This window comes from Odontesthes bonariensis, chromosome 9 (genome assembly GCF_027942865.1).
Source record: "Odontesthes bonariensis isolate fOdoBon6 chromosome 9, fOdoBon6.hap1, whole genome shotgun sequence".
In the NCBI taxonomy this organism is placed as follows: domain Eukaryota; kingdom Metazoa; phylum Chordata; class Actinopteri; order Atheriniformes; family Atherinopsidae; genus Odontesthes; species Odontesthes bonariensis.
In genome coordinates this window covers 33,664,708-33,808,886 of record NC_134514.1, presented here as the reverse complement: position 1 = coordinate 33,808,886, position 144,179 = coordinate 33,664,708, and the positions used below count along the sequence as shown (strand labels likewise).

The 144,179-nt window shown below is 40.6% G+C and overlaps 1 protein-coding gene and 1 long non-coding RNA gene across 4 annotated transcripts; both read left to right on the top strand.

The window, feature by feature from the left end:
- Positions 1-55,431: 55,431 nt before the first annotated feature.
- On the top strand, positions 55,432-56,535 carry LOC142388939 (uncharacterized). Its single transcript, XR_012770350.1, has 3 exons — positions 55,432-55,676; positions 55,991-56,200; positions 56,330-56,535. It is a non-coding gene; the product is annotated as an uncharacterized LOC142388939 (long non-coding RNA).
- Positions 56,536-61,911: 5,376 nt separating this feature from the next.
- Positions 61,912-138,930, top strand: ecel1 (endothelin converting enzyme-like 1). 3 transcript variants are annotated; one of them, XM_075474084.1, is made up of 18 exons: positions 61,912-62,084; positions 70,493-71,653; positions 72,870-72,938; positions 73,340-73,450; positions 73,551-73,643; positions 78,475-78,599; positions 109,439-109,661; positions 113,015-113,113; positions 113,625-113,699; positions 116,316-116,419; positions 117,358-117,416; positions 119,360-119,411; positions 129,951-130,018; positions 130,570-130,694; positions 132,251-132,316; positions 132,792-132,887; positions 135,424-135,500; positions 137,536-138,930. In XM_075474084.1, exons 2-18 carry the CDS (start codon positions 70,796-70,798, stop codon positions 137,633-137,635), a joined length of 2,400 nt encoding a protein of 799 aa, XP_075330199.1. In that variant the 5' UTR covers positions 61,912-62,084; positions 70,493-70,795; the 3' UTR covers positions 137,636-138,930. The 3 variants fall into 3 exon arrangements, with proteins under 3 accessions (XP_075330199.1, XP_075330198.1, XP_075330200.1); XM_075474083.1 differs by having other exon boundaries at positions 130,546-130,694; XM_075474085.1 differs by lacking the exon at positions 132,251-132,316 and having other exon boundaries at positions 130,546-130,694.
- Positions 138,931-144,179: the final 5,249 nt, after the last annotated feature.

Here is a 144,179-nt window from a genome sequence, read left to right as displayed (position 1 = left end):
ATCACATTTGATCAACACGGGATCCACCGTGGGAAACTAGAAGAGATATATGCAACTTGTTACCGGAAATAAGGAGCTCTGTCTGACGGATTCCTGCGAGAGTTTTGTCATACTGAGACCAGCGCTGAAATACTGCACTTGTTGCCATATCAATAAACGCTTCATTTTCACTTGAATTACTTCGGTCCGTTCTTGAGCCTCCTACTAAAAGAACCGAATCTAACAAAAGGAAGTGGCTCTATTAGCAATAGTTGAAATGGGTACAGCGCCACCTATCGTATCGGAGTATGACATGCTTTGTGCCTCTGATTCGATTAATTCACCGCCATATATCCAAGGATAATTACCCTTGCTCAAATAAGGAGCAACTCATTCTTATTGTAGTTTAGCCAAAAATCTGATCCTTTCAGCACTAGATTCCACTGACAGTTACATCCAACAACTGCAGAGTCATCTGAGTATTTCTGATTAGTCATTTTATATTTGATTCCATCTTTTTTTTTTCCCATGCACTCTTTTGGTGCAAATAAAATTTCTGGTCATTTCTTTATTGATCTAATCAATGGATTTATTTTTGTTCATGCTTATTTTGAGTTATGTCAATTCAACTCATTTTTCCTCTAATTTCTCCAAATTCAATTTTTCTCTTAATATCCAGTCATCAATTTTGTTTATCTTCCTCTCCTACAGCTATTTATTTTTGTTCTTCGTTGTCCTCTCAGTCATGGTGAGGCTGCTGATACCACAGCCTTGTAAGAGACTGAGGGGAAAGCAAACTCAAAACTGCCATTTATTCAACAACTCAAAAATAAAGACATAAGCTCACTGCCAGGTTTGCTAAGGCTTTGATGATAATGTCATATTCTGGCTGTGACAACTGTAAAGTTACTAAAGCTCAATTCTAAAGAGATGTGGGAATGACGCATCCTTTGTGAGAGGAGACTTAAGCAAGATTGTCTTTACTCCTTCACTTCTTCATGTGTAACCGTGACACCAATATTACTTTCCACATCACAGGAAAGTATAAGTGGATTCTACAAGTAATAACAACACGTCACAATAAATGGAAAGTTACATGTGTAGAGCCATGCTATAGAAAACATTTCAATTAAAGGAATGCACTTGTGTTAAGTGAAAGTTGATTTTTTTTTTCCTTCAACTCCTTTCAACTACATGCATTTATTCAATCCACTGCATCATGTGGATCTTTTTCTTTTTAATTTTGTTTTCTCTGCTGCAGATGCTTTCCTCTGAGGCACGGTAAAGTCTTGAACCTTGAGAATCTGTTTTGTTGCTACATTATTACTGTGACTAGACAAGAACTCATAACCCATACATTATTTGCAAAGGCACAGTGCCGTCTCATCCCCTTAAAACCAGCACTAGATTTCTCTGCAGCAAATCTGCACTGGTGTTTTTTCTCAGGGTCTGTGCTTTTCTGTGTTTCTGTGTTTTTGTGTATATGTTTTTCGTATGTCTTTCTTGTGATCCGTGGGCATGGTGGTTGCCGGTTTCCTGATTTCTCGTCATTCCTTCCACCTGTGGCTAATCCTGTGGCTCTGGTACTTGACTTCAATGCCAGATCATTGTTCTCGCTCAGTAGGAACTATGCCAGCCAAGTATTGTTCATGAGAGCTCAAGTATCAAGTCAAGTCAACATTTTGGAACTTCAAGTAAAAGACTTTTTTTTATCTTTTCACAGTGAAAACATGAGTACGGCGTTCCACATTCCACTCAACTGCCACAGCAAGGTGAAGCCACTCTACACCGCCAACGCTTACCACCATCTTTCAACAACTGGACAACCACAAGAAAGTCAATCCATGTTTCAACTTTTCAAGTCACCAGTCGGTAAGCAAATCTTTCTTCTAGCACAAATCTCCAAGATCCAGGAGACACAGTTTAAGCTACCTCTCCTCTCACAAACCACAGATCCGCCTCGGAATTCTTACAGATCGGAGTAGAACCACACCACGACTCTTGTACATTTTTTTTTTTTTTTTTAATTAAAAAGAAAAAAAAAGAAAAAAAACACTTACCTTTTACCTACTCATTCTGTTTATGTTCCTCTCTGGATCCTGCCTGCCTTAAACCTTAACATTTTTAACCATTTTCCTTAAATAAAGGCAGAATCGTTACAATTAGAATCACACATAAATACTTCATTTAAAAAATGTAAATTTTAGCTTGAAGGTAAAATAAAAAAATGAAGATGGGATATTGCATAGGAGTTGGGTATCAAACTACCATCCATACAGTTTAAGCAACAATCCACTGATCACAGCTGCCTCAAAAAAAATGTTGTTATCTACTGAGAGAAACTACATCTGTGTTACCTGCTGACACTGTGACATCATGAGCTCGCTTGTTATCAAGATACAAACAGTACGCAAATGCATTCATGGTGATCTCTGGAGATTTAAACATTTCCCTCTCTTTTGCACTTAAGCTTCAGGTTATCATTTGATTTTTATTCTTAGTTTAATTGGTTATTATCCTCAATATATACAGGAATAATATGATTTTCCTTTATGGTAGGGGAAGTATCATTCAGTTCAATTAGACAATAGCTTCTAAAAACTTGTTCAAAGACCAAGAACTGTTGACTGTTAAATTAAGTTTTCATAGATTTTTCTGTTCAAGGTTTTTAGAGCTTGTCTAAAAATCAGGGATCAGTGACGTATAGATGCACTGGAGACACTGACACATTGCTCAACTGCTAGGTTGAGTCTCTCCCTTCCCCACCTGTGTGTTCTTGGTACTACGTTATCCCTGCTGAATCCTCTGCAGGACATACCAGCCGTTAGAACGGAACAATGCAGCAGTGTCATTAACACTGTCCAAAGCTGGAAGGCAACCAAAATCTGCTGTGTGTTTGGGAATTCACATTAAAGCAGTTTGGCTCTGTGTAACCAGCTCTGTTCGGTCGTTTAGTGTGGCTCACATTAGCAGATTTGACATCTGTTAATCAGCATCTTCAGTGGACACACACCCATGATCTCACAGTATTTTCTGATGATTCTGACACCAAATGTGATTTATTTTCCAACTGTTTTAATTGTTCGTGTTTGCCTGAGTGGTATAGAACACGTTTTCAGAGATGTGATGGAAATTAATTTATTTTAGCTTTACACACTTTCATTTAATCAAACCACAATTTTGACACCATCTAAAGCCAGGTGACTGAGCAATAGTTGATGTGTTTATACTTTTCATATTCAGTTAGTTTTTATTGTTTGTAGCAATATTTGTGTAGACTGCCTACACAAATATCTTTAAAATGGATACACGAATAACTGGAAATTTTATCAGCATATAATCATCTGAATTCCCAAATAAAACCTGACAAGTTTGATTTTAAGTAAGATTCTTTGGAAGGACATTTAGTTTTTTCTTTTCATTGTTGTAGCTGTATTACTTTAAATATTCATATAGTAAATGATGTTCCTCTATATACTTTGAGTTACAGATGTCACATCTGCCTGCATTTACTTAGCCACAATTCCAGCAGGGCTGATTTGTTCTAAAGACAAACAAATAACTATTTTTCCTGTACTGGTTGTGATTTCATGGAGGATCTGTCTGAAGAATGAGTCTGAGTGTTTTAATCATGACTCATCAGAAAAAGGTTAAATTGGGAAAGATGCAATATAATTCCTGAATTAGTTTTGCATTCTTTTTGTTTTCTTACAGAAACATAAACTAAAAAGTTTTTAAAAGAAATCATTTTTAAAGCACATTGTCCATGGCATTAGGAAATTAAACAAAGCCCACACCAACCAAAATTTAAAGACACAAAATAACCACACCCACCACCTCACCTCCTTCATCATTAACCCAATCTACTCCCCACATGAAAATGAATGATTCATTTTACCTTGAAGTGAAGACACACACTGAGGCTTGGCAGCAGCCAATTTGTCTGTAAACACACTTGAGTCATTACATTCTCAAAAGTAGGGACTCACGTCTCTGTTAAAAAACCAAAAGGTATGCAGACCAAAAAAAATTATATTTTCCTTTTAAATCCAGTCCTCCTACCCTTCCCAGCAACTAGAATTTATTTGTCTATTGTAATCAGGGAAGGAACATAAGGAAATTGAGGGCTGTTTGCTCCATTTGCCTGCTAGTTGGCAGAGCAGCATGTGCTGCTGACCCACATCTATGGAAAGAACGTGTGCTGATAAATCCATATTATGACCCATATAATGACAACAACAAAACTGAGTGCACAAAACAATCGTAGCGTATAGATCAAGGGCTCATATTAGAAAGCAGGATAAGTGGCTAAGCAAAGTAATGTCGGGTTCAGCGCCGGATTTTCACAAAGCTGGCTCACTTCTTAATAGGTTGTATCACCATAGCACACTATGCCAAGCAGGTTAGAGATAACAAATCAATACACGTAAAAGCACCACCTGACTCACTCTTGTGTTGGGTTTTTGTCTTGCTGTAGTCAGAGGCACATCCATCAGCAAAGCTAAAGCCCATAGTGCCAGTGGGCACCAGTTTTTGGGGGTTTTTTTTGTTTTCAGTGCCCCCCCCCATGATAATACTTGAAACGAAAAATTAACTACAGATACTCACATTACTTCACTATACAGCTTCCGAGAAGAAATTTACATTTAGAAGGTGTCTATCAGAGATCACTGTAACCAGATTTAAAGAATGAATTCCATCATCATTTTCTTTACTGACGTGTAAATATGGACAGCTACCTAAATACTCTTGATTCAGAAGTGTTAGCTAATTATCAACCTATATCCAATTGACTTTTTTTTTCTAAAGTTGTTGCAACTCAACTTTGTGATCATTTACACAGAAATAATCTGTTTGAACAGCTGGTTTAGACAACAATGAAACCATATAGGCAACTAATGTGGCTTCTGTGCGGAAAGATGAGGGTTGGAGCCCAAACTGAACAACATGGGGGTTTCCAGCATACCGTACCGGCAGGTACCCACTTATCAATTCCGAATTAACTTGAATGACAGGAGCTGTACTGGAAGGAGGTGGAGTGGCTGCTGCTTTTACCACTGTAACTTTTTGCGTTAGTTGAAAAGGGATTGCTCCACTGGAGCCTTCCAGCTTGTCCAACTGGCAGAGCTCATTTTGTGGCCAAAAGGACTCAAAAATGCCCATGAGGCGTTCTAAAAAAATTTGTTGTACAACACAATATGTGAGAGAACGGGTCAGAAAATCCAGTGATTCAAAAGATAGAGACAGAAAGCCAGGTCCGAAATCCACAATCCAAAAATCCAATCCAAAGAACAGAGCCAGATTAAGAAACCAGGGTACTCTCGATTTGTCAAACAGAGCCAGAGTCAGAATCAGGGTCAGGTCCAAAAAACAGGGTCATGCACAAAAATTCAATCCGAAGAATTAGTGCTCAAAAGTTGCTGTGCTGAGGCAATCTGGCAGACGAATGGGGCTGGCAGACCTGCATAAAAAAAGGAAGGAGAACAGGTGTGTGCAGGAAAGTTGATTTTAGAGTGATTGGAGAGAAAGGGCAGGAAATTAACCAAATAAGGCATAGACCAGAGAGCAGACCCAGAGACCATGACACCACCAGTAAACTCAATCCTCTGCCAAAATACTTGGTCAAACTCTGTTTCCTTTTTCTCTGCCCTCATCACTGAAATAATATATTCCTCCCTCTACTCTGGCTAAGTTCCAGCACCCCTGAAAACAGCAAAAATGACACCAAATCCTAAAAAAAAAAACTGCTTCAGAGCTCAATAACTTCTCACTTCAGACTAATTTCAAACCCATTTATGTCAAAAGTCTTGGGAAAAATAGTAGCTTTACAGATTCACAATCACCTGACAAATAACAATCTCTATAAACAGTTTCAGTTTGGTTTCTATCTATTACACAGTACAGAAACTTCTCTGGTGAAAATCACAAATGACCTTTTAATGGCATTTGTGATTTTCTGCTTATCTTCTGCTTATCTAAGGTTGGGTTGCAGAGGCAACAGGTCCAGGAAGGAAATGCAGACATCTCTGACCACATTCAAGACTGGTCTCAAAACCCACCTTTTTAGACTTGCTGAACCCACATGATCCCTAAATTCTCACTACCACCATAGCACCATCCACCCATTTTTGTATGTTCTTTTATTCAGTAGTTTTATGGTATTGTGTCTTGATTGTGTGTTTTACTGTTTTTAATCATTTAGACATGTTTCTTTTAATTGTTTTTCATAATGTAAGATGACTTTGAATGTTTTAAAGGCACGTATAAATAAAATGTATTATTATTAAAAACAGAAAGACCAGAGTATAGATGGTAAAAGAATATGGAATGTGTTAAACAGTTAAACTTGATAAAGGAAGGGGAAATCAGGAAGGAAAAGCAGATAGTTGTGTGTGTGTGTGTGTGTGTGTGTGTGTGTGCGTGTGTATATATATATATATATATATATATATGAATACATGCTTGTCGATGTGTAGGTGTGTAATAAATCATCCTGCAACCGTGTCCTTTAGGCAAAGTTGTATTGACAGGTGTTGTCAACAGGAGGCCTAATCTTGTTTGGATTTCTAGCCAGCGGCATTTGTACCTGTGTGAATGCATGTGTGAGTGAATGTGTGAGTGAGCGTGAATACATGTTTGTGTATTTTCTTGTTTTTCAGTGTGCCCACTTTACTCTAAACAAGTGGGGCCCACTGAATATTTAGAGGGTTTTTAGGACCATAAAACCAAGTTTGAGGGTCAAAACCTGTTTTCATGGTTAGGGTTTGAATTAGATTAGTTAAGTTTAGGCATTTAACTGTAACGGTTAAGGAAAGGATGAATCACCACAAAAGCAAGTTTGTGTGTGGGTGTGTGTGTGTGCTCACTAATAAGCAAAACCAGCTGCATTTCTCCGTGACTGTGCTCGTCCACAGTATACCAAGTCTACAGCAGCAGAGCACTAACACTGCCTTCAGTTTTTCCTTTTTATGCTGATTTGTACTGTAGAGGAAATCATCAGACAATTAAAAATCAGCAGGAGAGTAGGTTATTAATTAAAATGATTTTGGAATTAATCAAACTTTGCAAGCGTGATTTTGATCACTCACTTTGACAGTTTGGGTGCACCATAATCCCACCTACTGATACTCCATGCTGCTTTGATTGATTATTTTCATTTGATGGGACTTAACTGCAACAATACTGTTAAAAGATGCAAAGTAGTGCAGTGGCTAGCATTGTTTAAAGAACGTATATTCCCTGAGAATAACAAACTGAAGAAATAATGCATTAAAGAAAGGAGATTGATAATGTTTCAGCACCACAAACCTTCAACCTTATTATTTAGGAATTTAAGATATTGTATGCTTCTAACATGCTTGTGGTCATCCAATTGTTTTTAGGATTTCCTGAAATCAACATTCTGACAATTGTGCCTTTTTTTTTTTAAATATCTGGTGATCAGAGAGGATTCAGGTCACAAATTGTGACTATCTTTTAGTACAGTCTTTCTGTACTTCTAGTAGATACACTTGTCCACATCTTCAAAAACAAAGTTGTAAAAATTCTTGGTTAGAAATTGTGAGACTGAATCTGACTTTGTTTTTTTTCTGTAGGGCAGTGTCCATGTGACATGAAAGGAAAAAACAACCCATGAATGGTAAAATGTGTAAATCCTAAGCATATATATTTTTCAAACCCTAACCCCCCATTTTCAACTCTAATAATTTGCGAATGAGAACAAAGTATTAAAGTGAAAGGACAATGGAAAACATTTGGTGGGATGAATGTCAGACTGGGCTCTCTGGCATCCAAGTCATTAGATAAATGAATCCAAATCTACAGTGTTAAATCTGAACATTGTCAAATATGAATGTCGTGAATTAAGTAATTTAAATTAAGTGAATTTAAAAAAAAAAAATGAACGTGTATGTTATCATGTGGTGAAATGTAAGTTGCCTCTCTGTAGGCAAATTAGTGACTGAGGAAAATTTTGTCATTTTAAAATTTTAGAACCTTAATTGTGACATTGCAACACACTGTGCTGTCGTGTTAAATGTTATATTTTGGTCATGATAGAAGAGTACATTACAGTCATTGAGTCCACAATGAACTTTGAGAGTCAAATGGGAGCTAAAGCTTGGCTGAAACTGGGTCATCAACAGGGCAAACAGAAGCAAATCTACATCATAACGTCTGAAAAAGAAAATAATTAAGGTCTTGCAATGGTCCAAAGTCCAGACCTCAACCTGATTAAAATGCTGTGGTGGGACCTTAAGCAAGCTGTGCATAAACCAATGCTGCAAACCTCAATGAATTGAAGTAACATTGTAAAGAAGAGTGGGACAAAATTTTTTCAGTTCTTGTTCATAATAACATACTTTGTTGTTGTTCACCTGAGAGAACCAGATGATTTTTTTAGTATGTCCTGATATGTAGAGCATTTGAACAGGAAGAGGGTGAACTTTCTTTTTCACAGCTGTATATACAACAAGGTTTTCCATTGTGTTTTGTGGGAAATATACTGTTCCCCATACTCTTATTGGCCCCTGAACTTCGTCTGGGCAGCCACGGTATTTCAGTGTTCCTGACTCTTTGTATTTTTGTTCCTTCTTTTTAGAATTAATTGGCACTGTTACACCAGGTCAAATTCCTGTGTACGTTGTACATTTGGCAAAAAAGAAACTCTGTGTCAAGTGGGGGTTTTAAGGGAGGACACGGATGCGGATTTTCCAAAAGTAAAATAGATTTATTTAACAAAAACAAAGTACCAAAAGGAAAGCGCGGCTGAGCCGGATACAAAAACCTAAACTGTGGAAATATCTATGACGAAACAAAACAAAAGCATGGAAACTTATCTGTGGCGTGGCGTGGCGTGGCGTGGCGTGGCGTGGCGTGGCGTGGCGTGGCGTGGCGTGGCGTGGCGTGGCGTGGATGGTGACGGGGAAGGATCTCACAAGAACTGAAAAGAAACCTGGAAACTAAATACTGTGGAGAGTGATTAGGGATTGAGTGCAGCTGAAGGGGAAAACACAGGTGAGGGACGTGAGGCTGATGGCAGGGAAGGAGAGGGTGGCGTGACATGAAAACTAAACAAGACCTGAACCTAAAACTTGAGAAAAAAAACTAAACTAAGACATGAACTATAAACCAAAACATGACATAAAACTCGTGACATAAGTCCATGGCGTTACACTCTGATTCTGATTCTATGCTTGAGGATTTTTAATAGGGAATTAGAAAATCAATAAGATGCAAGTCAATGGCTCTTCCTGATCAAAAAGACAGTTCCAGTCAAAAATAAAATTCAAATCATTCTGTCAGTCTTATAAATGCCAACTTCAGGCACAAACTGTGATCATGTAGCCAATACCTTCTTCTTTAACAGAGAAATTACAAATGGAACTTAAGGTAGAGGCCTGTCTGATTTGACTTTCTGTCTTCCAGTCCTCACCATCACTCTGTGAGGGTTGTAAGTTAGTTCTTTTCTTCTCATAGCTAAAAACATTGAATGAATTAACCTTCAAATAAGGATGTTTTAATTAATTTTTATCTGGAAAAAAATACCAATCTTTATTCAGCAAGAGCTAAATGTTTGAAAGGCTGAATAACAAAAATGGTTAAGAGACACTGATCCAGTAAGTCTTCTTCTAATTATTATCCTGTCATGATCCATGGTTTTTAGTGTTTTGATTTTCTTGTCCTTTGAGTTTCTGGCCCTTTCTAAGGTTTCATTATTACTTCTTTGATTAACTGTTTTGTGTTCTTAGTTGGTAGTTTCTTTAAACTCTTTGTTTTTGATTTTTTTTATATTATTTGGGTTTTTATGGTTTATTTATTTCTTGGTTCATTGGTTTCTCTCTTCTGTCTTAGTTGATATTTTGTTTGAGCTTACTTTGTTTGAGTGTAATTCTTTTCAGTGCTTGTTTGATATTTTGCCATCTAGTTTGTCACTGATTTAGTTTTTGTTTTAGTTTAGTTTAGTTTATGGATCTTGTGTAGGGTTTTGGTGTCATGGTCTATTATGAGGTTTTGTGTCTTTAGGTTTCTTGGTTTACTTTTTGCTCTTTTATTCCCTTTTTTTGTATTTCTGTGTATTTGTTTATGTTTAACTCTGTTCTGATTGCCACATCACCTCCCTCGGTATATATCTTCCAGGTTTTTGTTTGTTCAGTGTCAGTTCATTGATATCTCATGCCTTTCTTTCTACCACTCGTTTTGTGACAAAGTTATTTTACTTTATGTCTTTGGTTTACATCCTGCCTTCGCTGCACCTGTTGTTTATTTGAATAAAACATTTTGTCATGTTTATGTTTATGTATTTAGCAGACGCTTTTATCCAAAGCGACTTACAAATGAGTCATTACTCCCTGTCTGCATCTCCTCCCTTGGAGTCACGGCTCGTGTGAGCCAATACAAGGTGGACTCTGAAGCGGAACACGTGAAACAGTTTGTAAGTAAAAAGGATTTATTTAGAAAGAGGAATGATGGTCGAGCCAGGGGTCACGGAAGCAACCTAGATGGGTGGTCAGAATCTCTGAAAGAGAGAGGTAGGTTAATCCTTGATTGATTATATTTTTGAAGTATGCCAGTTCTGACCACTGAGAAGTGTTATATAGATATTGTTACTTGTCAGATTGGAGGTTTCCTTTTTGGGGGGAAGGCACTAGCTGTGGTGAGGAAGAACTCAGCCGTTGGAGGGTGAGCAGGCAGATAAGTTGCATAGGGTCAGCATAGGGTTCCACAGGGAAGTTGAAGAACAAAGGATATGCAGGTAAGTCTATCAATAAACACGAAGCTCAGTGTAGCCACGAGAGAGACATGTGGAGGACATTGACAATCTGGCAAACACTGGCTGATCCTTAAGAGGGATTCCTGAAGAGATTGAATGAGGCACTGGTGTGCATGCAGGAGCTTCCCAGGAAAGCTTCTGCAGGCTGCTCAGCCCCGACCTAAGGCTCAGATACAAAATAACTCCACACCCAGGCATAATCATGACACTCACAATGTCCTGCATTTGTATCTTCAACCTTCTGCTCCTTTTTGTGATATGTGACATTTAGGGCTTCTTTGAAAAAATAGAAAACGGCCGGCTGTGGCAGAAAATTTACTGCCCACGGTTGGCAGCTAAAAAGATGCTAAAACTTATGATAAAGCCCCACAAAACCAACAGAAGACTTTGTTGTAACAGATAATTATGTTATCACTCTGACCTACACCAGAAGATACAGTGTCACATGATGCTTTTTTACAGTAAAAAAGAGAAAAAATTACGTAAGCTTCATGAAAGAATATGTGGCTATGGCTGGCCACATAATTTTAAAGCTTCACCCAGACCAGGCACCACCTACAGCATTCAGCTGAATCATTAAGATAGTCCGACATAGCAAGCATTACTTTAACAGAGTGGTCCGCAAAGGAAACAAGGATATGAATTAAAACATATAGTTGCTTTACGGTTACGTTTTTTTTTTTTACTGTATTCTTTTGGTCTATACTTACATAAAATTCCAGATAAATTAAGATTACTTTATTGTCATGTACACACGAATGTTAACACAAAATTACTCCTCCGCATTTGACCCATTCAGGTTGGCACCTGTTGAAAACACATGCACATGGTCATGCACTCATTGAGACAGATGCCATTCACTGGAGCTGTGGGCAACCAATAACAGCGCCTGGGGAGCATGGGGGTTAGGGTGCCTTGCTCAAGGGCTAACTGCTATTCTTTGGAGTAAAGCTTAGAATGAGTTTAGTGTCATATTAATCACATAGGCGCCATTCTACTGTCACTTTACAGCAGCTAGGTTCCCAGTTTGAATGTCAGGTGGGTTATTTCTCTATATCGTTTACATGTTCTCCCTATATTCTCCGTGTGTTCTATGCGCCCAGAGAGTTCCCATACACAGTCGTCATCGTTGTTTACATTCCACCGAAGGCGGCACCTAAAACAGCATGTGACGTCATCCATGACGCCGTTGCTAGAATATAGACCCAGCATCCTGAGGCATTCATTGCAATCACAGGGGATTTCAACCACGTCTCTCTATCCTCCTGCGTGACTGGCTTTGTACAGTATGTGGACTGTCCAACACGTGGAGAAAGGACATTAGATCTGTTCTATGCTGACATGAAGGAGGCTTACAGGCAGGGGCGCCGCCAGGCGGGGAAAAGTGGTAACGATTCTAAGGGCCCAACCAGGGCCCAGGGGCCCTCGAAGGGCAGATGATAATATAATATTAATATTGTTGCCCATTCTTAGAATTTTCTAATAAATTACAAAGAAAAATGATCCTTGAAAATGACCTAATTAAATATGGTTGTCGATTTCCATAACTTTTTCTTTATTTCTTTATCATATTGTCATTTGCCCCTCCTCCTCTTGCCAAATGGTACGGTCCAGTTCTGCAACGCGCGATGCTTTGAACGAATGTGAACTGCTGCCCTGAACGAGAGCGGTAGGCTAACAAGTGGAATTCTTGGATTAATTCTAGCCTCCAAAAGAATGAGTTTAGAGAACTACAGTTAGCACCGAATTCAACCACCATCGCTCCATTGTGCAAATATTCAACAGCAGATGGGTGGCAAGTAGTTTGAAAACTGCGAAAGCATTCTGAAATAACTAGCATCGGCAAGTTCCCTGTTGCAACGACACAGGGAGAAAGAAATGTCCGAGGCTACCCTAGAACTACACTGTAACCACCCTGGGATTTTAATGGAACTAGCTGGCATGAAAAACATACTCAGTCATTCTGCTTTAAGGTAAGATTAATTTAATTATTCGTATGCTGTGGGTAGCCAGATCATGTTTGACCATGTTCATGTTTGTGGTGCTTTTGTTGATGCTGGTTGATTTTGAAGATTGGTTATTTAGTTGCGCTGTGGACATGAATGGTTGGCCAATTCTTGTGTGTGTTATCAATGACGCAAGATTGTTTTTTGAGCCAGCCAAAGCACATGACTTCCCCCAATGGGTTATGACTTTAGACGCGATGCGTCGTGTGAGGTGTGTGGAGCCTGTGTGAGCAAGGTGGCGCGCTCTCTGTTCTGTGCAGTCCCCTCCGAGTCCAGCGACTTTTAAAAGACTCACTTTTCCTAACTTTTGACTTGGATTTCGAAACGCTGCGAACCCACATCACGTTTAAAAGCCCTGTGCTCCACCTCCCTCCCAGTCGCATAAAATAGGCTCTGTCTGCTTTATCTTTTCCACGCACTGCCCGCCCCCCTTTCATTCAAATTTAGGCCTAGTTTCTTTTCTAACTCTGTCATTTGCTGCTATCGACTGGTGACTTCTCAAAATGCGACTTCCCTCAGTTCAGACATCGCTTCACAATCTCTCTCTCTCTCTCTCTCTCTCTCACTCACTCACTCACTCGCACACGCACACACACAGAGAGTGAGTTGAGCAAAAGTTGGAAATCCTTGTCTTTAGTATTTTGCTGCTATCAGTACTTAATAGGCTTATTAACCAGTCTGGACATTTTTTTACTACTATTTCAAAACAAACATTTTAAAATGTGTGCAGGCAATACAACAACTGTCAAGTTTTCCATTAAAGAATTTGAACTGGATTTGTACTGATTTGGTACTGATGGTAGCCTTTGTTGGAAAATCAGGGTTCCTGCACTTATTTTTGGATTGTGTTGTCAGACAATGGTTCCTGCCCTTCTTGTTCTACACTTCAAGCACTGGGTACTTGGGTATTATAAAGTTTATAAATGAATTTAAAGTCACACAAAGTCACATGTTCAATGAATAGGCAAAGGAAAGTCAGGTAGGCTAAGTGGGGGGGTAGGGGGCCCAAAATTAAAATCTTTCATGGGGCCCAAAATTTCTGGCGGCGCCCCTGCTTACAGGGCAGTGTCTCTTCCACCACTGGGTAGATTTGATCACAGCATGGTCTATCTACAACCCTGTTACTACCAGATCTTTCAGGAAGTGGTCACCAGAGGCGAGTGATGCATTGAGAGACTGTTTTGATGTCACAGACTGGGCTGTACTGCTGGAGGAAGAAGAAATGGACATTGACATGGACAAGAGGGTCAGCACCATCACAGACTACATTAACTTCTGAAGGGACACTGTGATTCCAGTGAGGACTGTAAGGTGCAATCCAAATAATAAACCATGGATCAACAGTGACATCAAAGACCTCTTGAACCAGAAAAAGAGGGCGTTCCAGAATGGGGATAGAGAAAAGCGGGGGAGTGTACCTATGGAGCTTAAAAAGACATTACGTCGAGCTAAGGTGGAGTACAAGAAAAAGGTAGAGAGACAGCTGGAGAACAATAACACCAAGGAGGTGTGGAGGGGCATGAGGACCATCACTGGATACAGACTGAAGAACTCTCAGCCTGTGGAAGGTGATGTGGACAGAGCCAATACTTTCAACCAATATTACAACCGGTTTGATTGTGTGGCTTTTTCCACCTCTGCTGCTGCTCCCTCCAACCCCACCACTACAGCTGCTTCCTCTATACTGCTTCCACTGCCCAGCTGTACTTCCACCTCAATGACAACCCGCTTCGCCAAGCCTCCTCTTCCGCCTGACTGCACCTCCACCTCTGCAGCTTACTGTCACCAACAGGCTTCTTCTGTCCAGCTGTACCTCCACTTCTACGGCAGCTTCCACCACCAGGCATCCTGAGCCCAGCTGCACCTCCACCTCTGCTGCAGCTTCCACCACCAGGCCTACTGAACCCAACCGCACATCCACCTCTGCGGCAGCTTCCACCGCCAGGCCTTCTGAACCCAGGCACACCTCCACCTCTGCGGCAGCTTCCACCACCAGGCCTCCTAAGCCCAGCTGCACATCCACCTCTGCGACAGCTTCTACCTCCAGGCATCCTGAGCACAGCTGCATCTCCACATCTGTAGCAGCTACCACCTCCAGATTTCCTGAGTCCAGCTGCATCTCCACCTCTGCAGCAACTCCGACCACTGGCCCTCCTCTGTCCAGCTGCACCCCCACCCCCATCTCTATGATTGATAGCAACATCACTCCTGTCGCCATTCCTCCGCTACATCCTCTGTGTCTAACTATAGAGGAGGTTGGAGCTGAGCTCAGGAGACTTAAGTCAGGCAGGGCTTCAGGCCCAGATGGAGTTTGTCCAAGGCTTCTGAGGGACTGTGCTGGTCAACTAGCAGTCCCTCTTCAGAGGCTTTTCAATATGAGCATTCAGATGGAAAAAGTCCCAGTGCTGTGGAAAACTTCTTGTCTCATACCAGTGCCCAAATTAGGGCAACCGGTGGAGCTGAATGACTACAGACCAGTGGCTTTAACATCTCATATCATGAAGACCTTGGAGAGACTCCTTGTTCGTCGCATGAGATTGCAGGTCTCTGAGGCTCTTGATCCCCTCCAGTTTGCCTACCAGAAACACATAGGAGTGGAAGACGCGATTCTGTACATGTTGCATTGGGCATATGCTTATCTGGATGTGCCCGGTTCATATGTGAGAATCATGTTCTTTGACTTCTCCAGTGCCTTCAACACCATACGGTCTCCCATACTGAAATACAAGCTTCCAGGTATGGGTGTGGCCCCCTCCATGACATCATGGATTATAGACTATTTGTCTGCCAGACCACAGTATGTCAGGATGTGTTGTGGCATGTGTGCATGGTGGACAGGAGAAGGAGTACAGGGACCTTGTAGAGGCCTTTACTGACTGGACCAAAAATAACTGTTTGCTCCTGAACACCACCAAGACCAAAGAGCTGGTGGTGGACTTCAGGAGATCTAAAACTCTATACCAGTCAGTCTACATTGATGGAGGGGAGATAGAGACTGTTCAGACCTGCAAATACCTGGGGGTGGTGCTGGATAATAAACCGGAGTGGTCTGCCAACATAGAAACAGTGTACAGGATGGGCCAGAGACGTCTCTTCTTTCTGAGACGGTCCGGGTCCTTCAATGTCTTTAGTGATATGATGTGCATGTTTTTATTACACTATCATTGAGAGTGCACTGTTCTATGCTGTTGTTTGCTGGGGGAGTTGCAGGACAGACAAAAACTGTAGGCGTCTGGACAAACTAGTAAAAAAGGCCAGTTCTGTTGTAGGCAGATGACCAGACCCTCTTAGTGCTGTGGTGGAGCAACGGATGAGGAGGAAATTGTATTCTGTTTTGGAGAACAATAAACATCCTCTCCACAGCATCCTGGCAGGACAGAGGAGCAGCTGCAGTGTGAGGCTCATCTCTCTGCGCTGCAGGACTGCGAGGTTCAGGAGGTCCTTTGTTCCCACAGCCATAAGGCTTTTTAACAGTGACGGCTGAGTTCTTCTCAAATTGATTGATTAATTTCTTTTATTTATTTATTTATTTATTTATTTTATTTATTTATGGGTTCTCTGCTCAAGCTGCTGCCGCCTCAACCCAATCCCCAGAGAAACGGTAGATTATGGATGGATGGGTTCAAATAGGCCAGGGAGGCTTGGGGCTTGGCCCAGGCAAACCAGTGTGGAGTAGAGCAGGTCCCAAGGAGAAGAGAAAGCTAGTTGTTGAGCAGGTTCGTAGACAGGAGCAAATGTTAAGGGGTGCAAAGGCAGTAGCTCAGGCTAAGCAGGGATGGTGGTTGAATTGTAGTGTAGTGTAGAGAAGAAAAAGCTTAGTTGGAAAGAGCTGTGGAGTATGGAGGAAAGGAGTATTAGATTTTTGATAGGGGTAACATATGATGTATTGCCAACTCCCCAGAACCTAAAACTCTGGGTAAATGGAGACCCGCTATGTTCGTTATGTTCAGGTACTGCAACTCTAAGGCATATTTTGTCAGGTTGTAAGGTTAGTCTGTCACAAGGCCGGTATACATGGCGACATGACCAAGTATTAAGAAGCTTAGCTGCAGGTATTGAAGATAAACGAAGGCAGGTAAACTTAGGAGGGTCTAAGGTGAAGAGAGTAGCAATTCAGTTTGTTCAAGAGGGGGAGAAAGTTAATAAGATGATAAGAAGGCAAGGCAGCTTGGAGGATGCTTGTGATTGGGAGATGCAGGTAGATTTAGGAAATAAGCTTGTTGTTCCCAAGGAAATAGCCTCTACAAATCTAAGGCCTGATATAGTCTTGTGGTCTAGGATTAGATTGAGAGTCTCTTTCATAGAGCTGACTGTTCTTTGGAAGGAATTAGTAGCAGAAGCATATGAAAGAAAAAAGCTTAGGTATGTGGAGTTGGAGGCAGAAGCAGAGCGGCGAGGATGGAAAGTTAGAATATGTCCAGTGGAAGTAGGATGTAGAGGATTTGTTGCAAAGTCTGTTGTCTCATTGTTGAGGGAGCTTGGTGTAAGTGGACAGAGTGTGAGGAAAATAGTGAAGGAAGTGTCAGATGAGGCAGTAAAGTCCAGGCAGTGGATTTGGATTAGAAGAAGCAATAGTAGCTGGGGGCCCAGCAGGGAAAGCACTTAGAGTAAACAGACTCTTGGAAGAAGCAAAGAAGAAATTCAAGATATTTAAGTGGAGGGTGTGGCCCATGTGAGCCTTTTGATACCAGGCAGCCATTTTAGGTGAGTTGGCTTGTATGGCTTGTTTTTTGCTGGCATTTTTAGTGATTGTAGGACCGTTTCGGTGAGTTTGTCTGCTGAATCTGCTAGTGTGTCTTTTGTTCTGCCTCCACCTCTGGCACCCTATATACTTTCATTACCTCCTACCCAAACCAGGGTTTGAATCCCATTCCTACTTATCTTTACCTCTTCTATTTCTACTCTGGGACACCAGTGATCATTGTCTAGCCTACTGGAGGTGTCATGGGCCCAACTAGACGAAACACTGATGAAAGGACCACTTTCTCACCTGATGACCCCAATGACATGTTGGTAGCAATGACACTGCTCACTGATCTATATAGGGAGTATAAAGGCTGATTCATACTCGGCGCAACCTCGCTCATACTAGCTGGTCGCAAATGGCGCAAACGGTCACGTGTCCCAAAATTCCGCCACGCCCCCCTTCGCAAGCTAGAAAATCCTCGCGCGGCGCAAGGGCGCGCACACAACTTTTTTTCTGACTTCGCGCGCGCTCAACCGGAAACAGCTGACCAAGAAAAAGAAAAAATGAACACTGCAGAGACCGCGGTGACCGAGAGGATGCGCCTCTACAAACATCTGTACGACACATCTATGAAGTTACACTGGGACAACGTTTGACAAAGTTCGTCTTGTTGCAAAGGACGAACAATCCACCATCTCTTCTGTTTTTGCCGTAGCCGCTTAGCTCTGAGATACATATACAGTTCTACACCCAGAGTAAATTCATTCCGCATCAGATGTGCCAGCCTCTGCTGACGTGACACCACAGGTGGCATTGTGTATGCTTTCTTCGTATGCTTTTCAGCTTGTTTCCTCAACAGTGACGCTCGCTGGTCTGGAGAGAACTGCAAATGTGACGCATTCTCGGCGCAAACTGCGCTTATGAGCTGAAGGAACTGTGAAGGGGCTGGCGCTTTCGATGACGTCATTAATGGTTCTCGAGCCAGAACAGTTGCGCGTTTGCGCCGAGTATGAATCAGCCTTAAGGAATTATTCACTGAGTCTGTTCCATTTTTTTCTTTAGCACAAGTTTCTTGTGTTTACCTTTAAAATTTACCTTTTTTATTTTTTATTTTTAGTAATTTATTATTATTATTGTTAGTAGTAGTAGTAGTAGTTTTTTTTATTAGAATTGGTATTATTATTGATGTTGCTAATATACAATCATTGTAAATATTTATAATTTTTTTGAGCTACTTTCCCCCATTGGGGGATGAATAAAGTATTTTTCTATTCTATTCTATTCTATTCTATTCTATTCTATTCTATATCTGTATGGGTTTTCTCCGGGTCCTCCAGCTTTTTATCACAATCCAAAAGAATCTTGAATTACTTGGTGATTCTAAACTAGCCAAAGGTTCGAGTTTGCATGGTTGTTTATCTCTTTCTGTTCCCTTTTATGGATTGTGACCTGTCCAGCAATTAACCCATTTGAACAGGCTCCAGACCCCTGTGATCATGACCAAATAATGCAGAAAAAACCCCAAAACATTTTGTGTGGAATATTAAATCTACCACAGCTTCGATGGCACATTAGTTTGTATAATTATGTGCAAAACAAAAATAACAAAAAATCAGGGCAGTCATATAAACTGTCCAGCATACACCAGCAACATGACAGTCTGCTGCTTTCTGTGAAAACACAAAGTAGAGGGACAGAGTGAATGAGGGAAGTAGATGTGATCTCTGGGAGCACATACAATTTAATTATGGCTACCATCAATCTGATTTACAGGCACACACAAAAAAAAAACATGAAGGTGTACGCAAGTCTATAATTTCTTTTGCATAAGATTAGACTTTCTCACGTAGCATGTGTCTCTGGACTCTGCATACTTGCCACTGATTTCTTTTACTATCGTATCACAAAAGCATCAGTTAAACATGAACATCTACACTTACAGGCACAAATGTGTGACATCTCTTACAAGGGAGTACAAAGCAAACAATATCTGATGAATTGATTGACTGATACACAGTCATGTGTGGTGACATTTTTATTTCACAGATACACGTCTGTATCCAAATACACAAAAGTGTTGTTTTCAGCAGTAATTTAATCTTGCCCCAGCTGCTGGCTTCATCAGATTGATGTAACAAGAAACTAATATTTATGGGTTTTTTTTCAGAGATGGACCAAGTGAAGGGAAAGAGGAGGGTGAGAGGAGGTTAAAGCCCTGATCTGACTCCACTCAGCCTATTAAGCTGGAAGGGGAAAGAGAGGGGTTATACAGAGGGACAGGCGGAGGGGACATTAGATCAGAAGTGTAGGATGGGTAAAGGAACCGTTCCATCACTTTTCAAGACTGCAGCTGTCACTCCTATATTGAAAAAAGATAGTTTTGATCCAAACAACCACAATAACCTCTTCCTCATCTCTAACTTACTCTTCATTTCTGAAATATTTGAAAAGGTAGTTGCCACTCAACCTCACTCACACTAAACTCAAAATAGCTTCTATAAACCATTTTTGTCTAGATTCTGCTCAGACCACAGTACAAAAACTGTCCTCGTAAAAATAATTAACGATCTCCTCATTGCAGCTGACTCCAGCCTGCTCTCCATTCCCATCCTCCTAGACCTAAGTGTGGCCTTTGACACCATCTCTCACTCTATCCTTCCCAATAGACTCTCCCTTATTGGCGTAACCCCCTTTGAATGATTCCAGTCTTATCTCTCTGGCTCCACTCAGTTCATTCAGCTCAAATCTGATCCCTTCACTACAGGTGTGCTCCAGGGCTCAGTTCTGGGGCCCCTCCTCTTCATCACCTACCTTCTCCACTTTGGCAATATTTTTTTGTAAATTCATTAACCATTTCCATTGCTTTGCAGATGGAATAAAATCCTGGTTCACCTTTAACTTCTTGAAATTAGACAGTGACAAAACTGAGACCCTTCTTACTGCCGCCAAATACACAATATCCAAAGTTGACAGTTCTCCCTCACAATTGACAGCTCTTTAGTTTCCCCATCCCCCCAGAAGTCTTGGTGCCATCCTCAATAGCATACTATTATTGCAGTCCCATATTAATAACATCACCCAATCCACATACTTCTACCTACAAAATATCAACCGATTCCGCCCCTCACTCACCCTCCATACTTCCTCCAATCTTGTCCATAGCTTTGTCATCTCTCTTATCGACCACTGTAACTCTCTCCTTTCTGGTCTCCCTCAAAAGTCCCTCCACAAGCTTCAACTGGTTCAAAACTTAGCTGCCTGCATCATTGCCGAAACCCCCTCATATCATCACATCACCCCCGTCCTACAGCATGTCCACTGGCAAATAGAATTTAAACTTCTCCTGTATACCCGAAGGCCAACCTTGCCCCTTCATAGTTGTCACACATCGCCACTCCAGGCAGCTCTGTCAGATCCTCCTCCTCCATCCACCTGACTGGGACTTCTTTCCTCCTCAGCACCATGGGGAGTAAAGCTTTCAGCTGCTCCCCAGCTCTGGAATTTCCTGCCACTACCCATTCAAAACATTGACTCTTTCCCTGTCTTCAAATCCAAACTTAAAACCCATCTGTTCAAGATCGCCTACTCACTGTAATCATTTTACATGTTGCTACTCTGTCCGGCATTTCTTTTTTCACTCTTTTCTTCCTTTCTCTGATTGTTTGCTGATTTTATCATGTTTGTTTGATTGATTAACATTGATGTTGATGTACAGGGTCCTCAACCTCTAGAAAGGTGCATACAAAAACAAATGTATTATTCTCATCATTATTATAATTATCATGATTTGTTTGTTCAGATGTCTTTGCTGATTTGACAAAGATACTGCTGGGATGTCCACAGGTTTAAAGAGCCTTCTTGGAGTGTTGATGTTCCTTTTGTTTTCCCTCAGCCTTAGTAGGTACACTCTCCTGTTGTAATGATCTGATGACAAACAGTTTGTGTTCCAGTGGATGATGTAAATCAAAAAGGTACTGGTCTGTATGTGTGTGTTTCCTGTAAATCTCAGTGTTGAGAATTCTGTCCTCTTCAGTGTACACATCATAATCCTAAAAGGCAGCTTGTGGTCTTTTGTATCCTCCCTCAAGAATTTGATGTTCCAGTACACCAAGTTGATATGTCCCGTAAAAGCCTCCACTTCTTCAGTTTTGATCTTGACCCAGTTGTCATCCACAAATCTGAACCAGTGGCTCGGTGTTGTTCCTGAATTGAACAGTTTGGGAGTCTCTCAGTCTGACAAACTGTATATCTAAGACTCTGGTCAGCAGCACCGGTGCACCCCAGGGAACTCCGAGTCATGCCACATGCAGAAATACTTTGATGACTTCAATTGGAGGGTGTATCAGGCATGAAGAGGAGGGGCCTGGTGGTAACTTTGTGAGATTGTACAGGACTAACTACCTACAGCTGAACACCACCAAGACGAAGGAGATGGTGATTGACTTCAGTAGGTCCACCCCCTCCTGCTAACAGGCTCCATTGAGGGGATCAATGTGGAGATGCTCAGCACATACAAGTACCTGGCACTGCATTCATCTGGCTGGATTAGGCACCAAAACGTCGTGATTCGTCTTCGGCATAGATGGTGAGTTGGTATGAAATGGAACCTTTCAAAACTCTCACATGCCTCCCAGAGTGTCACCTTGTTTAGGGGTTGGTAGAAATACCATGGTCTCAAGGTTGAGTAACCATGATGTTAAATGTATCCCACGAGTAAGAAATGTAGAGATGACTCGTATCCTCGTATATTTCTAGAATCATGAAATGGCAACACTTTACCTGCACTGAGTCCCAGTCAGCAGTTAAGCCGTAAACTGTTGGAGAGGGAGAGGGAGTATTTCTGGTCCACCCAAATCAGCATCACTAAGCTACAGAGGTGTCTGTAAAAGAAAGAGAACATGATTATGAAATTTTAGAGAGCAAAATATTTTCAACTATTATGCACAACTGCATGAAATCATCTCTTCTTTGTCCGTTTATTTGACTTTGTAAGTGCTTATCTATTGAGACAGCTGCAACAACAGTTAAATATTAGCTATGTTTCCAAGGTGTCTTGGGAAACAAACAACCATGCACATACACACTCAGTCCCTTGGTCAATTTAGAGCCACTAATTAACCTAACACCAAGCTTATTTTCATTACTGGTTGTGCTGAGATTCAGACATCTGGAATGAGGACAATAAAAAACAAAACTGAAGTTTTAAATTCTTGGGTGCTTTAAGGTTCACTTTCCAGTTTGCTAAAGATGTGTGACTATAATGTTGAATGGAGATGGTGTTAAGGTGTCCCGGGAGGAACTGGTTTCTTTTACTTGTCGCAGCAGGCTCTGTGAGAAGATCAGGGTTTACACAGCCACCAGCCAAAGAGGAAAACACACTTATCGCACACAGATGGTGATAAGGAGCTACTTCAGGATACTTGAGATTTCCCATTTGAACCATTGTTTTTCTGGCTGTAAGCACACCTTTTTCCCACATTGTGTATTCTTCAGAGCAAAAAAAACAACACAGGAGGAAACCTATACATGTACATAAATACCATGCATGAGGGATTCTTGAACACACATATGGTTTTAGAAGTTTCTTGGAACCACTTTAACCTCTTCCTTGTCTATGTTCCTAAATTTGATTGTGAGCAGTGATCTGGATGGGCTTTTGTCAGTGGGTAGCTATGCTCCACAGTCAAATTAAAACTCAATTATGTTTTAATTTCACGCTCTTTTATTGGACCTGATAATGAAAAATTTTGAAATCGACTCAGGAGGAAATACTAAGAGAAAAGGAGGGAAGACACAGTAGGCTTGAGGGAGAACAATACTGAAAGAGCTGTAACTGTTACCTCCTCCCTTATGATTTTCTTCCGCATCAAACACAGTTTGTGTGTGTGTGTCTGGATGCGTGTGTTTGTGTGTAATTCTTCCCTGAAAAACTGGAGTAAGGATGTTAGGATGTTAAAATGAGATATTGATGCTATATAGTCCTACGTGGCTAAGCACCTCTATTCAATAAATGTCATTATTCATGCAGTGCAACTGTGCTTCGCAACTTTCTGTCTTTTATTTTTATTTTTTAAGAATCTGACAGACAATTAAATATAAATACAGGTACCCCTTTATATGAATGGTTTAAGATTGGATTTAATTTATTAATGGTAATTTGAAAAAGTAAATTGTATTGAAATTATACCAGGCTCATGGGCTACAACATGGAAATGAGGCTGAAAAACACAGTTCCGCTGTGATGAATCACTTGTTGGAAAATATCATGAGGTCTGCAGCACTGAAACCTCAAATGTTCAATACAATGCGATTTACTGTATATATCCCCCATAAACAGAGGCTTGATCATATTTCATATTCATAAAACATAATCATATAGTATAAAATCATCCTTTATTATCCAGTGTATTAATTAAAATAGAAATCTTGTCGTCATAGACTCCTCACACTCACTCTCCTGTCCTTATATTTATTTACATGAATCACAGTTAGTATGACTGGATAAATATGATTGAGCATTGCTTTGGAAGTTGCAGCCAAGACTTTCATCAAGGATGGTCAATCCATCCATCCATCAATCCCTTCTGGGCCATAGGGGCGCAATGGAGCCCATCCCAGCTGTCATTGGGCGAGAGGCCGGGTACACCCTGGACAGGTCACCAGTCCATCATAGGACCACAAAGAGACAAAGGAAGACAAACAACCATGCGCACTCACACTCAGTCCCTCGGTCAATTCAGAACCACTAATTAACCTAACATGCATAATTTTGGACGGTTAGAGGAAGTTAGAGCACCTGGGGAGAATCTATACATGCAAAGGGAGAACATGCAAACCCAGGATTCAAACTTCTTGCTGTCAGGCAGCAGTGCTTACCAGTTTTTCCTATACTAAAAAAGATAATGAAGGAAGCACTGAAGCTTATTTCCTTAGTATTCAAAATAATTCTAACAGCTCTTGCCATTTCTGCTGCTTACATACTTGCAGGTCATTTATTCATTTAGGGACCTTCCTAAGCAAAAGAAAAAACTATTTGACCACTCATCTCTCCTGTTTCACTTTTAATATGAGGAAACTGCTATAAAAGCAGGGAATAAGTAATAAGAAACATTATAGAAGAAGCACTGCTACGGGAGCTGGGATCTACATTCATAGAGCGTATAGAAAAATATATTAGCTTTCAAAGGATCGGGAATGCTTAAAGATAAGACAGTGTCAAGAAGTGTTGGGGGACAACATGCTGAAGAGCAACATTTTGTAGCTATTCACCAGCCCATGTGGATTTTGTTATAGAAATGAAAGGGGTTTTAAAGCAAGTCATTTGGTTTTCTGGGTGTAACACAAAGTTTAAATAAAAAGAGGGGGTGCAAGCATTTAAGACATTGAGGATGATGAAGACCATGAATTGACAAAGATTTGCGCGGGGAATCAGAGAGGTATAATACTTCACACATCTCTGCTTGAGGAAGGTTTCCCTCAGTGTTGCAGGGATTGAGTCAATGAGGAGAATACCTTCAATGGAGCAGAGACAGAAACAAATGGCATAGGAACTGGGGGAATTTCTATTAAGGGCTGTGGTAAAGTGTTAAGCAAAAAAGGTTTAGGGAAATAAAAAGAGATTTATTTATTTTTTTTATCAAAAGGAAACCAGAAATCCAAAAACAGCTCAAAAGAAACAGTCAGTCACACCAGGGTGGTAAAACAGGGCAGGAAGCCAAGCAAGTGGTTCGGTGATGAATTTAAAAAGACCAATGTAAAATGTGAAGTATATGTATAGCTAAGAGTAACAACTAACATAACACAAACATAACACACAGCAAAGTAAAACCAGGTTTGAAACAAGGAGCAAAACTCAAGAGAATGTACAACAAAAAAGCTGTTTAGAAAACAGAAAAAAGAAACAACTTGATAAAAAACTAAACCTGAAAATCCAAAAGAGTAGGTCCATACTAGAAAAAAAATAAAAAACAAAAACAAAACCCACAGACCAACACATCATACCTTGATGACAGCCTTCATCTAGATTACAAAAGCCACAAGTGATTAACCCAAAGTGGAAAAACTTGCACAACACCAAAGATCACATTAGTTTGTGTCTTACTTGCAGAAGACAGCAGTCAGAGTGCTCTTATATTAGAAAGTCAGAGGAATTCAGATGGGGAAACTAAAGCTAACAGCTACCAGAATAGGGCCCGAAAAGAGCAAACTTTCTCTATCTAAAAAACTCAGTGTTGTTCTATATGTTTATTAACTCGTATAGCACTCTTCATTTCTTCTTAATATTCTTCTTTACAATCAGAGAACCACGAGCTCTAGAGCAGTCCCCAGGACAGAGCCAGCCTTTTTATCACTTTGTTCAGTTTATTTGACTGTCAGGCTGCTACTCCAACAGATGGCTGCAAAGCAGATTGCACTCTCCACTACAGACTTATAGAAGATATACATCTTAGATAATAACATAGATAGATAAAACATCTTAGTGCAGACATTAAAAGACCTAATCTTCCTTAGGATGTGCAAGCTGTTCTGTACTTGTTGAAGACAACCTCAGTGTTGCACTTCCAGTTAAGTATGTTTTGCCAGGTAAACTCCCAGGTAGCTGTAGTCTTCCACCACCTCTACATCTTCTTCCAGGATGGAGAAAGTGTTTGGCTTAATCCTGGTCCTACTAAAATCCACAATCATCTCTTTTATGTTGTTCATGTTCAAGATGAGGTGAGAAGATGAGGTCGCAGTTTGTCCTGATGTGGGATGAGATGTTGGTGAGACAGTGTTAAGGTCCTAGTACAGGTTGACAGTGATTGGCCATAACTTTCAAAATTAAAGTAACGATTAAATATTCAAATGAAGAGTAATCATTTTCTTTATTTCAACCATTTATATTATTCTAATATGAATGTGTGATGTGACTGGTGTGATCCAAACCTAGGATGGTCTCTAGTTCAACCATTGCTTAAAGCAAACTATTTACTCTGTCTGTACTGTATTACCAGCTGTTCAATATGTTCTGATGATGTTGTTTTGATTGTACAACTTGTTGAGCTGTGTAATGGAAAATTTTATTTAGCCTCGTGCTTGTGTCTCATCATGTTTAAATCACTTGTGAGACTTGGTCTTCTTTTCTCAGGCATAAGATGTTTCCAATCAAACTTTGGAACCCATCAGGTGATAAGAAGTTAGTTTGCATAGTCTGATACATAGACATTTTTTCCTTCTCCTGTGTTCGGGTATAATACGGCATGCACTGAAATTGTAAGTCAGAGCTACACTCTGACACAGGTGCTCTGTGTTGAAGTCTTGGTCTCTCTTGTACAAGAACTATCCAATAAACTTGAATGAGTGCTTTTCCCCTTATCAGTCCTTGGATAATCATTATTATTTTTCCATCACAGCTGTTACAGCATCATCACATTCTTTCACCTGTGTAAACCCTTGTACTGGAGTAACACAGGCTGTGAATCATGGTTGTGCATAAGATTGCTGATGGACAATAAGCACAAACAGATGCACACACAATATGTTAAATGTACTGTATTATCATTGTCCATTGTTATTGATGTGTATCTTATTGTTAGGATTTGGTGGTGATGAAAAGAGGACTCAAATGTGGATAGTAAACTGGAGGCTCAAGGAAACTTAACTGGAAATTTATTGAAAATTGGAACCAAAAACACAGCAGAGCCAAAAAACCATAAACTAAACTGTAAATACTGAATTACATAACATACCAGGCAAAAACAGTCAAGCAATGAACCAAACTACAGCGAAAAACCATGAAGACAGCAATAGTGAGGCTCTGACAAGGACTGAGATTAACCAAGGGGAATACATTCTGAGGGAAATAAATGAGAATTGAGGGATTGTAGCTGTGGTTTAGTGAGTGGAGACAGGTGAGCAATGAAGCTGATGACCAAAGCAGGAGAAATAAGGATAACTAGGAGTAATAACCAGAACAAGACAAAATTCAAAGTATACGCTCAAACAAAATACCAACAAAGAACATAGAAAAGAGTAAATCAAAGAACTAAGAAATAATTAAAACACTGTAAAGACCAAAAACTCAAAGGACAAGAAAATCAAAACTCACACAAAAAAAAAAAATCATGGATCATGACACTTCAAGAAAAGCTATTACAGACACATACACAGACATGCATGCTCCTGTATCTCTCTGGTGCACTATCTGGGTTAACTTATCGATTGTACAGGATTGCACAACAGACACAATTAGCTCATCCTGGTCATCTTGTAAGTGATTCCCTGGGGATCCTGTTGACATGTAAGACACCCACCTTTTCACATGCATACACACACATTTAATTTATTTTAGCCAGCCCTTATGTCATGGCTAGTGGTGAAGTGAGGAGGGGACCCAAAAATGCAGATGTGGACGCAGATAATAGGTTGAAGGAACTTAACATGATTTATTCTAAAACTATAACACAAGATGCAGCTGAGCCAGAACACCAGAAAGCAAAACTGATATAAACAAAACCTGAAGAATAAACAAACCTGACTTGAGACAAAGGACATGAATTATAACTGACTGAGCAGACATGAGGAGAAACGGCAAGAATCTGGCAAGGACTGAGTTAAATCAAGGGGAATAGATAGGGAAATAGGAAACTAGCGAGGAAGTGACTGCAGCTGTGACGGATTGACTAGGAAATGGGTGCGGAAATGGAGCTAAGAACAAAACATGGAAAACTATGGAGACTAAGAATAATGACCAAAATCAAGAACATAGGACCAGATGTATAAATGATTAAACAATAAAAACTCAACAAAAATCAAAAAGACAGGAAAAAATAGAACACAAAAACTACAGATCATGGCGCCATTTTTATTCTTGCTTCAGTCCTTTCTCAAGCCTCTGACTTTTGCTTTTAACCTGCTTTTTTGTTGCATGGCCCCTTCATCCTATCTTGGCATCTCAGCAACTCATCACCCAACCACCTATCCCCACCTTCCCCCTGCTGTTGTCGCGCTAACATTTTTAATTACGACAAGTTAAAAATTACGAGCCTGGAACACCGAGTCGCTTGGCAGGTTGGCTTTAATTGCCTCATATTGTAATTCTGGACAGAAGTAGGGGGAGGGCTGTGAGGGTTGCAGGGCGGGTCATACATGGGTGGCAGAGAAAGAGAGATTGACTTTCAAATGACCTCCTTAATCAATCGACAGCTGATAGGGAAACTGCTGTTGCAGCTGTTTCCTCACTGTCACTTGTTTAACCCACCCTTCACAATCGGAAATCCCCCTCTTCACACTCTCCCTCTAAAACTCACACATACTCATCTGAATAGAAGCAATGCAACAGTAGGCCTGCATAGGATATGTAGGAGGCCTCCTCCCACCCCTCATCTCCACCTTCAGCTGTTTGAATGTCTTGTAGGTTGAAGCTACTATGATTATTATATACCAGTGTTTGCTGACCAGCACATCTTTTGGCAGTCAGTTCAGTAATTAAAGTGAAATCAAAATGTAGGTGCCAATGAGCACCATGTGTTTTTGATTAAAAAAAAGAAAAAACACATACATACACACACACACATTGCACCAGCTTTCTGCTCTCAACCATGAATTCATAATGATTTAAAATGATTTATAGCTCCACCCTCCCTCACATGGGCAGCCACCACTGGAAGCACTCTTTTATATTAAAGAGGAATGCATTCCACCGCCATGTCTGTAAGAGGTATGGCTATTCAGCCTAAACAATCCATAAAGCTCTTCTTGCTTCAGTAGATCCCAGACCATGGACTATATGCAGCTTGATGACTACTCTACTTCAACTCGTTCTTTGCTGACTACACCCATCTAATAATACAGATATATTTGTGTCCTTTGCAGCAAATGTGCATTAAGATGTAGGTCACAGAGAGGCTAATTGGATATGTGTGTGTGTGTGTGTGTGCAGATGGTTACAGTGACAGAGATGTAAGTGACAATGGCAACTGACCAACGAATCCATATAAGGATGACATCATCCACTGAGGGAAAAAAAGAAAGAGGTTTTTTTTTTAATCAAACAACAGGATCAGAATATCAATGAGCAGCACTAAGCATTCCTTACACTGAGGCTTCAGCCCTCTAGTTCCCTCCACCCTCACACCCCTTAGTGTCTATAACTCTTCCACAGCTAGCCTTTTATCATAGGGCCCTGACACTTGTCGTTTTCCCATCCCAGGCCTACTGTTCATGTGTTTTTAAGAATTCAGAGAACCGGTTGCTAATCTGTTTGTTGCCTTTCCAAATCACAGTGGCGTTACTTTCCCTTCAGCTCCAATCCTTGTTTCCTTCTTTCTTCTGGTTTGTTGCATTTCACGTGAGTGTTACAATAAAAGGACACTCCTGTTTCAGTCACTGACATCTCTTCACTTTTTATTCCTTTCTGGCAGTATTTTCTTGCTTAGGCCTACTTAATATTCAAAACTGAAAATCCTAACCATAATATGAAAAATTGTAAAAGCTAAATTGAATATATGCCAAGTGTTTTTGTCATCCTCTTGCCTAATAAAATCTAAATTGGAAAGCTCCTTTGCCAGTTTGGCATGAGGGGACATTGACTGAGACTAGATGACTACTTTTAGCCATGCAAATATCTTGGCTCAATAGATGGCTGTCAAAGTTAACCTGTCCATCACTTTTGCCCAGATTGAAAATCTCAAAAACTACTGTTGAGATATTTAATTCATTATTAATATTTTATCGAGGCATTCATGTCCGTTAGATGCTAAATCCTATTGATTCATATGATACCCTAATTCTGTTACAGCCTTAATATGAGGTTGGTGTTTGTTGTTGTAACTAAATGTTTCTATAGCCCTTCTCTGAAAAGCAACTGAGAGTGTTGTTATCATATGTGAATGAGCTCCCTTGTGCTTTTCCAGGACATTTTTTTACCAGTCTGACTCAGTTGGGTAGCATATAATCACTTTCAATGCAGCCTAATAATCAGCATTTATTATATAAATAAATGACAACACTGCCTAAATTTGCCCCCCCTGATTTTACTTTAAAAAAATCAGTTGCAGCCTGAGTTGCTTTTTACTTAGCATCAAAGACAAATGATGGGTTCTGCTCTTTGTTTAATTATACATTAATATTTTTAACTTCCCATCCATCATCATTTAATGTAACACAATGCTGCATGTCTATTACCTTGAGTTGAATTTTTCCAGTAAACCAATATGTTTTTATGAGAAAATTGTAACTCTAGAAGAGCTTACAAAATTTTGTGTGACGGAGCAGCATCTCATATGATAAAGAGCAGTGATGGTGGAGACAATGGGCCTCATGCAACAACCGTTCGTACGCACAGATTTGTTCTTAAGTCGTGCGTACGAGTGATTTAAGAGAATTTGCGCATTCACCAATCTTTTGGAATTTTTTACGTTGTCTTTCAGGCATGACCAGAATTTATGAGTGATCCAGACCTGTCGTAGGAGTTTCGTAAAATAGTCCGCTGTTATTCGAATCAAGTTTGCTTGACTAATGGATTGTATATTTAATTACTTTGAAGCAAACCTAAATAAATATATACATTATACCCCATAATGATGCTGACATTATTTTTTTATTTAAATTATGCACTAATTGAAGGTTAATTTGACTCTGTATATAACAAGGTCAATGGGAAGCGTAACCACCGGCTGACTTGCTACATTTGGATGCCTTAACGCATGTGTGCTCTGAGACCGTGTAGACAGAAAAATGGCTGACATCGCGATTTAGATTGCCAAGGACTGTGCTACTGCAAAAATGCAGCTTGCTAGAGCCACAACTCCAGAGAGAAACACGCCGATCAAACCCAATTCCACCACACGTCCAGGTCCTCACCACCCTTAGAATTTTGGCCACTGGAACCTTTCAGAGGGAGATTGGAGTCTCTTGGTCATCAAAACTCCCATCAGTGTATCACCCATGGTACATAAAATTCCCATACACCGCTGTCTAACAAGTACAAATTAAGAGGGACTTTCATGCCATGGCTGGACTGCCAAACATAATCGGAGCAATAGACTGCACGTAAAAAATAATAATTCAGAGAAAGACATCAAAGGCCTCTCTAGGGCCCTTCTCTCAATAGGTCCCTACTACTCTGATTAGTAAAAACTGGGGTTCATTGGGGCTGCCCGGTAGCACTGTCAGCTAGAGCGTTCCTGGTTCAAATTAAGTTTCTTGATGATACAGTAAGTAAAGGGAAAAAAAGCTGGACTATAAACACTGCATTCCAGGCAGTTCAGGAGCAGAATCTCTATAAACAATATATTTTTTGTTTAGCGCCATCATGCTTTTCTTTATTCTGACTGTTGCTCTTGTAGCTTCTCTTGCTCCATTTCAACTATAATGCCCCATCACCCCATCTGATTTACTGACATTTTCTTTCTCTTTTCTCATGAAGGAGTGATGCTTTTCAAAACATCAAAATGCTATCAAATTATTTAGATAACTGTATAGATTTCAGTAAACAGATTATAATATGATGTGTTGCTGCATCATTTCATCACAGAAATTAAGAGAAGGACCACAGCAAAATGAAGATGGTGTAGTCTTGTTTTCTGCTGTGATGTCACTGAGCAATCAGAGGTGTTTAATGTAAGTGTAGAGGCTGGTGGAGGCCGCCAATCATGTGGAAAATAGTCCCGTTTGTTTATACTAATTACAGCAACATCTCACAGCTAATGTGTTGCTGATTTACTAATGTAGAAAGGCCACATGTACACCTTAAAGTTGTTTTTGTTGTGACTTTCCTCATAGTTTACTTTCCTGTGTTGAAGAGGGATGTTTGTTCTGCTTCCTCTTCCTACAAACTCCCATCAACCCCTTCATCTCTCCTTCTCTCAGTCCCCCTTGTTTGGAACTTGTTTGGAATTGTGGAGCTCTTTCCTTTCAATCATATCTCTCCCACTCCATGCTTCCTTCACTCCCGGGCTGTTTCAAGGAGAGCTCTTTGAGGGTCCGCAGACTTAATTACTGTAATGGGGTTTCTGACACTTGAGACTAAATAAGTAAAAAAGATGGAGAGGAGGGACTGGGGAGGGGAAAATGAAAGGACATTGTTAATAGTTTTATATGGAGGCCTTGGTCCACGAACACAACAAAAAAACAATCTATGCCTGTTGTGAAGTGTAGTGAAGCATACTCCTGCTGCATTTTTTTAAAACTTTTCATTAGTCCTTCATTACATCTATATGTGCAGGGAAATGAAGACACAACTGTTTGCGTAGGTGGATTTTGTGCATATTTTCATGACAGTCCATGATACTCAGAAGTATAGACTTTTTATAAAAATAATTATGCAATTACTAACTGTTCCAGCTGTGACTCATGTGTAATGAGTTTTGTGTTTTCATATTGTTTATGGCAGCTGCTTTTAAATACAGTTTAGGGATTCCCGGAGATTATTAAAGAGATTAATTGGGATTTTTGCAAACAAGTTTTTTAAATTTTGTTATCATAGCAGAAGTTAGCTTAACATTTTGACCACAAAGTAAATCCTTGTTTTTTATTATTCATTTTTTGCAAATGTACTTTCCACAACTAATTGTGAAATATGTGGTTGATTAGATTACAGTGACATCCTTCCAGAAATCCAGTTTCACATGTTTGGCAGAAAAATATAATCTTCTTACGTTGGCACCAACTATACAATCTGTATACGGACCATCAAAGTAAAGAAAAGGGGAAAACAATGAGGAAATTAATGACCTGCACAAGAACAAAGGCAGCAGGAAGAAAAACGCTGTGGAGAAGGAAATGAGAGCCAAGTTCTTGTCCATCTTCACCATTCATTTAAATTTTATCTGTCACAGACACATCTCAAAAGTCTTGCTAATTATACTGGCAAACATACAAACACTGACATACACTAGGATATTAAAATTAGGCCCAATTCAGTTACTGTTTAATCTAATCATAATTTAATCACTTTTTGAAATGTGAAAATCCTTCATCATACAAGTAGAAATGCTCTGTAATAAAATTATATTCAAACTGCATTTTAAATCGGTCAACCAAGGGAATTCTGGTTGCTCACAATTAAAACATACACACCCATAAATACATTTGCTTCAGTTCCATATACAAACACATAAGTATTTAATAACTTATTTAATCCTTCTAAGAGCACTAGTGTTCTTAGCAGATCTCATAGTAGTCTGGCTCGCTTATGTGTGTAATGCAATGTGATAAGGTTTACATTTTTGGCCTGGTGGAGGCAGAGACTGTCTAATTAGTTGTCGACAACAAACATTTTATAATAAGAAATAACGGAAACAAAGTATTATTTGTATAGGACTTTCTAAACAATGCTATAAATTGCTTTACAAGAAAGGATCAGGTGAGTTTGAGTTGAATGGATGTTCACAAAAACATAATAATAAAATGTGTGACAAATGTAAAAGACATTGCCAAAGGCTTTCACAAAGAGGAAAAGTTTCTGGGGAGATTTAAAGATAACTACAAACTTGGTGTGCCTAAATTAAGTGGACAAAGAGTTTCATAGCATGGGGGCAAAAATAATGGATCTCCCTTTGTCGCGAACTGTGATTTGAGAACAATTAGAAGGGCAGTATCGCAGGTGTCTATGATTGGGAATGAATATACCAGATCATTAAGTCTGAGATGTATTTTAGGACAAGGCCATTTAAATCTTTAAAGCTGCGGTTGGCAACTTTTTTTTAGTCATATTAGCTTTGAACTGTCATGGGATTCTGGAAGTAGAATATTAAATAGGCTGTTTAGGAAAAATAACGAAATCTGTAGCTCCCTCTGAAGCCTGTAATCATGCTTGCAAAAATCAAGCGCTCCCGGCTGTTTTTAACCAATCAAGTTAGGGTGGAGGAATCCTACCTGTCAATCACAGCTTGTGCACACGCTGCTGAGCGTGAGTCTGCCCCAGCTTGTGTGCACTCACACTGGTGTGAACTCACGTGCACAACCTCGTCCACAGAGGGGGAGGGGTTTGGGGGGCGATTCGGAGCTTGTTAGAGGTTGGGGGAGGGACCTGAAAGTTGTATCAGTTCGAATTTTCCGACTTTAGACTCGGAATTTTGAAAACCTGCCGACGGCAGCTTTAAAGGTGAACAGTAAGATTTTAAAATCAATATGGAATCTAATTTTGTTTTAAGAAGACTTAACAAAGATGTTAAAAAAATTAGGTTGGAATCAACTCCTCAACTCTTACCAGCAAGGGTCGCATTCTTTTAAAAACTGCCAAGATCAGAACCAACCGTCTTGAAAGTATTTAGAGGACCAAACAGAATGACATCATTGAATTAAAGGAAATTTTGGGCCATCCACTATTTGATTTAACCTACAGTAGTAGTTATTTGGGTACCTTAAAGGGATAGTTCGCCTCTTTTGACATGAAGCTGTATGACATCCCATATTAGCAATATCATTTATGAAGATTGACTTACCCCCCGCTGCGTCCTGTGAGCCGAGTTCCAGCCGAGTTTTGGCGTGAACGAAGATAGTCCGGCTAGTTGGCTGGGGCTAAAAAAATAAAGCGTCTTGCTTCTCAAAACAATATGCGTTCAAAAGAGTAATACATTTGCATCACAAAATCGTTCTCCAGGAAAAGGTCAGACCTCACATCGCTTGGCGCTATTTTTGCTTCCCTTGATATCAATGCGTCCAACCACCTAGCGATAGCCGCACCTGTGACGGTGTTCACTGCTCGGAAGTAGGGGAGTGCTCGGTCTGCTCTTCGGTCTGCACAGTTTACATTGGACGCATTTTGTGATGCAAATGTATTACTCTTTTGAACGCATATTGTTTTGAGAAGCAAGACGCTTTATTTTTTTAGCCCCAGCCAACTAGCCGGACTATCTTCGTTCACGCCAAAACTCGGCTGGAACTCGGCTCACAGGACGCAGTGGGGGGTAAGTCAATCTTCATAAATGATATTGCTAATATGGGATGTCATACATCTTCATGTCAAAAGAGGCAAACTATCCCTTTAATAGCTGTCTTTGTACTCTGACATGCTTTAACACCAGACCTGAAGTTGTTAAAAACACAGTTGTCACTGATATCAACTGTGCAGAGATAGCTTACTCAGTGGTTAGAGTGGGCCATCCAATAACCAGAAGGTTGGCAGTTTGATTCCCACTCTTGCCACTCAAAAAGATTGGTGAGTCAGTCCACCTCCTTGTCATGGCTGAGGTGCCCTTGAGCAAGGCGCTGTACCCCCATGCTCCCCGGGTGCATGTGCATGTGTGTGTCAACAGGTGCCAACCTGGATGGGTTAAAAGCGGAGGACAAATTTCGTGTGTATGCATGTATGCATGACAATAAATCTGATCTTAATCTTACTCTAGATCCATAGGAAAAAGAAAAGATTTTAAAAGTTTTTTAAAAAAAAGGCAGTTTGGAGATTGGTCTGTAGATACTTAAAGGTAAGGGGTTCAACTTAGGTTTCATTAGCAGTCGATAAACAACAGCATGTTTAAAACTGTGTGGAAAAAAAAAAGAAACCAAAAACATATTAACATGGGAATAGAAATGCTGAATGAATCCTGATATTTTCCATTTTATTCATAAAATAGATTAAGAATTTATTTTGCAGTCCAGCATCTGATGGAAAAAGTAAGGAAGGTCAAACAGCAATAGCATTAATAACCTTAAACAGTCTTTGAGGGTTAGGGTTGTTACTGGATATCTGTTGTGAAAATTACACTGTTCTTGCAACTTTAACTGCATTCTGATAAATCAGCATTTGATTTTAAGGGCTAAGTTAATTAGCCCAAATAAATTAAAGGTTTGGGAATGAGAGAGAGAGGCCTCTATGTGGCCCTGTGATGGATTGGTGACATGTCCAGGGTGTATCCTAGGCCAACATAGGTGAATATCAAAGTCACAGAGAACAAGCACTGTGTCATTTCTAGGTATTATGGATAAAAGTTCTGAAAACTCTGAAGTAAATGATTGGAGAAAGATGCATAATAAGATGGATGCTTCTGTAATTAGGAAACTTTGAACATCAAAGAAAAAAAAATCCCAAATCATCAAGATTATCAGTAACAATAAAGTCTTCAATCATAAAAGTGAGCGATCTAGCATCGAGCCAATGGCTGTCTGAATGAGGACGTTTCTCAGTGAAGGGTTTGATGACAGATGAGAAAAGCATGGGTTGAGCAGTATTTGGAGTTATGTCAGGGGCACTGGACACCGTGTAGTGTGTTTGCTGCTAGCACTCAGTCACCCAGCCTGTTTGGGTTCAGTCCAGAAGAAAGAGGAACTAATCCTTTGCTAATTACATTTTTTTGTTGTTGAGAGTTCTGCAGTTCGAATGGCACCAGCTGTGGATTCTGCTGAAGTTTCTAAATCTACAGGCCATTGTGGAGATGGAATTGGAGATGAGCACAGATTTGCCACAGGCCTTTAGAAAGTTGAATAGATAAGTAAAGTCTTCCCCTTATATCTCAGGACTTCTAGAAGTCCTGGAAGATAAGTCAGAATAATTGGGACCATATCTCTCCAGCTCCAGTGGCTGGTGGCGTTGAAAAAAAAACATGTTCCTAACGATGGAGTCACCTGTTATAACAGTGGTTGGTGAAAAGAGCAGGCGAGCAGAAGACATGTTATTGCTGCAGAACAGTCTGTGGCTGTGCTGTTTGCTAATTTTGCTAACCAAGAATGCACCCTGTCCCAAAGTACAAAATTTTCTGTGAAATAGCTGTATCAGACCTTGGAGATTGATTATCTGTTATTTCCAGATGAAGCCAGCTGGATCATCTGAGCACAGCCTCTTTGATGATCTTCTGTTGGGAAGATGAGATTGCTAAACAGGAACCAGTCCCAGTCTTGTTTTGCAGTGAGACGGTGGGCCACCTGAGCAGTTGTAGCCACCATTGGAGAGGAAGCAGCAGCGTCAGCACCCACAATTTTTCAAGGTCCGAATCAGAATGGGAGAGAGCTGCAGAAGCAGCAGCACAGTGGACTGACAAGGCTGCGTAGTGTTTGCAGAGGCTGATGTTAGGGGGTGTGGCAGTCCTGCCTTATTGTCGTTTGCGTCTCCGGACAACTATCGTAGCCAAAGACTGATAGTTATGAGTGGAGTAGGAGCAAAGCAGTGAAATTGAAACAGGCCCCATAAAACTGTATCCTGGTGTTCTGCACTAAGAAAGGCAATTTGTTTGTCCATTAACCTTGTCCATGAAGCTGCTTAGAAGAGAATCTTTTCTTTTAACTTCATTAGAAAACCATTTGATATCCTCAACAATCTTTTTGTTTGCTTTCTCGAGTAGATGATGGTTCACAGGGTATGTGGGGGCATGTCGGTTAGAAATAGTTGAAACTTTTTCCAGATTGAAAACTATGATGAAAGTGAAAATAGAATGGCTGAAACTTGTTCCAGATGGATTCAATTGGTGCAAGTGTAAAACAAAATGGTTGAGAGTTGTTCAAGATAAAAATCGATCGAAACTTTTTCCATAATGAGAAAATCTGGGATTATGAAAATCGATTAGATGAAATTTCTTCCAGACTGAGAAATTCAAAAAAATTGAAGTGTAAGTCTAACCACAAGGCTTCCATAAAACAAAGTTAACATTAGCACCACAAGGGACATAGGTATGAACAAACCAGGTTAGCTAATATGGAGGTATTTTTGTTTCTTTACTATATAATCAAAAAGAAAAGCTTTTTGAGCAAAAATTGATTTATAAACAAAACCATACAAACTGTAATCAAATATTAATTATAATTGAAAAATATTTTTGCCAGTAAAATTATTTTGTTGAAATAGCAGGGTGTGTGGTGGTTAGCACCGTCGCCTCACAGCAACAGGGTTTGTGGTTTGAGTCCCGGCTGGGACCTTTCTGTGTGGATGCGTGGGTTCTCTCCGGGTACCCCGGCTTCCTCACACCGCCCAAAAACATGCATGTTAGATTAATTAGTGACTCTAAAATTGACCCTAGGAGAGAATGTGAACATGCATGGTTGTTTGTCTTGTTTGCCTCTATGTGACATGTGCAGGGTGTATCCTGCCTCTTGCCTAATGACAGCTGAAGTAGTCAGCCACTGACAAACAGCAGTCAGAGGATCTGTTCATTGATTCTATCACAAAATGTCACGAAAACACAGATAAAGAGCAGGCACACGCAGAGGTCAAGTTAGGAAAAGAGAGTCATAAACTGAGCTTCAAAGGGGACACTGTTGCTAATCCAAATGTAATACCAGACAGGACATTCCACCAGATATTTGGAAATGTACCTCTAAACACACCAGACAGTAAGCTCATAGCAATTAGTGTACATGCACTGAAAATAAAAGGGACTTGCAAGTTGACATGCAGGTACAAGCAGAAGACAATCCAAGTAGGAGACCATATTGAGAATGGTTACTGATCTGCTGAACTTAGTTTTAACCCACCTGGAGGGAGCCAGGTCCTTTGCTCGTATTTTATTCATCTGCTTTTAACTGTATTCAGCCGCATATTTTAGCAGAAAGATAAAGGGACCCATAGCATTGATCCTGGTCTTGTAGTCTGGCTGACTGACCTTTTAACAGAGCGGCCACAATGTGTGAGAGTAAATGGTGTTCTGTCAGACACTCTCATCTCTTCCACTGGATCACCCCAGGGCTGCGTCCTTTCACCCTTATTATTTGTTTTATATACAAATGAGTGCCGCAGCCAACAAGTCGGTCGTAACATTTTGAAATTCACTCAGTTATCGTGTCCTTGCTGAGCAGTGATGAACCTGATCACGGACCTGTAGTGAAGGAATTCGGTGACTGGTGCAGGTTTCCTTTTTAATTATCAACACAAACAAAACAAAGGAAATGTTTATTGACTTTCGGAAGAATCCTTCAGACATCTCTCCTGTCAGCATAGCGAACCAAGCCGTGGAGATAGTTGATAACTCGGCACTCACTTGAGCAACAAGCTGTCCTTGGAATTTCATGTTGATGCTCTGTAAGAAAGCTCATCAGTGCATGTATTTTTATCTGAAGCTTCGTAGTTTTAATGTTGAAAGTACTTTTATGAAAATGTTTTAGCCTACTCTTGTTTTATAGAATCCCTTTAAACATTCTCCTTTATTTTTTGGGTGGTTCCCTTTCTCTTAAAAATAAAAACAGATTGCAGGGGATTGTAAAACAGTGTGGGAAAATTGCAGGGATTAACCTAAACGATCGCTCTGCCCTGTATCGAACCAGAGTCCTTTGCAAGGCCCGTTCTATCCTGATGGATCAGAGCTACCCTTTGGCTCATGAGTTTCTGCTGCTTCCATCAGGGTGGAGGTACATCCTGCCAAAATGCAGGACTAATAGATACAAACATTCTCTCGTCCCTGCTGCCATTGCTCTGCTAAATAAGTAGCTTTATTTTGTTTTTATTCATCATTGTTCCTTTGCTGCTATTTCATTTTGTTTTGCTTTGTCTTTATTGTTTCTGCATGATTGTTGCAACAACTGAATGACTGCTTGCTGCAGACCAAATTAGCCCACGTGGATAATAAAGATACCTTGAAACTTGAACATTGAACCTTATCTTTTCAAATTTTCCCAAGACTCTCTGAAGCAATAGATCCACTATGCCAGTTACTGAAAGAGAGCAGTGAGTTTGTGTGGGATTCGAATCAGGATGTTGCTTTCCAACGTGTGAAGGACCTCTTGACACAGTAGCCAGGTCCTTTTCTCTCATATTTTGACCACACCAAGGATGTGAAACTGTAGGTCGACACCTCCAAATGGGGCTTAGGAGCAGTCCTGTTTCAATAAGAAAATGCATATGCATCCTCTGCGATCAGAAAATGTCAGAAATCAGAGCCGCCACAGCACAGGATGAGCAGCTATCAATGTTGAGAGGAGTTATCCAATCAGGATGGCCCAAATCAAACAAAAAATGTCCACCTCTCATCACTGAGTTTTAGAATCAGACATGAATTATCCAAGGCAAATGGCATCATGCTAAAGGGAGAGAAAATAATCATACCACACTCACTCACGGCTGACATGTTGACATGTATACACGCTGAACATTTTGGGATGGAAAATGGAATTGCCTGGGATGGAGAAACAAATAGAGACACTGGTTGGATCCTGGAGTACCTGCCTGGAAAGGCGTAACTCCATCCCAAAAGACCCAATGTTGTCCCACCCTATCCCTGACCGACCTTGGCAGGTAACAGACACAGATCTGTTTACATGGAACAACAGCAACTACATAGCAGTAGCTGACTATTACAGTAGATATTATGGGGTGGAGAAAATCAATATCCCCACATCATCAACAGTCATAAATAAGCTACAGGCCAAGTTCGCCAGGTTTGGCATACCCAGACTCTAGTTAGTGATAATGGACCCTGTTACAGCTCACAGGAGTTTAAAGCTTTTGCACATGCCTGGGACTTTGGGCATATCACAAGCAACCCGCTGTACCCACAGAGCAATGGGATCACTGAAAAGACTGTTCAGACTGCCAAAGCCCTCATGGATAAAGCACACACTCAGAGGATGGACCTACACCTCACCCTACTGGAATACAGAAATACACCAGTGAATGGTTTGAAATCACCAGCGCAACTGCTGATGAGTAGGCAACCACTGGGAAACAGCTGCAGCTAGAACTTGCCTGTCACAGCACAGTTGTTATTGGAATGCCAAAACACTGCCTACACTACCATCAGGATCCACTGTCTGGTCCCAGCATCCAACTGGGACATGGGAACCTGTAACAGTCACTGGACCAGCAGCTACACAGAGATCCTACAACATTGTCACGGATGAAGTTCAGACTTTAAGGTGGAACAGGTGTCACTTCCTACAAACCCAAGAAGGTGATACCAAACAACAAACACCAACAGACAGCAACCAGGAAAAGCCTGAAGACACCAAACCAAAAGCTTTTTCGACATACCAATACAAATCCAACAGGCTTCAAAAAGCCTTCACAATTTGTATCTACAAGATCAGGCCATATAGTGAAACCCAGAATTATCTTAGATTTGTGAACCACTATTCAAAAATAGACTGACTGTATTTTGTGCACCTGTTAAATGGCAAATAGTAACAACGGTGTTATTGCACAGTTAAACATTGCTATGCCTTAATGTTTGAATAATGTACATCAAACCCCATGTTGTTAAAGGTACACTACTGAGGAATCACTTTATTTGAGTCTACTAGCCTTTATGTTTTCTATGATGAAAATAATACCCTGTTCATCAAATCATACCTGCTCTGTGACTGAGTTTGTTTTGAATATTCTTAAGCCAAATAGCAACTGTATTCAATTTTGTTTTGTTTGTTCTAAAAAAAAAAGAGGGATCTAACAATCTGTGTATGTTTTGGTTTGGTTACAAATGCCAGCTAATGACGTATGCATGACGTGTTTATGGGATGATGGAAATAAAGAAAATAAAAGTATGTACATGGCTGGCTGCAGAATATTGTCTCCCCACTTTCTGTCTGCTTAGACAAGTTACTTTCAGTAGAGAAGGAATATTACACGTTTTTCATTTTTCAGCTTGGGTCCCGCCCATGATGTTCCTTTAAAAAGTACACAAAACTTTTACAAAACTTTTGTAAGACTTTACAAGCAGAACCTGAGATGTACAAACAAACCTTTTTGATTTGCAAACAAAAAATTTGGAGGGTTAGGGAAAATTAAGATTAATTTCCATAACTTTTGGATTCAAATTCGGATATATTGTCCAGGGTGCACCCGCTTTCTTCACGATTGCAGCTAGGATAGGCTCCAGCCCTGAATTGGATTATGCAAAAATGACTGGATGGATTTTACATTTTCATTTGTAAAAAATGTATTCAGTCAATTTATTGTCTATTTGCATCTGTCTTCTATCTGCATTGTCCACTTTGAAAGACAGTTCCCCTCATTTAGATAAAGAGGCTGAAATGCATACACTGTATGCCATGCAGGAATAGAAAAAAGAAGGCAGTGACATGTAAAAAGAAAACAAATGAGCTTGGGGATATAAATAGTCAGAGAAAATGCAAAGGGGAAATAATAGAGAAATAATTATATTTATCATTACTAAAAAAAATGTAAAAAATTTATTAACTTTGCATCCATTGCAGTAAATTCCCCTTTGTATTTGGGGCATTTAACAGTTTATTCAGTTTACTGGAAATTGTTTCCATAACAGTTGGAAATTAAAGCAGAAATATCAATCTATTTCACAGTCTATACATGAATGATTGCATACATTTATTTTTGGATTTATTTTAGTAGCTATTATTGGCATAATTATTCTTTTATTGAGTCATTTATATATTCTTTATTTATTTTGGGATTATGGCCGTTTCAGTCTTCCATTCATCTGGGGAGCATGAGTGAAATCAATAAATTTCATTGCAATTTGGTCAAAAGATCTCTTGTTTGTAGATGTGATTTTTGACCCCACAATGACTATAGAGGAAATGCCAGGTGTTTTCTTAAACATATGACTTGGAGCTCCTTGGAATACAAACATATAAAAAATTAACAGGGATTGGTTTAGGAAAGGAAAGGTTACTGGGTCTCCAAAGTAATTCCAAATCCCCCACATGTGGTCAAAACTGTTTATATACACTTCATGTACTTTTGTTACATACATACTGTGCTCTGGAGCAGATTCCAGATTACTGGAAGTGTTTGCAGTGAGAAAATGTGCAGAGAATGAGGAAACTAATCTGGCAGTATGGTGTGTTTCGAGCCCAAAAGACCATGAAATGGTATGTAGTTAAAACTAAAACTGTGTGTACTCACAAAGACATAACTGTGCATATGTATTATTTTCACCAGATTTACAAAGTTGTGCATACACATGTTTTTTAAGTATAGATTTCAGTCATGAAACTATACACACAAGTGCAAACCTGATTTCCACCCCCTGAATGGTATGCAGAGTCTACTCTTACAGTGCACAGTGAAAATGAGTACACCCCTGTTGAAAAGTAAAATTTTGAACAATATTTTAATACACACACAAGTTATTCCCACTACTATGCTTGACTTTAAGCATGGGGCACTTTTCTTTGTACAAATCACTTTTTACCACCACACATGCTTGACACCATCGAAAGCAAATTTGTTCATCTTGGTGTCATCAGATCACAGGACATGGTTCCAGCAATCCATATCCTTAGTTTGTTTGTCTCTGATGAGACAATGATAAACAAATTTGCTTTCGATGGTGTCAAGCATGTGTGGTGGTAAAAAGTGATTTGTACAAAGAAAAGTGCCCCATGCTTAAAGTCAAGCATAGTAGTGGGAGTGACATGGTTTGGGGCTGTATGGATGCCATCAACAGTAGGAAGCTGAATTTCACCAAAAGAAACATGCTTGTCAACATGTACTGTGACTACTGAAGCAGATCATGATACTCTCCATAGGATTTCAGTCAAATCTCACACACGTCTCTTTTAGCCTGGTGCAGACTCAAAATGTAAAATTTCAATGTAAGGCAAGGATGAAACGCACAACGATGACCTCCCTTTTAATGCCTTTTCATTTCATGACATTTCGGGCCAACACGGCCCATTCTCAGGGAGTTTAACATAGGGCTGTACTCACTTTTGCACCAGCATAATTTCACAAAAATGGACAAATATGTCATTTAAGTTATATTATTGACCTTTCTTTTCTGTTGTAAGCTGAACAGATGTTGTATTAAACTTACTCTATGCACGTTTTGGGAATAACTTGTGTGTGTATTAAAATATTGTTCAAAATGTTACTTTTCAACAGGGGTGTACTCATTTTCACTGTGCACTGTATGAGTCATTTGTATATAAAAACATATTTTGCAACTTAATAGATGTAACAATGAAAGCAACGGAACAGAATGAACCAAGTTTTACCAAAATGGAATAGTGAAGTAGAGTAGAAAGTTTTTTTGGAAGTGTAAGTTCTGGAATCATGGACAACACAAAAACTGCCAAATGGAAAAAAAATACCTTGCAACCCTGCCGACACACAATTGTTGGATTACAAACTAGAAACTAGAAGAAAACACATCACCTCACATAAAGTCATTACCAAAGCTACTGGCAAAGCACCAGCAACTTTTGCTTAACCTGCAAGCCATGCTGAGCCTGGACATTGTACAGTGTTGCATGGAGATGATCAGGAGACACAGATGTACAGATGGGTCATATTTTGTTTGCTGTTTTCTCAAATAAGCTTTTGTAAGCAGCAGGTTATAAGCTAATCTTGTCAGTAAATCAAAATATCTTTACATGGGTTTTTTTCCGTCTAAAAGTCTCATGAACAAGATCTTCAACAGCAAAACACACATTCATGTCACATGGCTGCAGTTATTTACTGCCCCCACAATTAAATTATAATTGTAAAAATTAACACGAAAAAACCCCCACTAAAATTCAAGAAAAACTGCAGCTGTTATTTCAGTTAGTTCTATGAAATTGTCATTTTGTTAGATAACTGATTTTTCTTTCTCCATCTCATACTATATCTACCTCCAAAAATGTGCATTTGCATGGTTTGAAGAACGCATGAGATGCACACTTTCTCACCACACATTATTTACATAATAAATACTGCACATGAAAAGGCTTATGTGTGATATTTATAAGTATCAGTAATCATCAACCATTAATGCATCTGACCCTGGATATGCTGTACACTGTCAGATTTAAAAAGTTGTCTGTACTTTTTTAAAAGTATGCAAACATGTTAAAATAAATAACAAATAATTTGATTTAAAACTTAAGGGAGTACAATTATCTTCCCTATTCCGGTGGGTAGAACTGAAAATAACTTGATAAATCTGAGCATTTTGTACAAATGACTTGAGGCTATCAAATCCATGCAAATTCAATGTAAAAAGCTTCATGATAACTAACTTAACTACTGTGTCACGGCTGCATGTGTATCCACACCCTCAACTTCTCTGTTAAGGTTCAGCAATTGCCTGGACAGCCATTTCTAAACACAGCATGCCTCTAATTATGAGAATAAACACATAATTTTGTGTTATCCGTGGCTGATATGACTTGAAAAGAAAAGGCATGAACGTTGCCCAGCTCTAACTTAAGAACAGTAACATGTAACTGCCTAAAGAAATAGAAAATCATTGATTATCATCATCAATCATCATCATAAAGGGAACACAAAGGGCTACATTTAATTAAATTAAATTGTATTTATATAGCACCAAATTACAACAAATGTCATCTCATGGTACTTTAAAAATACAATCCAATTCAAGCTAATCAGAATCCAATTCACTGTAAAACAAATCAATTTCTTAAATTCCAAATCAGTCCAATTCATACATACAGAGCACATTAAAAGAAAGTTGCCAAGCTAAAGAAACCAACAGATTGCACCAAAACTTTACTTCAATCCAATCCCCTGTCCTTAGCGTGTACGAAGCAACTGTGGAGAGAAAAAACTCCTTTTTAAAGGGATAGTTCGCCTCTTTTGACATGAAGCTGTATGACATCCCATATTAGCAATATCATTTATGAACATTGACTTACCCCCCTCCTGTGAGCCGAGTTCCAGCCTCGTTTTGGCTAGTTGGCTGGAGCTTAAAAAATAAAGCGTCTTGATTCTCAAAACAATATGCGTTCAAAAGAGTAATACATTTGCGTCACAAAATCGTTCATCCAGAAAAAGTCAGACCTCACAATCGCTTGGCGCTATTTTTGCCTCCCTTCATATCAATGCGTACAGCTACCTGCCGATAGCCGCACCTGTTACGGTGTTTGCTGCTCGGAAGCAGGGGACTGCTCGGTCTGCACTTCGGTCTGCACGGTTTACCCAACCGTAGTGATACGAAGGGAGAGAGAAATAGCGCCAAGCGATTGTGAGGTCTGACATTTTTTGGAGAACGATTTTGTGATGCAAATGTATTACCCTTTTGAACGCATATTGTTTTGAGAAGTAAGAGGCTTTATTTTTGCGACCCCAGCCAACTAGCCGGACTACCTTCGTCAATGCCAAAACGAGGCTGGAACTCGGCTCACAGGACGCAGCGGGGGGTAAGTCAATGTTCATAAATGATATTGCTAATATGGGATGTCATACAGCTTCATGTCAAAAGAGGCGAACTATCCCTTTAAACTCCTCTACTAGACTAGATACTGGGAGCTGGAGTGTGCCTTTCCCATACAGTGCCACAGTACTTAAGCATCTAGGAACACCTAGCCACTTCCTTATATAAAAGCTAACTAATCTTTCCATTTTTTCTGCAACAGATAATGGAATCTCATACATAGACAGTGGCCACATCAACCGAGGAAACAATCTAAACTGCAGACACCACCACTTCAACGTTCCTGGAAGCCCTGATTTATCTATTCTATCCAGTGCCTCAGCAACATCTTTCCGAAACTGCACTGCCCGCTCTCCATCATTCATGTCTGCCTGGTACCACCTATCTAAACTCTTTACTGACTTTTCCCTGATTATTGGAATGTTTTCTTCATCTATTACAAACTTTCTATCGCTTAATTTCCCCCTACTTATTGAGATACTTCTAGACATAGTAGATTTGATTTTCTTACCAGCCCACTTTAGATTTTTATTAAGTCTCTCAAGAATTCTCTTCATACATGGCACTGTTGTAGTCACCAACGTCATTTGGTGACGAAAGCTCTCCAGAGAATCATCAAGACAGCAGAAAAAATCATCGGTTGTCCCCTCCCCTCTCTGTCAGACATTGCAAATGGTCACATTCTTTCAAGAGCTAAAAACATCATAAAGAACAATATACACCCTTCATCTGTTTGAACTGCTACCCCTCCAGGGTTTTATAGGTCCATCAAATCCAGAACCTTCAGACTTACTAACAGCTTTTATCCACACGCTATAACTTCTTTAAACAAACACGGATAATAAACCCTCCCACCTGCCACGCTCTTGCTCATGAACACTTGCTCTGCATTTTAAATTGTTGTATTTGTACTTATTGTATATGTTAATTAATTTATATTGTACGTATGTACCCAGTTGCAATTTTGAATTTCTTTGTACTGTAATGTACAATGACAATAAAGGCTTTCAATTAAATTCAATTCAGTTCAATTCACTTGAGTTGAAAGCCAAGGAGGTGAGGTGAGACTTTAGTAGTGACTTAAACATCTTTGAAAGTCTGGTCAGTGAGTATATGGAAGAGTAAACTGTTCCACAGATTTGGAGCAGCCACTGAAAAACCTCAATCCCCACCAAGTTTCAACCTCTATTTTGAAACATCTAAGAGATGTTGGTTAACCGCAGTGCTCTCACAGGGGTGTGACCCTTTCAAAACTTTAACAGTCTGCATTAAAATCTGCAATTCAGGTCAACAATTTGTAAACAACAACATTGTTGTCATGATTTATTCAAACCAGTGTACAGCGTTTCACAGTAATCTAGTCAAAATGTAATGAAAGCATGAATACCTTTTCCCAAGTCTTTGAGGGGGAGGTATGGCTTCACCTTAGCAATCACTCTAAGGTGGAAAAAGCTGGCCTTTACAACTGCACTGATCTGCTTATCCATCTTCAAAAAAAAAGATCACAGTTTGATTTCTGACAGCAAAGCAACTGTATGGAGCCAGAATGCCACTGTCACGTGGATTTGATTTTCCAAACCAAATCACTTAATTCAGTCTTACTCTTATTGAAATTGAAAAAGTTTGACTTCAACCAGATTTTATGGTCACGTAGGCAATTAAGTAATGATTGTAGTGGATTTTTACTGTCTGATTTAATCAGTAAGAAGACTTGAATGTCATTTGAAAACTATGAAATTGTATATTTTGCTTCCTGAAAATAGATCCCACAGGCAGCATATATAAATTAAAACGCACTGGTCCTAAAATGGACCCTTGGGGTACAGTAAAAGTGAGAGGGGTTGAACAATCCTCTAAATTAACAGAGAAACTCCTCTCAGTCAAGTAGGATTTAAACCAGGTCATGGCCGAATCTTCTATACTGACACATTGTTCAAGTCTTGACAACAGGATGTTATGGTCCACTGTATCAAAGGCTGCAGACTATAGTCCTACATTGGGACTGGGATCCTGTGGGACCCGACGCAAATCTCACAGGAGCGGGCAGTTTTAAGATTGCTGTGGATGGGAGCAAGCAGCTAAAAATAGACAACGGGTCCCAAGATTGTTGATAGGATGGAGAGAGCACTGAGGTTGGTAATAAAATCCAGGCTAGAGAGTATGAAACTAAAGAAAAGAATGGAAAATCATATATATAGAAAAGCTTTAAAATGGTTGTTGATTCTTCATAACTATTTGTGATGATTTGTCAAAGCTGAGAGATTTTTGTTGAAAATGTTTTGATATATTCTGCTCTTGTTCTACTGAAATAAAACAATGAGTGCATAAAACTATTCAATTGTGTAGTATATCAGTCAATGGGTCTGTGGGTGCAGGCAGGGTTGGATGAAAATATTGTACGAGTGGGCCCAAGTGACAGAAACAGACAGCCGGAGCGGGCAGTAATGATCAAAAATTCAGCGGGAGCAGTATTAAAAAAGTCCCGCGCAGGTCTCTATTGCAGACAGGTCTATAAGCACTAAAATAGCAGAGTTCCCTGAATCAACAGTTAAAATGAGGTCACTAAAACTCTAAGAAGAGCTGTTTCAGTGCTGAGATGGGATTTAAAACCAGTCTATAACTTTTCACAACTGTCATGAGTGTCTTAGAATTTTTGACAGAAATTCTAGTTTTGAAAGTGGCCTGTAGTTGGGTCGAGATTTTTGTTTTTGATAAAGGGGCTGCACAACAGCATGTTTAAAAGCAGCTGGAACTCAGCCTGGTGTTAAAGATGTATTAATCAAAATAAGAATACTCTGCCCACTAGCATGAAAAACTTCCCTTAAGAGCTGAGAAGGAACTCCATCCCAGGGAAGATTTGAGGGTGGGAATGAATCTTCTCTTTATTGATAAAGAAGCTCATGAAATCATCACTACTGAGAGTTAAAGGAATACTTGGCTCAACAGAGCTCGGACTCTTCATCAGCCTGGCTACAGTGCTGAAAAGAAACCTGTAATTGTTCTTATTCTCTTTTTTAATGATGAATAGTAATCAGTCCTCTCTTTATGAAGGGCTTTCTTACATGTTATTAGACTTTCCAGACTAATTGATACTCTTTAAAGTTAGAGGAATGCAATTTTTGTTCCTACTTTCTTGCAGTCTGCTTTAAAACACGCAACTGGGAAGGAAGATTAAGATCCAATTTATTGGTCATGCATAAACATGAATTTTGTCCTCTGCTTTTAACCCATCCAGGTTGGCACCTGTTGACACATGCACTCAGTGGGTAGCCATTCACAGCACCTGAGGAGCATGGGGGTATGGTATCAAGGGCACCTCAGCTGTGACAAGGAGGTGGACCCTCCTTCCAGCTGTCACTTCCACCAATCTTTTTTTTTTTTTGAGTGGCGAGAGTGGGAATTGAACCTGCCAACCTTATTGTTATTGGACAACTGACTAACCACTGAGCCACGGCCACCACCGAAAGTTCACACAATTTGATGCTATAAACAGGTGTCAAATTCAAACAGATCTCCCTAGAATGAAATTGGTGAAGCTCAATTCATGCTGGAAGTGTAAAACATGAGGATGGAAATTTCTTTTATGTATTCTGGTTCAAAACTCTGGAGGTTCTGAGTCGCAGGGGTTGTTCAACAGTTTTGACTGTCAAAAGGTTCATTTTTAGGTATTGCGGTTGGGATTATAACAGCTGCCAGGATTATCCTGACATACTGGTAGATGGCTAAATCGCCTCACTTAAAGAACTGGATAAATGCAGTGGTTAAGAGTGTATCTTATAAATCAATGCTTGATCCCTTCAGCTTAGAGGAAGAAGGTAGTTTGGGGCACCATAGCTCAAGTGGTTGAGTAGGCCACCCATGAACTGGGCTGGGTTCAAATCCCAACCAGTGTGACACTTCACTGCATGTGATGCCCTTCTTCACTTTCCCATGTCTGTCCCATGGCTGAATATTAAAGGCCACTAGTGCCCAACAAATTCTTCAAAACAAGAAGAGATAAGCTCATCTTGGAATCTTTGGGAAGTAAAAGAATGTTTAACATGGAACAATATTACTTTCAATCCATGCCCCAGTAAATCAATTTTGCCAACTTGCTTGTAAAGCTATTGCTTACCTCTTAAGAGTAACTTACCTGTGAAGTTGTACAAATTGACTAGTTACCCTGGTGAGCGTGCTTAACTTTGTGTATAAAGTTCCCTGTGCTCATTTTGATCTGTCAGAACAAAGTAGCTTTTCCCTCTCTAATTTAATGATTATTTTCATGATGATGATTACTCAACAAAAATCATACATATATAGTCTACAATATGCCTGCCCAATGAGAACATCTCGTGAATTTCATTCCAATAGAATGGCAAATGTTATAAGAAACAAACCGTTTCAAACAGAAAATGAGCAGCAGTCTCCAATGTTACAGTGTAATGTTTTGTCAATCCATTCATTCACCCGAGGCTCCTTTCGTTGAGAATTTTGTGAACAGCTCCTGCCAGTTTACCTCTTTCTTTTGCTACCACTGCAATTATGAGATAACTGTCTCAACCAAACCAAACTATGACTATGGGTGTAAAATAGCTGCTATATTAAGAAAGATCTATGGGGTCCCCAACTTCTATAACTTCTTTTTATGTACTATATTACAAACTGTTTCCACAAAACTTGAGTCTTGTACACAGAAGTGTAAGAATACACACACACATCTATTTTAACTCCTCCAGGGGTTAGAACTGTCCTATCGCACAGCTGAGGAAAGGTCCCAGTAGGAGAGTAAGGAATATAAATGGTGCTCCCAGCTCCCCATTAGTCTGTCTGAGAGGAAGATGTAGGGGGTGGACACATGGGGAGGGGTCTGGCTCAGGTGCTGAGTATAAAGGAAAAAAAACATCCCCTTGTCCTCCTGCTCTCCTTCTTATCTACGTTGTTACCTTTTGGGCAAACTGCCTCCATTCATCTTAAGTCTGACTAAATCTGAGAGCTAGCTGGGGGCTAACTCTCCATTTCTAGTGGAGCTATCCCAGTAAAAAATGAATTAATAAAAAAAGATGTATGTATAAAAGATGTGTATATGTATATATATACATAAATGTATATGTATACGTGCTGCATAGTTATTCAATCATGTGATTATTTCTGTCTCAGATTTCCTGTGTGAGATTTTTCTGCTTCATGGTGACCTTGATGAATCCAGTTTTTCAGGGCAAAAGATATTTTTAGATGATCAAAAATAGAGTTGTGGTCTGCAGTTCATATAACTCTTCAAGAGTTGTCAGGCGGAATTGTTTGGGGTTTTACAGATGTGTCTGTTTGCGTAACATGTTTGTATTTGTTTATGTGTGTATTTTAGATCCAGAACACAATAGGTTTCTTTGACTGTCCTCATGGCAGCAGGTGTGTAAATAACACCCTAATATAAAATAAAGATGAATCAAAGTGCTGAGGGACCAAGACTCCCTCCTCCTGTCTTTGTCAAACTGCAATACTGATTGCAGCTCATCTGCTCATCATCAGCATCCCCCAGCTGCACAGGGCTCTCTCCCTTCTTCTCTTGTGTGCTGGGACACTTTTTATAATTCTGGGTCTGTGGGCCGCAAGTGCAGTGGCATAATTTTGGGAAGTGTCCTGCTTATGTGCAAGCTGACAGCTGAAGTCAAATCTTCTGCTTCACTGAGTCGATTATACAGGCCAGTGTTCCTTTTTTGCCTTGTTTCCACCACTATTGTTGGGAAATAAGCCTAGTACATGAAGAAGAAAGTGGGACAAAATGGCCTCAAGGTGAAGGTGAATTAGTTAAGGAAATTAGATCCTTAAGAGGGAAGGAAGCACTTGTGATATCGTCTTTTGAAATCTAGGGTAATGAAAAAAACAGGTAAAAAAAATTGGTGATTGGGAATTACTTCATTTTTTCTAAATTTTTAAGATATTCTTTGTTCTAAAACAACTCGTTTTATTCTGCTATGAGTATGTAAATTGATACCATGGCCTGATAAGTCTTATGAATCACATAAAAGTAACTTAGAACTTCACAAAGGTAGGGGCTAGATTCCCGGTATTGTAAAACGTAACCCTAGAATGTGCAATGGATATGTTTGCCAACATTTTGAGAACATTGATATATAACAATCCATGGTTAGAAATTGTGGGATGACAATGTATCCCTTGGCTGTTGTTTTGTGTAGATCACAAGTCCTTAAATTGAAACAGTCATGTAAGTCATTTGTTCATACCCTTCAACAAGACTCATGAGAGTATACTGCAAAGTATTTCCCCCTACAAGTGGCAGAAGGGTGATTGGACTAATATGAGAGTTTCTCCGTTAGAACAGATGTCATTTTCAAGTTTTATTTAACAAGTCACAAGGTCTTCATATGAAGGAAGAGATGGTACGATAGTGTACTGCACAACACTGCATTCTCAACCATAAACCTTTGTGTAATGGGAGATTGAGATCAATCACATCAATCACACTTTTGGTTGAGGCTAAACATCACCGTCAAGAACATGAGTTTACGTGTTGTCTTGGTTAGATGGAAATATGTTACAAAGCCATGTCACTTTCTGGTTGATTTTAGAAAATAATATCAGGGTTAGAGATTAAAATTATTTTGAGGCAAAACACACTATTTTACAATTTGAACTTCACCGTCATGAAAGCCATTACAACACCCTTCACATGCTGTTCTTCTCATGACCACATATTGAGGTCACATATCACATTTTGAATGTAGTTATTGACCGCATCTGCTTGCATGAAAAATCATCACATGAGCATGTTTTAAGGAGGAAAGTCTCATAGAGTAGCATATACGTAGGCTGACGGGAACCTTTGTCTATGACTATTAAAATGTGTAACCATGTATATTTTCTATTACCCTGTCAATTGGAAGTGACAACAAGATAAAAAGATTGAGGGTATGGTGGAAAACATTTGGTGGGTCAGGTGTGGAACTCAGGGTCTACAATGTGGGAGTTGTTGGTGGAGTAACAGCTCTGTCCAGCTTCTCCCGCTTCCTTGGAATTGTTTGTAGCCAAATCCACAATGTTTAGTCTCTACAGTACCCCCCCATGAGATGTCACCTTACCGTGGTGGGGGGGTTTGCGTGCCCCAATGAGTCTGGGAGCTATGTTGCCTGGGGCTTTAAGCCCCTGGTAGGGTCACCCATGGCAAACAGATCCTAGATGAGGGACCAGACAAAGAACAGCTCACAAGACCCTCTATGATAGAAAAAAACCATTGGACACCGTGTTCCTTCGCCCGGGCATGGGTTACCGGGGCCTCCCCCTGGAGCCAGGCCCAGGAGTGGGGCCCGCCAGCGAGCGCCTGGTGGCCGGGTCTGTGCCCGTGGGGCTCGGTCGGGCACAGCCCGAAGAAACGACACGGGTCCCCCTTCCGACAGGCTCACCACCCGTGGGAGGGGCCAAGGGGGTCGGGTGCATTGTGAGCTGGGTGGCAGCCGAAGGCGGAGACCTTGGCGGTCTGATCCTCGGCTACTGAAGCTGGCTCTTGGGACGTGGAACGTCACCTCTCTGCTGGGGAAGGAGCCTGAGCTGGTGCGCGAGGCTGAGCGGTTCCGGCTAGATATAGTCGGACTCACCTCGACGCATGGCTTGGGCTCCGGAACCAGCCTCCTCGAGAGGGGTTGGACTCTCTTCCACTCTGGAGTTGCCCGTGGTGAGAGGCGTAGAGCAGGTGTGGGCATACTTATTGCCTCCCGGCTGTGCGCCTGTACACTGGGGTTTACCCCGGTAGACGAGAGGGTAGCCTCCCTCCGCCTTAGGGTGGGGGGACGGGTCCTGACTGTTGTTTGTGCTTATGCACCGAACGGCAGTTCAGAGTACCCACCCTTTTTGGAGTCCCTGGAGGAGGCACTGGAGAGTGCTCCTCCGGGAGACTCCCTCGTCCTGCTGGGGGACTTGCTCACGTGGGCAATGACAGTGAGACCTGGAGGGGCGTGATTGGGAGGAACGGCCCCCCCGATCTGAATCAGAGTGGTGTTTTGTTGTTGGACTTCTGTGCTCATCATGGACTGTCCATAACGAACACCATGTTCAGGCATAAGAGTGTCCACATGTGCACTTGGCACCAGGACACCCTAGGCCGCAGCTCGATGATCGACCTTTTGGTTGTATCGTCGGACTTGCGGCTGTATGTCCTGGACACTCGGGTGAAGAGAGGGGCGGAGCTGTCAACTGATCACCACCTGGTGGTGAGCTGGCTCCGCTGGTGGGGGAGGAAGCCGGTCAGACCTGGCAGGCCCAAACGTATTGTGAGGGTCTGTTGGGAACGGCTGGCGGAATCCCCTGTAAGGAGGAGTTTCAACTCCCACCTCCGGCAGAGCTTCAACCATGTCCCGGGGGAGGTGGGGGACATTGAGCCCGAATGGGCCAGGTTCCGTGCCTCCATTGTTGAGGCGGCCAACCGGAGCTGTGGCCGTAAGGTGGTCGGTGCCTGTCGTGGCGGCAACCCCCGAACCCGCTGGTGGACACCAGTAGTGAGGGAAGCCGTCAAGCTGAAGAAGGAGTCCTATCGGGCCTTTTTGGCCAGTGGGACTCTGGAAGCAGCTGATGGGTACCGACAGGCCAAGCGGAATGCGGCCTCGGCGGTTGCTGAGGCAAAAACTCGGGCTTGGGAGGAGTTCGGGGAGGCCATGGAGAATGATTTCCAGATGGCCTCGAGGAGTTTCTGGTCCACCATCCGGCGGCTCAGGGGGGGAAAGCGGTGCACCGTCAACACCGTGTATGGTGAGGGCGGGGCTCTGCTGACTTCAACTAGGGACGTCGTGAGTCGGTGGGGGGAATACGTCAAGGGCCTCCTCAATCCTACCGACACGTCTTCCGATGAGGAATCAGAGTTGGGGAGCTCGGACGTGGGGCCTCCCGTTTCTGGGGCTGAGGTGGCCGAGGTGGTTAAAAAGCTCCTAGGTGGCAAGGCCCCGGGGGTGGATGAGGTCCATCCTTAGTTCCTCAGGGCTCTGGATGTTGTAGGGCTGTCTTGGGCCCAATCCCAATTCACCCCTTGGCCCTACCCCTTACCCCTTCCCCTCCGTTTTGCGCGTTCACGTGAAGAGGTAGTGTTGTCCCAATACTCTTCCAAAGCCCTTCCCCTTAGCCCTACCCCTCCGTTGTAGCCCTTGAAACGGAGGGGTTCGGCCAGGCAGACTCCGTTTGAAGGGGTATGATATATTTCCCAGAATACAACGCGACTACCGGGAGATCGCGAGTCTTTTTAAAAATGGCAGAAGCGAGAGCACCACACAAATGTAAGTTCTTCTATTTTTTTGCCATAATTTAACTGTTTTAATCATTTTAGGTTGTGATAACTGGTGTATTGTGTGAGTTTAACATGGTGGCAATGTGTAGTTGTTTTCTGCTATAAACGCACATGGGAAAAGTCGCTATTTTACATGGAGTAATCGGTCAATGCATGTGAAGGTGCTGTGAAAGAGTTGTCATTTTTTAAATTGTAACACGAGTATTTACAAGCAATGTAGTTGGTTAACCATAAAGAAGTTCCTTTTGAGCGTCATTTCGCTACCTATTATCACAAGTATTCATATACGTGACTGATTCACAGGGCCTCAAGCACAAACAAAGAGTCTGATCAGGTTTAGCGCCGAAAACGAAGATCTGTTTCTAAAGTCATCCCCATCCCCAAAAAGAAGTAGGAAGTCCAATCCTAAAATAGATTACCTGATACAGGAGAGCCTGAAGGAGCAGAAGCGCCACGAGCAGAAAACGGAGCGCTTTTTAGCTCGGTTTGAGCGCATGATAGACAAACTTTACGGTGAGTTGATGCGCCATGCATCTATTGTACACACAGCCACCACTACCGCATTCTGAAACACCTTTTTTTAATTTTTTACAATGGATGAAAGCGCATGCTATGATGTCATGTCGTGTCTTGTTCCCCCAGAACATCACTGAGCCCATGCAGCACCTCCGATGCGCCCTCCGCTGTTCCTGCTCCGGTCATCTCGTTCTCGATGATTGCACTGTTGCCCGTTTATATTCATACTGTTTATATTCATACTGTTTATTGTCCATATTTGCAGCAGACACTTTACAGCAGACACTTTAAGCTGTTATTTCTGAAAATAAGCTGCCTTACCAGTCTGTAATGTGAGCCTAATAAAATAAATTAAGGACAAAACGTTTGTGAGCATGATTATCACATCAACATCATATGAACGACTGGAACGGAAATTGGTATGAAGAGATTTATTATACAAGGGATAACAAAAAAATTGGGGTACATGTTGTGGTCCAATGGGCAATAATTTGTAGGACGACCCGTCTGCTGGAAAGAAAAACATGGAAAGATCAGGCTTTTATCCTCCCAAACCAACACATTGATAGCACACACAATGCAGTGCATTTATTTAAGTCATCAAATCTGAACCTGGTACAAAGAAAACCGCTTCAAAAACGCATGAGCTGCATGTTTATCCCAAACGGAACGAGGCGAGTAACAAAGGCTAAATGTTAGCTTATGCTTTCAGCTAGGTTAGCCAGGTTAGGATACTACTCCAGTCAATGAATCAGCAAATCCAACGAGACAAGCAAATTGTTTCTATATTACACGATATCACAAATGTACAGTTAGAAGCACTTTCAAACACAAACACACAATCATTTTCACACGCCGGCTCTGGAAGCTACCAGCTGCTCACTCACACGCGTTATTTGCATTAATTTCTCATTGTACATACCGTAACAAGATCCAGCAATGCTCCCAGATGTCGAAGACGCCTTCGCCTGATGGCACTCCGTCGATTCGACGCAGATATTTCCTGGAGGATCCTGGAGGGTGCATGGGAGTTCGCCCAACCGGTCTACATGTGTTTTGTGGACTTGGAGAAGGCGTTCCACCGTGTCCCTCGGGGACTCTTGTGGGGGGTGCTCTGGGAGTATGGAGTGCCGGACTCCTTGATATGGGCTGTTCGGTCACTGTATGACCGGTGTCAGAGTTCGTCCGCATTGCCGGCAGTAAGTCGGACATGTTTCCTGTGAGGGTTGGACTTCGTCAGGGCTGCCCTTTGTCACCAATTCTGTTCATAATTTTTATGGACAGAATTTCTAGGCGCAGCCAGGGCGTTGAGGGGGTCCGTTTTGGCGACCTCAGAATCGGGTTTCTGCTTTTTGCGGACGATGTGGTTCTGTTGGCGTCGTCGGACCGTGACCTTCAGCTCTCACTGGAGCGGTTTGCAGCCGAGTGTGAAGCGGCTGGGATGAGAATCAGCTCCTCCAAATCTGAGACCATGGTCTTCGGCCGGAAAAGGGTGGAATGCTCTCTCCGGGTCGGGAATGAGATCCTTCCCCAAGTGGAGGAGTTCAAGTATCTCGGGGTCTGGTTCACGAGTGGGGGACGAATGGAGCAGGAGATTGATAGGCGGATCGGTGCGGCGTCCGCAATGATGCGGGCTCTGCACCGGCCCGTCGTGGTGAAGAAGGAGCTGAGCCAGAAAGCGAAGCTCTCGATTTAGCGGTCAATCTATGTTCCTACCCTCACCTATGGTCACGAGCTGTGGGTAGTGACCGAAAGAATGAGATCGCGAATACAAGCGGCCGAAATGAGTTTCCTCCGCAGGGTGTCTGGGCTCTCCCTTAGAGATAGGGTGAGAAGCTCGGTCATCCGGGAGGGGCTCGGAGTAGAACCGCTGCTCCTCCGCATCGAGAGGAGTCAGATGAGGTGGCTCGGGCACCTGGTTAGGATGCCTCCTGGACGCCTCCCTAGTGAGGTGTTCCGGGCCCGTCCCACTGAGAGGAGGCCCCAGGGAAGACCCAGGACACGTTGGAGAGACTATGTCTCTCGGCTGGCCTGGGAACGCCTCGGGGTCCCCCCAGAAGAGCTGGAGGAAGTGGCCGGGGACAGGGACGTCTGGGTCTCTCTGCTCAAGCTGCTGCCCCCACGACCCGATCCCCGGAGCAGCGGAAGATAATGGATGGATGGATGGATGGATGGATGGAGTACATTGTCAAGTAATGAGACATTGTGCATGTGGTAATGAACATAGCAAGAGGTCAAACGTTTTTGTCATTATTAGGGAAACTTACAGGAGCAAACAAAAGTATCAATCCCACAGGTGTTTTTTGCATTAAAACCTTTTGAGTGGGATTTTATGTAAAAGATTTTATGTAAAAGAATCTACAAAAAATTGTGCAAATTGATCAAGTGAAATAAGAAGGAAAATCTATTGGGTTTTTTTTTTTACAATTTTTAAAAAAGGTGCGTGCAAATGTAAGTCATGTAACAGATTCTCAGTTTGACTAGCTCATTCCAACGCATTTTTGTGTTTCCCCGTAAACCATTTGGATGTTGCTGAGAGTCATTGTCCAGTTTGAAGGTTAACCTCTGTCCCAGTCTTAAATCTCTGGAAAACTGAAACAGGTTTTCCTAAAGATTTTCACTTTATTTCACACCATCCATTATTCCCTCAATTCTGACCAGTTTCCCAGTCCCTGTCCATAAAATACATCCCCACAACATGATGCTATCACCACCATTCTTAAGTGTGAGATTGTTGTTCTTGGGGTAATGAAAGGTGTTGGGTTTGCATAAGACATAGTGTTTTTCTTGCTATATAGCTGCTACAGGCCAAGACTGCTGGGGGGGGCTCCTATGTCGCACCTTTCCTCACTTTGCTCTCTTTTTTCCCCCTTTTATTTCCTCATTTGTCATTAGGTACATTTTTGTCATTAACTTGTGTTTCTCTTTCTCAACAGGTATCCCTTGAATGGTGTTATGGTGTTTATTGTCTCTTCTTTTCTGTCCTATCAAACCCTAACTGGTCGAGGGAGGATTGACCGAAGAGAAAATTTGGTGCAATCTGATATATTTTTCAGAACACATCTCTGATTTGGACTTTTCTACAACTGTGTCTCCGTCATGTTTGGTCTTCATGGTGCCTCTTGATTGGTGGGTGTTTCAGACTCTGTGACAGGTGTATATATTCTGAGATCATGTGACACTTCACACAGGTGGGCCTAATTTAACTAATTTTGTGACTTCTGATGGTACATGGTCACACCAGATCTTATCAAGTGGCTTCACAGCTAAGAGGGGGCAATACAAATACAAAAAACATCAAGGGGATGAATAATTTTGGAAGCCACTAAGCTATTTCTCTGTATGGGAAGTTAGTAAGTAAAACAAAGCCATTGAACAAATTTTGGTCCTTTTTTGTGAAACTGCAATGTTTCACACTGTGGACCAACATAGCTTTTACATGTTCTGTTGTGGATTCAGTTGGATAATTGAAATCAGATTGAGGCACATAGCTAATTAACACATATCAAGAGCTCACACAGAATCATCAGTATTGTTAACTAAAGGGTAAGAGGTATCACACATTCCACGCTGTTAGTACTTTTAAACTATTAAAGTATGTCATTAATCTTAATAGATTCAAACAAGCTGACCAACAAATCAAAACTGTCCAAAGAAAAGGTATCCTCGATTCAGTGAAAAAATTATTATAAAACTAATATGATAAAAAATAGTTCGACAACATCACAATTCAATCAAAAACAATGTCCATGTGACATAAGTTTAACACGGAAGAACATTCTGGCCCTCCTCATTCAAAGGGCTTCTCAGTTTTATAAATTTATAAATTGCCAATTGCCTTTTTTTTTTGTAGGTTAAAACTACACTGCCCCACACTGATAATAAGAACGTATAGCCTATAACTAATTACTGTGTAACAACAATGTAAGCCTCTTCACTTTGATTTTTTTTTTTTTAAAGATATATCTGCTTATTTTCGAAAAATTAAAGCTGCAGTCGGCAACTTTTTTTTAGTCATATTAGCTTGAACTGTCATGGGATTCTGGAAGTAGAATATTAAATAGGCTGTTTAGGAAAAATAACGAAATCTGTAGCTCCCTCTGAAGCCTGTAATCATGCTTGCAAAAACCGAGCGCTCCCGGCTGTTTTTAACCAATCAAGTTAGGGTGGAGGAATCCTACCTGTCAATCACAGCTTGTGCACACGCTGCTGAGCGTGAGTCTGCCCCAGCTTGTGTGCGCTCACACTGGTGTGAACTCACGTGCACACCCTCGTCCACAGAGGGGGAGGGGTTTGGGGGGCGATTCGGAGCTTGTTAGAGGTTGGGGGAGGGACCTGAAAGTTGTATCAGTTCGAATTTTCCGACTTTAGACTTGTAATTTTGAAAACCTGCCGACTGCAGCTTTAAGAGATGGACTTGTTTTTTCGGTGGGGTTTACAATAGGCAAACTTAAAGGGGAACTCCGGGGCATTTGAAGCGCATTTCCATTGCTAGAGGTTGTCAAATACTGATAGTAGGACACAGACAGGTGCAAATCTGCGCTCCCTGTGTGGAGATAGCGCTGTTCGCTCAGCCTGTCATGCGAGGCTAATACGTGGTGGCTAAGGGGCAAGCGCTAACCCTTCCACGTAAAACAACAACTTGCACACTGCAGAAACGTCACACCACTTTATAAACCATCCGACAATAAAGTCACAAGCCTTACCATCAAAACCATATGCATGGTTCTCACATTACTGACATGGGGACGTTACAAAACAACTTTATAAACAGCATGTAACTCACCGGTTAGTTGTACGCTGGCGCATGTGAAAGCCCAAAAGAGTCAATGGACGATAATCACATATACAAAACAATTATCTTCTCTAGAAAAACTGCGTTCAAGTATTTAAAACATTACAACAATAGTTTTTAAAAAGAGATCAAATTAATAGAACAGTAGTTACCAGTGCTGATGAGCCCTTTATTCCACTAAGTCTGAACAATATTGGTAATTAAATGGCCAGTAAGTTCCCCAACTGATTTGCATGATAATATTAGTGGACCTTTTGTTTTGATTAGTTTGGTTTGCGCGATCTTTAGGCTACGTGAGAGATTTATGTTTCTTTAGCTTTTTTGCTGTGTAGACCCCAAGATTGATTAAAATAGACTGTGACATATTGTACGGCATAATACACTGATGTCAATGAAACAGGCTGCCTGATTTACGAATATGTTAAAATTCTCTTACTGAGCTGCTGGGACTAAACACATTTAGAGGGAACTACTGTGCACCGAGATTACAGACGGGAATGTGTCCATGCATGAAAGATGAAAAAGAGGAGTTTAACTGCTTTTAGTTGGACATGTGAATAGGAATTGAGTTCCCTATGAGAATCCACGAGAGAGCAATGGGTCCCCCCGATACACCCTGAATCGGATTAAGCAGGTATAGAAAATGAATGGATGTTAGTCGAAAAGCATTAGCACCCAAATATACAGATGTGCACGTTTTAAGGAGAGGTTACACTTACAGACGTCCCATTTATTTAAAGTGCAACCATGACAGAAAAATACACAAGAAAGCGTGGATATCTGTTTATGATTTAAATGTGCGTGCGCGTGTGTGTGTGAGTGTGTGCGCGCGTCTCACCTTGTCAATAAAGGATCCCCCTCCTCTTTTTTTCCCTCCCTCTCTCTCTTTCCTCCCTACTTCGGAGGCTGTGCGCTGCAGCGAACGGCACAAAGCGGCGCGGATCCTCCAGTTGTGAGCCGATCTCCGGAGGGGTGGTCGGATAATTCAGCTTGACCCTCTGTGGAATGGGTATCGTGCTTTTAAATTTGCAGCAAAGGCGTTTTTATACTCCAAGCGGGGATCGTTTGATGATCTGCTCGCCACAGGTAAGGTCTTTTTGCACAAGTTTTCGTCACTCTGCGGATAACCACATCTGTAATGTGCGTGCTGATGGTGCTCTTCTGTGGTTATAGTGTGGCAGTCTAAGGGCTATCCCAAGCAAATTTGTAATGATTGAGAGTGATAATAAATGTGAAACCACCCTAATATCAACTAAGTAGCATACTCGGGCTCTGTATGCTCATCTCCACGCACATGGTCTCAGTCCACGGTGCCCATGTGAAAAGAGCAAGAAGTTTTGGTGTTCAAGACTGAAATGGGTATAGCCCCGTGCATATGCATGTGGATACTCAGTCAGTTTGATTTTTCATGTCGGTTAATTTACTGCATGCGTTTAAAAGCAGAGCAAATAGTTTACCACATAAGATCTATCTTGGGTGGTCTGTGGAATTCTCCCAAACAAAGATAGAGTGAATGACGTTTGGATGTGCGTAAAAGTAAGAGATGGTATTTTTACGAATTATCAGATTTTGAAAAGCACCGGCTCCAATTTCGTCTTTACGCACAGCCTGTTTTACATCAGTCAAAAGTTTGGATTGGACACTACCGCGACTCGAAAATCACCAGCCTGTTTACGGGTCTCCGTCAGCTCCGGGTAGAAAAGCGTTGGTCTCTTTTGTAGAGAATTCCAATGCAGAATGATGACAACGGAAGAGTTCTTTGCATAGAGTTCTTAAGCCTTCTGAAAAAACTGAACCGAGACGGTAAAACATGACTTTTCTAAAATGTTGATTATTTCGTTTAAAACTCAACCCAAAAAAGATGCCTATATTTAAAAGATAAAATATTTTGATTTTTAAAGGTTTTATTTCTAAAGTATTTCGAACAAAGTGAGCCAAAGTTTTGCATAAAGGTAATTTAAAAAAAACTGTTCTTTAAATTGTCGTTTGGTCTGCTGCTTTATCCGGGAAAGCAGTGTGATGAGTCAAGGCTAAGAGTTGTGTGCGTGTGTGAGTGTGTGTGTGTGTGTGTGTGTGTGTGTGTGTGTGTGTGTGTGTATGTGTGTGTGTGTGTGTGTGTGTGTGTGTGTGTGTGTGTGTGTGTGTGTGTGTGTGTGTGACAAGAAGAACTAAGTTCTGTGTTTTAAAAGATCTCAAATTTAGCTGATGTGGAACATTAACTGCATACATACTTAGATCGTTTAGAGTAGCACCACATGGACTCTCTGCCTGGGTAAGTCTAAGAAGAATTTCAGGAGCCTTGAGCTGTGTGTCCAAAGCTGTTGCCCATACAAATACACCATGGCACTCTGCTGCAGCCTCTGGCAACCAGTGATAAGGCTCGAGGGTCTGACTCCTACTCTGAACCCTCTGAGAGCTGTTACTGTTTTCAGGATAGGCTCTGTGACCGTTTTGATGAGGGGATGATAAACCCATCTATATAAGGCTTTCACGTGATGCTCACCAGAGAGGAGATAAAAGCACGGGTTTTTCCTAAGCTGTTATTTCTGGGTACCACTAAATATTATCAAACACTGCAGTGAGGGGGGAAGGTTTACTTTAAAGATGTTGAGTGCTCGCAGTCTATAAATGCACATGGCTGAAAAGATTTTGGATCTTAAATTAATTTGCAAACTGTTTTCTCAGAGGAAATTAATTTGAGGATGTTGTAGGTTATTGAAGGTGGAGTGGTTCTGAAATACCTCTAATCAGACAGTAAATTATACTGGCAGAGTTAGTATTGGTTAAATATCTTGTGGGTTTTATAATACATTGTCTCTCAGCTTTGAAACTGTGCTTCCATACAACATTTAGCCCAGGTGACTGGTCACCAGCAACAAATTTTTCTGATGTGTTAACTCCATAGCACTGACGGTCTGAAGGGATAATTCAGTTCAGCTCATGCTAATCACACATCTTTTATTTGCAGTGAATATTATGCTCATTTTAGAATTAGCTTGATTTTTTTGCAAAGGAAAGTTCTTCACTGAACCATTTGTGTAAGGCTGACTTTCCATGTGACCTCATACATTTCAAATCAAACAACTGCAGAGTCTGTTGTTGGCACTAACCCATCACAGACCTTTGTATAATGATAATTCTGAGATATGGAAAACAGCAACACTTTACCAAAACACTTCATTGTTGTTTTAGGCAATGATGTTAACTGGTTCGATTTAAAACTATTTGATTAACACTTTACATGCAGGTGCTCCCTAGACCAGTAAAGGTCAGATGTTTCTCATTCGTAATTATACATGGTTTCGGCCTGCATGAGCAAACAACCCATGGGGTCATACTTGGGAGGTGGGCAGTGACTCTCATTGTGACATCAGCAGATGTGGTTGTGATGTGTATGCATGTATGCATGACCAATAAATTGGATATTAATATTAATATTAATACACATAATCTCCACATTTTCTCTGGCTGGGATTGTCTCAGATTTACAGGGCAAAGTGGGCACATTTTCAGTGGAAAAAGGAAAAATAAATCAGGAGAGACAATCTAATGCACAATATAGATAGCATACTGGATTTCCAAAAAAAAGGGATTTAGTGTTAGGTTGAGCTTTTCTTTGAGAACTCTAATAAAATTTGTAATTTAATGTTTTGTTTGAAGATGTGTGAAAAATGCCTGACATCTAGGCACTCTAGATTATTACGAATTTTTTTTTGCTGTAAGGTGCATCTGAATTGTGTGAATAAGAGTGGAGGGGTATGCATGTGTGTGTGTTTGCAGCAGCATTAGTATAACTCTCAGATATCAGCCCCTGTCATGTTCAGTAAATAGACATTTATCATGCATGCCTCTCTGAGATGGTACCCACAAGAGCCAATCCATTAGCCATACACTAGATGTCCATTCAATTCAATTCAATTCAATTCAATTCAATTCAATTAAAAAAACTTTATTTGTCCCTGAGGGGCAATTAAAGGCATATAGAGCAGCAAACAAGGCAACAGTGTAAGCACTAAAACAACTGTAAACAAGGACAAAAAAATAGTCGCACAGAGTACAGTCATTGCACAGTCGGCCATTGCACATGGTCATTCAGTGTGGGATTTTATGTGTATGTGTGAGTGTGAATGCGCATGTGTCTGTCATTAATTTATTAACATTCTGAAGGAGTTGTGACACAGATGAAGTGTGGGTACTTTTGATAGAGAGAGCAGTTGCATTAAGTAACTACATGTTTATATATATTTTTATTAGCAATCGAATTTGACGGACATCATTGTGAAATGTGTGCATGAAGTTTAAGAGTCTTTGTGACTGGACACACTTCATAGATCCTGTATGACTAGTAGCGTGTAGCGGGTGTTACAAAGCAGAAGACTGATGGATAATAAGATGAAGTGATAGTGACACACATTATCCTTGAATTTTCAGAGCTCTCACTGGTCACTGCTCTCACCTTTTTCCCTTTTCTCAGCTTTCTCTGCTCTACACATTTTACCTTCATGTCAGGAGGAGTAGGATTAGAAGGATAAGAGAAAGGGGTTCACACTGTCTCCTCCAGTTTGCCAAACAATAATAGAGAGAGTGAACACACACATACAGATAAATATGCATATATATACTGTGTATATATATATATAGAAATATACTTGTCTATACATATACATACACACATAAACATGCATGACAGGGTAATTGATGATTCTGAGATTCAGATTTCTGAGTATGCATAGTTGTTTGTCTCTCTGTTAAAGCTGTAGTTGACTGGCGACCGCTCCAGGGTGCACCCTGCTTCTCGCCCAATAGCAGCTGGGATAGGCTCCAGCCCGAATGGAAAATCTGAGCCTCTGTCGCATTTGCACGCAAGTTGCCAGTCAGATCCCCACATTTCTTCATCTGTCCAATTTCTAAAAGCCAATAGGGCAAAAAGAGCAACTCAAAACTTAATAATAGTAGGGCAACATAATAGCAGGGGTGATGTGAGAGTGGTAACGTCCATCTTTTATACTTTTATATAAAGCCACTATAAAGGATAGTGATTCCACAATCCAATGACTGGTAAAAAAAAAAAAATCAAGGGTCAGTACAGTAACTACAAGAAAATTCACAACAGACAGATGGTTGATATTGCAAGTTTTATAAAACTGATCAGTTATTTCTATATTGTCCTTTAAATTGTGATATGTCCAGGCAATCATAATATTTACATGTTAACACTTTGAAGTTAGGCTGTTTTCTAGTAAGAAAGTCAGACCATTTACCAATCTTACACCCAAAATCTTAAGCTTAGGTTATACTGTACTGTCATAGAACTAGCTAGTATGAAATTATTTATAGCCACACCCAAACATAGAATAAACAGTGTTCCATCATTTCAGTGATAAAGTCATGACATCATTCAATATAGAGATAACATCGAATATCTTCACAGATTTTATTACTGTGCCATTACAGTAACTTTGTAATGGTGCTGTGACATATACAGTGCAAATTCAGAATTGATGTTCACTCTGATGGATTAAGCAGTTCAAGCAAATTTCTTTTGGTTGGGAAATTTTCAGAATATGTAGAAGATAAAGAAGGAAAGTAATTTTGACCTCTGGAGTATACATGTAGCGTAAAACAAGCAAAAACATGAAAACCTCTGGTATGGTCTTTAATGTTTCTGATGCACTGAGACATGCAATATTGTGTAAATGGTGAATTACGGGCATGACATGCAGATTGTCCATGATATAATTCATTATGAACAGTGTGGGTACTTGTTGCTCTGTGCTCCCTATATTGGCAATGAACTTGACTCATCGCACTTGGGATGTTACAAGTAGAATATAGCTGACCTCCCACCTACAAAGACAAGTTAACTGCATTTGTTGAAATGTACAAACAAGCAAGAGCTACTACCATGTGGACTGTTATTTCCCATCCCTGCAGAGGCGCTCAAGAATTTTATCTCTGCACCATCCATCCACTTTTCTGTCTTTTGGTCTAAAATTTTTAACCCACTGATCATCTATCTGGCATTTATAGAAAAATAAATCGGTAATATCACCTATCAACTGATGAGAAGCTTGCTTGTCATATGTTTACTTGTAGATTTAAAAACACATTTTTCTTAATTTTTAGCTTTTTTCCTTTTTTGTTTTGTTTTCTTATTTTCATCTTCATAGAGCACCTTGATAAGGCAAGAGGGAGCTTCTTAACCATATCAGTGTTGAAGTTTTCTATTTTCAGTGCAGACACTGCTTTCAGCAAGCTCAGGGTGTCTAACCACTGAGAACACACTCACACACACACACACAGACAAGGGTGTGCAAACTGACACTGGGACACCATCCAAAAAACAATTTATCTGTCAGTATCCTTGTCTAAAGGCCTGTGGTTCTGCTTACAGGCTACATATAGAATGCATCAGCAGATGGAAAAGGATGCAAACAGCTACAAAATACTCTAAATCCAGCATATCGTGACAAAGAGAAAATACTTTTGTTTCTGGGATATTTCCCTGTCCCTCAGTGCATTATATGGCTTATTTGTTCAAAGCCAGAATTCCACACCACAGAAAATACTGTCTCATGTAATGCTTATTAATTTAATTTTCTAATCTCAAACAAACATTTGGAAAACCAGAAAATAAAAATGGCTTCAGTTTTTGGCTTAAAGTTTCAACTAATCAAACTTTGGGGTTTTGAAATGAGAATTCAATAAATAAATTATTAGAAAACTGATATCTGGAATCCACTTATTCAATAGCTTATGTTGTAATACCTTCTTCATTGTTCTACCAAGGTTGATTTAAGTATTCCCTGACTGATGGGCTTTGCTGATCTGACACAACATAGTTACTCACTTAATCTAGCATGATCTCATGTGATTTTACAGATCTTGTTAGAATTCGGCCTAAATTACAAAATAAACTAAATCAGGCCTGGGAAAAGATTATTCCACATTCTAAATCAGCCTGATTTATATTTGTACATGATAATAATAAGTATCCATTCTCTCTGTAAATGTTAAATGGTGTTGTGAACTGGAGCTACATGTAAATTACCTATCTTCAATGCATTTTCTTGAAGTCAACCTGATTTAACTGAACTCGCTCTCTGAAGTGTCCACTTCCTGCTGAGATATTTGAGATTTGGACTAATTACATTTCACTATGGTTGTAAAGAAAACCCAATACAAATCTTAAACCAATTTTAATGTTCAAGATGTTATTACATTGGTACATAGACAGCCATATCTAAATAAAATGTACCATAAACCAGTCAATAGCTGTTGATGGTTTTCCTGCAGACCCTAAACGGAGTCAAAGTAAGATTTTGTATATCAGGGTCCATATCATTACCACACTAATGGAGTCTACACAGTGCACACCATTGAAAGCAGCCTATAAGCTCAATATGCCTGCTTGCAAGGTAAAAACAAACACAACATGTATGATGACCAACAGACATGTTTTACAATGCACCATCAAATCTAACATCTAGAAAACGAGGTAGGAACGAGTATTGACTTAGTCCTGCAGCAGCAGGACAGATGTGAACACTGACCTGGTGAGACTTCAGGGTGAATCCTGGATGCTAATACAGCGAGCATAACAACAACAACACACAAGATAAAGACACGGCTACTGTGGAGTTGTTACACCACAACTCAGAGAGGTCAAAGGTCATCACAGCACTGGTTGTCTGATTTATTGATAAAGATTTACAATCTTACAGTAAGTTATCAATTAAAAGTGGCACCTTGGTCACATGACATATTAGAGTTGTGTTTAAAGATACCAACTTATCTGTTTTTCACTGACAAATATGTGTCAGTTTCTATCCTAAGGCCATCAGGCTCCTAAATGGACTATAATGCACTCTCATCACTTACATACTCGACACTTACACTTATACTTTACTCACTTTATACTTTACACATGCCTACCTCCACTGCTGTTTGCACTGCAACTTGCAATATTGCACAATATTGTATTTTTTATTTTACCTTATGTTATAGGTTAGTATAGGTCTTAGATTAGCATAGGCTATTATGTGTATTATATGTTCAGTACAGCTCTTGTAATTAGCGTTAAAATGTATATTGTAGTATCCACATTGCCTATTTATTGTTACTGTCTTTGTTAGAGTACTTATGACATGACATGTTACGGCATGATATGTCTTGTTATGGTAGCTGCTGTACGGTGTCCTGTCCTAAGAATTTCAATGCCCAGTCAGACTCTGTTGTTCTGTGTATCTGACAATAAAAGACTTGACTTGACTTGACTTGTCAGACCGTTGGTCAAAGTAAAAACTCAAATTTAGATACATGAAGATGAAACAATACTGTCCCTCAGTCTTTTATCAGACATTCTTTAATTCATATTTGAAGTTCATCAATAAATGGGAAATGTATGGCAGATTAAGAGACAGAATTAAAGAAGTTGATAGAGACAAAAGAGGAAAAGTAAAGCGACTTGGGGGTGTTAGAAATGATAGATGGGGTAGCAGAAGGATGGAAACACATTAGACTGCACTGAGGCAAATTGAATAACATTTTTCTGTATGAAAATGTATTGCTACTGAATCATGTTGTACCACATGTATCCAGATATGTATAGAATTGTCTTATAAAGGAGATATATATACCACTAATTTTCAACATTTTTTCTCCTCTAATTTTCAACATGTACAATATACCAAAAATAGAAAACAGTTATAAAGTCCCAATGTTTACGTTTTTCAAGGCAGAAAAAATATTAACTGTAGATTCTATATTCTTTTCTGATGAGTGAGTGAGAGTGTGCATGGTTGTTTGTCTCTGTGTTGGCCCTGTGATGGAGTGCTTCTTGATTAAAATCTTGAACTGATAAGTGTTTCATGGAACAAGACTGCTTCTGAAATGCCTGAAAAGACTTGTTGGTAGTCCACACTATTTAATTATATCACCATCTAATATTTTTGTATAATGCCTGCCTAGTGGCTAGCACGCCTCAGATAAGCTACTGCCTCACAACTAGCTAATTGGCAGGCATGTGAGAATGAAATTAAAGAATAGACAGAAGAGAAAAGAATACATACCTGAAGTCAGATTATGAAAAATCCCCTTAGAAGACCAGAAACTGTGGTGTTGTGTGATGATCTGCACTTTAAGGTATGAATATATGTATGTCATCACTGTGGTGACATACACATACATACATCAGACTGACATGAGTCAAATTATGGTGATTGTCACACCTTTCAATGCTCAGCACTATGTTTGCTTGCTGTCTCCACTGATGCATCCACAGACATGAATCACCCAAGGGACACAGTCTCCCTGAGGGACAACTACCACTAATCAATGGAGCAGCTGTAGCTGACAGAGGGAGACAAAGCAGGCAGAACATGTGGCAGAACAGACATTATTTTGTCACTCTGCTGTTGTGATTGTGGATTTAATTTCCTATCTCTCTTTTGACTTACGGCCCTCCTCTGTCTCCTTTCTATTTTTATCGACAGGTGCCCTGCAACTGGTTGGAGAGAGGGAGGAGAGGAGAATAAATGGAAGAGGAACAAAGAATAAGTGGATGAGAGAGTTTGACAGTTTTTTGCTCTTCAGGCTTTTGACTTGAAAAGAATAAAGAGGACTTTGCCTGAAGAGGGCCAAAAAGATTTTAACATTAATTCAGTGTTTTTGCACTGTAATGAGTATTTTTACTTTTTTCTCAGTTGGAATACTCATGACTGTATTCTGAACAAAGAAATAACTAATTTGCATCCCCTTTTGCCTAAATCCTGCTGTTACCTAGAAACACAGGTGTCATGGAGAAGACATACTCTCTAACTGCCCACTATGATGAGTTCCAGGAAGTGAAATATGGTGGTCGCTACAGTAGTGACATCCTCAGCAATGGCATGACCCTTCACCTGGGGGGCAGCCTGGACCGTCATATGGTAAGAGGACGTGGCGGGACCTGGTCAAATGGTCGAAACAGAGATTTGAGCAGCACCAGCAGCAGTGGCGGCCTTCCTCGATGGAGCCGGAGGGAGATCTGCCTTCTGTCTGCACTGGTGTTTGCTGCAGGCATGTGTGTCATCCTAGGAAGCATGCTGGCACTCAAGTACATTTCACTGGATGCCCAACAGGACCCACACTGTCGACAGGACTGCCAACGCAAACGCTCCCTTCTGCGGGCAGCTCGCTTTGTTCAGGCCAATATTGACCCAACCATCCAGCCCTGCCAGGACTTCTATTCTTTTGCCTGTGGTGGCTGGCTGAGGCGTCATGGCATCCCTGAGGACAAGCTCAGTTATGGCATCATTACAGCTATTGGAGAACACAATGAAGAGAAACTGCAGCGCCTCCTACTGGAGCCAGTTCAAAGGCACGGTCCTAACTCAGCAGAGCGCAAAGTCAAGGAGTTTTATCGATCCTGTGTCAACATCCATGAGATTGACAAGCTGGGGTCGGACCCCATGACAGAGGTGATAGACAGCTGTGGAGGATGGGACCTGGTGGGGGCTCCTCCTGGTGCTGCTGGGTGGGAGAGAGAGGGGGCCCCACAGAGGCCAGACTTCAATGAGCTTCTCTACAGGACTCAGGGGATGTATAGCACTGCGGTCTTTTTCTCCCTCACCGTCAATGTGGATGATAAAAACTCGTCCAGGAATGCCATCAGGGTGAGAATTAATCAAGAAGCGAAGGATGCATTTGTGAAAGTTTTAAGTGTTGTGTGTCATAACAGGAAATCATTACAAACACATTGGTCTTATGACACACTTTTATATTTTTTTATTATCTCTGTAGATTAAAGACAAACTGATCCTCCTCTTTATATACTCTTATCATGCGATCAAAGATCCATTCATACAGTAAGTCACAATTAAGCAAGTGCCAAGTTTAGTTCGGAAATACTAAGATATCCATAACTGAGAACCAACAATCAGTGGCAAATTTGCATACTTTATAGTGTAGGCAGCATCTATAATATGTTCTAGAGCAGTAATTACTTGTAAATATTTGTGAGTTTGGAATAGGTTTGATAGATAAACACTTCTTGCCTTTATTTGTTAAGTCTGATCAGATGTTTTAAAGCAATACTATGTAACATTTCTACCTTAAAATAACAGCTTGAAAAAAATTGTGCGGCTAGAATGAGTTTTAATATTACAATTGGCCTGTCTCCTATGCCCTTCGGGGGTCTGAGTTGGAAAAACTGCGCTATGTAACTTTGCTGGACCGGCCCGGGAGCAGCCCGGGAGCTGAGCGGAAGTACTTCGACTTGCTTTCTGGCACACCTACCGCAAAAACAAATAGACCCCTCTCACGCTCCCAGGTACATTTGATTACTCTTACCTTTTCGGTCGACATAGCTTGCACCTTCTGACTCCTCGCCGGTTCGTCAACAAACGTGAAAGCGAAAGGGTGTTGTATTTATGACAGTGTAACCGTACATTACCTCCAAGCCTGTAGGGGAGCTCCATAATGGGCTTTTTGAGAAGTTACATTGTATTGCTTCAAAGCTTGACTTCCATATCATGATCATTTATTTCAGTTCATACTAAACAAAAACCACACTTAAATCAACACATTGTAAGATGGATATTTTTAACAAGACTGGGTGATGTGTTGTCCAAGATCACAGATTAATAGTTATGTGTCTGTGTGTGTTTATTTATTATTTATTAGATGATGTGAATAATTCAGATAATTCAGATTAGGAATACCTAATATCTGAACATGTAAATGTTAGCAGAATTGTAAATCATTGAAATATTAACAAGCTCTTTGAATATGCATCTGTTAAGTGCTTAGCAACACTTTTATAACCACAAACCAGAAATGATGCAATTACTATGTGAGCTTTTGACTTTGTGTATTTGCATGTAATTACAGATTGATCAGGAAGGGCTCACGCTGCCGGAGCGGAGTCTTTACCTGGGACAGGATGAGGATAGTGTGAAGGTGAATAAGCTTCAATCCTTCAGTCTTTCTCTTTGTCATCCCTCAGTACTACTCATTATCTTTTTTCACTCCTTTAAGTCCTTTCTCTCCTTTCTCTTCCACTCTCCTTCCTACTTTCTCATGTAATTTCTTATCTTTCTTCAAATCAGTAAATAACCTCTTTCTCTCACTCTCACCCACTTCCCCTCCTTTTCTTCCCTCAATGCTTTCCCCCTTTTCTCCTTCCATCTTGCCTGCTGACGCTTCTCTCCTCTTCATCAAGCCACCTGTTTTCCTCTGTCACCCGCTGTGTTTTTATTGTCCTGTCCACTTTGCCACATGTCACCCTAGTCACTGGTCATATTGATGATGTTGGTGCAGAATCTCTTGTCCGTTAGCACTGATGTCACGGTGCTTTGCAGATCCTGGCGGCATACAAGGCTCTGATGGAGCGCCTGCTGAGCATGCTGGGAGCTCACAATGCCACACAGAAGTCCAAGGAGATTATACAGTTGGAGACCCGACTGGCCAATGTGAGCTGTCTGCACATGTATGCATACACTCTGAGTGTGTTCATGCATGTAGGTGCATGCATTTGTATGTGCAGTGTTGATTCAAATCTCCTCTGTCCAGATCACTGTGTCAGAATATGATGACCAAAGAAAAGACATCAGCACCATGTACAACCGCATCACCCTTAGGCAGCTACAGCGCATTGCTCCCAGTGTGAGTACTGCACACAGACACGCACGCACGCAAACACACACGCACACACACACAAACACACACACACACACACACACACACACACACACACACACACACACACACACACACACACACAGTACTTAAGATGCTCAGTTGGAGTTCAAATCCTAATCCATCAAGTCTGCTTTTACCCAAAATGCATGAGCACATACACATGCTTGTAAATTATGCTTGCGAGTGTGTGTGTGTGTTTGGGAAGTGATGAAGCACACACTTACACACATAAGTGAGTCACGAAAGCTGTCTGCCCTGCAGGGGCAGATGAGCAAATTGAGAGACAAAATGAAAAAAGTTGATAGAGACAAAAGTATAGAATAAGGAGACTTTAGGGGGTGTTATAAATGATGGAGGGGGGAGAAGAAGGAGGAAAAATCACTGTAGACAGAGTTAGGGTCGGAGAAAAAGAGAGTCGAGGCTTTAGTCTGAAGAAGTGTGAGTAGTTATTGAAAATCCTTATGTTCAAGTGCCTCATGTTCAAGGGAAGGATGGATGAAGGTAGAGGCAAAAGAGATGGAAACAAGACACGTACTAAGAAGATAAAGAGCTGAGTTTTAGAATCCCAGCCAAAATAACAAAAAAGACAACAATGTGTTGCAGCAAATGATTTGCTTTTACTTGGCACTTGTATCCAAATGCATGAAACAAATTACATCCAGTTTGGATTCTGCTGTGCAATTAAATAATCCCCAACAAAAAAATTTAAACTGGGGACATATTCTGTCCTTTTTACACAAACTGCCAATTTCCTGAGGTTAATGAATATCTGTGACATGCTTTAGTTAATATACCACATAAATACAGTATAACAGCAACTTTTTCAGTCCTATCTTTACAGCTCTGTTCACAGCAGCTGGTTGTAGAGATCCACTATGCACCTTTCTTCTGTTGGGAGAAATGTCCTTATGTCCTTATTTGACATTAGTGGTACAGCTTTGCGTGGACATGCAAAAGTAAATTTTGACACACATTGTACCCAGTAACCCCTGAAGCATGTTATAACTGTGAGAGAACGTAGAGTACCTAACCTGAGAGATAATTCTAACACAGAGCAAATTAAGTTCAAACTATCACAAACTGAATTGAAGTTACTCAAAGAAAAAAATATTTGACTGGCAACTCTCCAATTTTACCCATCTGTGGTTCAGATTCAAGCAGCAGGTACTGATCTCTGTTTGTCACAGCCTCATTGCCAGTCATGTGTTGAACTGGTCCAGGTTGTTAAAACACTACATCAAAGATAGGAATGTTGTCTTAATGTAACAGCCAGCTGGTGGGTGACAGGTGAGTCAAACTTGCATTGTAATTCCTCTGTCACTTAGCGGCTCGATAAACCCTGGCTGCAGTGTTGCTTCTTTCCTCTCCACTTTAATTTCTTAGAGGCTTGTGTTAACTAATATAGCTTATATGGAGATTTTACAAAGGTTTATACATCGTTTTTTTTAATGGCAGATCTTTAGGTTGCTGACAAAGATAGAGAAAGACAGTTCACAATTGGAAAAGATCATTTGAGCAGAATTTAAACCATAGGAACCTTTTTGAGTAACTAGGGCCTTTTAGAGGACCTTTCCTCTACCCCCTGTATTTCAACCACAGGAACTAGGAGCATAGAGATAAAAATTTTAGCCCAAAAAGACAGGGAACTAGTACTTTTGAAACAACTCTGAATTTTGGGGTGGGGCATGCAGCACTGGACATTTCTGATTGGTCAAATGTTCTCTGTATTTTATATTCATCTATCTGTCTCAATCATCCCAGGTTTAATTTCCACAATAGCTCATAATGTCAGATCATTTTAGGTTGTACCACAGGAATAGATGATGATGAAGATTCTAAGTCATCCAATGTCATGGTAATCATAAGAGCTTGAATGAGGGCAACTGGACTTCTTCTTGGATCTGAGAACGTCTTGAAATGTTTCACCTCTCATTCAAAAGGCTTCTTCAGTTCTAAACTAGTTAATGAGGAATATCATGCATATTTGACACGTGTCACTGAACCCCCTGTCAAATATGCATGTCGTTGGGTCATGAATTGTCTACCTGCCTGAAAGAGCGAGTTTTGGTCACAGGAGCCAAGGTGTGAATGGTTGTGAAACTGCCTGGGGAGGAGAGACAATGGTGCAGGAATCGATATTACTCTTTCTACACACAGCATTCAAACTTCTATATTGTTTTTGCAAGCATCAGAATAATTTGACAGAGTTCACATTGTAATAAGAAAATAGTTAAATCAGAGCAATAAAATCATTGGTTATGCGCAGTGTTGGGAGTAACAGCGTTTAAGTATAACGGCGTGACTAACTGCGTTATTTTTCCAGGAGTAATATAATTAATTAGTTTTCCCATCGTTACAACGCCGTTATCGTTACTGAGAATATAAAGTGGCGCGTTACTACAATTTGGTTGTAGGCTCTCGGCTACACATCAGCTGCATGCTGCCTGGAGAGAGCAGGGGTGGGGGTGATGACACCGTTGCAAATGCGATGATGATTGGCTGTGTGGGCGGACGCCCTGCTCACGCTGTCTCACTGCACGCGCTGACTACTACTACTAAACACACACAAAACAGCGACAATGGCGACGAGCCAGGGAAGTTCAAAAGTAGCGTTCTCTAACTGGATGTACTGGCACTACTTCTCACTCGTGGAGATAAAAGGCTTCTGCAGCTGCCAACCCAACCCCAAGCCCAAATGCAGCTAGCGTGAGCCCCAGCGAAGGAGACAGAGCCACTCGAAAACAAACAACACTCGATTTTTCGGGTCAGAAACAGGTGACCACCATCACCATTTTATATTCAATATTTATGTTTTTATTTCTATGCATCATATGGCAGGCTGCAATCTATTGAGTTCAAATAAATACAGAATGTTCTAAATTACTGAATATAGTGTTTTTATTCTTCAATCAGTTAATATAAACATATTTGATGTTAAAGATGTTATAGAACGTAACGGCGTGGAACATAAAAAATAACGCCACAGTTACTTTGCTGAGTAACTAATTACTTTTACAATGTGGTAACTGAGTTACTAACTCAATTATGTTTTGGGAGCAGTAACTAGTAACTGTAACTAATTACTTTTTTTAAGTAACTTGACCAACACTGGTTATGCGGTAAACACATCTAAAACCCTGTAAAAATATTTAACGTTGAAATACTTAAAGCTATGGTAGGTAATCCTAGAGAGCTAGCAAGAGAGCTAGCAAGATTCGAAAGTGTCCCCTCCTCTAAGCTCCACCCCCCCCTCCCCATTCCGTCAGTGCGTCATCCAAAGCCGGTAGAACCGCATGCGCACACGGAGCAGGGAGCCGACAGAGGGGGGCGTAGGCAGAAAGCAGAGGCATCTGATTGGTTTTTGTAGGCGCTCCAATCCGAGATCAGCGGGACGCTGATCTCGGATTGGTCAGCTTTTTCTCAGTCCTGCAACTGCCACAGAGGTCTGATTATTTTCGTCCCTTTTTCTAAATACATCTTGTATAGATTTCTCTCAGGACAGACGGACCATTTCACCCAGTATTACAAAATGTGTTTCTGAACAGGATTACCAACCATGCCTTTAAAGTGATTGGAGCTGACAATCACTTCTCAGTGTTTCTACTTTGGAGTTCAAGTTGTTGCAACTAGTAATTTGTTGGATCAATGTACAAACAAACTACCATTAAAAATATTCATATTTATTGAGGGCCTTTAGATTTGTAAGAACAATGGTAGCATTAAAATATTTTTAATTTTCTTAAATAATAGCCAGAAAGCAGCCAAGAAGAAAAAGTAATATATAGAAAATTTTCTGAAGTGTTGTTGCCTTAGTGTTGCTGGAAGGATTTCTGTTATTATTAACCATGCCAATGGTGAGCTGTATCGGCCTCAAACTTCTTTTTCCTTTTCCTGTCTGACGTTTACTAAAGAAGAAGAAAAAACACAGAAATGTGTACTATGAACAGGTTTTGAGTTGATAGAGCTGAAGTGGATTGTCTTGTTTTACTAAAGGCTCAGAGTTGCAGTGCTGAGACAACAGCAAACACATTACATTTCAGCCAGTCAAATTTGCCTAATCTACTATGATTATTTCAGTGGAAATGTAACAGACCAGCTGAAATAATCTTTTCGTACCTTACAAAATAAGCTCCAGATGCTGTTGGTCAAAATGCAGCTTTACAAAGGCTTGAAGGAGGCTGAAAAGGCAAGTTAGTGTACAATCTGACATAGAGCTGATGTTGGAGACCAGTCTTTATATCAGAGCGAGATTGTAGATGATATACATCTGAAGGCTGTCCACTGCGCATCAATAACTAATACAGTAATCAAGCAGACCAATGGAAGGGGAGGCAGAGAGAGACAGAGAGAAAGAGCCAGTGTTGGAAGACCTGGGAATGGAGGCTGCGACAGTTGCAACTTTCCAGTTCTAAAGTACAAAAAATTCCGCATGGGGAGGCTGAATGATTTTCCTCTGACCTTTTTCTGTAACATATTACAGACCCAGGTCAAATTCAGACCCACTCAGTGGAGCGTACCACAGATACGGCAAATCTGAAGGGCTTCTCAGGGATTCTCAACCCCAAACATCAAAGTGTCAAGGTTGTTGTCTTTCAGAGGGTTTAAGTTGAGGTTTACTTCCCCCAAATATTTTGTGTGATAATATGAAAATATGTTTAGCAGTTAAATCAGCATATCAATAATTTCAAATATTTAATTCAACATATTAGTGAATAAGTACAGAGAGTTGTTTTTTCTTCTTTTATTGCTCATAGTGTGTACACTGAATGACTAAGCCACTGTCATTCCTCCACAGCTTCACTGGAAACGCTTGCTGGACAGAATTTTCCACGACAACTTCTCAGAAGATGAAGAGATTGTGGTGCTCGCAACTGATTACATACAGAAAGTCTCTGACATCATCAAGACCACTTCAAAGAGGTAAAGAAATAGAGAAAGGTTGCTGGTGTGGAGTGAGTGTTGGGGAGAGGAAGATGAGGGCAAGGAAGTGTATGGAAAATCGATTCAATTAGATGCATGCATTTTTGAAGCTGTACTTTTTGAGAGTGAGTAAGCGCTTTAGTTTGAGCTTGTTTTGTGTGTGTTTGTGCGTGTACCTGTGGTTTAGGGTTGCACAATAGTTTGGGCCACAGTGCAGTGTCACAAGGTGAATAGATTGGTTCTTGAGTTCTGCTGTGCATGAATTTGTGTATGCATTTGTGTGTGTGTTTGAGTTGAGTCACTGTTGGGTGAACTCCAGTTCTACTGCAGGTGATTATTATTGATCTACACACACACCGTTCTACCTCCTGCAGACTCAGAAACATGCACATGGACAGACAGACAGACAGACAGACAGACACACACACACACACACAAATACACTCTTTCTTTCTCCTTCTTCTTCTTGACAGACTTCAGGGGAGGCCTTAGAGGGTTGCTGTACATCAGGATGTGTGTTACACTCACTGACAGCTCGCCAATAGTCACTCTGCTCTACACAAATACACAACAGCTCTCAGCTCCCAAGCATGGCTGACTGGCTGGGTGACTGGCGGGTCGAGTTCTTGCTTTGATTTATGTCTGACACAGGATACATGTCTGGCTAGCAAAACCTATTCAGAAGTTTTGGTAATTTCATGAATCACCAGATCATGGTGTTACTGTTTCATTCAGTGTTGGTGATTTTATCAGCGTATCTTACTGTTTCAGATGTATCATCTCACAGCATTGTGTCCTGAAACCACCAACTGATTTTGTGCAAATTTGGGGCTTGGTATAATATCGATCATTCATACATAAGATAAGTAATCAATTAACCAGAAACATATCTATGTTAAATTATGGTATGAAATTGCAAATTGACTAAATCTGACACAGGGTGACGTCATATTTGGCTTCTCATACAGTAAATAATTCAGAATATGTTACAAATTACTGATGGCTTCTGTTTTCCAAAGACAGCTGTCACATGAAATAATCTATTAATGCAGTAATAAATTAGTTTAGAGGAGTGAACAGTGGGAGCAGCTCTTTGTTGTACTTTAAAGATTTGATGTGAGTCAGCACAAATTCTGAGGCCAGTTTTACAAGGCTAGACAGTGTATATGACTTGGCTTTAGACTTCAGATATGCTGTAATCACTCAATTTTGTTACGGCTAGTGCCTAGCCGACTGACAAAAGGACCCAAGAGCAGATGCTGCAATAACAGGGATTGAATTAAGACAAGATTTATTAAATAGGAAGTGGTGTGGGGGGCCAGAGGGATGATCTAAGTGCACAGGAGTCTTGAGTCCGCAGTGGGGCGAGCAGGCAGGCAGGTACGGCAGGTAGGTGACGATGGTGGATAATGGCAGCGCTCGCATGGAATGCGAAGTCTCGGAAGCCAGAGCAAGGGAAACGACTGAGAGGATGGCTGGAGACACAAGGAGGCAGGGTCAGCAAAGCAAAGAGATCTTTTCACAAGGAAAACACAGGTAAGAGCTAGATTACCACAGTGTGAAGTGAAACAATCTGGCGAAGTCTAATTGCTCCTGCAAGTCCTTAAGAGGAAGCCTTGATGAGGTAAGATGAAGAACAGGTCTGTGAGCAGGGGCTGACCAGACTCTGCCCCGGACTTCCTGGAACCTGCTCCGCCCCACCTAATGCTCAGAAACCAAAACAAACACCACAGCAAGCATATAACGGACACTTTTGAGGACAGTAAGGTCTACATTCTGGACAGAAAAGACAGATGATTTGACGGAGAAGTCAAAGAGCTATTTACATTATATGGGAACAAACTGAGGAGGTGGCCTCAGACATTATCTACACAACATACTATGCAGTCTGGACTCTCCTTCCCAGACAGTTTGACAATCATTCACTCATTTGATCTTGTGAGCAGAACGTGTTGGTCAGGAAGGTAAACAGCTCGCTGGTGATATTGATTTGAGCAATGACTCACACAATGGGTGAGTGGGTCAGTGACATATGTGTGACATCAACAGCTCTCAAAGTATGAGCCTCTGAGATGAAAGATGAAAAGTTCAGTGGCATTTTATTCAAGCCCTCAAGATCATTATCTTCTGAAATGTTAGTTGAGTAATATGTCTAATTTGTGCAAATAACAGTGTGCTGAACCTTCAGTCTGGACAGTTTCCATACAGGTGAAAATCAGCTTTAGTCCTAGTATGGATTGAGCCCTGACAAACTAGAGCCTCCACTCCTACAACTTCAATCAATCTGTTTCTGGTCTAATCCAAAACTAGCCTCATTAACTGTCTGGGGTTATTTTCAATGTCTACAGAAGCATTGACCACAGGTCTGGAGACCTTTGGTGGTATCCAATCTGACACAATAAAAATAGTATTTTTGCCAAATGGTTGAGAGACAGCATATGTCCAAAAAAAGTGTGTTTTTGTATAGTGGTTTGACACCACCTATAATTTTACCTGATTCTTAAAAACTAAGATACATGTCGGGCAGGCGCCCGAGGTACAAGAAGCTATAGGCTTTAGCTGGCCCCTGTTCGAGTCCCGCATCGTACAGCCCTTTGCTTCCCCCTGCTTCCTGTCTCTCTACACTGTCCTATCTAATAAAGGCATAAAAATCCCCCCCCAAAAAATGTGATTTAGTGTCAGAAGCAAAGCCAGGAGCCAATAGCGATGAGGGAACTGCATGTGTGAACAAGCAAGCATTAGTTCCAATATAACCACTTTCTATACCCAAACATTAGTAGTGACCCGTTATACAATTGAAAGGGAATAATAAGAAATAAAGCTGCATATTTTGCCATTGAACATATCATAATTGGTTAAGTCAAAATGCGTTTTCCATATCAAATGTAATTCAAATTCAATTCAATTCAAAAATACTTTATTTATCCCAGAGGGAAATTAAATGTTGATGTAACTCAATTAAATCAAGGAGTTATTATAGATGCTGATGGCTGTGGGCAGGAAAGATTTCCTGTAGCGGTCCGTTTTGCATCCAAACTGAAGAAGCCTTTGACTGAAGAGACTCTGTTTTCCGATAACAGTCTCATGGAGAGGATCTTCAGGATTGTCCATAATTCTCTTGATTTTATGCAAAATCCTTCTTTGCATTATTGTCTCCAGAGGTTCCACAGTCGTCCCCAGAACAGAACCAGCCTTCCTTATCAGGTTGTTGAGTCTTTTTAGGTCCCTGGTTCTGATGCTGCTGCCCCAACAGATGACGCAAGAGGAAATGACGCTCTCAACAACAGACTTGTAGAAGATCTGCAACATCTTGCTGCAAACCTTGAAGGACCTTAGCTTCCTCAAGAAGTACAGTCTGCTCTGTCCTTTCTTGTAGATGGCTTCACTGTTGTGTCTCCAGTCCAGTCTGTTGTCCAGATGAACACCAAGGTATTTATATTCCTCAACCACCTCCACTTCTTCTCCCATGATGGAAACAGGGTTTGATCTGACCCTGTTTCTCCTGAAATCTACAATCATCTCCTTTGTTTTGTTAACATTCAAGATGAGATGATTGTTCCCACACCATGCCACAAAGCGGTCCACCAGCTCTCTGTACTCAGCTTCTTGTCCATCTCTGATACACCCGACAACTGCAGAGTCATCTGAATATTTCTGTAGATGACAAGTCTGACTTGTACTGGAAGTCTGAAGTGTACAGAGTGAAAAGGACTGGTGAGAGTACAGTCCCCTGTGGTGTTCCTGTGCTGCTGATCACCTGGTTAGACACACAATTCTTCAGTCTGACAAACTGTGGTCTGTTTGTCAGGTAGTCATTAATCCAGGTGATTGTTGAGGCCTCCACCTGAGTCTTCTGGAGTTTCAGACGAAGCAGATCAGACTGAATTGTGTTAAATGCACTGGAGAAATCAAAGAACATGATCCTCACAGTGCTGCCTGCTTTGTCCAGATGACAGTGGGTTTGTTGAAGCAGGTGTATGATAGCGTCTTCAACTCCAACTCCATGGCGAAAAGCAAACTGCTGGGGGTCCTGATATGTGCTGGTTTGCTTACACAGGTGGGTCAACAGGAGTCTCTCCAGGACCTTCATGATGTGGGATGTCAGGGCAACAGGTCTGTAGTCATTGATGACTGAAGGATGAGTTTTCTTTGGTACTGGAACCAGACAGGATGTCTTCCACAACAGTGGTACCTTCTCTTGGGTCAAGCTAAGGTTGAAAAGGTGTTGCAGAATCCCACAGAGCTGCTCTGCACAGGCCTTCAGGACTCGGGGGCTGACACCATCTGGACCTGCAGCCTTGTTCCGGTTCAGTCTCTCCAACTGCCTCTTCACCTGACTTCTAGAAACATAAAAGTGGGAGGGGGAGGCAAAGGGGACAGCAGCATCTCCTGATTTGGTTGAAGACAAACTAGTGGAAGCAGAAGAATCCATGACTGAGGTGGAGGTGGAGATGTTACAGGAAAGCTGTGGGTCAGAGGAGGGTGGGATGTCTCTTTGGCTGGGAACAGGAGGGGAAGATGGTGAGCTTGTTCCTGAACTGAACCTGTTGAAGAATGTGTTCAGCTCATTTGCTCTGTCCAGACTTCCATCCATCCGATACCCCTCTGCTTGAGGCCTGTGATCTTCTTCATTCCTGACCACACATCTCTGATATTGTTCCTCTGCAGTTTACTCTCAAGCTTCTTTCTATACACCTCCTTGCTCTCTCTGATCTTGACTGAGCTGCTTCTGTATACTCCTCAGTAACTCCCTGTCTCGCTCCCTAAAGGCTTTTTTTCTTGTTCAATAGTTCCTTTAGCTCACTGGTGATCCAGGGTTTGTTATTAGGGAAGCATCTCACTGTTCTGGTGGGGATGGTGTTGTCCACACAGAAGTTTATATAGTCAGTCACACACTCAGTCTTTAATGTCCTCTCCATGTGGCTTACAAAGAGAAATCCAATCGGTTGCATCAAAACAACCCTGTAAGGCTTCTTCAGCTTCCTGTGACCACTTTCTAACAGTCCTTTTTGTGACAGGTAGTCTCTGGACAAGGGGTTTATATGCTGAACAGAGAAAAACAAGGTTGTGATCTGATTTACCCAGTGGAGGTCTTGATTTGGAAATGTATGAATCCTTGACATCTGTGTAAAACAAATCCAATGTCTTGTTTTCTCTGGTAGAGCAGCTGACAAACTGTTGAAAAGTTGGCAGTGTAGCAGAGAGTGAGGCATGATTAAAATCACCAGATATTGCCAGAATTGGGGTGTTGTGTCTGTTTCTTAGCAACAACGGAACTGATGACATCACATGCAGTGTCGGCAACAGCTGAGGGTGGAATGTAAACAGCCACCAAAACAACACTGGTGAACTCTCTTGGCAAATAATATGGACGAAAACTTACTGCCAATAGTTCAATGTCAGGACTGCAGAGACGACTCTTCACAGTAACATGTCCTGGGTGACACCATCTGTTGTTGACAAGCACTGCCAATCCACCCCCTTTCCTGTTCCTGCTACTCTTTAAATCTCGATCTGCTCGTACAGTCAGGAAGCCCGGCAGAGAGACGCTGCAGTCGGGGATATGATCCTGCAGCCATGTGTCAGTAAAACACATAATGCTACTGTTATATACTGGAAACTATTGGGGACGGAACTGTAGTTAAATGGGGGTTGCCCCGCCGGGGGCTTTTTAGTGTAGAACACCCCAGTTTGTTTGATGTTGTTTTGCCGTCTGAATTCTCAAGTAAAGAATGACTAAACTGTTTCCCTGCCTCCGTGTGGATTGAATGGATTTATACAGACACACTCGGTTATAACAGCTACATTCCCGATATTCTTGCTGAGTCCTTGTCAAGGCTAGAAGTTCATCCAACTTGTTAGCTAACGATCTTACATTGCCCATGATGATGGATGGCAGAGATGGTTTGAACTTCTTCTTTCTCTCTCTCCTCTTTGCTCCTGCTCTGCTCTCCTTTTCAATTCCAGTGGGATTTCTGGATTCAGTTGTTGAATTATTTCTGCTTTTCCAATGTTAATCAGCTGCTCCCTGTTGTAAACCACCTTGATGCTATGGTTATGCATCATAACAAAAGAGCAAAATATACAAAAGTATTGGGAAAAATCAATCCAGCTGCACAGCATCCAATGCAGAAAGGAACAGTTGTCCAAAAAATGCAATTTCTTCCAAGAAAAAACAGGAATGAAATTTAGAAAAAAGAAAAAATTTAGAAAAAAGAAAAAATCTCAATGTGAGGTACAGAGCTACTCCAACGTGCTGCCACCCTCAGCTTGTAAGGTTATAATTACATGATTTTAATCATAGGTTGTGATTACTGGGCAATACATGCCCAGTAATATTGTTGTAATATTTTAAATACTTGAACGCAGTTTTTCTAGAGAAGATAATTGCTTTGGATATGGGAGTATCGTCCATTGACTGTTTTGGGCTTTCACATGCGCGCGCATACCAACAACCAGTAAGTGACATGCTGTTTATAAAGTTGTTTTGTAACGTCCCCATGCCAGTAATGTAAGAACCATGCATATGGTTTTGATGGTAAGGCTTGTGACTTTATTGTCGGATGGTTTATAAAGTGGTGTGACGTTTCTGCAGTGTGCAAGTTGTTGTTTTACGTGGAAGGTTTAGAATTTGCCCCTTGGCCACCATGTATTTGGCTAGCATGACAGGCTGCGCAAACAGCGCAATCGCCGCACAGGGAGCGGCGATTTGCACCAGTCTGTGTCCTACTGTCAGTATTAGACAACCTCTAGCAATGGGATTGCGCTTCAAATGCCCCGGAGTTCCCCTTTAAGAGCTATACCAGCAGGAGCTTAGTCTTCAGGTGGGACACCCAAGTTGGACAGGTTTAAAGGTAGAGGCCTGACAAAGTGCAATCCGCTTCTCCAGGTTGGGGTTGGACACTTAGCTAACAACCTAATTACGTGAAGAAAACACTGTTACTATAAACACAGAAAAGCCTGTGCTGGAGCCTGATGTGTACACATGATGCCCCCTTCACATTTCGGACTGCCCCTTCATATATGCCTGCCTAGAACCGGCCCTGAGTCACCTACCAATCATAAGGTCGACTCCCAGCTTGTCGAGGCCAAATTTTGAAGTGTCCTCAGTGAAGTCCTCAAAATTTTGAAATTTTAAACTGGAGTGGTCTGCCAACATAGAAGCAGTGTACAGGAGGGGCCAGAGCCGTCTCTTCTTCCTGAGATGGTTCAGGTCCTTCAGTGCCTGCAGTGATATGATGTGCATGTTTTATCACACTATCATTGAGAGTGCACTGTTCTATGCTGTTATTTGCTGGGGGAGTTGCACTACAGACAAAAACTGTAGGCGCCTGGACAAACTGGTGAAAAAGGCTGGTTCTGTTGTAGGCAGAAGGCTGGACCCTCCCAGTGCTGTGGTGGAGCAACGGATGAGGAGGAAGTTAGATTCTGTTTTGGAGATCAATAAACATCCTCTCCACAGCATCCTGGCAGGACAGAGGAGCAGCTGCAGTGAGAGACTCATCTCTCTGCGCTGCAGGACTGAGAGGTTCAGGAGGTCCTTTGTTCCCACAGCCATAAGGCTTTTTAACAGTGATTCCTGAGTTCTTCTCAAATTGATTGATTGATTTTTTTATTTTATTTATTTAGTCATTTATTATTATTATTATTATTATTAGTTAGTAGTAGTATTTTTATTAGAATTGTTTATTATTGTATTATTATTGTTGTTGTATAAAAATCATTTTTTTGAGCTACTTGACTAATTTGAATTAAAGTATTTTTCTATTCTATTCTATTCTATGATACTGCATCTCTAGCCACCATCCATAATATTAAAGTGGAAGAGGATGGATCTTACTTTGGGTCGAGGTTGCCCTGAATGGGTCCCTTTTTGCTGGACAGACTGATTACCGCAGGTAATCCAAGCGTCCGAGAGGTCTCATCTCGGGCCCGCTGCATGGGACTTTGGGTCGGTGGTCAGTTGTTAGTTGGTAGATTGTTGGTTTGTTGCTATGGGCTTTCAGCGTGTCTGGCAAGTTGTTGATTCTCTCTCCCTGGGCTTCAGCTGATGTCACAAGACATCACGTGAAAAAGGAAAAACAGGTGTGTTCACCTGAGTGTTTTGAATTTGGAGTTGGTCTGGTCCGTAAAATAAGCCAACTCTTTTGAAGTGAATTTAAATTCAATTCACAAAAATAGTTCAAACAAAAAAGTTTAACAAAACTCGCGCTGGCTCGTTGAAAGGCTGTCTGATTTCAGTCAATGAGATGACAGGAAATTTTAAGACCTTTCTTCAAAGTTTAATACTAGTGTTAGAACTTGCAATGAAAAAATAATCTATTTCTCCATTCTCTTGTCTTAAAACATGTATTTGTTCAGAGGAGTCTGAGAGATACATTAGTAATGTGCAGAACAAGGCTAGGAACAATTATTACAGTGCAAAACAAAAAATAGACGATTATTAATTATGTAGACAGTTATGTTTGTAAATATCCAGTGTTAAATGTACAAAATAAACAAGACACTTTAAATCCTTTAGATAAACTGAAATAGTATTAATTACTGATTTCTTAATGTTGAAAATATTGAAATACTTTTCCAATCCAGATGAGTGTCTTTAAGTTTAAATAAATATGCATACAGAACAGAACTAAAACACACGTCATCTTATCTCATGTTAACACAACGGAACGCACATAATACAACATGGAAAATTGATTAATGAATGAGTGGAAGTTACCTTTCAAATGTCTTATTAACCCCTTATTTTAGTCTTGAATACAAACTTTTCTGATTTGCTAATTGCACATCGTACAATCTGGTAAGTTGTGTCAAAATGATACTCTGGATCTTTATAAAAGCCTTAAATGGCCCATACAAAGGCCGTAAGTACATTTAACAGTTCCAGTAATCCAGATGAAAATTAAACCTGAAGAGAATGGCCTCTTTGTTTTTCATTTTTGGTCCTCTTGGCTGGAGAGAAAGATGGTCTGCTTTTTGTCACCTTGATCTCCCAATTAGAGGAGGAAGTCGTGTCAAGGAATCTGTAATTTACAAGACATTTGTCCGGTCTTAAACCCCCACTCCTCTTCACATTACAGCTGGTTTCTTGCATATTCAAGCTGATAGCATACAAAGGTTTTGTTTATTCCACACTGAATTAGCTACACCAGGTTTCTCCGTCTTCCTCTCACAGTCCAAAAACATACATCAGATTAATTGGTGATTCTAAACTAAAGACTGAGTTTCAGTGTGCGTGGTTGTTTGACAATTTTTTTTCCTGTGTTGGCCCTGTGATGGACTGACAACCTATCTGGGGTGTACCCCGCATTTCAACTTGGTGGCAGCTGGGATAGGCGGGGTGCCTGCAACCCAGAACTTGGATTAAGCAGGTATAGAAAATGGATGAAAGTATGCAATTCCAGTTCCATTTGAACTTGTAATGCTGCGATTATGCTTGCCAAATTGGTTGTTGTGAATGAATTTACAATCAGTGCTTTAGATGCACTAGACTCATTGCAGTTTCCTTGCTAAACTGTAGGTGTTGCTATTAAGGAGATGGCGCCACAACACTGCAGAAGTGGTACAGGAAGTGTATACTCAGCAACATAGTTTCAACTTTTCTGTTTGACTTTTAAGCAATTTTTTCAAATTTATTTTTTATTTTTTTAAATGTCTTTTTAAATATTTAACGATTGTACTTTCTTGGGTTTTCATGGATACTTTTCCCTGCAGCTCTTCTTGTTTTTCAAAGCACCACTGACACAGCTACACTTTACAAAAATCAGGATATGCACGACCCGCCAAAACAATACTAACAGGCCTGGGGTCCATTTCACAAAGCAGGTTCAACCAACTCTGAGTCTATTCCTGATCTCTGAGTTGATCTACTCTGACATAGAAAACCCTGAGTTTTCGGTTCCACAAACGCTGATTTGAGTGAGTTTAATCAACTCTGAGTAGGTTCACCTTGAGTTTAGCGCGTGCACCACAACTTTAAAAAGCCAGCATCAATGGAGCCCCAATTCGACGAGTCACCTTGGCAACGGGGAAGAGGAGGGGCTACGTTTTTCACCAACCTCGAATTGGAAATCTTAATGCGCTCATACGGCGAGTTTCAATACGTTTTTAGAAATAAGTGCAACACCGTTGCAGCAGCAAAAGTGTAAGTTTAAATGTAGTCCTTTGCAATCACAATAATATTACAGGGAAACTGCTTGAATGGTAGACCATTCATTTATTTCATTTAGGTGCAATCTCACGGGGGAGAAGCGCACTTGGCAGTTTAAGATGAAATATAAAAACATTGTTCAAACAGGTGAGACCTCGGCATGGAGGTACCTCATTTTGATCATGTTTTACACTGTAAAGTAAATATTAAGTGGCTATTTGACTGTGCAGTTATTTTATTCCCAACATAATGCTGTTTTCACACACATAAACTATGTCTTCTCATCTATATCATCCATCCATCCATTATCTATACCGCTGAATCCGTCAGTCGGGTCGCGGGGGGGCTGGAGCCTATCCCAGCGGTCAATGGGCAAGAGGCGGGGTACACCCTGGACAGGCCGCCAGTCCATCGCAGGGCCACATAGAGACAAACGAGACAAACAACCACACACACTCACAGTCACTCCTAAGGACAATTTAGAGTCATCATCTATATCATGTTCTGTTAAATAATTAAGCCTATTTAGACTAACACAGACTTCTACTGAGCCAACAGAAAGAAGGCAGATGCCCGTAAAACGGGTGGTGCCCAGCACCGCCACCTCTAACGGGAGGGCAGTGGCTGAGGGAATCCCGGGAGGGAGTCCACCCCCAAGACACGAGTGCCTTTATAAAATATAATAGGCATATGTTTTTTTTAAGCCTATTCATACAAATATTTATTTGTCTTTTATGTCTTTTTTTCTTTTGTCCCAACACATTCTGATGGTGCCGCTCAAAAAGATAATTGTCTGTAAATGCAAAAATTTGTGTGCGGTCTGATAACCATCTCCGACGAATATTTAGTTCTCTGCGCAATAATGCTGCACCTTCATCCACGGGATCGTTGTCAAAAGGACATGTTCGTGAAAAAAGTCGCCTCCTACTGTGCCTAATGGACTTCTAGAAGTAGAAGAACTCGCTCTGCTGACTGAATGAATGAGGAAATCAAATGGCGTGTGTGGCTGAAAGAGGGCAGAGACAGAAAGAAACTCGAGGTTTCTTGAATAAAACCTGGTCCCGACCAGGTTAGGTTCAGAGAGTCTGTTACTACGGTAACTGACCGTGAGGTTAAAGGGGAACTCCGGGGCATTTGAAGCGCATTTCCATTGCTAGAGGTTGTCAAATACTGACGGTAGGACACAGACAGGTGCAAATCGGCGCTCCCTGTGAAGCGATTGCGCTGTTTGCTCAGCCTGTCATGCTAACCAAATACGTGGTGGCTAAGGGGCAAGAGCTAAACCTTCCACGTAAAACAACAACTTGCACACTGCAGAAACGTCACACCACTTTATAAACCATCCGACAATAAAGTCACAAGCCTTACCATCAAAACCATATGCATGGTTCTCACATTACTGGCATGGGGACGTTACAAAACAACTTTATAAACAGCATGTCACTTACCTCTTGTCGGTAGGCGCGCGCATGTGAAAGCCCAAAAGAGTCAGTGGACGATAATCCCATATACAAAACAATTATCTTCTCTAGAAAAACTGCGTTCAAGTATTTAAAACATTACAACAATACATGCCCAGTAATATTTCAGGGTTAACCAACTCAGAGTTTTCACTAAACCTGCTACATGAAACGGACCTCTGGTGTTCCAGCTGTTGTGATGTCAATTTTGTTGTGCATTAGCATTCTCAGGGGCAAGAAAAGAGACCACAAACCAAGCATTAGACTTGAACTCTCCATGACTCAATTTCAAACCTTCTGACCCAGGGTTTTTCTCTGTCTCATTACCCCTTTGCCAAACTCTTTCCCCTCCTGTCCTAGGCTCCCTCAGTATTCCCCATCTGTCTTTCTCTACTCTCATTGCATCTTTCCCAACTTGGTCCGATAACATCTTTCCTGCAGTGCTGTTTCAGTCCCTCAACGCCGCTCTGCTCTCTCATCAGCACCTCATCAATCGCTCCATCAATTTCTGCCTCTGTCACTTCTCTTCAACTGTCTTCAACAATTTCTCATTCTCTATCCTATACCACTAGCCGATCTCCAGCTCTGATAAGGAATGCATGTTATGTCATCAGACATGTGACATGCATGATTATGCTCTGTTTGACAAGCTCAAAAAAAATAAAAAGTCTAAAATGGAATAGATGAGCAATTGAATGTACTAATGGATTCAGAAAAAAAAGTTGTATTTCTGACACTTTTTACAAAATTCTGAAAAAACAACAGAGATGGATTGCTGTAATTAATCTAAACAACTGGAATCCAGGATCAAAAACATGGCTTTGAAACTTTGTCCATTTTGTTAGATTTTTAGTGAAACTCAATATTTGACAAACCTATATCAGCCGTTTTGCATTGTCCATTGAAAATCTATGCAACTGCAATGTTTTGCATTTGATGGAAAAACCATGCATCTGCTTCTACATTGTGGATAAGGATTAGATGTCTGGTAGACAAAACTATGGAGTAACATTAACGGATGCATTTTGAAGTTAAATTTGTACCAAAAGTAATTTTATTTTAAACGTTTGTTCCAAATAGTTTCAGTTTATTGTTATTTTGAGGGATAGTAAAATCCCACTCCAAATCTGCCTGTGTAATATGGGTCATCAGGTGTATAAGGCATACATGTTGTACATTGAAAGGGTTAACAGGAAAAATCTTATTAAAAACCCCAATAAAGAGGCAAAAAATGTGCAGTAAAAACATTTTGCCATTCCAGGACTCCACTCAGATATGTCTTGGACTCAGCGGCGGTTCCTTCATAGGGGCGATTTGTGCGACGCACTACCAAACACGGATGTTTTTTTTTTAATCTAGTTGCTAAGGCAGGACTGATCTACTGTAGGCAAACTGGTTGTATATGTCATTGTCCAATCAGATTAAGGTCGCGCCTGGTGTTGCCACGCCCATTTGGGGCGATTTCTGTCAGGGTCGAATTTCAATTCAATTCAATTCATTTTTATTTATATAGCGCCAAATACAACAAATGTCATCTCAAGGCACTTAGATAGTAAGTCCAATTCAAGCCAATTGGAATTCAATTAATTAATAATAATCATAATTCATAAAATAATCCAATTCGTTCATATAGAGCCAATTCAAAAACAATTTCCTAGCTAAGAAAACCAACAGATTACACTGAAAACTTTTTGTTTTTCGGTCCAATCTCCCGTCCTGAGTGTGCCTGAGGCAACTGTGGAGAGAAACGACTCCCTTTTAACAGGAAGAAACCTCTGGCAGAACCAGACTCAGGAAGGGTGGCCATCCGCCTCGACCAGCTGGGGTTTGAGAAGACAGAAAAGGGGGGGGGCTGTAACACCATTCAAAGGATATCTGTTGGAACAGGGAAACACGAGTTAATGACCACAATAATATCACATATACATAAAGAGTGTAAAGTGAGGAAGGGTGTGACAGATGAGGCCCCCCAGCAGTCTAGGCCTATAGCAGCTTAACTATGGGATGTTTCAGGATTACCTGAGCCATCCCTATTCAAGGTAAACACAAGAAACTTGTGCTAACGAAAAAATAAATAAATAAATAAATAAAGGACCAGACTCAGTAAGTAATTCCCTATACTCCCTATACAGATCTGCTCCTCACACCACAACAACCATCTTTTTACAGCCACAAGCTACCTCAGCCTCTCACCAACTGCACACCAGTCACAGCGGGGTGGGGATGCAAACCCTGGTTCGGGTAGGGGGAGAAATAAAAGAGGTAAGATAAGCGGGAATGGGATTCAAACCCTGGTTCGGGTAGGGGGTAATGAAAGTATAGAAGGTGCCAGAGGTGGAGGCAGGACAAGACACACTAGCAGGTACAGCAGACAAATTCACCTAAACAGTCCTATATTCACTAAAAATACCAGCAAAAACAAAGCCATACAACTCACTCTCACCAACTGCACACCAGTCACAGCGGGGTGGGGATGCAAACCCTGGTTCGGGTAGGGGGAGAAATAAAAGAGGTAAGATAAGCGGGAATGGGATTCAAACCCTGGTTCGGGTAGGGGGTAATGAAAGTATAGAGGGTGCCAGAGGTGGAGGCAGAACAAGACACACTAGCAGACACACTATCAGATTCAACAGACCTAACTATAAGCTTTATCAAAAAGGAAAGTTTTAAGCCTGGTCTTAAAAGTGGAAAGGGTGTCTGCTTCCCGGACATTTACTGGCAGCTTATTCCACAATAGAGGGGCCTGATAACTGAAGGCTCTGCCTCCCATTCTACTTTTAGAAACTCTGGGAACCTCAAGTAAACCTGCAGTTTGGGAACGAAGTGCTCTGTTAGGAAAATATCTTACAATGAGATCTTTAAGATATGATGGAGCTCGGTCATTAAGAGCTTTATATGTAAGGAGAAGAATCTTAAATTGTATTCTGAATTTAACAGGGAGCCAATGAAGAGAAGCTAAAACTGGAGAAATATGATCTCTCCTGTTAGTTCTCATCAAAACTCTGGCTGCAGCATTTTGGATCAACTGAAGGCTTTTCAGAGAATATGTGGGACAGCCCAATAATAAAGAATTACAGTAGTCCAATCTTGAAGTAACAAATGCATGGACTAGTTTTTCTGCATCACTCTGAGACAAGATGTTCCTGATTTTAACAATATTACGAAGATGAAAGAAGGCAGTCCTAGAAACCTGTTTTATATGCGAGTCAAATGATAAATTCTGGTCAAAAATAACTCCAAGGTTCCTCACTGTAGAACTAGAAGCCAAGGAAATACCATCTAGAGTAACTATATAGCTAGACAATTTCTCCCTGAAACGCTCAGGTCCAAAGATAACGACTTCAGTTTTGTCTGAATTTAGAAGCAGACAGTTCTGAGTCATCCAGGTCTTTATGTCTTTAAGACATGCTTGTAGTCTGACCAACCTATTGGGTTCATCTGGTTTTATAGATAAGTACAGCTGAGTATCATCAGCATAGCAATGGAAATTTATGCCATGCTGTCTAATAATGTTACCTGATGGAAGCATGTATAAAGTGAAAAGAATCGGTCCAAGCACAGAACCCTGAGGAACTCCATGACTTACTCTGGTGTATGAGGAAGATTCTTCATTTACAAGAACAAACTGAAATCTATTAGATAAATATGACTTAAACCAGCCTAATGCAGTTCCTTTAATCCCAATAACATATTCAAGTCTGTGTAATAAGATACTGTGATCGACCGTATCAAATGCAGCACTGAGATCCAACAGGACAAGCACAGACACAAGTCCGCTATCAGAGGCTAAGAGGACATCATTGGTAACTTTCAGCAGTGCAGTTTCTGTGCTATGATGCACTCTGAATCCTGACTGAAACTCTTCAAACAGATTATTTCTGTGTAAGTGATCACAAAGCTGAGCTGCAAATATTTTTTCAAGAACTTTAGACATAAAAGGGAGATTGGATATAGGTCTATAATGAGCCAACACTTCTGAATCAAGAGTAGTTTTTTTAAGTAAAGGTTAAAAGGCAGACCAAATAACCCCTCGACTCTGCGTTGTGTTTATTTAAGGAAGACAAGGAGTTTCTGGACGATTGGACATTTTATTTCCTGCGTCGGAACATAACAGGTTTGCATCAGTGCAATCGGTTCAGCTTTGCACAGCACACTCTGATGCAGCTTTCACAGACTGGAAATTGCACTACCTAAAAAAAATGTCAGGAGCTGCCACTGCTTGGACTACGTTTCCATTTCAGTTTAAACACTCAAAAAACTCCAGGACACAGATGATTCACTTCTATGAAGTTTACTGGGGATCTTGTAAAACTGCAACACAGTACAATAAGATATTTATATCATTAAAGAAGCTAAATACACAGCATCAAGGTAAATAGCACCGCTTAGCTAACGTAGCTTATGACGATACACAATCGAGCTAGTAAAAACAAGCAGCAGTAAACAAAGTTAACTTAGCCTAGCATGAAATTAATTAGAGTCTTAACCATCACAATATTGTTAGAAACTCAAAAATAAGTGACAACTTAATGTTAAACGATGACAAATACTTAGACATTGCTTTAGCAAAGAGGAAGAAAGAAAAGCTATCAACTCAGAAGCTGCCAGCTTCTGTCGTGTTTTATTTGACATTTTGTACTGGATGTTCGTTGATATTACTCCGCCACCGCTAAGAAAATAGTGCGAGCATGAACGAGCTGCCAAATAAAACACGACAGAAGCAACTTTTTGCAACGAAATTTGATATGGATTACCAGTGCACACCAGTAACCACTCCGGTGAGTTGATTATTTTGAAAACGGACGTTTATTGTGCTTTTACGGACCTTTTTGGACATGCGCATGACTTGCCATTCTGAAGCAGGTTGAGAAGAATCAAAATTAGGCAAATACCGGAGACAGCAGTAAACATCAAAAAAGCGGTGAGGGGGGTTCTAAAACATTGCAGACGACTCAAAAAAGAGGCTTAATGTTGAAAATACCGCAGTTCCCCTTTAATCCATGGGGCCGTTTTCTCCCGCATTCGGAAATACAGGACCTCGGGACCATCTCCCTCAGTTCCTATAACCATTTTAGCTCCTTCTCTGAGGCTGGGTCTTTTCAGGGTTCTATAGGAACACATCTGACGGTGTTTGGTGGTCGGTAGCTACGCCCCATGTCATGCTGTCACGGCTGAAATGTTTACTCATACGACACAGACACAACCTGCGCGTGTTTGACAAGTTAAACTTACACGTCGTCTCCTTTGTCTGCGGCGCTCTGCTCTCCTTTCTTCCTTCATGAAACCAAGAAGTATCACTAAAGCCTCATTCCCACTATGCAGTCCGGTACGGGTCGGGTCGCTTTGGGGTCAGCTTGCGTTCCCACTGTACAAAGGGAATCCTCAGTGGTGGGCGGAGTGTGTGCCGAAGCGTAAATAGCAAATAACAACAAATAACAAATAACATCCATAATTTCGAACCACCTCCAAGCTTCTTCAGCTTAATGCGACACTGGCTCATGGTCCGGTTTAAACCACTCTCTGCCATTTTTGCGGCAATCAGCTGGAAAACTTTTTCGTTTCGCACAGCGCCATCAAGCTCCCGCTGCACAGCCTCCTCAACAACAACAGAAAGCAGAGCCTGGAACCGATCCTGTGTGCTAGGTACCCCAAGCAGAAGGGTTACGAAAATGGTAACGGTACGGTACGGTACGCTTTTGTGGTAATGGAAACACTGAAATAAGCGAACCGTTCCGAACCGACCCGTACCGGACTGCATAGTGAGAACACGCCACTATTGTCTGCCCAACGAGCCTCTTGGAGCTGGTCAGGTTCATGGTAACGGCCGTTCTATTCTCTACTACATCTGGATTTATGACAAAGGGGAATATAGTAGTTTTGTAGTAGATAGATCTGTTGTGGACAAACAGCACATTCTTCGCCTGGAAAGGCATTAGAACATTTCAGTTAGTTACCTAATGAAATAATTCACTATTCAAATAAAAGGTAAAAAGAAAAACAAGAAAATTAATTTGACACAAACATGGCAGAGTTAATCTAATACACAAAAAAATGCAATGGAATAAAGTCAACTCTACGTTTAAGTGCTTTACAATAATTTATCATTATTGTGCACAGACATTCTCAGGCTTACCTCAGTTGTAAGTTCTTGTTGCTCTGAGTATTACCCATAATCCTCTGCCCTTATTTCATACAGGTAAATTTATATACACGAGCAAATAAGGTGGCATAGTTGTCTCATTTAGCAGGGTTTTTACTAGAATCATTTTAACTCAAGCAAAAACACAAGCCTGCTAACAAATTAAATCTGACCCCAAACCTCCAACTCTTACTGTTACATTTTTTGGCCAATTAAGTGTCACTAATGTTTAATATGAATGTTAAAAAATACTATTAGAATTGTCTATAAAGTGGGGGCCACAAAGACAAACAAACTGTATGGATCTGACTAACATGACAGTTTACAGCCATGTTTACTGTCACATAATAGTGTTTTTAGCTAAATCCTATGATCAGTTATTGTCAAAGTGGAAAGATAATGAAAAAAATAATTTCATATCAATAAAAGCCACTGTCCACACTGGAAAACCCTAAAGACTGAGTTATCATACCATACTGAATCCCAGCAAGTGCTTGGAGGTCTTCAGTGGTTCAGTGAGCTTCCATAGGTTAACAAATAGACTACAAAGACCTTCAGGTAAGTGTTTATCATTCAGGCTGCAACACTTTGAGCATCTTTGCAAGCAAATGAGTTAAATTTAGAAAAAAAAAAGAGTTTAAGTATTTAATTAAACAAAATTAAACCTTAAAGATATTTACACTAAATAATGGGTTGACAACAATCTTGAGAATTACACTTACAAAGGCTTGAAAGCAGTAATGGTGAATGTCTCAAAAGATATTTTCAGACACATACATGCTTGTGAAAAAGAAAGTATACTCTGTTTCTCTTGTACATTTCTATGTATCAGGAGGACACAGGTAAGAATTATCCATCTTAACACAGTTTCAATACAAATTGAAGATGATCAATAACACATAAAATATATTATGTCATCATTTTTGTTAAATGAATGCCGACACAACCTGAGATTAAGTAATTAATCTGGGGTTGTATTTCTGATTTTAAGACCTGGCGAGGGCCACATGTTTTCCTTTTATCTTTATTTATTAATCCATTTTCTTTTTTTTATAATTATGTCCTGATTCATAAAACCTTAGAAGTGAAAGTGAATGCATTTTCTTTTTCACCCAATGATGTGAACACTGATGACAGATCACAGACAATTACCATACACCTGGCTAAATTGGACAAAGCTTATTGATTGTTGATTAGTACAAAGCATATTGTTTAGCCGAGGCTAAATTAAGTACCGGTATTTATTTATTTTCCAAGTTTATAGAGAATAAAAACTTTGATTAAACAATGACTCTCCATTATCTGTACAAAATTACATGGCAACCAACTGCATATTTGTTGAGATAGTCAATCTAATAATGGCAGGTCTCCAGAGTGAAGATTAATTCAAAGATTTATCTTCTGGGAATTATGAATAAGTTTTTTAAGTAAATGAACTAAACAAAACAAATTGAACCAATCCATACATACTCACTTTAAATGTTACTTTGCTGGAGATTGAGTTTTTACCTGCAAAGGTTCTGTCACGTTGGATGTGGTGAAGGAGGACCCGGATGCAGATATTTAAAAAATAAAACTTGATTTATTTAATCAATCCAAAAAAGAGCACGGCTGAGCCAGACTACAAAAAAACCTAAACAATGAAAAGACTGAATAAGACTGTGAAAACATGGCCAAACCTGATTCCGCATGAGTGACAAGGATTTCTGTGACATGGCTTCAGTGACAGTGAGGATCTGGCAAAGGGCACGAGAAAACGTGGAAACTAAATACTGAGGAGCGTGACTGGTGAGTGAGTGCAAACTGCAGAGAAACACAGGTGACGTGGGTGAAGCTCATGGCAGGGCAGAAGAAACTGAATAAAACTAAAGACTAACCAGGAACTTAAAACATATCAACTAACAGACATGACAGGCAGCACATATAAAATTTCAATTATAATCATCTGTCAACCATTTTATTGGATATGTGCAAATTTTGAGTTTCTGGGTGACTCAAGCATGAAGCCAGTCTCCAAGATTCATCCCCTGGATACCACAAATGTTTTAGCAATCCATCCAAAAGCTGCAGAGATACAGAACTTTTCTCAACCAGAATAGAAGGAAAATACAATGAAATGATGGTTAATAACAGGCTACCTGCAGCCAAACCCAGTCCTTTTGTTTGACAGTGGTAATTTAGGTCAAACACAATAACACAATAAAATCAGAATTGACTGAATTTACATTTTAGACTTTTTTTATTAGACTTAGACTTTTACTATTTTATAAGATTTTTCAATATCAAGTAGATATTTTCCAAAATATCAAGTTGTAAAAAAAAAAAAGGAAAAGAATCATACAAAACAAACATTCAACTTTTAAGACAAACTAAATATGAGCTCGGATACACATGCACAGAGTGCAACTGTCTTGAAGTAGGAGTCAGGGCATCTAATGGATAGCAGAGGCATCTAATGGATAGATAGACAAAGTGTTTTGTCTCCTCTGAATATGCTGGCACTAGCAATCACATCCACAGTCCAGGAGCACGTTTGAGCATATCACACAGCTCATACAGGCACCACAGGTTCATATATGTATTAATACTAAGGACTTGAAGAGGAAAGTTTGTTGCAGTAGAGGAACAGTGTGAAGATGCAGTGTGTGAGGGGAGAATTTGGCAGACAAATAAAGGGCAGGCAGGCACCTCATTTGTTGTCGGATTAGGATGACATGATGGTTCAATGAATGTATCATTTGTCCGTCTATTGTAGCACCCAACTTTTCTTTCCTCCTTGCTTCTCTCCTTCCATTTTCTTTATGCTTTGTTTCTGTTTTGACTACTTTCTTTTCATTTGTCCTTTTTTTCATAAAAAAAAAATTTTCTCACATCTTTTCATTCACTTCTTTCTTTCTCAGATCCATCTTTTCTTTTCCTCTGCATTGTGTCAAGCCAACAATCCATCACTTTATTTTTACAGGACCCCACTGACCAAGTCCTCTTAAATTTTTCTCTCTTCATTGGCACCATGTTCTCATGTTCATAAAGTTCCACATACAAGTTTGCTGACAAAAGCAGTCACACCTTCATGCCTCCTCATTCACCTCCTCATTCTCCATCCTTCTTTTTCTCCTCTTTCTGTCTCTAGTGTGTGTGTGTGTGTGTGTGTGTGTGTGTGTGTGTGTGTGTGTATGTGTGTATGTGTGTGTCTGGTCCCCACGCACTGTGGTGACTGCAGCCAATTCCATTAGCCAGATGAGCAAGCCTCCAATGAAGGGGAAAGCATAATGGCAACACCAGCGTGCCTCCCACACACTCCTCCATCTCTGGTGGTGCTCCTTCTCTCTCCATTTGCTCCCCCATCACTTGTCAGAGTGTGTGTTTGTGACTGTGGGAATCCAGTGTGTGTTCTAGCCGTGTAATTTAAAGCCTTAGAGCACAGTCTGTCATTTGTGTTCTTGCTTAGGTGAGTTTCAGCACATCATTTTAGTGTTCATGACTAATCCAGAGATGTAAACCCGCAGCAGTCAAGCATTCACTTCCTGCTGAGCGCATCAACAAATATACACTCACTGTAAAGTATTTTCTGAGGAACCAGCAGTGGATTTTAAGATGCTCTGCCTTTCAGCAGACAAGGTTTGATTCCCAGCAGGACATCCTGAACTGAACATATGTGCACCCAAGCCTCTGTGAGGTACTTTGTCCACACTAAAAAGCATACATTTTCTGTCTCTGTTGTGTTTAGGGCTGCAGATTGAGAGCTTGTGTGTAGATCACATTATTCTTTTTTTCATTTTACAAATCCACATACAAAATAAGAAAACCCCAGATGTTTTGCCTAACGGTCACTTTGAAATAAAAGTGTAACTTGAGTGAAGTTTGGAATAGAGGCAGCCCACCCTCTTCCATTACCTAAGGGGTCATTACCTGAAGTAATGTGTTAATGTAGTGCAAGGAGACCGTGTCTTTTCATCTCTGTAACTAGCCCCATTAAAAGCCATTCAGCTAATGAGCCTTCACTCAGTCGTACGGTGATTAAGACTTACTGCTTTATCTGTGCAGAGCTCTCACAGGCAGTACTTACATTTAGCTCTGATCTGACTCCATTACTGCACAAAGTCTACACTGACAAAAACAATTTGTTCATGTGTTACGTTTGATATGTTTGAGTCCATTTTGAACACCAAATGATGTAATGCTCATTAAAGTTTGGTAATGTTCTAGTTGCAGTTTTTATATTTCATGAAACCACAATCAAACATTCTTTTAAAGTTTGCCTAAGTTTAAGATATAGTAGTGTTCTCAACTAATATAGTTTGACAATAGTAGTTGCCAATTACTTTTCCTATTAGGATTTTACATTAAAACATGTAATAGGTTTATTAGCTGTAGCACAAAACCCATTATATTACAAGATCACCTTGGGATTTCTTGTCTTAGGTTTTAAATGTCTACCAGCTGTAAGCAGCTCCTCTAAAGAGTTAGCTTTCGTCTCAATTTCTCGTGTGGTTCGGATGCTCAAAGAAATTAAGCGGTTTAATGTTTTCCAATAAAGTACAAGAATGCAAGATATTACAAAAAAATGTCAGTATAACTTCTTTCTTCTTATATAGTCCAGCCAATTAAAATAATTCAAAATTCATCACCTCCAAGATTTTCTTTCTTTTTTGTGAATTGCCCAACCACTTGGTATATAAATATGATCATTGATATAAATGGGTAACCCAAATCAAGTGCTTTAATTTTTTTAAGTAAACCTTTGAATGCGTATTATATATTAGTAATGAATCTATTTTCATGTTATTTGCTGCATCGGTATATCAGTTGAAGGAGCTAAATACTTCTTCCTGTTAGGATTTGTGGATTTTTGTGGACTCTGTTTTGGTTTTGTCTAGGATCTTCTGGGTTTTATTCTTTTCTGTTTTCTTGTTTGTGATTAAGACATGGGTTTTTAATATGTTTTGTTCTTGTCATTAGACTTGTCTTGATTAAGTTATGTTAGTTCCTGTTCCATTCTCTCCCTTTAACACTTAACTCAGTTTCCATGTCCTCTTCATTATTTCCACTCATTTCACCTGTGTTCAGTTGTCTCAGCTCCCTGTCTTCTCATAGTCATTGTCAGATCCTCGCTGTTACGTCCTTTCTGTGCTTCCAGATTGTTCCATGTTCCATGTTCGAGTCAGGTTTTGTTCTGTTCTTGGGTTTCTGTTTTTCTCTAGTTTAGCTGTTGGTGTTCCGGCCTGGCCACCTTATTTGTTCTAGCATGTGGTCCCTCAAAGGCCTTCTACGACTGTGTAGACGCAGGTGTGAGACTTTGGGTTTGTGAGATGGGTAACTGAACTCATGGATGTGTTGCGTTCTAGGCCTTGGCTCCTCTCCCTTCCAGATGAGGCACATCTGGAAGGGAGAGGCTGAGGCAGAGCAGAATGCACCAGTGGCGGAAATCTTTAATGTAAAGTCCAGCACGTTTTTCCCCTGTGCTCAGTCCTCAAGTCTTGTCTCCTTCTGCCTCCACAGTCACACCGTTGCCAGCCTCGTTAGTCAAGTCGCTGCCTGGCTCAACAGTCATTTCTCTCCCTGCCTCCACAGTCATGTGGTCACAAAGAGGTCCCTGGGAGGCATAGAGTACGTCCAACTTTATACTTTCTCTGGTGAAGAAGTCCCTGTGAGGGTATGGCGACCTGTCCAGGGTGTAACCTGCCTCTCGTCCAAAGGTGGAGCAGCTGAGAAACTGTTTGAAGGGTGGAGGTGTCGAACAGAGGGGTGGGCAGTTGAAATCCTTGTAGCCTGGCCATGTTAACAATAGTTTTGGCAGCCCCACAGAGTAAGATATAAACCATTATTGTAATAACAGAGGTGAACTCTCTCTGTAGATAATGTGCATGTAAATTCACAAATAGCAGTTCAATGTCCCAAATACAGATCCTCTCCTTCACAGTGACATGCCCAGGATAGCACCGTCTGTTAGCAGTTAAACCCAACAATCACTACAATACCCCCAGTTTTGCTTTTATCACTATTCCCAATATCTTTGTCTGCCTGTCTAGTCAGAAAACCAGACATAGAGGTGTTGGAGTCTGGTATATGCTCCTGCAGGCATGTCTCAGTGAAACACATCATACTGCACTTTCGATATTCCTACTGTGTTCTCATGAGCACTCAAAACTGGTCCATTTTATTCACTAGTGGTCTCCCCTTCTGCATGATGATTGAGGGAAGATATTTTTTTATACATCCTCCTCCTCTTTTTGAATCATTCAGAATTCATGTTGTTTTCTCTTCAACTCCCATGTGATTTGCTGTCTTTTTCTGGACATTAGTAGGGTTTTAGAAAGCTCAATCAGCTGCATTTTTTTTCTAAAAAGAATAGAAAGAAAAAATGAAACTGCTCCACTGGCATGATAACTCATCATAACCGATGTTAAAAAAGTGCTGTAAATATGAGGAGAGTCAACTTAAGCAGCACAGCTTATAAATAAGCTTACAGATATTTCTCAATTGCCATTATGGTGTGGCACATTATAGAACTGTTACTTCCCAGATAGCAGTGGACTCCGGGGCGGATCCGACCTCAAGCCGGGCAGGTCCGCCGTCCTGATCAACCGCTCGCCCCGGCTCCCCACAGTGTTATAGGACCCGTTCCGGACTCTAGGCGGATCCGCACATTGTACGCGTTCCCCAGATAGCAGTGGACTCCGGGGCGGATCCGCCGTCCTGATCACCCGCTCACCCCGCCTCCACACAGTGTTCACCAGACCCGTTGCTGACTCTAGGCGGATCCGCACATTGTACACTCTCTTTTCAAACCTCGGCTTCAGCTGCATTCGGAGTTGGGCAGCGACACGCCCCGCCCTCAAACAATGTACTGTGAAACAGCGGAAGCGCTGCACATTCTAGGCGGATCCGCACCATTCTTTGTTACACTGTCATTCGAAGTTGGAAAGCAACAGCGAAACGTCTCCTTTGGCAGATCGTACACTGTAAGTAAACTTCCTACACTGTAAGTAAACTGTTAATATGTGCTTGTTTATGCAGATGGAAAGCGGGTGAATCTGTCTCTATGATTTAACTTTTAACTTTGTAATATACCATAGCGATATAGCATAGCATATAGCATAGCATATAGCATAGCGAGCGTGGTTAGCTAGCTCACATAGCATATTGCCGGTAGGTAATGTAGATTTGAGTTAAAGCGGCAGTCGGCAACTTTTTTTTAGTCATATTAGCTTGAACTGTCATGGGATTCTGGAAGTAGAATATTAAATAGGCTGTTTAGGAAAAATAACAAAATCTGTAGCTCCCTCTGAAGCCTGTAATCATGCTTGCAAAAACCGAGCGCTCCCGGCTGTTTTTAACCAATCAAGTTAGGGTGGAGGAATCCTACCTGTCAATCACAGCTTGTGCACACGCTGCTGAGCGTGAGTCTGCCCCAGCTTGTGTGCGCTCACACTGGTGTGAACTCACGTGCACAACCTCGTCCACAGAGGGGGAGGGGTTTGGGGGGCGATTCGGAGCTTGGTAGAGGTTGGGGGAGGGACCTGAAAGTTGTATCAGTTCGAATTTTCCGACTTTAGACTCGGAATTTTGAAAACTTGCCGACTGCCACTTTAACCCTGGTAGTTTTGGTCACCATATCATTCACTCATCACTCATTCATCTAAGTTGACTATACACAGGTTATTTTTGTTACTCTTAAACTGCATTCCTATATTTAGAAATTCTATGTCTGAAGTATGTGACAGATTGGCTATTTTGGAGTGCATCACTATGTGTATCCTGTCACATTACAAATTGTGATTATGATGGCGGATGATGATAACTTAATTGAAAATCTCCTTTTGTGATTACAGATTCTGTCAGAAAAACTCCTGTCGCTCGTGCTTCCACTGAACATGATGTCTGCAAGCATGCCATCCGGTGGTTCAACTTGGCAGCAGATAGGGGAACCTCATGCTGCGTCTACACCAAGGGCGACCTACGCTGCCTGGTAGCGGAGGTAGCTGGAGAAGCTTCGCTTGAGAATTAGCTTTGGTAGCTTTGTTCGCTCGTGACGTCACATTTAGAATGTTTAATTTTTAAAGGCCCCGCGGCTGTGCAGCACCCCCGCTCTTTTGAGAGGAACACGATCTTGCTTCAAACAAAAGACTTTAACAACTGGCTCTTCACTTTGGAAGACGAGCATAGTGTCACGACCGGATAGTTTGTCTCGGAAAAGCAAGAGTCTTATATGAAGTATTACTACCACCTGGTGGAGGCACTTAACACGTAAAAAACACCATCAGCATTAACCAAACGCTGTTCTTTACTCATCGTACATACACATACTATATAATTTTCAGCAAGCATGCCAGGCTGTACTCGGATTTTTGAGATCTATAGCGAATTCACATCAGTAACATTAAACAACATACACGTGCATGTTCTACATTAAAATTAATTAAATAAATACGTAGGAACTAGGAACCAAAGTTTACACGTCTGTTTCCGCGAACCCCGCGGATTGTCGGACCCCTACAATCTGTGGATTGTCATTGGTTTTCGCCGAAACGCGTCATAGCTCATTACCATAATATTAGCTTGAGTTTAATCGCTGGAATTCGCTCTGGTCGCTCAGTTCTCTTCGCCCTTGGCGAATCCGCTCTGGTCGCCCAGTTCGCTCACCCTCCATAGAGAAATAATGATTTCCGGCGCTCAGGTAGCGTAAGTCGCTCTTGGTGTACACAAGGCATCAAGGAGACGCAGTACACACGAGGTTCACCCTGCTGACAATGTCTAAGCACAGCACATCACATGTTATGCCAGTTCTTTTTTTAGTTTTTTATTTTTTTCATTTAAATGAGTATGTGAGTATTCATAAATAAATTTAAGAATTTCCATCACATTTTTTCATGTTGTAGTGATGTGTTGGTCAATCTGGTGTTTGTGCCAGCTCTTTTAAGTGAACTCAATTCCACTTAATTGGTTGTATCCAACCAATCATATGATCACAAGGATCATACTCTAGTGTCCCATATATCTCCAGGGTTGGTGGAGGTTACTGTCCTGGTATGGAGGATGAGGGAGGCAGGGAGAGCAGTACAGCACAATGGATAGCAGACGAGATGAAGTACCCAGAGAGAACCCATGCATGTACAGGGAGAACATGTGAACCACATACAGAAAGACCCCTGGCTGGATTCTAACACCTGCAACAGTGCTACCAACTGCACCACTGTGCAGCCTCAAAACTGTAAATTTACTCGTAATAATAACCCAATTTTAGGTCTTTTGCAGCTTCACAATAAATCATTTTCTGGTGTATAAGGCTAAACTGGTGGGATTTTTATGGTGTCATTTCTAGTTGGTAAGCAAGTTTTTATCTGTATCTACTTTTGTTAATAAATTCATAATAAATAAAGATTCCGGACCAAATGAGTCCACCTCTGTTATAAGTATCATAAACGGATAAGGGCCGGATGATGTGTTTTATGAATGGATCCAAAACGGATCCGGGCCGGATGACGTGTTCTATGAACGGATCCGGGCCGGATGTAGCACTTAATGTGTGGATCCGGGCCGGATGTAGTACTTAATGTGTGGATCCGGGCCGGATGTAGTACTTAATGTGTGGATCCGGAGAGGGTCCGAGGCGGATCTGACCCAGATCCGTGATCTGGATCTGTTCCGGATCCGTTCCGGTGTGCAAGTGGACTCCGATCCGGGTCCGTTTTGCGGATCCGTTCCTGAGTCTACCCTAAATCCGGAACAGATCCGTTCCCGAGTCCGTTTGCTATCTGGGTTGGCTCTGTAATTTCGCTTATACATGCTTTCACATATCAACAGGTATTTCTATGTATAAAAACAATATTAATGCTCAATGTTTAAAAAAAATTATAATATTTCTTCACTGAAGACACTATTTGAATAAACACTAAACAGTGCCATAACACATGCAAAATGAGGATCCTTGCTTATCTGCTGTGGTTGGCAAGCTAGCTTTAGCATCCCCTTCTTCTTGTTACTGGCTAAAAATTGGTTTGCGCTCCCTCCTTTTACTCTGCATTGCCAAGATTGGCAATGACTGAGGAACAGCTTTTCCCGTGAATGACATATGCAGTTTGACAGCCATCTTCTAAACTGAGAAATGTTAGTCTAATCAAATCTCACAACTCTGTTACATGATCATTCCCAAAACACCTAATCTTATGCAACAAATAGCTTGTATGATTTTGGAGTTTGGTTTTAAATTACCACAATGTTTTTTTTTTCTCTATTCTGATGAGTACAGCCTTGACCAATAACAACTTTGAGCCATGTAGTTATCAAACAAAACCTCACAACCTAAATTAAATGCCATTGTGACTTTAGTTTTCAGTAACCACACAGCTCATTATGGATTATACCCTCTCACACAGCAAAATTACTTTCATTACAAGAGTCTCTCCCCTCACATACAACAGAGAAATACTGTAGTTTTATTACCATATAGATGACTCCCACACATGTAGCTTCACTTCAGGACACAAACTTGAAAAACACACATTCACAGACACAAACATGTTTTTTTATCTTTGTGGTGATTCACCATTGGCATAATGCATTCCCTATCCCCATTCCCTAAACCTAACCATCACAACTGAATACATAATCCTAACCCTAACCCTAGATCTAACCATAACTTTATTCAAACCCTACCCATAAAATCAAGTTCTGACCCTCAAAAATCCCTTTAAATATGTGGGGTCCACCATTTTGGTCCCCTCAAAACATATTAGAGCCCACAAGTATATCAGGCTCCCTGTTTTTGGACCCTATAAATATAGAAAAACAAGTACACAGAAAGAGAGACAAAAAAGGTAGAGAGATATGAAATATAAATTAAAACCTGTGACTTTTCAAACAAACAATGCAGCAACAAACCCAGCTGATGAAGCAAAGTCACCTCACCTATAACACATGATTGCTGATACCACCATAGCCCATTAATTTACCTAAACACACATTTTCCCCTACCTGCCTTCCTTTCTGTGTTCCTGTCAAGTTAATTCACTTCACTTGTGCATTACTGTTGGGACCTAAGGGTGCTGCTGCCAAGGCACTTTCGACTTAATATCTGTCATGCATAGGGAAATTTTCTTTTTTTTTTTCAGAAAGGAAAAAAATATGGGAAAACAACAACAACATGCCTTGAGGTTAGCATGGAGCCTCACAGGAGGAGAAGGGGGCATTTGTCCCTGCAGGGCAGATTAGATGTGCATGCCCAGTGGGGGTATGAGGACACACCAGCACTCCGTCGCATGGGGGGAGAAGACACAGCTTGAATACATAAATGAATAATCCATTTTCTTTCCTTCTGCTTGACATTTTCTTCAGTTCTCTTCTGCCTCTCCCCAGTGAGTCCATCTGGATTGGAGGGAGCTGTTCTTTTACTGTTGGACTCTGTTGACTCCACATTAGTCACTGGTTTCTCTCTGACTACTCGAACTTATATCTTGAGTGTTATATCTTGAGAGCCCGTGTGACATACATAGACACATATAATTAAATCTTATATGCAAGGCTGTTAGTATGTGACAATGAGATATGATTTACACAGATATTACCAACTCCAAAGAAGGTATTCTGCAAATGAAAAACCGATAGACCCTTCTTATTCTTCTATTCTCTATTCTTCTCCCCTCTTTTAAAACCTAAGGGTGGCATAAGGGAGAGGTAGAGTGTACAGCCCGGTCCGGCCCTCTCCCCGACTCTGCTTTCCTCACCCTCTCTCTCTGCCCCCTCTACTACTCTCCCATTTAAACACCCCTTAACACTCAAGCACATCTCCATACAAAGTAAGTGCTGTGTAGAATCGTAAGAGATTGAAACACCTAGTCCTGCTAGTAGAATTCGTCACAATATGACTGTTTATCAGCAAGGTTTCTCAAGAAGTATAAAGCTGAATTTCATGATCCTTGGTGAAGAGGGGGTGCAATAAAAAGGAAAGGAAAAACTGATCAAACTTTTTTGCAGACATGGATCACTTGAATTAAAATTGGGCCAGATTAGTCAGCAGAATGAAATGTGAGTATTTTACATTTTTGCAAACCAGGCAGACATAATCTCAATGCTTCTGGACCAAAATTACTCCAAACTCATCACATACAATGCAGAGAGCAAAGTTGAACTTACAGAAATATCCTCACAGACACTAATCTTGATCTGTGGATAAGGATCCTCCAATCTATCTCAATTCCAAACCACCAACTTCCAAACTGACTTTTTTTCTGGAAGTGTTGAAGTAACAGTAGAGTTTGGCAATTTTTTTGGTCTATGGCTTTCCCTACAGTTGTAGGACATAACACCACTGTTATAAAAACAAATCTTCATGTGAGCCCTGCACATTTAAAGCCATAGACGTGGATTTGTTGTCTGTTTCTATGCTGAAGAGGCAACAAAGACGCCATCAAAAGTCCCAAAAAATGTCTATCGAACGTAAAGCAAAACAGTGTGGTGCAGGACTAGAAACTAAAGTTGTGAACTGTGGTATTTCAAACGCCTGTGTGCTGCTGGGCAGTTTCAGGTGCAGGAATGTAGATAAGAAAGGTCATGGTACTTTAAAATAAGTACAAAAGAAATAGTTTTAAGGTTCACAAACTTCTCTTGTGTTGCTTTAAGGCTCGCACCCCACTATTTGCTGGATCCCCATTCACAAAGGGTATATAATTCCTGTCTCAGAGATGCAGGAACATTAAGATTATAGGATTCAGTGGCTTGTAGAAATGTGGATTGGTTTGTCATGCTGAATATCGATGTATATACAAACTATATCCTGTCATTTCAAAAGTTGTACGTGAAATCACCAGGTACCATAGAAATCAAATTATCATCTACACTTAATGTTACAGCCATCCAAGTTTCTCAATTTTTTTGTATCCACAACGAACAGGATTTTTTTGGTTAACCACTGGAGAAAAGTGCTTCAGGGGAAAATTTACAGATGTTTTAAAGTTTTGAACATGTATCAGCTCTGCCACTTTCACTTCTGTAGTTTTTTTTTTTTTTTAATCTCAGAACAAGTAATTTTGCAGAGCAAATATTTTTCAGAAATTAATTAGGTAATGTCATTTTATTTCTTCTGTTCTAGGGTTCTCCATAACTACATGCTGTGGCGTATTGTGGCAGCACTAAGTGAACACCTGTCCACCGCCTTCCGTAGCACCATCCATGAATTTTCACGAGAGATTGACGGCACTGAGCAGCAGCTGGAGCTGGGCAGGCTCTGCCTCACCCAGGCCAACAAACACTTTGGCATGGCCCTGGGGGCCCTGTTTGTCCAGCAACACTTCTCTTCCCAGAGCAAAGCCAAGGTTTGAATATATATGGACTTTTGAATGGATTGAGGGCTACTTCAGCAATTAAGTACTAGGGCAGTTCAACAAAGAATTAATTATTGTTTTTTTTTCTTCTTGTGTTATTAGAACATTTAAAAAAGAAATTACCTCCCTTCTCAATTTTTATATAATGCACTAGACATAAAGAAATCTGAAGGGTAGATATGAAATAAACTGAACATTTGTTTTATAACAGAACAGCCAAATGATTGAGTTTTGCATTGGTCCAAATAGAAGTGGTGCATGACTGCCTATTCCCAAGTAAGATCATTTTTTTAAAAACAGAGAGCCAGGAGAGTTAGAAAGTAGAATTTAATTACAAACAATAAATCTTTTTCCATCCATCATCCATTTTCGACACCCGCTTAATCCAATTCAGGGTTGCGAGGGTCAGGGTACACCGTGGACAGATCGCCAGTCCATCACGGGGCCATACAGAAACAAACTAAACAAACCATCCACACTCACTCCTGTGGTCGATTTTAGAGTCACCAATTAACCTAACATACATGTTTTTGAGCAGTGTGAGGAAGCTGGAGTACCTGGAGAGAATCCACACATACACAGGGAGAACATGCAAACTCCACAAAGATAAGGTCCCAAATTGAAACCTAGAACCTTCTTGATATGAAGCAACAGTGCTAACTACCACACAACCATGAGCCCATTTGGCCATAGCTCTCTCAAAATGTTTTTGTACAATGTAGTTTTTTCCTGCCTTTTAAGTAAATTAGCTTAATTTTAGCTCAGAGCAAGAGTCTCGCTACCGTAAATCTTACACACATACTGGTCCAGCTAGATACTAGGTTTTCACATTCTCTTTTTTATAAGGTACTGTAATTTCTCCCAGGAAGTTTTCTGTTGCATTGAATTAATGGCTAAAATATAGAGCATTTACAGATGGAGCTAAAGCTGAATATAAACACTCATCCTTGAGCTTGTAGGTTCTTGGAAAGAAAAAGGCATGTTCATGCACTTCAGCTAATGTATGTCACCAAATCTGCTTTATTTAATTTAGGGAGCTTATATATCCCCTGGCCCTTCCCTTTGTAAGTAATTATTTTGTGTATGTATGGATCTGACTGCCTCTGTGCAGCCAGTCTCACTAATGTAACACAAATACATCTCCCACATTCTCCAGAAATGTTGGAAACAGTTGTTTCCTTTTCCTGAACTGGGGTCTGAAAATCCTATCTACACCAATCAGAGCTGCCTAGTTCCCTCCTCTCACCCAAAGCTTTTTGTTTCAATGTTGTTCTCTGCCAGGTTGGTTACAACTGATTCCCCACTCTCCGTCCTTTGGTGCTCTTCACTTTCACCTGAATCCTCCCCCACATGAAATCTTTTCTTAGGATCATGTCCTTTCCAGGTCATGGGGATATGGTTTCCAATGGGATTTCCAACCTCTGTAACCCCATGCACTTTCTGTAAGCCCCTCTTCATCTCCATTTCACTCTTACACTTTTTACTCTCAACCCCACAAACTTCATTCTACATCAAGTCATCTTTCCTCTTCTCTTGCAAACTTTTAAAATCTTACAAAGCTTAGGCCTGTAAAGCATATATCGAGTTCCACACAACTATATGTGGTAATTACTTTCTATGTATGATACCATAATTGACAGCTAAGTTACCAAGTTCCTTACATCCCATTTAAGATTCTAATAAGATGCCACGTCTCACTTTAAAAAATGCCTGAAGCTAGTTGGGCTTTTCAGATTAACACCACAGAACTGGGATTTTTATGACCAGGTTTACAGCAGTAGATGTCATATCATAAACACTTCACAATCTTTAAAAATCATATTAGTGATATCCCTGTGAACCGGAATGGAAGACATTTGCAAGGGTACTGTATTTTTGTCACTGTCCATGTCCATTTTGACTGGTTCCCATTGTTTAGTCTGGAATATTCTAGTTTGTCTGCACAGGTTGCACAGGACCTCATTAAACAAGAGGCAGGTACCAGACCTGAGGCTAGTGATAAAGGGTGTAGCCTTTACTGATTCAGTAATGCTGCTTACTTCAGCAAGAGCAAGAATTAATAATGAGTCTTAGGAGCAAGGCAGGAGACAGAAAGGAGGAAAGACATGCTTTCTTGTTAAATTCTCAAATGTAGAGTCACATGTCCAGGGGACAGTTACATTAACAAGACATAAATACAAAAAAACAAATGTACGTCTTTTTCTGATCACAAATATATATTAATAGAGAACGAATGTGTGATGAGAACGTGCACACCTTTAGATCATGCGATCACACGTTTTTATTGCAAAGTAACAAGCGATATGGAAAATCTGGGCATTTAATTTACCATAAAAGTGAACAGTATCACAGAGTTTTTTCTGCATGATCTTGAGTTTTTCTGATTTATCAGTTTGTCATTTTTCACATTATACTCTTACTTTTTACAATAATTGTGAGTGTAATAAATAACTTTAGCTGTGCGTCATGGCCATGGAAGACCTTTAATGAGACTTAAAGAGTCTCCAGCAGCAGATTGTCTAAGAGGCTTCTACAGGTGTCTCCTTCTTTGGCTGCTGGTTTATAATCCAACCATTTCTTCTTCTTTTTTTTATCTCTGGAGCTGAGCTGATTACTTGTTTCTTTTTTGATTCAGCAGTTTTTGTTCTGTTCCTGATTACAGAACTGAGACCAACATATAAAACTGACTTTCTTTTCCTCTGTTGTCTGACAAGAGTCTCAGTTTTATTTTCAGTAAAACTTTTTGTTTTTAGCTGTTGCTTTCATTTTGATGCCAATTTAGTTGTGGTGCAAAAAAATGTTTGATTTGCAAATGAATATTTAGTGGAGTGTCTGCTTGCATTCATGGCTCAATTTGGGAGTACAAACAGCTTTACGAATCTGGTGAAAAGAATACACATGCACATTTCTGCCTTTGTGCATGCACACAATTGTATACATCTGGCCCCAGCTGCCTTAGGAGGAGCAATGCAGCCTGCTACTTTAAAAAAAGAACATATATAATTCCACAACAGCTAAAGGAAAGTTGGACAGTAGATATGAACCTCAAAACATAGTTAGACCAGACCTAAAGTTGCAGCTGAGTCAGTCTGTTGCATTTGTTGGTATACTGGGACTATATTAGGTTGTTTTATGCATAAATTTGTAATTCCAAACAATCTCAACCAGTAGTAACCTAGATTGTCGCCAAACACTGGAACAGAAGCTCCACAGCTAACTAACCCACTCCATGGTGCTCACAGTGTGCTCATCATTCCTGCTATAATCTATGTAACGGAGTAAGAACTGTGTTTTCAAATCCTAATATTTGTTTGAATGGCCTATGTGACGGGATCTCCCTTCAGGTACAGGAACTTGTAGAGGATATAAAGCATTCCCTGGACCTCCGGCTGCAGGAACTGGAATGGATGGACGAAGCCACCAAGGACGCTGCCAAAGCAAAGGTTTAGAGCCTAACTGAGTTTCTGCCTTACAAATGTAACTTCCTGCCACATACCATTAGAAATTTGAAGAGCATTTGGTTATTTCATTGTGATTCTTTTTTTTTTATTATTATTATTATTATTGAGTTGGATTGATTTTTTGGTTAGATAGAAGACTAATAGGATACATCAGGGGCTTGACATTGAGAAGTGCAAATCACCTAATCCAGATTGCTCTGTGGTGCTGATTTAGGGATCTGCACTGAAAGATATCCCTTCTAATACTTTTACAATCTAAAGTTATAATCCTTTTTGAGGCCCATGTGGAATATAAACAGCTTCCCTGTAATCCTATTACATTGCGTTTGCCTTATTAGCTGATGCATGTGTGTGTATGCTCAGATGAGCCTGAGTCCAAAACCAAAGTATTTATGTGTGGGTATTAGCTACTACAAGTGGATGTGGGACAATTTTAAACATGTCTGGTTGTTTTTCTTTCCCTTTTATATATTTTTTTCCTCTCGTCTCACAGCTAAAGCATATGATGGTGATGACAGGATACCCAGACTACTTGCTTAAACCTGAGCTCATTGATCAAGAATATTGGGTGAGTAATACATTCCAATCATTATTCCAAGTATCTTGCTCTCTCTCTCTCTGGCTCAAAAGTGACCATTTAACTAAATATTTGTAGGAACCAGGTGCATAAACAAGGGTGTTTTATACTGTATGTTGTGGTGAGATTCAGCTTAAATATTGGTGAAGATAAAAAAAAAGTGGGGCCTGCACGGTGGTTTGGTGGTTAGCATCTGGATACTCCGGCTTCCTCTCACCTTCCTCTCACCGTCCAAAAGCATGCATGTTAATCGGTGTCTCTAAATTGTCCCTAGGAGTGAGTGAGTGTGAGTGTGGTTGTTTGTCTCGTTTGTCTCTGTGTGGCCCTGTGATGGACTGGCGACCTGTCCAGGGTGTACCCTGCCTCTTGCCCAATGATGGCTGGGATAGGCTCCAGCCCCCCAACAACCCTACAGTTGGATTAAGTAGAAAATGGATGGATGGATAATAAAAGTGTAGACAAAATCTTAAAACAAGACCTAAGTCCAACATGTCATGAAGGTAATACTTAAAGAGGCAGCAGTCCTCATGACAAATCTCAGACCCACTTCGAGTAACTGAGAACATGAACCGAAAGGGATATTTTGTTTATTTTATAGGTAGAGTGTTGTGAAGTACTTCTGAGTGGTCATGAGTAGTAGCATACATGACTTACTAACAGTAGACAACAGTCAGTCCGAGTGCTCAGTTTGGATAATCAGAAGTTCTCCTGATGGGCAAGGTAAAACTAAAAGATTTAGGAAGCTACTAAGAACAGGACCACAAGAAGAGCAAAACTCTCCAGCTGCTCCTGAGGGATCCCGAGGCATTCCCAGGCCAAAAGGGATATATAATCCCTCCAGCATGTTCAGGGTCTGCACAGGGGTCTCCTCACAGTTGGTGCCCAAAAATATTTGCAAAGGGAGGCCACAAGGAGGCATCCTAACCAGGTACCTGAACAACCTCAGCTGACTACTTTTGATGCAGAAGAGCAGCGGTTCTACTCAGAGCTCCTTTCGGATGGTTAATATCCTCACCCTATCTCTAAGGTTAATCCCAGGTACCCTTTGAAGGTAACTAATTTCAGCTGCTTTTATCTGCGACTTCATTCTTTTGGTTACTACCCGAGATCTGTGACCATAGGTGAGGGTCGGAACATTTGCTTTTCTGGTGGCCCCTACTCTGAGTAGCTTTTAGCATTTTTTCAACCATCAGGAAAGCTTCCTTTAGAGAGCACTTTGACTGCTGTCTACTGCAGGTAAGACACTCTTATGCTGCTATATAAACACTTAATTTATATTTTATAACCAATACTATCTCTATAGTGGAATAGTCAAAAACATTATACCCTACATCTTTTGCTAAACATAAAAGCATTTTTCTCACATGTATAATTAGCATAAGTGCTTGAAATGCATACGATTCAGTTAATTATAGTGTTTTGCTTAAAATATCATGTTGACAGTGACAACTCTCTGAGCTATGAGTAGGCTCACCGATGCATTTAATTCAGTGGAAAAGCATGGGAGCATCAACGGTACATCACGCTAGTAATGTGTATCATGTCATATGCTTGCTTGTGTGGTCATATGTGTCCTTGGGTTTGCACAAAAACAAGCTTCTATTTTTCAAAACATTGCTCCAAAACTGTACCAATGCTTTAATACTGCACATGACGAACAAAGCATCAAAATACTGAAAAATCACAACAACAAACATTAATTAGAATGTGTTGCATTTATGTACAATAGTTTAGAAAACTAGATTTTAACTCACATACATATAAATAAGTTGATGATGACAGATTATAATAGCTGACTGCATTGAGGCTGTGGGGCCATCTGCTCCACTGCAGCTGCATTAAATTCAGTCGAGAGGAAAAACTGTCAACAATATTTTAATTAATATTATTAACAAACCGTAGCTTTTTTGTATTGTGTTGACATAAGGTGTGATAATTTGTGTAGCCTACACGATGTAAGATACAGTCTCAAGTGTAGTTTGTAAAGGTTTTTTACAACTGTCCCTTCTCTTGAACTGAACCAGATAAATGTGTCACAATCACCTCAGATTACCACTATTATAAAACAGCTAATTAGGAGCCAACAAACAGGGCCAATTGCATCCCCCTCACACATCCACAAACATAAGTTTGGAGTACTTAGCCTTTTTGGAAAATTAATGGATTTGCTATTTTACAAAGAGTTGAAAGAAAATTAATAGTGCTTGTGCATCTCCCTGCTAAATAGGCTACATTGTTATTGCAGTGTTTTTTCACCTGATCCTTTTAATTTGTTCAATTTGATTTTAATAATTGTCTTTCATGAAAGGTTGTGTGGCTCATGCTGTTTTTACATTTGATGTTTTCACACAAATCTTGCAAACATCATATGTTGTGATCATTTATGATTTTTTTCAGGTGTAAGTGCACAAATCTTGTAATCATTGCATGGCCGCATAGCCTTAACCCTTGTTTACTTTACATTGCTATATTTACATTGAAGAAATTAAATGTGTATCAATTCAGCTTTCTTCCAGAAAGCTTGCAAGCAGATTTCCCTAAAAGTCACACTACTCCTTAAGTACCTCGGATCCTGTAAAGTGTTCACTTTCTATCTATGGTTTGCAGTTTGATGTGAATGAGAAGACCTACTTCAAGAACATCCTCAACAGTATCAAGTTCAACATCAAACTGTCTGTCAAGAAAATCCATGAAGAAGTGGACAAGACAGCGTGAGTGTCATGTCCTATCAGAGCTCACATAATAAGCATAAGATCTACAGGCCACACTTGTCAGCCATCTCAGCTCACTGACATGCAGGGTATACAATTAAACACTGTTGATGCACGTGAGATCCAAACTGAGCTCACAGCTGAGGCTCACACTGCATGCTGCACTCACACCACTCTAACTTTGTCTCTCTAATATGTTTGATATGCCTAACATGTGTTCCCATGAATATCTTTGTAGTTTGACATATTTGTTGATGTGCCTCTAAATTAAACCAACAGATACCAAATGACATAAACAGCTACCGAAAATCCATTTGATTTACTTATCTATAGCAGCCAGGCAGCAGAAAAGTGCTTTGGGACATTTTTCTAAAATACTGCTCAGTACGACTGGATTGAGTGCCCCTGTTATGACAACATATTACAGTCACATTAGTATTCCAAGGTGCTCAAAACAACTGTATAATTTCCCCACACTTAATGCCTTAAAGAATTAAATTACATATTTCCCGTTTATCACCAAAAAGTAAACCTTTTATCACTGACTCTTGTTACTGTTGAAAAAAATAAAGATAGAATGTTGCCTCCTCCATGAAGAACCATTGCTCTTTCAGTCTGAGAACAAGGGCATCCACACTCTTAGAGTTAGTCATTTGGGGGATTTTGAGCCAAACAAATGGACTGGCTTTAACTGAATTACAGTAGAGGAAGTGTTTGTGTTTTCATATGCAGAGAGGAATGTTGGCCATCGGACCACACAAAGTGAGTATGTCGCAACAGGGGAGTTATTGGGAGACAGGCATTTGTGTTTGGGATTCTGTTAACCATTCGGCGGTGTTTTAAGTGGCTAGATTCGTGATTTGAGAGTGTGTGTTAGGGATCCCATCTCTAAAGCCCTTTTTGTTTTTTGTTTGTCTGACAATGTTTTTCCTCCTCAGGTGGCTTCTCCCCCCACAGGCTCTTAATGCTTACTACCTCCCAAACAAGAACCAAATGGGTGAGTGTGTGATACTGACACACACGCGCACACACACACACACACACACACACAACTCTTCCTCCTTTTCATTCTGTAACAAAACAGGGACCATGCATGAGTTGCGCACATTTACACCATGTTGCCATCTGTTTTCATGATGTCAAACACTGCGGCTGCAGGAAAAAAAAATCATATTCCCTCGACCTGCTCACTTTCTCACCTCGATCTCCACTTCATATACTTAATATCCCCCTGGAGGAAAAACAAGCAGTAACACCTTTCTGTGTTTAACAACTCCAGCCTTGCAAAGCCCCCCCTCCATTACCTCCCCCTCTCTTTCCTCTCTCCCTCCTCATCATCTCCCAGATCGGCCTGTCATCTGTGTCTACCTGTCCGCCGGATTAAATCTCTTCCAGAACACAAATCAATGGTGTGTTCACAAGCTGATACTGGAGGACTCAAGGAGTCAGACAAATACAGTCATCAGGACTCAGTTGATCATTTTTCTAAACCCACCAACTTATTACTCTCAATGAGTTCACTTATTCAGTTCTCAGCCTGGCTCTTTTCCTGTTGTATAAACTTGCTCCCTAACTTACAGTATGTATATAGTGTATTACTCTCTCTTGGTGATTTAAAATAAATATAATTGACTAATTAGCACAAAGGAGTCTTTATAGAAGGCTTGTCATAAATCAAAGCACTGAATAGTGATTTTTTTTTTTTTTCTGGTGACAGCAGAAGCTGTGCTGACACAATGATTTTTCCTCGTACTTCTCACACTTTTTAACATGTGCTATGATGATTTACCATATGATGAGCAGTTGATTAAGCTTTCAAAATGCCAATTAAGGCCTGCCAAAAGACCCCATGCCCCCATCAATTTGAGGAGTAAACACCATGGACGACATGCAGGAGCAAGGTAGAGGGAGTTAATACTAAGGGGTCCCTCGATCCTGATGGGGAATGTGAGATTAATAGCATGCAAAATGGAAGAGCTTGGAGTGCTCAGGAAGACACAGCAGGAATACAGAGGAAGCAGTATTCTGTGTTTCATTGAGACGTGGATGCAGAATATACCAGACTTCAGCTCCTTTCTACCCGCCCTTAAAACAATACAAGCCGAAGAGAAATTAGGAGCCGTGGCAAAAAAAAGGTAGAGGTATCGCAATGCAACATATGGTGCCATCTTGGACATGTCACTGTGAAGGAGAGGATCTGTAGCCATGACACCAAACTGGTAGTTGCCAGGCTACAAACCAATATCCCAATGCATTTATGGCAATTTCAAGAGATTTCAACCACATCTTCATCTCAGCTAGACTTTCAACGGAGAAATTAAAAAGTTGAACTAATTCTGTGCAAATGTACAAGATGCATACAGTTACCCTGCCCTGCCTCCATTAGGAAAATCAGACCACAATCTGGTTCTTCTCACTTCCAGCTACCCACCCACTGATCAGCAGCAATCTGCTGACCTCACCAAAAAAAGACTGTTAAAGAGGTGTCAAAACAGGGATGAGACAGAGAGCCACTGTGCTTAAACCAACGGGAAATTTGACCAAAGCCTATCTCATACATCTCAACGAGACCTCAGAAAATTGTGTCAAATTGTTAAAAAGGGACCTTAAAGGTGAAAGAGGATCAGACTGATGGATGATGGACAAAACCAATGCCAAACATGTTTTTCAATAGGTTCAACAATGATTTGCATATTACCTTGCACTATTTTTAGTTACATTTTATGCAGTTGCCTTGCTAATTTGGTCACATAGATTGACCTAATACATATTTTTTTTCTTTTTTTTTATTCAGTGAGGTTTCATGAGCGTTCTGCCCTTTGCAGCATAAGCCACCTGTACTTTCTAATTCAAGTAAAGAGTTTGAGAAATTGTGTTTTAGGCTCTTTAAAATCCCTGTAATACTACTTCTCTCATGCTGCTCTTTTTTCCATCTTCCAGTCTTTCCTGCCGGCATCCTTCAGCCCACTCTCTACAACCCTGATTTTCCACAGTGAGTATCCCCCCTACTCCCACCTCCTTTCCTTGTTCAGAAAATTCAGCATCCATTGTTAGAACAACAACAAAAGACATTAAAGACTATGGTAGTCTAGAAAACCACTGCTTCCCTTGAAGTTCCAACACATTAAAGAAAACAAATTTAACTATGCTGAACAAGGCCTTGCTAATGGAACAGATGTCACTCAGTGGGGTTACATGGCACTGAAAGGATCGGATTATTGGCTAAATTACAATAAGTTCTCTATATACTATATTATACTATAGAGGTTCTCTATATAGTTAAATTGTTAAATTGTTATGAATTACAGTTAGAAAACTTAAACTATTTATGACTTTGAATAATTCATACAATTAAATCTGAACACAAATTAGCTTAGTTATGCAATTAAGATTAATTCTATTTTTTCTCATGGCTAACTAAAAATGGAATATAAACACAGCAACTGAGGAGCAATTCAGTGTTTGTGCCAAGGACCAAATATAAATTTCCACCATTTCTATTCTTTTCAGCGTGCAATATCCCACAAATTAATATTCATATTGTTGTATACAGGAGTTCAGCAATAAAGCCCTCCACTAAAATCAAAATGTGAATTTCTACACCACTTGCGCTGAAATTATTCAATATTCATGCCAAGTTTCAATACTGAAAACAAAGTCATAACATATTCTGAGATATATACACAAGTTGCATTTCACAACTTAATGAAACAGTAGAATTTTAATCAGAAACAAAATTATGAATTTATTAATGTTACTACATATTTCTTACAAACTTTCAGCTATCATTTACCCAATCGTTTTACATGTTGTAGTTTACTTAACAGTAGGGTGTAAAGATTTCATATCTTTATTTTTTTTAACATATTTTTATTGTGATTTTCTCATTGATTTTCTCATTGACATTTAAACATGGACATTTTAAGTGACATTAATACATTATACCCCAATCTGGAAAAAAAATAGATAAACATAGAATAAAACAAACAAAATGATACTAATATTATTATTATAATAATAATGTAGATAAGTAATAATAATTAAATATAACAAAAATGTATTCCAATGGGATCACAGCAGTGCATAAATCACAGAACTTGTACAATTAATCACATTTCAAGGTTGTGAGTTTCCAGAAAGTCTATATAAGGTCTCCATTGGTGAGCAAAATTCTGTTTCTTTTTTTAAATATATCTTAGTCTCTCCGAATCGAGACAGGACATCAGTTCTTTTGTCCACATTCCAATAGTAGGTGTGTCCATACTTTACCACAATAGTGTGATTATCCCCCTGGCTTGTAAGAGTCCAAAGTCAATGAGCAGTGACTGCTGCTGAGACACAGCAAAGTTGTATGGATAGGGGCTGTTCGGTCTCTCTATGACAGAGTTTGGTCCGTATTGCCAGCAGTAAGTAGGACATGTATCCGGAGAGGGTTGGACTCCGTCAGGGCTGCCCTTTGTCACCGATTCTGATCATCATTTTTATGGACAGAATTTCTAGGCGCAGCCAGGGCGTCGAGGGGGTCCGTTTTGGTGACCTCAGAATCGGGTCTCTGCTCTTTGCGGATGATGTGGTTCTGTTAGCGTCGTCGGGCCGTGACCTTCAGCTCTCACTAGAGCGGTTCGCAGCCGAGTGTGAAGCGGCTGGGATGAGAATCAGCACCTCCAAATCCAAGACCGTGGTCCTCGGCTGGAAAAGGGTGGAATGCCCTCTCCGGGTCGGGAATGAGATCCTTCCCCAAGTGGAGGAGTTCAAGTATCTCGGGGTCTTGTTCACGAGTGAGGGACGAATGGAGCGGGAAATTGACAGGCCGATTGGTGCGGCGTCTGCAGTGATGCGGGCTCTGCACCGGCCCGTCGTGGTGAAAAAGGAGTTGAGCCAGAAGGCGAAGCTCTCGATTTACCGGTCAATCTATGTTCCTACCCTCACCTATGGTCACGAGCTGTGGGTAGTGACCGAAAGAATGAGATTGCGAATACAAGGGGCCGAAATGAGTTTCCACCGCGGGGTGTCTGGGCTCTCCCTTAGAGATAGGGTGAGAAGCTCGCTCATCCGAGAAGGGCTCAGAGTAGAACCGCTGCTCCTCCGCATTGAGAGGAGTCAGATGAGGTGGCTCGGGCATCTGGTTAGGATGCCTCCTGGACGCCTCCCTGGTGAGGTGTTCGGGGCCCGTCCCACTGGGAGGAGACCCCGGGGAAGACCCAGGACACATTGGAGAGACTATGTCTCTCGGCTGGCCTGGGAACGCCTCGGGGTCCCCCCAGAAGAGCTGGAGGAAGTGGCCGGGGACAGGGACGTCTGGGTTTCTCTACTTAAGCTGCTGCCCCCGCAACCCGATCCCCGGAGGATGGATGGATGTTATTAATGTTAAGAAAAAGATTTCGGGCAAAGGAAGTGATTGTAATAGATAAAGAAACTTTGGTAAGACCAACATTTTAATTATGTTTATGCGACCAATCATAGATATAGGCATCCAGGTCGGTCCATTGATTTAGCATCTCCCCCACCCTGTCCACCTGGGGGTCTTATCTATCTATCGATCTATCTATCTATCTATCTATCTATCTATCTATCTATCTATCATAGGCTGCAGTCTTTCATTTTCATTCAAGAACATTAGTGCAGATTTGGAATTATTTATTTCATATCCTGGTATGTTTACAAATGTTTCTATTCAATTCATTAATTGGGGAATACTATCTTTTAAGTTTGTTTAAAAAAAGAATTATGTCATCCACATTTAAAGCTATGTGATGCTCATATCCTCCAATAGTTATACCCGTGATGTCTTTATGAGCTCTTATGGCCATGGCCAAGGGCTCAATAGCCGACACAAATAGCACAGGCGATAACGGACACCCTTGTCTCGTTGATCAGTAGAGAGTAAATGGTTTAGAGGGACATTATTATTGGTCAATATTTCAGCAGTTGGGTTTGTATACAAGAGCTTTATCCATCTCAAAAAATTTGCTCTAATTCCAAACCGCGGGAGCATGTGAAAAAGGAAACCCCACTCTATCCTGTCAAAGGCTTGACGCATGTTTAAGGATAACACAGCTCAAGAGTGTGTTTTTCATCAAATATGTTCAGAACACGCCGAATATTATGAAATCCATGTCTATTTTTGACAAAGCCATTTTGATCATTGTCAACAAGATGGGGAAGATACGACTCCAGTCTTCTGGCCAGGGCTTTGTAGAGTATTTTAATGTCGCACCCCATCAAACTAATAGGCCTGAAAGAGGAGCATTCGTTTGGTGGTTTGTTTGGTTTCAGGATTAAAGTTATCATCGCAACTCTCAAAGACGGAGAGAGTATTCCCTTTATATAGGATTCCTTATACATGTCCAATAATGAGATAGTTTCTCCCCAAATCTCTTGTAAAATTCAATTGGAAAGCCGCCTGGCCCTGGTGCTTTTCCGCTCTGCATACTTTGAATGGCTTCTGCTAATTCCTTCGTTGTTAGACTGCAATCCAATTTTCTGACAAAGTCTGAAACCTCAATTGATCTAGAAAAGAATTTTGAATGTGTAAATCATCTAAACACTCTGACAAGGCCTCATAGAAATATATAAAAATGTTATTGATCTCCATAAGTCATATCGCCTGCAGATGTCTTGATGCTGTTGATTGCTCTGTCTAACTGCTTTTTCTTAAAGACATGGTTGGTAATCCTGTTCAGAAACACATTTTGTAATACTGGGTGAAATGGTCCATCTATCCTGAGAGAAATCTATACAAGATGTATTTAGAAAAAGGGACGAAAATAATCAGACCTCTGTGGCAGCTGCAGGACTGAGAAAAAGCTGACCAATCTTGGTCGCCTACAAAAAACCAATCAGATGCTTCTGCTTTCTGCCTACGCCCCCCTCTGCCGGCTCCCTGCTCCATGTGCGCACGCGGTTCTACCGGCTTTGGATGAAGCACTGACGGAATGGGGAGGGGGGGGTGGAGCTTAGAGGAGGGGACACTTTCGAATCTTGCTAGCTCTCTTGCTAGCTCTCTAGGATTACCTACCATAGCTTTAAGTCGCTAAGCCAGCAGTTTACCACATTTTTCTCCTTGATCATAGTAAGACTGTTTAAGCCACATTCAATTTTTTGCGGCTTTTTCAATGGATAATTTATTATATTTGGCTCTCATAATTTGTAAGTTATTTGCTTTTTGCAGACTGTAATTATTATACAATTCCTGTTCCAATCTAATTTGGTTTTCAATTGTCTCCATTTCCATACGTTGTCGTTTCACTTTAGATTTCGTAAAGCTAATGATTTCCCCTCTGATATATGCTTTGAATGCCTCCCATCTAAGCGTCAGTCTGGTCACGATTGATTTTAAAGTAATTGTTAATGCGTTCTTCAGTAAATTTGATAAAATTTGCATCCTGCAGTAACTCAACGGGAAATCTCCATCTCTTATGGTTATGAATAAATGTATCTATATGTAAATTTAATGATACAGCTGCATGATCACTAATGAGAATGCCAGCATTCTTTAATTTTTGAAAGAAGTCCAAATGACACCAAGAAATAATCAATTCGCGAGTGGGTGCCATGTGTACTCGAATAACAGGAGTATTCAACTTTGTCTGGGTGTAGTTCCCTCCATACTTTAACCAAGTTCAAATCTTTACAGAATTGCAATAATATTTTCCTTGTTCGTATATGAGCCATGAGTCATGGTTAGTAGAGCGGTCTTTTGTGGGTACTAAAGTGCAATTAAAATCACCACCGATAATGTACATACCTTGCAAGGTGGACAGAGTGAGGAAGAGATTCTGAAAAAATGTTGGATTATCATCATTCAGGACCATAGAAAGATTTGATTTTAATATGAAAAATATGATGGCGCTGATATGTGAACCCCTAAAATCAAATGTAACATGATCTGGTCAATGGCTTGACTATAAAGCTAAAAGATAGCTGACTCGTGCTTTGCTGCATGCCTACCATTGAGTCAAAGCAAAGTTTTTACATCAACATCAGGGTAAAACGTAGGATTGGGTTTTCACCATTGCTCCACTACACGTGATGTGTACACATGCTGGATATCCCACTCAGATATTACAGTAAAAGCAGCAATCACACTGATCTGCCATGACATTGTGACCACTTAACTGATATTGAGTAGGTCCTCGCGTCAAAAAGACATCTCTGACCAGTACATGGACAAAAAAAACATCTGGAGCCTGGTTTATGCAAAATATCTGTATCAATTTCAGCTCCCACAGAGAAATTTGCTTTCATCCAAAAAGGGAAAAGTATCACCATCAAAAGGAAGAATAGAATCGAATGGAATACAAAAATACTTTATTCATCCCCCATGGGGGAAATTGAAATTGTCATGTAGCTCAATTAAAATAATTACAGTGATTGTATATTAGAACAAAAATAATAATAAGAAGAAGAAATGAATAAATAAATGTGTGAAGAACATGTCAGCAGTCACTGTTAAAAAGCCTTATGGCTGTGGGTCCAAAGGACCTCCTGAACTACTCAGTCCTGCAGTGCAGTGAGATGAGCATCTCACTCAGCTCCCACCTCCGTTATAGTTAGAGACAGGCAGAGCTACTGAGGCTGTAGCGGAGGGATGGCAGCAGAAGTGATTTTGGTGTCAGTCGCAGAGATGGGGGTGTAGTTACTGTGAGATGATATTTTCGAAGGAGCAGTCGCAGATGTGGAGGTGCAGCTGGGCAGAGGAGGCCTGGTGGTGGGAGCAGCCGCAGAGGTGTAGGTGCAGCTGGGCAGAGGAGGACAGACGGTAGAAGCTGATGAGAGGTAGAGGTACAGCTGGTCCAAGGAGATCTGGTGACGGGAGCTGCCGCAGAGATGAAAAAAGCCAACCTATCAAACCTGTTGTAATATTGGTTGAAGTATTGTCCCCATACTGTACCTTCATATCACTACGGGCTGTGTAAACTGTGAAGACCGAAGTGCAGACCGAGCAGTCCCCTGCTTCCAAGGAGTAAACACCATAACAGGTGCGGCTATCGCTTGGTAGCTGTACGCATTGATATGAAGGGAGGCAAAAATAGCGCCAAGCGATTGTGAGGTCTGACTTTTTCTGGAGGGACGATTTTGTGATGCAAATGTATTACTCTTTTGAACGCATATTGTTTTGAATAGCAAGACGCTTTATTTTCGGGACCCTAGCAAACTAGCCGGACTACCTTCGTCAACGCCAAAACGAGGCTGGAACTCGGCTCACAGGACGCAGCAGGGGGAAAGTCAATGTTCATAAATGATATTGCTAATATGGGATGTCATACAGCTTCATGTCAAAAGAGGCGAACTATCCCTTTAATGACTCAAGTAGTTTTACACGTGTTAGCTAGTGATTCAAAGATTTGTTTAGATGTATATAACTGCAGGCTATTTATTAATTGCTATATGATAAACATGATACCACTATAGATAATGAACCTTGGAGTTCAGTTTCAGTTCAGTTTTATTTATATAGCACCAAATCACAACAAATGTCATCTCAAGTCATATCCAAGATACTGTCCAACTCAAGACAATTATAATCCAGTTCATCGTAATACAATTATAATCCATCCATCCATTTTCTATACCCGCTTAATCCGTCGGTCGGGTCGCAGGGGGGCTGGAGCCTATCCCAGCGGTAATCATACGAGAGGTGGGGTACAAACTGGACAGGTCGCCAGTCCACCACAGGGCCACACAGAGACGAACGAGACGAACCAATTATAATTGTTTCCAATAAGGAATGTAGAAAAGAAAAAACTCCCATTTAACAGGAATAAACCTGTATCAGAACCAAGAAGGGAGGCCATCTGTCTCGACCAGCTGAGGGTGGAGGACAGGAAAGAGGGGACAACAAACACCATGACACCAGGCCAGGGATACCTGCCGAGAAAGAGAAACACAAGTTAATGACAACAAGATGTCATATGTACATGGAGAGGAAAGAGAGCAGAGTGAGGAGAGGTGCATCATGGGAGGTTCTCCCTAGCCATCTCGGCCTATAGCAAAATTATGGGATGATTCAGGGTCACCTGAGCTATCCCTAACTATAAGCTTTATCAAAAAGGAAAGTTTTGAGCCTAATCTTAAAGGTAGAGAGGGTGTCTGCTTGAACCCAAACTGGCAGCTGGTTCCACAGAGAGGAGCCTGATAACCAAAGGCTCTGCCTCCCATTCTACTTTTAGAAACTCTGGGAACCATAAGTAAACCTGCAAACTGTGTTCTTAGTATAGGATAATTAATGAAAACAATTTGCCATGATTGTTAATTATGAATGTTTGCTTCGTAAGGCAACATGTAAGATGAAAAAGAACATTTTAATCCATTAGTCTTCATCAGCAGCTATTTCCTAAACTAAATATTTATTCCGATGGAGGAGCTGTCAAAAGTAAGTTTTAGCTTTGTGTGAGTTCATTTTCATCCAATACTCACCTAAACCTAAACAAAATGGTTGCAAAAAGGTAGAAATCAATCAGCAGAGTTCTAATGTGGTCAAGGGGAAAACGATGCAATGCGGCACTGAGGAAAAAGCGAGTAAACAACATTTTTTTCCACTCAACATACCGTTTGTTAACCAAAGCTATTTGCAGAACAGCAACCTGCTGCTACTACTAATGAGCATTATTTAAGCAAATACATACAACACAGCCCAAGTAGTTACACCAGCTGCATTCATACTGCTCCCCTAAACGACCACATACAAACTCACAAATATGAGATAATTAGACCCAGCTGTTCGTATGTTGTCTTCATTAGGTGGTTATCATCACTACTTTTACTACTTAATGCTATGCATGCTAATCAATTTTAATTAATGACTGCAGGAATGTGTGTGTGCGTGTGTGTGTGTGTGTGTGTGAATACACTTCACCACACTGCAAGTTATTACTGCAGTAGCCCAAACCTCCTATAAACTCTCACTCTGTCTCTCACACACACACAAACACACACTTCCACTCATGTTGAGTATAATGAAGCTTCCAACAGCCTGTTAGTTTAGTGAGGTAGTGGGCCTAGTGTGAAGCAGCTTATCGACTAGCTGTCAGAAAGTCATCTTTAGATGTGGCCATGTGAAAAGCCTCATGTCTGCCCACTCATCGCTCTCTAAATCTGCATGTGTGGGAAAGTCCAACTTTCCTCAGGGGTCAGAGGGACGAGAGTCCACCTGCTGCTTTTTAAAGGGAACTGGGACAGACGTATGAAACTTGTGGGCACTCATTCATGGATGGGATGTTTTACTTGGTGCTGGGTGTTATAAACACCAACATGGGAAATCAAGATTTATGTTCACACTGCATGTGTAAGGTCTCAGTGCAGATATTCAACTTGGATGCTTGATGTTTTCCAATAAATCTGAACAAACAAAAATGTGACATTACACTGATTTTTATTCAATACCAATCTTAACCACATGGACCCAAAACAAGGTCTGGAGTGCAGCTCGGTTTTTTATCCAGCTTGGTTATGCAGAAAGCAGAATGAGGACAAAGGGGCAAGGAAAGAAAAGCCAAGTAGCTGAATGTAATGAGCCACCTTGAATAAGTCTAAAGACATATTCTTATTCTGAGGTGTTTAGAAGTGGCTATGCATACAACTTTGTGCATCTGTAATACTATGTTGGAATAGAAGATTTTTTTAATAGAAGATATTTTCCAGGAAAAAAAAAGAAACATACTGTTCTCAAACCCAAGTTGCTTATTCGTGAAGCTCTGAGTAAGTTAAAATAGTTTGACAGAAAGTAACAGGATATAAAGACAGATGTTGTTTATACTGCTAATATGTAATTTTACCATCTAGCCACTAATAGTAGTGCAACAAGTACCTTTACACATATACTACTAAATTCCAGCCAAATTTAGGCACCTTTAAACTGTTTTTTTGTTCACTTCCTATACTCAGAAATTATTTTTGATTGGATAACTGAGTTGAGCTGAATATGTGAGCAGTGCCAGCGGGGGGACACAAACATGGTGTTGTGTAAAAGTCTGCTTCCCTGCCAATATGTTTCTTCTAACATTAAGCAAAATGTTATTCTCACCACCAATAACAGTTGCTACATAGATCATTATTGCAAAAGGAAGGAAACTAACTTGTAACAGGCATAGTTAAATTCAATTAAATTAGCATAAGCATAGGTTTACACATGCAAAGAAAAAAATATGGTTTGTCCAACCAAAACTAGACTTTTAAAATGCATGTAAATATGTTTATCAGACTGAAAATGTACAAAATTGAGATTCTCAAACCGGACCAACACAACCAAATAACGTGGTTTAGAATTTAATCACTCCTGAGTGAATAGAGCCGTAATGTGAAAGTATTAATCCGGTTGAATTCCTAATGAAGCTGCTCTCACTCACATATTTTCTAAAGTTTCTTTTGTCAGAATCTGGGACTGAAAATCAACCTATTAAGGCTATGTGTTAACTCACATTCACTTAAAGCATTTCCAGACTGTCACCCTGCTCTAATAAAATTCTGAGCACCAGAATGTCTTGAATGTTTTCTCAAACAGCCCACAGCATCACTGCATCAGACATAATTTAGGATGGTGCTCCAATAAATGTGAAGCCATGTTGAGCTGTAACCATAACTATGAATGTAACTGCACTGAGTGATGGAGTTAAGTGAGCCCTATTTAGCTTAAGCTTCATATTCAGACAGATAAATTTCACTATTATTTATTTTCTTCACCCTTTTTAGCTTTACAGATGCTTGCCCTTTTTTGAGGGCTTTTGATGGCGTCTTGGTTGCCTCTTCAACATGACAACAAATTCATATGTATGGCTGTACATGTGCTGGGTTCACACTAAGATTTGTTTTTATGACAGTGGTGTTACATTTGTAAAACTATAGAGGGAGCCAAAATAAGAACAGAATTAGCCAAATTCTCTCTCGTGTTGATTTAATAGTAGCACAAGCATAATAGTTTCGTAATGTGACCATGCAACATTGTGAATCACACAACAAAATCTCTCAAAAGTAAGTAGTAAGAACAATTTATTTTAATTTAATAAATAAATTAACAAATTAATGAATGAATAGATAAATGTGCCATGACCTTATTTAATTATCACAGTTAAACTTTAGATTTAGACACTTAAGTCATAATGTTTACATGATACTGGAATAAATAAATCAAATTATTTTGTTAGTCCAACTAAAACCAGACTTTTGAAATACATTTATACAGTATTACAACATTTTTTAAAAGTTGGACAGATGTACCAGAGTAATTCACTTGGAAATTAAATGACTTCAACTATTCAATCAACGAGGCTCAAATTTGCCTAGGTGTTTTGTGGAGACTCCAGAGGTCCAAGAGGTCTGTCCAATTCACTGCATAACATGATATCATGCTTCAGCCAACTAAACAGTTTGTTGATTGTTTTCTCTGTGACATAATTCAGGTCAACCACAATAAGCCAGAACATAAGCAGTGTTGGACATACTCACCCTGCACATGTAAATGGATCAACAACTGTCAATGCCAATAATGTTTAAAATTTAGGTTAATTTCCTTCATTTTCCATTCTGCTGCCAGGTCTCTAAATTATGGAGGAATAGGCGCTATTATCGGACATGAGCTAACACATGGATATGATGACTGGGGTAAGAATGACAACCTCACCCATAATCCATCCACATTTTTCTTACCATTTTGTACTTCTCTATGGGTTCCCTGATGCTTCTTCCCTTATTTTATTAAATATTTGGGCCAAATGGGAGTCAAAGGCTCCTTTGAACCACAAACTATGACTTTGAGTCGCAGTCAAAAGTGCCATTCATTTAGATTCACCATGATTTGATGAGGATACGACATTACTGCCAGCCCCCTACCAAACTACTGGAGCAACTTGTGACTGGTAGAGTGATGCATAACTACCTTCTTTGCACGATAGTAACAGAATTTTATTCAACAAATGTATTGAGCCAAGCAAGTTCGGTTAAACAAGATGCATCCACTTAAGTCAACCCTGGATTTAACAATAGTTTGAGCTCCTATGATTTGACTCCTGCAGCTACCAAAAACAGGGAAAATGGAACTGGCTGTTCCTTGGAACCATGAAGCAAAGTTATAGGATGTGCTGTCTTCATGCTAACACTCATTCCCCCTGCCCTTTCGCCCCTCATCTTAGTGATGCAATGGTTCATGTCCGTAGGGGGCCAGTACGATCGCCACGGAAACCTCAAACAGTGGTGGACCGAGGACTCCTACAGAAAGTTCCAGAAGAAGGCTGAATGTATTATCAAGCTCTACGATAACTTCACTGTGTATAACCAAAGGGTGAGCTTATGTACACACACACATTTTCATACTTAGTGTGAAAACTAACATTGTTCTGAATCACAGAGGCAGAAATGTTTTAACATGCTCTAAAATATGTTTTGAGCCTGCTACCTCTACAAAGAACTGATATTCAGAAAATCTTGGTTTGTTCTGCTTTAGTTTTGATAATTTCAAATGAATGTCATGGAAAACTATTTTGATAGGTTCAGCAGAGGGGATTATGTGCTTTTACGTCTTGGTGTAAAATACACTTGATGTACATCATTTTTTGTACTTGTCAAATATAAAGGAAGATAATGACATGAAATCTGCTTTATCAATTTTTTATTTTATTTTATTCGATTTTTTTTGCCAAGGGTTAGACAAGAGGACTGATGCCACTCTCATTCTGATGTGAAGCTAACCAGCAGAATACAAGCTAAACAAACTTAACTTTTAGCATATAGACTGGAAATAAAGTTACAGGTAACCTGCTGCAATATAAGGAAGTCATTACATCTGTCCAAACACTAATCACTTAGACTACTGTAAAACCACTTCATCCATCCATCCATTTTCCATACCGGCTTGGGCAAGAGACAGAGTACACCTTGGACAGGTCACCTGTGATGGATCACAGGGCCACAAACAACCATGCATGCTGATAACAACCACTAGGTACAATTTAATATTAAGATTAATACTTTTATTGTGTATTTTGTGATACACGAAATAAATTAAATTACTCCTCCGCATTTAACCCATCCAGGTTAGAACCTGTTGAACACACAGATGCACAGGGTCACACACTCATGGAGACAGATGCCATATACACTGGAGCGGTGGGCAGCCATTCACAGCGTCTGGGGAGCAGGGGGGGGTACGGTGCCTTGCTCAAGGGCACCTCAGTCGTGGCAAGGAGTTGAACTGCCACCCTTCCAGCTGTCAATTCACCAATCTTTAAGCAGTGAGAGTGGGAATTCAACCACCAACCTTCAGGTTATTGGACAACCCACTCTCACCACGGAGCCATGGCCGCCCAATTTAGAGTTGCCAATCAATCTGACGGTATCTTCACACCGTCCAAAAACACGTGTGTTAGGTCGACGTACTAGATAGAACCCATGCATACACAGGGAGAACCTGCCAACTCCACACAGAAAGACCCCAGACGAGATTCAAACCAGGGATCCTGGAATGAGGCAACCACCATGCAGCCCAAAACCGCTTATGTCACTCTTATTTACTCATTTCCTCATTTGTAAGGATTAAAAAGTCAAAATATAAATGTATGTTGACCTTTAGTATTCTTACTGAGTGCACTTCCTTCTTTGAACAATGCCAGATGACCTCCCTTTTCCAGTCGTGGCTAAGCTGACCTGGCTGCAATTTACAGTTATTATGCTCAAAAAGCAATAAGCAGCCTGGTCTGAGAAAAAATTGAGTGGTCTGTTTGTCCATATATCTAAAATTAGTTTCATAATTCAGGATTGAAAATTATGAGGTGGCAACCTATGTGTCGGCTGTTGTTTTGTATAGGGGAACCCTAAACCTAACCCTCTCTGTGTGTGTAGGTGAATGGCCGTCTAACACTGGGGGAGAACATAGCAGATATGGGAGGACTAAAGTTATCATACTTTGTAAGTAATAACTGATCAGTGTTCAAATCCATTCTACCAGATCATTCTATCAAAGCCTCTGTTACAAAATCCTTCCCCTATTCTTCGTATTCTTCATAATCGGCTTAATTTTTCTTAATCTACAGTTGCCTCGGAAACTAACATACTTTTACTTTAATTTAATTTTACATGAAAATTTGTGTTTACTTGGACAGCACACCATCTTGGATGCTGTATGATTTATTTCCACTCTAAACTTATAAACTAGTCTTCTGTGAAGTTAGGAGTGTTTTGTGCATGTAGATCCACAGCAAATAAACCATGAGAGTCATAATTAATTTTAGTGATGTCAGTCTTTTGAAGTAAACATAACAAATCAGCTTCATTAAACATCCTTGATTTAAAAGAAAATTGGCTACTGAAAGTATGAGGTGAGGGTCTTCATGTGTTTTGTATCTCTATTCACTCCATTACACGCCTTTCTTTCTCCTTTCAGGCATATCAGAAGTGGGTGAGGGAACATGGTCCTGAGAGGCCTCTGCCTGGCCTCAAATACACTCATGAACAGCTGCTCTTCATTGCTTTTGCACAGGTATGGAAGTCTCTCAACAGAAATCACACCACTGTCTGTCATTACATTTACATATTAAATCCTTTTCGCTGCCACTCTCAGCTGGAGTGGCTGATCATAAAGGGCAGGTAGGAGTTACATGATGCCAACATTAGCTGATAGATACATTAACAACTGAAGAGATCAGAAAAGCAGAGTTTTAAAGACAGAATAGTGTCTCCAAACACTAGACCTCCCCTGATCCTTGTAACTATTAAGAATCATCATTGAAATTCAATGGTTTTATTTAAATTCATGGACGTAAAAGTGGCAAAATCTAGAAACATAGAGTGCAACATGGAGTGTTTCAGTCCATTTTTTTTAAACTTTTGCCAGAGGGAAGTGTTCTGAAATTCAGGATATGTGTGTACATTCATCTCTAATGTCAAATATCTGTGAGAGCAAAACGCTTGAGGCAACTGATCCACATCCATTAAATTAATGCACTCACGTCAACAAACCTGCACAGCAGGCTAACAGACATGCTTTTGAAATTTATTGGCTTTTTTATAGCCTAACATCTAAACAAAAAAATCAACAACCAAGTATTTGCCTACTGCCTAGGCAGTATTCATCAATTACATCAGTATACATCAATTTGCCAAAAAATTTCTTTCATTAATTGTTCAACAAAATGCCAATCTCTCCTGCCAAGGTACACCCAAAACTAAAACTTAAATTCATTCAATTTTCTGTCATATCGCGCCTGTAGTTGCTGTTGCCTGCCAATCGGAAGGTCGGTGGTTCAACTCCCGGCTTCTCCAGGCCACATGTTGAAGTGTCCTTGGGCAAGACATTGAACAACCACGTTGCCTACCGATGTGTGAATGTAGTAGGAAGCACTGTGTTGCTCTCAAGTAAGACGTGCTGTATGAGTGTGTGAGTGAATGTGGCATGTAATGTTAAAGTGCTTTGAGTGGTCAGCTAGACTAGAAAAGTGCTATACAAGTACAGTCCATTTACTGTTTATATTCACATTAGAGATGACTGGTTCAGTAGCCTAGAAATCTAGACGCCCCTAGCGGCCGCAAATGGAATTTGCTCCGGAGCTACTAGCTTTTTGCTGTACGGGTCTGGCTTGCTAGGCTACTGGTTCAGAGAAAATGTTGTAGATTCCCTTTCTATCAAGATTTCAGTCAGATATTTACATGATAATTTTACTAAAAAGCAGTATTTATTCCAAATGAACTTTGATCGTGATGTTTTGTGAAATCTGAGACATCAGTTCTCCTGAGAATCTAATAATACATCTAGTATCAGTTTTATCTGTAGCAGACAGTGGTGGAAGAATTTTCAAATTCTTTACTTATAAGTAAAGGATGAACGAAACACTTTAACAAGTCAAGCATCAGAATTAATAGATTTTCTGCAGAGTAAAGGCCCTTAAGTTACACATTATTAACCATGACATTACTACACTGTTGATATTAATAATTTGATTACACTTCATTGATGTGCAGAGCAACTTAAACTGTTTTGTGAAACAATGGTTTATTCTTATGTTGCAAATTCTATGAAAGTACCTCCTACAACTCCAAAGAAAAATATGGAGCATAAAAAGCACAAGACATCTACATTGCAGGAGCCAGTTTAACAACAGTATAATAAAATAATAAGTACAGTGCAAGTCACTCAAAATAGTACCTGAGAGAATTTACTTTCCCACAGAGGGTGTCCCACTTCTCAGATGGTGTTTTACCACCACATGGAATAGTACGAACCGTACTATTAAAAACTTTGCATGGCTTTCCTGGTTTTCCGTTACAGACAGTATTCCCTCACTGGTGATGTGATCAGCTTTTATCAACACAGTGTGTGTGTGTGAAGTTGCGGTCTGTTGCTGTTTGTGCTGTGATTTGGCAGATGCTTTTATACAAAGTGACTTACAAATGAGGAGTATAGAATAGTTATTACGCTGACTGAGTGGTTTGAATACATTTTGGGAGAGATTATTAATGACTCAGCTCTCCGGAGCTCAACTCCTGTCAGCAGAGAAACAAAGATCGATCTGTTAACCCACACTCTGGGTTAATAAACATGTTCATGTTAATAATAATCTATAAGCACAAATGAGATATCCGTGATTTATGTTGTAAATTGTGTGCCGGACTTTCAAAGAACTTCATAGAACAAAGAAGTGTGTTTGTGTGTGTGTGTGTGTGTGTGTGTGTGTGTGTGTGTGTGTGTGTGTGTGTGTGTGTGTGTGTGTGTTTGTGCGAGTGCTGCTGCTGTAGAGACGTTGTTCACACCTACAGGTAATGATGGTCCTCTCTGATCAGCCAGTGCTTTGCAGAGCCTCCATGTCATCTTATAGTATCGCTTCAGGTTGCTCAGAACCTTGGCTGAGGTTGTACATAAATAAGTATCAGATAGTATAATTTGCATGGTATGACCGATAATAGAAAACCAAAAAAAAAGTGAGCTAAGCTGCATTGTACTTGATACCTTGTAATGGAAAAGCACCATAACCTGTTTTATGTTACTGTCGATCACTGTTGTGGTAATATTATCTTTTCAGAACTGGTGTATGAAGAGAAGATCTCAGTCCATCTACTTACAGCTGCTAACTGACAAACATGCACCAGAGCACTACAGGTACACGGTGTACACACACGATGAATTGAAAAGGTCTTCACTGTTATACTATCAATTTTAAAAGAGTTGGGATATTGTATGAAATATGAATAAGAACAGAATGAAGAAAAGCAGAAAGATGGCAGTCTTACTGTATCATGTTCACATATGGCTTCTTCATTGCATAATAGAGCTTTAACCTGCATTTGTGGATGAAACGGTGAACTGTGTCCATAGACGATGAGTTCCTGAGGCCATGCAGTGATTTCCGGGACAGGATTATGTATGTTTTTAATGCAGTGCTGCTTGAGGACCTGAAGATCACAGACATCCAGTATTATTTTTCAGATGTACACCTTGCTCACAGATATTTCTCCAGATTCTCTGAAACTTTTAATTATATTATGGACTGTAGATGATGGAATATTTCTTCACTCTTCTTTGTCTTCGCTATTCTATATTGAAGAATATTATTCTGAAAATTTGTAGGTTTTTTTTTCAGATTACTGAACCTCTGCCCACAGCCCAGCCTCACATAGCTTTTGCATGATGTAGTAAGCTTTTAGGCTTAAAAATGTGAAAGGCACCTGACGGACTGTGTATAGTACATGACAATGTTTAGTTTTCTCACTCTAGCTATGTATTCTTGAATATCTAAACCTAACCTTGTATATTAATTATAAGCTTAACCTTAACCATATATGTTTAACTCCTACCCAAAACACTTAACAGGAAGGAGCAAGTAGAAAAGCTGAATACTGCAAAAGTAGAAAAGTGGCAGGACTCTAGAAAAGATTGTGCAGGACAGGGTTTGATACGGCAGTCACTTGCTTAAAAGGCAAGAGGTTTCATTCCCCCTTTCATGGAATTTTTGTCCTCTTCAAGAGTGGCAACTGCCAACATTATTACATCTTGAGTGTCGACATCTGTATTGCAACAGAAGTGGAAACACCCTCAGTAGCACTCTTAGAGACTCTCTAAAGTGCTCTTTTTATACCCAGTCATGTCACAGTCATTTCAATTAATCTATTTAGTTGCCACATGTTTCTCAGCGAGCTGCAGGTGTAGTGGTTAGCACCGTTGCCTCACAGCAAGAAGGTTCCAGGTTCAACTCCCAGCTGGGGCCTTTCTGTGTGGAGTTTGTATGTTCTCCCTGTGTATGCGTGGGTTCTCTCTGGGTACTCTGGCCTCTCCCACTGTCCAAAAACATGCATGTTAGGTTAATTGGTGTCTCTAAAATTGTCCTTAGGAGTGAGTGTGAGCATGTGTGTGGTTGTTTGTCTCTGTGTGGCCCCGTGATGGACTGGTGGCCTGCCTCTTGCCCAATGACTGCTGGGATAGGCTCCAGCCCCCCCGTGACCCGACTGACAGATTCAGTGGGTATAGAAAATGGATGGATGTTTCTCTGCTCTTTTTAGTGCCACTTACTTCTCCAGCCTTTTGTTCACCATCAAAACTTTTTTTAGATGTGTTGCTGCCATCAAATTCAAGAGGAGTTTTCATAAAATAGTAAAATGTCCCATTTCAATATATTTTCTATGTTCGGTTGTGAATGAAATATCGGTATGTAAAATTTGCTTATATTTGTATCCTGTTATTATTTCATATTTTATACTGTGTCCCAACTTTTCTGGAGAGGGGTCGTACATTTGTATGTTTGTGCGTGCGTACACTTTCCATTTTAAAAAAATATTCAGTTATGAAATCACATAAAAAAATCCAGATAGTGGGGCGGTCGGTGGCGTGTTGGGTTGGGCGGCCGCCCCATGTGCAGGGGCTGCGGTCCTCGCTGCAGCTGGTCCCGGTTCGACTCCCGCGCCGGGTGGCCCTGTGTCTTTCCCCTCTCTCTGCCCCCTACTTCCTGTCTCTCTCCAACTGTCCTCTCATTGAAGGCATGAAAAGCCCAAAAAATTTTTAAAAAATCCAGATACTGGTTTAGAACGTTAAACCTCACAGTGAAGGCTGATGTCAAAATGTATTTATGCAGATATAGTGTTCAATGTTAACTATCTCTGCATCACTTTTAAATATTTTTTTCTGTTTCCTTCTTCTATAGGGTGATTGGCAGTGTTTCCCAGTTTGATGAGTTTGCTCGTGTTTTCCACTGTCCAAAGGGTTCCCCAATGAACCCTGTGGACAAATGTTCCGTTTGGTGACCTGACCTCTCTGCTGGCCTAATGACTCTGTTTTTTCAAGCTCCCACAAAACCTCCCTCCCTCTATAACATCACACATTCTCCATAGCCAACAGAATAATTACTTTTACGCTCAACTAAATGACTAACATCAATATTATACGGTATATTTCTACATTTACTGTCCATCAGTGACTCAGTCTGTACTGATCAAAGCATTGGTCACATGATCATTGATTGTGTATATTATTATATAATTTGATTATTAGTATTTTTCTATGTTTGCATTTATTTTGAAATCATCTATTTTTCTATTTAGAAGATATCTAACTAACATGTGGAATCCATGTGCAGTTTGTTTTTTAATTAAGCATCATGTTTCATCATGTATTTGTTTCTTCACTTTGTAGCATCTTCTGAAAAAAGAACATAAACAAAAAAAAAACTACCTTGTAAACTGAAAAAAAATGTCCAAATTTAAAATGACCTGTGATCAGTATCCTTTTGCCTGCCAAAAGATTTGTGTTCTCTGAATTTGGTACTTGAGTTTGATTTGTGCTGCACTGCTGCACTCTTCTGGCTGCAGAGAACAGTGTTCAACCGTTTTGACCGTTGTGTTGTTTGCCTGCATTGGTCTCTTGTCACTGTGAGTGTTTGTACGGTTTTTAAGATCTGTCAACTTTTTCAAACATAAAAGAAGAAAGACTCAAGGGGGATATTTTTCTCAGGATTCGCAGCAAGAGCAGCACCAACCGGAGGATCCTTGTGTCTCTATCTACATTTAATTCTTCAGCCCACACAAAGACACAGAGAAAAACATAAAAAAAATACTTTGATGTCCTTGGAACTTATTAGAGCAGAGGCAAAACTGAAATTTAAACAGACAATCTGATTTGAGTTGTCTCTGTTGGAACCTGAAGTTATCTCAGAGATCAAGTCTGACCTTAAACAACCCTGGATAATGTGGAAGTGTGAGCTCACATGATACACTTAACTCACCTCATCACAGATGTCAACACCATGTAGATTAAAGTGCTACTATGACAGTGCTACTTTAAAAAAATTACTTTTGTATAAAGAATCTGTCAGTACAAAATGAGAATCTTTGTACAATCGAGTATATCAGCTGTAATGGTTGTTGAAACGCGTGCATGTTTCCATCTTGACCAACATTACTGTCTGATCGTTAAATATAAACATACAAACACACACACACACACACATATCCAACTGTACAGCTGCTAGTTCACATGTGGCTGCTGTCTGTTCAACTCTGTTGGTCACTGTTTAATGTTTGAATAAATATGATGAATCACAGTGTGTTGAGGTGTGTCTGTAAGCACCGTGATTGTATTTTCATCTTTGTTCTCGCAGTCTTGGGTTTTTCAGCAAAGTGAGTCAGCCCTCTCTGGGCATCACAGAAGTGAATATGGGCTTTGCCAAGGGCACTGATACAACCCCATACCATCACAGAGCCTGGATTTTGGACTGGTTGCTGTCAACAGTTTGGATGCTCCTTCTGCTCTTTGGTCCGGAGCACACGGCGTCAATTTCTTCCAACAAAGATCTGGAGTACTGATTGGTCTGACCACAATAAACGTTTCCACTGTGTGATGGTCCATCCCAGATGCCTCCAAGCCCAGAGAAGTGGAGAGGCGGTGTCCACTTAACACAAGGCTTCTTTTCACAAGGCTTCTTTTCTGCATAGTAAAGTTTGAAGTGGCATTTGTGAATGGAACTCTTTATTGTAGTGCTTGACAAAGGTTTCCCACAGTAATACCTTGTCCATGTGGTTCTATCAGCTATTGATGAATGACGGTTCTTGATGCAGTGCCGTCTGAGGGATCAGAGATCACGCACTGAAATTTCTACAGATTCCTTGAATGCTTTAATGATATTCTGCCCTGAAGAGGGAGAAATATGCAAATCCCTTTCAATCTTTCTTTGAGGAACATTGTTTTTAAACACTTTTCTCTCATTTTTGGACTAACTAGAGATCCTTTGCCCATCTTTGCTCCTCAGAGACTCAGCCTTTCATGGAGGCTGCTTTTGGACCAAATCATGGTTACATGTTAACATCAATTAAGTTGATGTTAACCCTGTTAACATCAACTGTTTAAAATGACTTTTTTTGTTTCTTTATTTATTTTTATTACTTTATCAGTATGTCTGAATTACCGTGTCACAACTCTTTTGGAATGTACTGCAGGCCTGAAATGCAAAAATAAAATTTACATTAACAAATCCAGTTAAGCTAATGAGACAAAACATTGAATTTCTTGCATTCATACATCATGCAGCCTGCTGTGAGTAAAAGTTCAATTAAAGGTAGGGTAGGAGATCATGGATTTTGAGTCCAGCGAAGCTGCATTTTGAAAATACACAGGTAAAAAGTCCCAACCCTTTTCTTCACTTTCCCCCCGAAGGCACGCCTCTAGAGTACATGAACACGCACGAGCACGAAGGTGCACGAGCGCTGTTCTGACAGCAAGCATCGATCGTTGCCGTATTTAGTATTTAGTATTTAGTAAATGCTAACTATACGTTTAATAATGCTAGGTGCTAGCCAAGCTGGCTCTAGTTTAGCTTCCTGCCAAGCTTCTGGACGCGTAATTCGTTCACGGAGCAGGGTACGCGCACAGGGGGAAGGAGGGGGAGGGAGGAGCAGATTGCAGTTTGATAGACGGCATCAGTATCCAATCATTGTGAACGGTCCGTTCACAATGATTGGATACTGTTTTTCCTAGATTGTACGTTCTAGAGGCCACTAAAACTTTTCATATTTGTGTCAAAACTTTTAATTAATTGGTTGCAATGGGGGTGTGAAGTAGCCTGGGTGCCAGCCGAACTTAGCCCCGCCCATAAAAGTTTTGGTCGGGAAGTTCGGTCTGGCTCTACTCAGTTGGGAAATCATTATGCCCGACCAAGAATTGGTCGGACCAATCAGATTGCCAGGGCGGGCTTTATACGATGATGGACAGATGATCAACAGGGACATTATCGACTACGTCACTAAAGAGCTGAACACGGCTGCCGCTGGAGAGCTAGGGCGTGTAGATTCTGCCATCGAGTCTGTTCTACAGGATCTCCACATTGCATTCATTTTGAAAGACGAACAGAGGAACGCGATAAAGGCTTTTATCGATAGAAAAGATGTTTTTGCCGTCCTTCCTACAACAAGTGTGTGTCGCTTAATCTACGTCACATACTACGTTGCTCTGATTGGTTGTAGGTCTATCCAATTGAGCGAAGAGGCATTTTTTCTCCTGGTTCGGTTGAAACACGCCCCATACCCAAATCTCTATTGAGCGGTATCAGACTCACATTCTGACTAGAATCGTGAGTATGACGTAGTCAGGCTAGGTGTGAAGAGTATTTCAAGCAATATGTAAAAAAAATGTTCCAGAAAAAGATCCCCTACCCCACCTTTAAAAGTCATAAAATCAACCAAAGTGTTTTCATGGCAATGTGTTCTGTCTATCTGCACTTTTCTCATGTCATTTGTATTTCAAGCTTGACAACATGGCAAATGGTCAGGGTTTAGAGTACAGTATGGTGGAGGGTCTCCTCCTATCCCACAACATACCATCAAAATGACTGTACATTCCATGAAATGGTTAGGGTTAAGGCTAAAGTGAAATTATACGCAAAAGTACAAAAAAGAGTTGTAATAGCACGCCAACTACGCTTTTGAGACTAAGCTAAAGCAAAGAGTGATAAAGTTAATGAGTACTTATTCCAGTCCATCCAGCAGCAAGAAACACTTTGTGTCACCTAATGTTAGATCAGTTAAGGCCATTATAGTTGCATTACGGGAATTTTTTGTCTTTCTTTTTTCAGTCACGACTTTCACCCACTCTGTTCTGAGTCATTGACAGACCTACAAGAGAGGAGCTGGAATAAACTCAATTTGAATCAAAGTTAATTGGCTACAGATTATGCAAAAACGCCCCCCCTTCACAAAACCCACCCACCTATCCAACCTGGGCAGGTAATTACACAGTGACCACCGTCTGATGAGGATAAAAAACAGTAGATTTTAGACTGCATTATTTTTTTCTTTCTTATTCTAACACTAAGTAAGAAAAAAAATTCAAACATACAGTTAAATCTACATTTCACACACCTACCTGCCTCTAACCATACATTGTTGTCTAATATCTATGTGATTTATAAAAGACACACACTAAACATAACTGAAACTCCAACCTTCTCAAGCTTATCAATCATTTCTAGAAAGAAAATCTGTATATCCATATAGATTCAAGGTAAACACAAGAAACTTGTGCTGAAGAAAAAATGTACCAGACTCTGAATAATTTCCTATAATCCCTATATAGACCAGTGAGCAGTGCTGACCAACATGTCATTGGGGTCACCAGGTGGGAACCCCTATACACTTATACACTTATAATTAAGCACGGTTATCATGTGGGACCTGTGCCATGTGTATTGCATGTTCATGCACACACACACACATTCATTAGCCCAGTAGCATGCTCGCTAAGCAGTTGTTGTGTTGTCCTGTGGTTTGAGGTCATCTGTATCCACAGTTGTGTTATATGTGACTGCTACTTGTGCTTTTTTTTTTTTTTTTGTTTGGGAACCTGAATTTGAAAGTTGTATTTAATACCCATACAATGTTTGAATACCGAAATCATCTGATGTCTATGTATGGCTAATTTTGAACATTACTATCGTGCTTCAAGGGCACCATCATACCTGTGGCGAAGAAATCTGCTCCATCCTGTTTCAACAACTACCGTCCTGTGGCACTGACTCCCATCATCATGAAGTGCTTCGAACGGCTAGTCATGTCACACATCACATCCATCCTCCCCCCCACCCTGGACCCCTACCAGTTTGCATACCGAGCCAAACGGTCCACAGAGGATGCAATCTGCTCTGCCCTCCACCCAGCCCTCACCCACCTGGACAAAAAAGACTTGTGAGAATGCTGTTCATAGACTTTAGTTCAGCATTTAACACCATGATCCCACAACACCTCATCCACAAACTGGACAATCTGGGGCTCAGCACCTCACTATGCAACTGGCTGCTGGATTTCCTCACTCAGAGGCCGTAAGCAGTATGTGTCGGCAACAACATCTCAAGCAGCATCACACTGCCCCCCAAGGCTGTGTGCTCAGCCCCCTGCTCTTCACCCTGCTGACACACGACTGCTCAACATCCTTCAGAACCAATCACATAGTGAAGTTTGCGGACGATACAACTCTGGTGGGTCTCATCACCAAGGGTGACGAGACTCACTACAGGAAGGAGGTCAACCTTCTGACCACGTGGTGCAGAAACAACAATCTCCTACTGAATGTCAGCAAGACCAAGGAGATTGTTGTCAACTTCCAGCGAGGCCACATCCATCACCTGCCACTGACCATCGATGGTGCTGCTGTGAAGAGAGTGAGCAGCACCAGATTCCTGGGGGTGCACATCAGTGAGGACCTCTCCTGGAACACCAACACTGCAGCACTGGCGAAGACAGCCCAACAGCGCCTCTACTTCCTGCGCAAACTGAAGCGAGCGAGTGCACCACCACCTATCATGTGCACATTCTACAGAGGCACCATCGAAAGCATCCTCTCCAGCTGCATCATTAACCTTTGGCAGTTCTAATAACCTTTTAATCCGCGGGGCCGTTTTCTCCCGTGTTCGGACATACAGGAACTCGGGGCTATCTCCCTTAGTTCTTATAACCATTTAGCTCCTTCTCCGAGGTCGGGTCTTTTCATGGTTCTATAGAACGCATCTGACGTAGGTGTGTGGTGGTCGGTAGCTACGCCCCATGTCATGTTGTCACGGCTGAAATGTTTCATCATACCACACAGACAGAACCGGCGGGTGTTTAATAAGTTAAACTTACACGTTGTCTCCTTTGTCTGCGGCGCTCTGCTCTCCTTTCTTCCTTCATGAAATGAAGAAGTATAGCCTGCGCTTGATCCTGACTCTCTGTGGGCTCTTCCAGCCTCGATATTAGACGCCTGATGTGATCGTCCATGATTAATATCACCATCATGCAGACCATGAACACGGTGGCCTCCTAGTTCTCCATATTAGCTTCTTTGTTGTGTTTTTCTTCTCTCCTTATTTTTACCGGGTTTTGCTTTGTTTTGTTGTTGAATGTGGCGCTAAACGGCTAACGGCTAAAGGGTGGATTATAGTTCTACGTCTATCGTTTTGACGTGTTGCTTTGCTCTGGGGCCCGTTGCACAAAAGTAGGATTTAGACATCCAGGATGAGTTACTAAGCCAGGTTCAAGGAATCCAAAACATGGGCGCCCAGGCTTAGTTGGTTGCACAAAGGCCAATCCAGGATGAGCAGACACGGATTCATTAAGCCAGGTGAAAGCGATCCTGGATAAGTGCTGCACACGGCTTTCTTAAATAGACCCCACGATCGATCATAGATTCACTGATTCACCATGGCAACAAGGGCGGCGTATTTCTCCACAGCGGAGCAATAATTATTAATGGAAGCATATGAAGAGGTGACGGAGAAAATAAAACAAAAAGGAAATACTGCCACAGTTAAAAAACAAAGGGAGCAAG

Coding starts and splice junctions, on each gene's coding strand:
- ecel1 (XM_075474083.1), top strand. CDS start 70,796: ATGGAGAAGACATACTCTCTAACTGCCCACTATGATGAGTTCCAGGAA. Junction 73,644..78,474: donor TACAGCGCATTGCTCCCAGT/GTGAGTACTGCA, acceptor ATTCCTCCACAG/CTTCACTGGAAACGCTTGCT. Junction 119,412..129,950: donor TACAACCCTGATTTTCCACA/GTGAGTATCCCC, acceptor TTCTGCTGCCAG/GTCTCTAAATTATGGAGGAA.